This window comes from Rhinoderma darwinii, chromosome 5, assembly GCF_050947455.1.
Source record: "Rhinoderma darwinii isolate aRhiDar2 chromosome 5, aRhiDar2.hap1, whole genome shotgun sequence".
NCBI lineage: Eukaryota > Metazoa > Chordata > Amphibia > Anura > Rhinodermatidae > Rhinoderma > Rhinoderma darwinii.
Window position 1 is genome coordinate 231,397,059 of NC_134691.1, and position 106,320 is coordinate 231,503,378.

At 46.2% G+C, this 106,320-nt stretch overlaps 33 non-coding genes and 4 pseudogenes across 33 annotated transcripts; all 37 read left to right on the plus strand.

Annotated features, from left to right (window-relative positions):
* Positions 1-366: 366 nt before the first annotated feature.
* On the plus strand, positions 367-569 carry LOC142653918 (U2 spliceosomal RNA; annotated as a pseudogene).
* Positions 570-1,807: 1,238 nt separating this feature from the next.
* Positions 1,808-1,998, plus strand: LOC142653640 (U2 spliceosomal RNA). The gene has a single exon (XR_012848565.1). It is a non-coding gene; the product is annotated as a U2 spliceosomal RNA (small nuclear RNA).
* Positions 1,999-3,232: 1,234 nt separating this feature from the next.
* On the plus strand, positions 3,233-3,423 carry LOC142653285 (U2 spliceosomal RNA). The gene has a single exon (XR_012848222.1). It is a non-coding gene; the product is annotated as a U2 spliceosomal RNA (small nuclear RNA).
* Positions 3,424-4,665: 1,242 nt separating this feature from the next.
* Positions 4,666-4,856, plus strand: LOC142653641 (U2 spliceosomal RNA). The gene has a single exon (XR_012848566.1). It is a non-coding gene; the product is annotated as a U2 spliceosomal RNA (small nuclear RNA).
* Positions 4,857-12,457: 7,601 nt separating this feature from the next.
* Positions 12,458-12,648, plus strand: LOC142655140 (U2 spliceosomal RNA). Its single transcript, XR_012849430.1, has one exon. It is a non-coding gene; the product is annotated as a U2 spliceosomal RNA (small nuclear RNA).
* Positions 12,649-13,886: 1,238 nt separating this feature from the next.
* LOC142653642 (U2 spliceosomal RNA) lies at positions 13,887-14,077 on the plus strand. Its single transcript, XR_012848567.1, has one exon. It is a non-coding gene; the product is annotated as a U2 spliceosomal RNA (small nuclear RNA).
* A 1,234-nt stretch (positions 14,078-15,311) lies between these two features.
* On the plus strand, positions 15,312-15,502 carry LOC142653286 (U2 spliceosomal RNA). Its single transcript, XR_012848223.1, has one exon. It is a non-coding gene; the product is annotated as a U2 spliceosomal RNA (small nuclear RNA).
* A 1,234-nt stretch (positions 15,503-16,736) lies between these two features.
* On the plus strand, positions 16,737-16,927 carry LOC142653287 (U2 spliceosomal RNA). The gene has a single exon (XR_012848224.1). It is a non-coding gene; the product is annotated as a U2 spliceosomal RNA (small nuclear RNA).
* A 3,128-nt stretch (positions 16,928-20,055) lies between these two features.
* On the plus strand, positions 20,056-20,246 carry LOC142653288 (U2 spliceosomal RNA). The gene has a single exon (XR_012848225.1). It is a non-coding gene; the product is annotated as a U2 spliceosomal RNA (small nuclear RNA).
* A 1,239-nt stretch (positions 20,247-21,485) lies between these two features.
* On the plus strand, positions 21,486-21,676 carry LOC142653677 (U2 spliceosomal RNA). Its single transcript, XR_012848600.1, has one exon. It is a non-coding gene; the product is annotated as a U2 spliceosomal RNA (small nuclear RNA).
* Positions 21,677-28,217: 6,541 nt separating this feature from the next.
* On the plus strand, positions 28,218-28,405 carry LOC142654053 (U2 spliceosomal RNA). Its single transcript, XR_012848850.1, has one exon. It is a non-coding gene; the product is annotated as a U2 spliceosomal RNA (small nuclear RNA).
* A 1,230-nt stretch (positions 28,406-29,635) lies between these two features.
* LOC142653290 (U2 spliceosomal RNA) lies at positions 29,636-29,826 on the plus strand. Its single transcript, XR_012848227.1, has one exon. It is a non-coding gene; the product is annotated as a U2 spliceosomal RNA (small nuclear RNA).
* Positions 29,827-31,068: 1,242 nt separating this feature from the next.
* Positions 31,069-31,179, plus strand: LOC142654649 (U2 spliceosomal RNA; annotated as a pseudogene).
* A 1,350-nt stretch (positions 31,180-32,529) lies between these two features.
* On the plus strand, positions 32,530-32,738 carry LOC142654029 (U2 spliceosomal RNA; annotated as a pseudogene).
* A 1,250-nt stretch (positions 32,739-33,988) lies between these two features.
* LOC142653291 (U2 spliceosomal RNA) lies at positions 33,989-34,179 on the plus strand. Its single transcript, XR_012848228.1, has one exon. It is a non-coding gene; the product is annotated as a U2 spliceosomal RNA (small nuclear RNA).
* Positions 34,180-35,425: 1,246 nt separating this feature from the next.
* On the plus strand, positions 35,426-35,616 carry LOC142653292 (U2 spliceosomal RNA). The gene has a single exon (XR_012848229.1). It is a non-coding gene; the product is annotated as a U2 spliceosomal RNA (small nuclear RNA).
* A 1,234-nt stretch (positions 35,617-36,850) lies between these two features.
* LOC142653293 (U2 spliceosomal RNA) lies at positions 36,851-37,041 on the plus strand. The gene has a single exon (XR_012848230.1). It is a non-coding gene; the product is annotated as a U2 spliceosomal RNA (small nuclear RNA).
* A 1,246-nt stretch (positions 37,042-38,287) lies between these two features.
* LOC142653294 (U2 spliceosomal RNA) lies at positions 38,288-38,478 on the plus strand. Its single transcript, XR_012848231.1, has one exon. It is a non-coding gene; the product is annotated as a U2 spliceosomal RNA (small nuclear RNA).
* A 6,600-nt stretch (positions 38,479-45,078) lies between these two features.
* On the plus strand, positions 45,079-45,260 carry LOC142654143 (U2 spliceosomal RNA). The gene has a single exon (XR_012848895.1). It is a non-coding gene; the product is annotated as a U2 spliceosomal RNA (small nuclear RNA).
* Positions 45,261-51,802: 6,542 nt separating this feature from the next.
* LOC142653782 (U2 spliceosomal RNA) lies at positions 51,803-51,989 on the plus strand. The gene has a single exon (XR_012848656.1). It is a non-coding gene; the product is annotated as a U2 spliceosomal RNA (small nuclear RNA).
* A 1,238-nt stretch (positions 51,990-53,227) lies between these two features.
* LOC142653295 (U2 spliceosomal RNA) lies at positions 53,228-53,418 on the plus strand. Its single transcript, XR_012848232.1, has one exon. It is a non-coding gene; the product is annotated as a U2 spliceosomal RNA (small nuclear RNA).
* Positions 53,419-54,660: 1,242 nt separating this feature from the next.
* On the plus strand, positions 54,661-54,851 carry LOC142653296 (U2 spliceosomal RNA). Its single transcript, XR_012848233.1, has one exon. It is a non-coding gene; the product is annotated as a U2 spliceosomal RNA (small nuclear RNA).
* Positions 54,852-61,642: 6,791 nt separating this feature from the next.
* LOC142653921 (U2 spliceosomal RNA) lies at positions 61,643-61,834 on the plus strand. The gene has a single exon (XR_012848768.1). It is a non-coding gene; the product is annotated as a U2 spliceosomal RNA (small nuclear RNA).
* A 1,234-nt stretch (positions 61,835-63,068) lies between these two features.
* On the plus strand, positions 63,069-63,259 carry LOC142653297 (U2 spliceosomal RNA). The gene has a single exon (XR_012848234.1). It is a non-coding gene; the product is annotated as a U2 spliceosomal RNA (small nuclear RNA).
* Positions 63,260-64,493: 1,234 nt separating this feature from the next.
* On the plus strand, positions 64,494-64,684 carry LOC142653298 (U2 spliceosomal RNA). Its single transcript, XR_012848235.1, has one exon. It is a non-coding gene; the product is annotated as a U2 spliceosomal RNA (small nuclear RNA).
* A 1,234-nt stretch (positions 64,685-65,918) lies between these two features.
* Positions 65,919-66,109, plus strand: LOC142653300 (U2 spliceosomal RNA). The gene has a single exon (XR_012848236.1). It is a non-coding gene; the product is annotated as a U2 spliceosomal RNA (small nuclear RNA).
* Positions 66,110-67,347: 1,238 nt separating this feature from the next.
* On the plus strand, positions 67,348-67,538 carry LOC142653302 (U2 spliceosomal RNA). The gene has a single exon (XR_012848238.1). It is a non-coding gene; the product is annotated as a U2 spliceosomal RNA (small nuclear RNA).
* A 1,226-nt stretch (positions 67,539-68,764) lies between these two features.
* On the plus strand, positions 68,765-68,955 carry LOC142653303 (U2 spliceosomal RNA). The gene has a single exon (XR_012848239.1). It is a non-coding gene; the product is annotated as a U2 spliceosomal RNA (small nuclear RNA).
* A 1,242-nt stretch (positions 68,956-70,197) lies between these two features.
* Positions 70,198-70,388, plus strand: LOC142655142 (U2 spliceosomal RNA). Its single transcript, XR_012849433.1, has one exon. It is a non-coding gene; the product is annotated as a U2 spliceosomal RNA (small nuclear RNA).
* A 1,244-nt stretch (positions 70,389-71,632) lies between these two features.
* Positions 71,633-71,823, plus strand: LOC142653304 (U2 spliceosomal RNA). Its single transcript, XR_012848240.1, has one exon. It is a non-coding gene; the product is annotated as a U2 spliceosomal RNA (small nuclear RNA).
* Positions 71,824-73,057: 1,234 nt separating this feature from the next.
* On the plus strand, positions 73,058-73,248 carry LOC142653305 (U2 spliceosomal RNA). The gene has a single exon (XR_012848241.1). It is a non-coding gene; the product is annotated as a U2 spliceosomal RNA (small nuclear RNA).
* Positions 73,249-74,482: 1,234 nt separating this feature from the next.
* LOC142653306 (U2 spliceosomal RNA) lies at positions 74,483-74,673 on the plus strand. Its single transcript, XR_012848242.1, has one exon. It is a non-coding gene; the product is annotated as a U2 spliceosomal RNA (small nuclear RNA).
* Positions 74,674-75,907: 1,234 nt separating this feature from the next.
* LOC142653307 (U2 spliceosomal RNA) lies at positions 75,908-76,098 on the plus strand. The gene has a single exon (XR_012848243.1). It is a non-coding gene; the product is annotated as a U2 spliceosomal RNA (small nuclear RNA).
* A 1,242-nt stretch (positions 76,099-77,340) lies between these two features.
* On the plus strand, positions 77,341-77,531 carry LOC142653308 (U2 spliceosomal RNA). Its single transcript, XR_012848244.1, has one exon. It is a non-coding gene; the product is annotated as a U2 spliceosomal RNA (small nuclear RNA).
* A 1,238-nt stretch (positions 77,532-78,769) lies between these two features.
* Positions 78,770-78,960, plus strand: LOC142653309 (U2 spliceosomal RNA). The gene has a single exon (XR_012848245.1). It is a non-coding gene; the product is annotated as a U2 spliceosomal RNA (small nuclear RNA).
* An 11,878-nt stretch (positions 78,961-90,838) lies between these two features.
* On the plus strand, positions 90,839-91,025 carry LOC142653783 (U2 spliceosomal RNA). The gene has a single exon (XR_012848657.1). It is a non-coding gene; the product is annotated as a U2 spliceosomal RNA (small nuclear RNA).
* A 12,423-nt stretch (positions 91,026-103,448) lies between these two features.
* On the plus strand, positions 103,449-103,653 carry LOC142654200 (U2 spliceosomal RNA; annotated as a pseudogene).
* Positions 103,654-106,320: the final 2,667 nt, after the last annotated feature.

The following is a 106,320-nucleotide window of genomic DNA, read 5'->3' on the forward strand; positions in this document are numbered from 1 at the left end:
AGGAACATTCTGCTTTTTAAACATGATTTTATTGACGTTAAAAATTGTGTGAAATATGCCCTAAGTGAAATGTATATTTATTATCTTAGGGACAAAAAGCAGCTAGGGGTAAAAGAAGCAACATCCATGTGGTGTTTGCAAATGTGGAATACCATAACATTGTAAATAAAAATGGTTTTATTCTTTTATGTCTTTTATGCCCTGTATAAATTTTATCCTGCTATTGTTCTGTACTTTTATTATAACATCTGTATTAATGGTCTTATTATTATTACTTTTGTATTCATTTAAATGTATGAATATTCATGTATTATGCTGTTGATTTTATCTTGTGGTTTCAATTTTAAAAAAAAGTCTGTAAAATATATTATTTTTGCCAATAAAAAACTTTGTTGAAAAAAAAAAAAAAAAAAAAATCTGTTCTTATCAGTTTAATATCTGATACGTCCCCTATCTGGGGACCATATATTAAATTGATTTTTAGAACAGGGAGATGGAAATAGAGCTTGCTCTGTCCACTCCACGCATTGACCTGGTATTGCAGTATTTCCAGGACCGGTGCACCCTTTCCTTATGTGTTGACTAAAATCAGATTCCAAAAGTGTTTTTTGTGTTTGCCATTGTTTCTGTCTTTCTGAAGGGATCTCCCCTTTTAATCCCATTATTTCAACACCTGTTGGACAATGCATGAGTGATAATGAGCTAATTGATTAAATGCAATTAATGAATACATTGCCACCTCTTGTTTTGTGTCGTCTGTGTGTCTGTGTTTCCGGCATTTCACATTGGAACAGCTCATTCACCTTCCATGTCTTCTCTCCGCCCTCCCTTTTAGGTAAGTTAAAGAGCTGCACCTGAGCCAGCCACTGATTGATGCAGCACCACAGTCAAATAGTGGAGTGGAGTAGGGGAACAGCAAACAGCCATTAAAGCCGCCCGCCCGCCCGCCCGCCACAATGGACCTACCTGTGTACACTAGATGGATGTGATGGAATGTACTGTCGTCCCTACATTTCAAGAAGGAGTAAGAATTGCAGTTGCAACAAAGCCTTGTTTGCCTACAAAGAGAGCAGCAATTTGGATTTGTTACTATGTTACCTAGAAGAATAACAAACTGTGCAAGGATGGAGGTTGTAGGAGCAAGGAGAAGTTGTCTGTAAAGTTGGTGGATGCTTATTTTCCATTTTGCAGTCCCTTGTCTCCCTCTTGTGGCCTCCTGGAGGCAACTAGCTGTGCAAAAAAAGACAGCCTGGCGGCCGGCTGTTGCAGTGTTGCCCTCTCAGGCAACACTGAGTGACTGACTGAGCCGCACCGTCATATATAAAGTTCAGACGGAACTTTGCACGTGTCATAGTGGAGCCCTGAGGAGCCAGAGCCAGCTTTCTGACATCATAATGGGGCCTCAGAGATAAAAGCCTGGGCCCAGGCAGTGTTGGTCAGTGCTGCTCAGCAGGCAGCACTGGACTGGACTGGATTACAGCTGATACAAGGTGTGAAGGAACAAGGGGTGGCTGTGGGCATGCACTTGCTGCCGCTGCCAGTGTTTATCTGCATGGCAGCAGGGCATTTGGGCGTTGCCAGGAAGGCGTTTTTATGTAGATTCCTCCTCTTTCAGCACTGCATTGTGGTGCAAGCAAAAGAAGCAAATCCTGTCTGGCTTCCTCTCTGGCCTTTATTCACCTCCCGTGTAGCTGTGAGTGTGTGAGCCTGCAGGGCCCCATGTTATTGCCTAGAAGTAGGCTGAATCGCTGCAAGGGCTGAACAGCAGTATCGGGCAGGCTCGGGCAACGCGCGGCCCGTTCGGGTTATCGCTTCTCGGCCTTTTGGCTAAGATCAAGTGTAGTATCTGTTCTTATCAGTTTAATATCTGATACGTCCCCTATCTGGGGACCATATATTAAATGGATTTTTAGAACAGGGAGATGGAAATAGAGCTTGCTCTGTCCATTCCACGCATTGACCTGGTATTGCAGTATTTCCAGGACCGGTGCACCCTTTCCTTATGTGTTGACTAAAATCAGATTCCAAAAGTGTTTTTTGTGTTTGCCATTGTTTCTGTCTTTCTGAAGGGATCTCCCCTTTTAATCCCATTATTTCAACACCTGTTGGACAATGCATGAGTGATAATGAGCTAATTGATTAAATGCAATTAATGAATACATTGCCACCTCTTGTTTTGTGTCGTCTGTGTGTCTGTGTTTCCGGCATTTCACATTGGAACAGCTCATTCACCTTCCTTGTCTTCTCTCCGCCCTCCCTTTTAGGTAAGTTAAAGAGCTGCACCTGAGCCAGCCACTGATTGATGCAGCACCACAGTCAAATAGTGGAGTGGAGTAGGGGAACAGCAAACAGCCATTAAAGCCGCCCGCCCGCCCGCCACAATGGACCTACCTGTGTACACTAGATGGATGTGATGGAATGTACTGTCGTCCCTACATTTCAAGAAGGAGTAAGAATTGCAGTTGCAACAAAGCCTTGCTTGCCTACAAAGAGAGCAGCAATTTGGATTTGTTACTATGTTACCTAGAAGAATAACAAACTGTGCAAGGATGGAGGTTGTAGGAGCAAGGAGAAGTTGTCTGTAAAGTTGGTGGATGCTTATTTTCCATTTTGCAGTCCCTTGTCTCCCTCTTGTGGCCTCCTGGAGGCAACTAGCTGTGCAAAAAAAGACAGCCTGGCGGCCGGCTGTTGCAGTGTTGCCCTCTCAGGCAACACTGAGTGACTGACTGAGCCGCACCGTCTTATATAAAGTTCAGACGGAACTTTGCACGTGTCATAGTGGAGCCCTGAGGAGCCAGAGCCAGCTTTCTGACATCATAATGGGGCCTCAGAGATAAAAGCCTGGGCCCAGGCAGTGTTGGTCAGTGCTGCTCAGCAGGCAGCACTGGACTGGACTGGATTACAGCTGATACAAGGTGTGAAGGAACAAGGGGTGGCTGTGGGCATGCACTTGCTGCCACTGCCAGTGTTTATCTGCATGGCAGCAGGGCATTTGGGCGTTGCCAGGAAGGCGTTTTTATGTAGATTCCTCCTCTTTCAGCACTGCATTGTGGTGCAAGCAAAAGAAGCAAATCCTGTCTGGCTTCCTCTCCGGCCTTTATTCACCTCCCGTGTAGCTGTGAGTGTGTGAGCCTGCAGGGCCCCATGGAATTGCCTAGAAGTAGGCTGAATCGCTGCAAGGGCTGAACAGCAGTATCGGGCAGGCTCGGGCAACGCGCGGCCCGTTCGGGTTATCGCTTCTCGGCCTTTTGGCTAAGATCAAGTGTAGTATCTGTTCTTATCAGTTTAATATCTGATACGTCCCCTATCTGGGGACCATATATTAAATGGATTTTTAGAACAGGGAGATGGAAATAGAGCTTGCTCTGTCCACTCCACGCATTGACCTGGTATTGCAGTATTTCCAGGACCGGTGCACCCTTTCCTTATGTGTTGACTAAAATCAGATTCCAAAAGTGTTTTTTGTGTTTGCCATTGTTTCTGTCTTTCTGAAGGGATCTCCCCTTTTAATCCCATTATTTCAACACCTGTTGGACAATGCATGAGTGATAATGAGCTAATTGATTAAATGCAATTAATGAATACATTGCCACCTCTTGTTTTGTGTCGTCTGTGTGTCTGTGTTTCCGGCATTTCACATTGGAACAGCTCATTCACCTTCCTTGTCTTCTCTCCGCCCTCCCTTTTAGCTAAGTTAAAGAGCTGCACCTGAGCCAGCCACTGATTGATGCAGCACCACAGTCAAATAGTGGAGTGGAGTAGGGGAACAGCAAACAGCCATTAAAGCCGCCCGCCCGCCCGCCCGCCCGCCACAATGGACCTACCTGTGTACACTAGATGGATGTGATGGAATGTACTGTCGTCCCTACATTTCAAGAAGGAGTAAGAATTGCAGTTGCAACAAAGCCTTGCTTGCCTACAAAGAGAGCAGCAATTTGGATTTGTTACTATGTTACCTAGAAGAATAACAAACTGTGCAAGGATGGAGGTTGTAGGAGCAAGGAGAAGTTGTCTGTAAAGTTGGTGGATGCTTATTTTCCATTTTGCAGTCCCTTGTCTCCCTCTTGTGGCCTCCTGGAGGCAACTAGCTGTGCAAAAAAAGACAGCCTGGCGGCCGGCTGTTGCAGTGTTGCCCTCTCAGGCAACACTGAGTGACTGACTGAGCCGCACCGTCTTATATAAAGTTCAGACGGAACTTTGCACGTGTCATAGTGGAGCCCTGAGGAGCCAGAGCCAGCTTTCTGACATCATAATGGGGCCTCAGAGATAAAAGCCTGGGCCCAGGCAGTGTTGGTCAGTGCTGCTCAGCAGGCAGCACTGGACTGGACTGGATTACAGCTGATACAAGGTGTGAAGGAACAAGGGGTGGCTGTGGGCATGCACTTGCTGCCGCTGCCAGTGTTTATCTGCATGGCAGCAGGGCATTTGGGCGTTGCCAGGAAGGCGTTTTTATGTAGATTCCTCCTCTTTCAGCACTGCATTGTGGTGCAAGCAAAAGAAGCAAATCCTGTCTGGCTTCCTCTCTGGCCTTTATTCACCTCCCGTGTAGCTGTGAGTGTGTGAGCCTGCAGGGCCCCATGGAATTGCCTAGAAGTAGGCTGAATCGCTGCAAGGGCTGAACAGCAGTATCGGGCAGGCTCGGGCAACGCGCGTCCCGTTCGGGTTATCGCTTCTCGGCCTTTTGGCTAAGATCAAGTGTAGTATCTGTTCTTATCAGTTTAATATCTGATACGTCCCCTATCTGGGGACCATATATTAAATGGATTTTTAGAACAGGGAGATGGAAATAGAGCTTGCTCTGTCCATTCCACGCATTGACCTGGTATTGCAGTATTTCCAGGACCGGTGCACCCTTTCCTTATGTGTTGACTAAAATCAGATTCCAAAAGTGTTTTTTGTGTTTGCCATTGTTTCTGTCTTTCTGAAGGGATCTCCCCTTTTAATCCCATTATTTCAACACCTGTTGGACAATGCATGAGTGATAATGAGCTAATTGATTAAATGCAATTAATGAATACATTGCCACCTCTTGTTTTGTGTCGTCTGTGTGTCTGTGTTTCCGGCATTTCACATTGGAACAGCTCATTCACCTTCCTTGTCTTCTCTCCGCCCTCCCTTTTAGGTAAGTTAAAGAGCTGCACCTGAGCCAGCCACTGATTGATGCAGCACCACAGTCAAATAGTGGAGTGGAGTAGGGGAACAGCAAACAGCCATTAAAGCCGCCCGCCCGCCCGCCCGCCCGCCACAATGGACCTACCTGTGTACACTAGATGGATGTGATGGAATGTACTGTCGTCCCTACATTTCAAGAAGGAGTAAGAATTGCAGTTGCAACAAAGCCTTGCTTGCCTACAAAGAGAGCAGCAATTTGGATTTGTTACTATGTTACCTAGAAGAATTGTAGACACTGAAGCGCCTAGGGAGAGTGTCAGGGACTGCAAGGGGTTAAGAAAGGATGGAACGGTGTAAAATAATGCCCAGGATCAGGATTGGTCAACAAGGGGTAAGAGGGGCGTGGTTAAGAAGATATAAGGCAGAGGTTTGGAGCAGGAAGCCCTCTTACCTTCAAGCTGCAGTGGAAGAAACACCTTTGCTGCTGCTGTGGAGATTCAGAGCGTGGTCGTTAAGAAGATGGCAGAAGAACTGTTGCGGAAGGTGGCACAGCGGGTAGCGGCAGAGGGGCCTGCCTGGCTGGAATCCCTGTTGGAGGAAGGAGAGAGGCGAGGAGCTGAGCGGGGCACGGAACAGTCGGGAGCGGCTACCCGAGGTAGGCCGCAGCGCGTTACACGCCCTCCGGTTAGACTAAGCCCTAGCCCTGTTGCTATGAGGGGTGCTGTGACTGCTGCACAGTCATGCGGTGGTCCCAGCAGGTCCCCTAGGCCTATGTCGACGGGTGCTTCGTCGGTCGACATAGTGCCCCCCTCCCCCCCGTCCACTCGTCGCGCTGGCGTCCTTCCCCATGGCGGTAAGAGGGCGGCTGTTAAACCGGCACGGGCACGGTACAACCCGCCTCGAGCTGCTGATGCGGGCGCGGAGGCAGCGGCCGACTATCGTGACAGTGGGGTGAATATGGCGGACTCAGGCGACTGGTCCGACATGGTCGCTTACCATGCGGCATGTTCACAGGAGCTGGGACTTGCTTCTGGGGCCTGTGTGCAGCCGGGGTCGGCGCCATCTTTCCCCGTGCTGTTCTCTACGCAGCCAGAATTGGCGGCGGGGGGAACAGGGGCGGGACGTCCTGGCAGGCGCAGTGCAGCCAGGACACAAGATGGCGGCGCACGAAAAAAGAAGATGGCGGCGGGTGCGGGGAGGCGGACGGTGAGCAAGCAGCCCAGCCAGGGGGCGGGGGCTTCTGCGGTGCCTGTCGCTTCTCCACCCCGGTCCCCCCCGGGCCCCTGTCAGCACGGATCAGGGGCAGGGGGGGAGTGTGCTAGGAAAGATAGGAGTGAGGGTGTTTTGGATGCTATTTGCCCTTCTCCTGCCTTGTCATCTTTCTCTCCTGCAGGTCCAAGAAGGGAGCGTTCCAGGCGAGGGAGGAAACGCCGGGCTGGTGGACATCGCCGGCACGGCCATCATGGACGTCGCAGGTCAGGTGACGGGAAGAGGCGTGGTCGACGGTATTCCTCGTCTTCCAGCGATGGTTTCTCCTCCTCGTCTGCGACGACGTCCGCATCATCCGGATCATGGAGGAGGTCGTCGAGGATATCCTCACGGCCGCAGAGACGCAGTCGACGCCGGGAGGTGCAGTGCTTGTCGGTGGATCAGGAGCAGCTGTCCCAGGTTGTACCTCCCGCCGGGCCGGTGGAGGAGGTGCAGGCCGTGGTTCCAGTGCCGCGGCAAGTGGCTGAAGGACCCTCTGGAGTCGGTGGGACCTCTGGGAGCGGTGAGTCGGCCTGCGGTGACGCATGGCTTAATAAACCTAATGCAGCGGGTGCGGATTTGATTTCTGTTTTAAAAGCCGTGGTGGCTGGGTTGAAAGTGAATGAGGGAACGTCGTGTCCCTCTGTGCCACCAGAGGGAGCTATGCCCCCGTCTGAGAAAGAGAATGCTTTAGCTAGTTTGACGTTTAGAGATTCATTGTTTTGTGGAGTCGCTCCTCTCGGGACTCATTTGTCAGCTGAGGTCAAGGACAAGATTTGGAGGAATGAATTTGTGGATATTTGGTCCTTGGTCTCGGTGGAGCAGGTGACTGTCGACAAGGAGCGGGGCTTTGAGAGAGGTTCGGATAGGAAAGCAAAAGTAGCGAAAACATTTGGCAACTGGGTACAGTGTTACGCTACACTGGCTCATGTTATTTGCCAACGCTATCCTGGGAAAGGGGCCGAGTTGTTTGTCTATTTTGACACAATTTTCAGCGCCCACAGGCTGCACGGTGGTGCGGCCTGGTGGCGATATGATGAAGAATTTCGGCGACGTTTGGCTTTGTCGCCTGATATTAGTTGGGCGACGAAGGCAACGGACGTGTGGTTGCAGCTTATTTTAGCGCAAGGGAGTAGGCAACAACGCCCCTTTCCCAATGCGGCCGCAGCACCGGGCCCCGCCCCTGGAGTTGCGGCCGCTAGGCCCACAGGTGCCTGTTGGCTCTACAATGAGGGCCACTGTCGTTTCTTTGCCACGTGCAAATTTCGACATGAATGCTCCATCTGTGGGGGCGCTCATTCGGCGCTCCGGTGTTTCCGGAGAGGTAAGCAGCCGGTCAAGGCACCTCCTTCCGGCGCAGCGGAGAACGCCGGTGAACGTGCTCGAGATGGGCCCATGGTTAGAGCGGTACCACAGGAGGCGGGAAGCAGAGGTGCTCACTAACGGGTTTTCGTTTGGTTTTGAGATTCCTTTTGAATATTCTGCGACATTGTCATTGGCTGACAATTTGAAGTCGATCAATGAGAATGTGGGCATTGCGCGGCTAAAATTAGCTAAAGAAGTGGAATTAGGAAGAATGGCAGGTCCATTCAGCGAGCCGCCGTATACGAATCTGCGAGTTTCCCCCCTTGGTTTAGTTCCAAAGAAGGAACGAGGAAAGTTTAGGCTGATTCATCACCTTTCTTTTCCTCGCGGTGGTTCTGTTAATGACGGTATTTCTAGGGCGGAGGCGGCGGTTTCGTAGACGTCTTTTGATGTTGCAGTAAGGTTGGTACAGGCGGCTGGACAAGGGGCGTTGTTAGCCAAATCTGATATTGAAGCGGCCTTTCGTTTGCTGCCGGTTCATCCGGAGTGTTTTCACCTGCTGGGTTGTTGTTTAGACAAAGGGTTTTACGTGGATATGTGCCTTCCTATGGGTTGTTCAATATCATGCAGTTACTTTGAGATGTTTGCGTCATTTTTAGAGTGGGTAGTTCGTTTGGAGTCTGGTTGTGACTCGGTCATTCATTATCTGGATGATTTTCTTTTTGTGGGCCCGGGGGGCTCTGGGTTGTGCAGCACGTTGCTGAGAGTGTTTCGACAGGTGATGTCGCGTTTCGGGGTACCTATTTCCGAGGATAAGACGGAAGGTCCTGTAACGGTTTTGTCATTTTTGGGTATCGAAATAGATAGCGAGCGGATGATTTTTCGGTTGCCGGATGATAAATTGGCAAGGCTAGTGACGCAGGTTGACCAGGTCATGGGGTCGAAAAAAGTGACGTTAAAACAGTTACAGTCGTTAATGGGATTGCTGGTGTTTGCTTGTCGTATAATTCCAATGGGTCGTGTTTTTTCTAGGCGTTTGTCTTTAGCCACTAGAGGTATCTCGAAGCCAAATCATTTTATCAGGGTAACCTCTTGTATGAGGAAGGATTTGTTTGTCTGGCATTCTTTTTTGAGTTCGTTTAACGGGAGGTCGGTGTGTCAGGACGCTGAGTTGTCTAATGTAGATTTGGAATTATTTACGGATGCAGCCGGAAGTGATGGTTTTGGAGCAATTTTGGGCCGAAGTTGGTGTAGATCCCCTTGGCCCTTGCATTGGAGTGATTTGGGAGTCTTACGTAATTTAACGCTATTGGAATTGTTTCCTATTATAGTTGCAATAGAGTTATGGGGTAGCGTGATGGTGAATAAGAGGATTGTATTTTGGACAGACAACATGGCGGTGGTGCATGCGGTGAACGGGTTGTCGTCTAGTTCGTTGCCAGTATTAGCTTTAGTAAGACGGTTGGTTTTGAAGTGTTTGCGTTTGAATGTGTGGTTTCGTGCAAAACATGTTCCGGGTGTCAGTAATGTGATGGCTGATGCTTTGTCTCGTTCACAGATGTCCCGGTTTCGGGAATTGCACCCGGCAGCTTTGGCAGAAGGGGTGTCCCCCCCCCTTCACTTATGGGCCCTGGTCGAGGACAACTTATGAGACTGTTGAGGGGTTCGGTGGTACCGGCGACTTGGAAGAGTCATTGCAGAGCGTGGGATCGGTGGTTGGAGATTGCGGGGAATGACTTCCCATCACAGGAGGGGTGTCACCTGGACGTCACGTTAGCAAGTTTGGTACAAATACGTCAGGAAGGGGGTAGTGCGGCCACGGCGAGCAAGTTTTTAGCAGGAGTGGCCTTTATGTTAAAATTGTGGGGATGCAGAGATGTTACAAAAGAATTTGTAGTTCGGCAGTCTTTAAAAGGGTGGAAAAAAGAGGCGTGTTCAAGGGACACGAGGCGGCCAGTATCTTTTTCACTTTTGGGTCGGCTTCTAGCCGTTTTATGTTTTGTGTGTCGGGATGAATATGAAGTGTCCTTGTTCGACGCGGCGTTTTCGTTGGCTTTCTTTGCCGCTTTGCGGGTTAGTGAGCTGGTTCCGCACAGAGTAAGTGCGAGCGGTGGTCTTCTCGGATCGGATGTAGTAACGTTGGGAGATTCTCTCAGGGTCTGTGTGCGGAGGTCAAAGACTGATGTGGTAGGAAAGGGGGCTTGGCTGTCGATTGGGAGGATTGGGGGGCAGTATTGCCCGGTAAAATGGGTCCAGGAATTCGTGTTGGTCCGAGTGCCCGGGACGCAATTCTTGATCCATCAGGATGCATCCGCGATGTCGCGTTTTCAATTTGAGGCGATTTTTAAGGCCGGCTTGAAGTATCTAGGTTTGCCGCCGGGCGAGTTTGGTACACATTCATTTAGGATAGGTGCGGCAACTGAGGCGGATGCCTTGGGCTTGGATTCAGCGGCTATCATGAGTCTGGGTAGATGGCGCTCTAATAGCTATAAGTCATATGTGCGACCTGATCTGGTTTTAAAGATGGTGTAAGCTGGAAGTTTTCATAAGAAAGGTCGCCCCCTCCCCTTCCCCCCCCTCCCCTTCCCCCCCCCCCTGTTTTTCCTTCCTGTTATATGGAGTGTTATGTTAACCCTGCCTGTAATTTTCATTTGACCGGAATGTAGCTTAATTTCTTTGTTAGGGTTGCGGCGCCCCCAAGTGTGGATCTTGGGGCATTCGTATGTGCATTGGGCAGCGGTTCGAGCGGGTCGAAGGCCATTAGGTCCGAATTTGGGCCTCGCACAGGCCGACGTCCATTGGAGAGGTGTCCGGGGATTACGGTGGGTGCAGTTACTGCCAGAAGTAGTGGCAGTTACAAGGCACACGTACGGACCTGTTGTCCTAATCATCCATGCGGGTGGAAATGATATCGGCCAAGTGAAAATGGCTGAGTTATTGTCAATTATACGAACTGATTTGGCGCGTTTTCGGGATCTGTTCGCCCGTTGCGTGATAGTTTGGTCCGAAATAGTGGCGCGCACGGTGTGGCGAGGAGCGAGGAATATGGCAGCTTTGGAGAGAGTGCGCAGGTTAATTAATGTGCGGGTGTCGCGGTTCATTCGCTCTATAGGGGGGATCGGGTTGCGACACCAATCCCTGGAGGGGGATAATGCAGATCTGCTGGCACCGGATGGAGTGCATCTGAATGATATCGGGCTCGATATCTTTTTATTGGATCTCTTGGATGGTGCCGAGAGAGGGCTGGCGTTGCTTGGTGGGGGTGGTCGGGGGACTGAGTAGGTTTCTCAGTTCCCCCTTCTTGGCGGAAAGTACGGCAGATGAAGACGGAGGTAGCACCCTACATGCCTGATGGAGACAGGGAGCATCGGCATTTCAGGAGGAGAGGAAATAAATAAATATATATATGTCTTCATGCCGATGGTTGTAAATAATAATAAAGCTGTGGCCACTTCCACATTTGCATAAAGAAGGTGTTGGTGTGTTAATTCAAAGAAGGATGGTTAAGGTCCTGGGCAGGTAAAGTGGATAATGGGTCCTTGCAGTCTTGTAGACACTGAAGCGCCTAGGGAGAGTGTCAGGGACTGCAAGGGGTTAAGAAAGGATGGAACGGTGTAAAATAATGCCCAGGATCAGGATTGGTCAACAAGGGGTAAGAGGGGCGTGGTTAAGAAGATATAAGGCAGAGGTTTGGAGCAGGAAGCCCTCTTACCTTCAAGCTGCAGTGGAAGAAACACCCGCCCTCCCTCCCCTGGTGGTTTTGGTTTTGGTTTTGTTTTTTAAAAAATTTTTCTACGGTTATATTCTTGTTCTGGCGTTTTTCTGTTTTTTTCGTAGATGTCACAGCTGGCGGAAAGTACGGCAGATGAAGACGGAGGTAGCACCCTACATGCCTGATGGAGACAGGGAGCATCGGCATTTCAGGAGGAGAGGAAATAAATAAATATATATATGTCTTCATGCCGATGGTTGTAAATAATAATAAAGCTGTGGCCACTTCCACATTTGCATAAAGAAGGTGTTGGTGTGTTAATTCAAAGAAGGATGGTTAAGGCCCTGGGCAGGTAAAGTGGATAATGGGTCCTTGCAGTCTAACAAACTGTGCAAGGATGGAGGTTGTAGGAGCAAGGAGAAGTTGTCTGTAAAGTTGGTGGATGCTTATTTTCCATTTTGCAGTCCCTTGTCTCCCTCTTGTGGCCTCCTGGAGGCAACTAGCTGTGCAAAAAAAGACAGCCTGGCGGCCGGCTGTTGCAGTGTTGCCCTCTCAGGCAACACTGAGTGACTGACTGAGCCGCACCGTCTTATATAAAGTTCAGACGGAACTTTGCACGTGTCATAGTGGAGCCCTGAGGAGCCAGAGCCAGCTTTCTGACATCATAATGGGGCCTCAGAGATAAAAGCCTGGGCCCAGGCAGTGTTGGTCAGTGCTGCTCAGCAGGCAGCACTGGACTGGACTGGATTACAGCTGATACAAGGTGTGAAGGAACAAGGGGTGGCTGTGGGCATGCACTTGCTGCCGCTGCCAGTGTTTATCTGCATGGCAGCAGGGCATTTGGGCGTTGCCAGGAAGGCGTTTTTATGTAGATTCCTCCTCTTTCAGCACTGCATTGTGGTGCAAGCAAAAGAAGCAAATCCTGTCTGGCTTCCTCTCCGGCCTTTATTCACCTCCCGTGTAGCTGTGAGTGTGTGAGCCTGCAGGGCCCCATGGAATTGCCTAGAAGTAGGCTGAATCGCTGCAAGGGCTGAACAGCAGTATCGGGCAGGCTCGGGCAACGCGCGGCCCGTTCGGGTTATCGCTTCTCTGCCTTTTGGCTAAGATCAAGTGTAGTATCTGTTCTTATCAGTTTAATATCTGATACGTCCCCTATCTGGGGACCATATATTAAATTGATTTTTAGAACAGGGAGATGGAAATAGAGCTTGCTCTGTCCACTCCACGCATTGACCTGGTATTGCAGTATTTCCAGGACCGGTGCACCCTTTCCTTATGTGTTGACTAAAATCAGATTCCAAAAGTGTTTTTTGTGTTTGCCATTGTTTCTGTCTTTCTGAAGGGATCTCCCCTTTTAATCCCATTATTTCAACACCTGTTGGACAATGCATGAGTGATAATGAGCTAATTGATTAAATGCAATTAATGAATACATTGCCACCTCTTGTTTTGTGTCGTCTGTGTGTCTGTGTTTCCGGCATTTCACATTGGAACAGCTCATTCACCTTCCATGTCTTCTCTCCGCCCTCCCTTTTAGGTAAGTTAAAGAGCTGCACCTGAGCCAGCCACTGATTGATGCAGCACCACAGTCAAATAGTGGAGTGGAGTAGGGGAACAGCAAACAGCCATTAAAGCCGCCCGCCCGCCCGCCCGCCACAATGGACCTACCTGTGTACACTAGATGGATGTGATGGAATGTACTGTCGTCCCTACATTTCAAGAAGGAGTAAGAATTGCAGTTGCAACAAAGCCTTGTTTGCCTACAAAGAGAGCAGCAATTTGGATTTGTTACTATGTTACCTAGAAGAATAACAAACTGTGCAAGGATGGAGGTTGTAGGAGCAAGGAGAAGTTGTCTGTAAAGTTGGTGGATGCTTATTTTCCATTTTGCAGTCCCTTGTCTCCCTCTTGTGGCCTCCTGGAGGCAACTAGCTGTGCAAAAAAAGACAGCCTGGCGGCCGGCTGTTGCAGTGTTGCCCTCTCAGGCAACACTGAGTGACTGACTGAGCCGCACCGTCATATATAAAGTTCAGACGGAACTTTGCACGTGTCATAGTGGAGCCCTGAGGAGCCAGAGCCAGCTTTCTGACATCATAATGGGGCCTCAGAGATAAAAGCCTGGGCCCAGGCAGTGTTGGTCAGTGCTGCTCAGCAGGCAGCACTGGACTGGACTGGATTACAGCTGATACAAGGTGTGAAGGAACAAGGGGTGGCTGTGGGCATGCACTTGCTGCCGCTGCCAGTGTTTATCTGCATGGCAGCAGGGCATTTGGGCGTTGCCAGGAAGGCGTTTTTATGTAGATTCCTCCTCTTTCAGCACTGCATTGTGGTGCAAGCAAAAGAAGCAAATCCTGTCTGGCTTCCTCTCTGGCCTTTATTCACCTCCCGTGTAGCTGTGAGTGTGTGAGCCTGCAGGGCCCCATGGAATTGCCTAGAAGTAGGCTGAATCGCTGCAAGGGCTGAACAGCAGTATCGGGCAGGCTCGGGCAACGCGCGGCCCGTTCGGGTTATCGCTTCTCGGCCTTTTGGCTAAGATCAAGTGTAGTATCTGTTCTTATCAGTTTAATATCTGATACGTCCCCTATCTGGGGACCATATATTAAATGGATTTTTAGAACAGGGAGATGGAAATAGAGCTTGCTCTGTCCATTCCACGCATTGACCTGGTATTGCAGTATTTCCAGGACCGGTGCACCCTTTCCTTATGTGTTGACTAAAATCAGATTCCAAAAGTGTTTTTTGTGTTTGCCATTGTTTCTGTCTTTCTGAAGGGATCTCCCCTTTTAATCCCATTATTTCAACACCTGTTGGACAATGCATGAGTGATAATGAGCTAATTGATTAAATGCAATTAATGAATACATTGCCACCTCTTGTTTTGTGTCGTCTGTGTGTCTGTGTTTCCGGCATTTCACATTGGAACAGCTCATTCACCTTCCTTGTCTTCTCTCCGCCCTCCCTTTTAGGTAAGTTAAAGAGCTGCACCTGAGCCAGCCACTGATTGATGCAGCACCACAGTCAAATAGTGGAGTGGAGTAGGGGAACAGCAAACAGCCATTAAAGCCGCCCGCCCGCCCGCCACAATGGACCTACCTGTGTACACTAGATGGATGTGATGGAATGTACTGTCGTCCCTACATTTCAAGAAGGAGTAAGAATTGCAGTTGCAACAAAGCCTTGCTTGCCTACAAAGAGAGCAGCAATTTGGATTTGTTACTATGTTACCTAGAAGAATAACAAACTGTGCAAGGATGGAGGTTGTAGGAGCAAGGAGAAGTTGTCTGTAAAGTTGGTGGATGCTTATTTTCCATTTTGCAGTCCCTTGTCTCCCTCTTGTGGCCTCCTGGAGGCAACTAGCTGTGCAAAAAAAGACAGCCTGGCGGCCGGCTGTTGCAGTGTTGCCCTCTCAGGCAACACTGAGTGACTGACTGAGCCGCACCGTCTTATATAAAGTTCAGACGGAACTTTGCACGTGTCATAGTGGAGCCCTGAGGAGCCAGAGCCAGCTTTCTGACATCATAATGGGGCCTCAGAGATAAAAGCCTGGGCCCAGGCAGTGTTGGTCAGTGCTGCTCAGCAGGCAGCACTGGACTGGACTGGATTACAGCTGATACAAGGTGTGAAGGAACAAGGGGTGGCTGTGGGCATGCACTTGCTGCCACTGCCAGTGTTTATCTGCATGGCAGCAGGGCATTTGGGCGTTGCCAGGAAGGCGTTTTTATGTAGATTCCTCCTCTTTCAGCACTGCATTGTGGTGCAAGCAAAAGAAGCAAATCCTGTCTGGCTTCCTCTCCGGCCTTTATTCACCTCCCGTGTAGCTGTGAGTGTGTGAGCCTGCAGGGCCCCATGGAATTGCCTAGAAGTAGGCTGAATCGCTGCAAGGGCTGAACAGCAGTATCGGGCAGGCTCGGGCAACGCGCGGCCCGTTCGGGTTATCGCTTCTCGGCCTTTTGGCTAAGATCAAGTGTAGTATCTGTTCTTATCAGTTTAATATCTGATACGTCCCCTATCTGGGGACCATATATTAAATGGATTTTTAGAACAGGGAGATGGAAATAGAGCTTGCTCTGTCCACTCCACGCATTGACCTGGTATTGCAGTATTTCCAGGACCGGTGCACCCTTTCCTTATGTGTTGACTAAAATCAGATTCCAAAAGTGTTTTTTGTGTTTGCCATTGTTTCTGTCTTTCTGAAGGGATCTCCCCTTTTAATCCCATTATTTCAACACCTGTTGGACAATGCATGAGTGATAATGAGCTAATTGATTAAATGCAATTAATGAATACATTGCCACCTCTTGTTTTGTGTCGTCTGTGTGTCTGTGTTTCCGGCATTTCACATTGGAACAGCTCATTCACCTTCCTTGTCTTCTCTCCGCCCTCCCTTTTAGCTAAGTTAAAGAGCTGCACCTGAGCCAGCCACTGATTGATGCAGCACCACAGTCAAATAGTGGAGTGGAGTAGGGGAACAGCAAACAGCCATTAAAGCCGCCCGCCCGCCCGCCACAATGGACCTACCTGTGTACACTAGATGGATGTGATGGAATGTACTGTCGTCCCTACATTTCAAGAAGGAGTAAGAATTGCAGTTGCAACAAAGCCTTGCTTGCCTACAAAGAGAGCAGCAATTTGGATTTGTTACTATGTTACCTAGAAGAATAACAAACTGTGCAAGGATGGAGGTTGTAGGAGCAAGGAGAAGTTGTCTGTAAAGTTGGTGGATGCTTATTTTCCATTTTGCAGTCCCTTGTCTCCCTCTTGTGGCCTCCTGGAGGCAACTAGCTGTGCAAAAAAAGACAGCCTGGCGGCCGGCTGTTGCAGTGTTGCCCTCTCAGGCAACACTGAGTGACTGACTGAGCCGCACCGTCTTATATAAAGTTCAGACGGAACTTTGCACGTGTCATAGTGGAGCCCTGAGGAGCCAGAGCCAGCTTTCTGACATCATAATGGGGCCTCAGAGATAAAAGCCTGGGCCCAGGCAGTGTTGGTCAGTGCTGCTCAGCAGGCAGCACTGGACTGGACTGGATTACAGCTGATACAAGGTGTGAAGGAACAAGGGGTGGCTGTGGGCATGCACTTGCTGCCGCTGCCAGTGTTTATCTGCATGGCAGCAGGGCATTTGGGCGTTGCCAGGAAGGCGTTTTTATGTAGATTCCTCCTCTTTCAGCACTGCATTGTGGTGCAAGCAAAAGAAGCAAATCCTGTCTGGCTTCCTCTCCGGCCTTTATTCACCTCCCGTGTAGCTGTGAGTGTGTGAGCCTGCAGGGCCCCATGGAATTGCCTAGAAGTAGGCTGAATCGCTGCAAGGGCTGAACAGCAGTATCGGGCAGGCTCGGGCAACGCGCGGCCCGTTCGGGTTATCGCTTCTCGGCCTTTTGGCTAAGATCAAGTGTAGTATCTGTTCTTATCAGTTTAATATCTGATACGTCCCCTATCTGGGGACCATATATTAAATGGATTTTTAGAACAGGGAGATGGAAATAGAGCTTGCTCTGTCCACTCCACGCATTGACCTGGTATTGCAGTATTTCCAGGACCGGTGCACCCTTTCCTTATGTGTTGACTAAAATCAGATTCCAAAAGTGTTTTTTGTGTTTGCCATTGTTTCTGTCTTTCTGAAGGGATCTCCCCTTTTAATCCCATTATTTCAACACCTGTTGGACAATGCATGAGTGATAATGAGCTAATTGATTAAATGCAATTAATGAATACATTGCCACCTCTTGTTTTGTGTCGTCTGTGTGTCTGTGTTTCCGGCATTTCACATTGGAACAGCTCATTCACCTTCCTTGTCTTCTCTCCGCCCTCCCTTTTAGGTAAGTTAAAGAGCTGCACCTGAGCCAGCCACTGATTGATGCAGCACCACAGTCAAATAGTGGAGTGGAGTAGGGGAACAGCAAACAGCCATTAAAGCCGCCCGCCCGCCCGCCCGCCCGCCCGCCACAATGGACCTACCTGTGTACACTAGATGGATGTGATGGAATGTACTGTCGTCCCTACATTTCAAGAAGGAGTAAGAATTGCAGTTGCAACAAAGCCTTGCTTGCCTACAAAGAGAGCAGCAATTTGGATTTGTTACTATCAGTGGCGTAACTACCGCCGTAGCAGCAGTAGCGGCTGCTACGGGGCCCGCAGCACGAGGGGGCCCGTGTCGCCCGCCGTCACGGGCCCCCACCATGGCCGGAGGCTCTGCTAGCAGCCGCTATGGCTGCTACAGCGGGACGCCACTGAACACTACGGCAGAGCAGGGAGGTATCTCCCCGCTCTGCCATTAACTGGTTCCTGACCGCTGGCTGTGTTTTTACGGCCAGCGGTCAGGGACGGGTCCTTAAAACCCGAGCCATAGACTTTCTACGGCTCGGGTTTTAACTTGCTGCCCGCGCGATCGGGCAGCTGAATGTCGGGTCTCCGGCTGTCAGTGACTGCCGGGGACCCTGAGGAGAGGATAGAAGCAGCTTTCGCTGCTTCTGTCTTCTCTGATCTCTTTTACACAGCGCTCAATGAACGCTGTGTAAAGGAATAGAGACATCAGCAGCGGCGCTGTCTCTATTCCTCCCGGTGATCATGTGACTGGTCACATGATCGCCGGGTGCCGTTAGTGGCAGACTGTTGCTGGGTCTTACAAGACCCAGCACAGCCCTATTAGTGACAATCGTCACTATGAGAGGGCTGATTTCCCCTGTAACTGGGGCTGCTGTGCATATCCTGCTGTGCAGCTCCAGTTACAGTGGAAAACCATGGTGTAAAAGCAAGAAAAAAAATATATAAAGTTCCCCAAAGGTCTTTTTTGACCTTTGGGGGACAGACCATAATAATAAAAAAAGAATAAAGTAAAGTGCAAAAAAAATTGAAATAATAAATACACATAAAATACCCACCCCAAAAAAAAAACGTTCCCCCGCCAATCATTGTTGTAACGCTAGCGCTGACCCAATCACCCTAATATAGACATGTAATATATTAACATTTACGGTAGACAATGACGATCACAAATAAAAGGTCTATTTTAGGGTAAAACTATGTTATTACCAAAAAAAAAATAGCTGAAATGTAAAAAAGCTTATTTTTTTACTATTATTTTCAAAGTTTATGAATAAAAATTCTAAAATAGCAAAAAAGGTGTGTATAAAAACGATAAAAAATGAAACCTGCATTGTCTACGGAAAAAACGTCGCAAAAATCACGTCGTTAGCCCAACAAATAAAAACACGTGCTAAAAATGGCTAAACGGTGTCTGGTCCTGAAGGCGCAAAATAGAGCAAAAGACATGTATCCCCCCCCTCTCCACAGGACATGTAACCCCTCTCCACAGGACATGTATCCCCCCCCCCCTCTCCACAGGACACATATCCCATAGGACAGGACATACACAGGACAGGGGATACATGTGTGATCGCTGGCACTGATAAAGAGAACGGGGGACTGAAAGTCCCCTGAAGTTCTCCATCACAAACCTCTGACTTCCGGGGTCTGTGTCGGCAGCTCCGTAGAAATGAATGGAGCGCCGGTCGTGCTTGTGCGCATGCGTGACCAGCGCTCCTTTCATTTTTATTTAGCTGCGCAGACTCCGGAAGTCAGAGGTTTGTGATGGAGAACTTCGGGGGACTTTCAGTCCCCCGTTCTCCCTATCGCTGCCAGAGATCACACATGTATCCCCTGTCCTGTGGAGATCCTGTGGAGAGGGGATACGTGTATCTTGTACGGCACACTGTAGGTCGCATTTTTTTGGGAGGGGGGACTCTGTATGGCGTTCCCTACAGGGGGGGCTGTATGGTGTTCTCTACAGGGGGGGCTATATGGTGTTCTCTGCAGGGGGGCTGTATGGCGTTATCTGCAGGGGGGGGGGGCTGTAAAAAAGGCACTATCTACAAGGGGGGGGTTGTGTGACACCCAGGGGAGGGGGGGCCCCAGTCAAAAGTTTGCTATGGGGCCCAGTCTTTCCTAGTTACGCCCCTGGTTACTATGTTACCTAGAAGAATAACAAACTGTGCAAGGATGGAGGTTGTAGGAGCAAGGAGAAGTTGTCTGTAAAGTTGGTGGATGCTTATTTTCCATTTTGCAGTCCCTTGTCTCCCTCTTGTGGCCTCCTGGAGGCAACTAGCTGTGCAAAAAAAGACAGCCTGGCGGCCGGCTGTTGCAGTGTTGCCCTCTCAGGCAACACTGAGTGACTGACTGAGCCGCACCGTCTTATATAAAGTTCAGACGGAACTTTGCACGTGTCATAGTGGAGCCCTGAGGAGCCAGAGCCAGCTTTCTGACATCATAATGGGGCCTCAGAGATAAAAGCCTGGGCCCAGGCACTGTTGGTCAGTGCTGCTCAGCAGGCAGCACTGGACTGGACTGGATTACAGCTGATACAAGGTGTGAAGGAACAAGGGGTGGCTGTGGGCATGCACTTGCTGCCGATGCCAGTGTTTATCTGCATGGCAGCAGGGCATTTGGGCGTTGCCAGGAAGGCGTTTTTATGTAGATTCCTCCTCTTTCAGCACTGCATTGTGGTGCAAGCAAAAGAAGCAAATCCTGTCTGGCTTCCTCTCCGGCCTTTATTCACCTCCCGTGTAGCTGTGAGTGTGTGAGCCTGCAGGGCCCCATGGAATTGCCTAGAAGTAGGCTGAATCGCTGCAAGGGCTGAACAGCAGTATCGGGCAGGCTCGGGCAACGCGCGGCCCGTTCGGGTTATCGCTTCTCGGCCTTTTGGCTAAGATCAAGTGTAGTATCTGTTCTTATCAGTTTAATATCTGATACGTCCCCTATCTGGGGACCATATATTAAATGGATTTTTAGAACAGGGAGATGGAAATAGAGCTTGCTCTGTCCACTCCACGCATTGACCTGGTATTGCAGTATTTCCAGGACCGGTGCACCCTTTCCTTATGTGTTGACTAAAATCAGATTCCAAAAGTGTTTTTTGTGTTTGCCATTGTTTCTGTCTTTCTGAAGGGATCTCCCCTTTTAATCCCATTATTTCAACACCTGTTGGACAATGCATGAGTGATAATGAGCTAATTGATTAAATGCAATTAATGAATACATTGCCACCTCTTGTTTTGTGTCGTCTGTGTGTCTGTGTTTCCGGCATTTCACATTGGAACAGCTCATTCACCTTCCTTGTCTTCTCTCCGCCCTCCCTTTTAGGTAAGTTAAAGAGCTGCACCTGAGCCAGCCACTGATTGATGCAGCACCACAGTCAAATAGTGGAGTGGAGTAGGGGAACAGCAAACAGCCATTAAAGCCGCCCGCCCGCCCGCCCGCCACAATGGACCTACCTGTGTACACTAGATGGATGTGATGGAATGTACTGTCGTCCCTACATTTCAAGAAGGAGTAAGAATTGCAGTTGCAACAAAGCCTTGCTTGCCTACAAAGAGAGCAGCAATTTGGATTTGTTACTATGTTAACCAAGAAGAATAACAAACTGTGCAAGGATGGAGGTTGTAGGAGCAAGGAGAAGTTGTCTGTAAAGTTGGTGGATGCTTATTTTCCATTTTGCAGTCCCTTGTCTCCCTCTTGTGGCCTCCTGGAGGCAACTAGCTGTGCAAAAAAAGACAGCCTGGTGGCCGGCTGTTGCAGTGTTGCCCTCTCAGGCAACACTGAGTGACTGACTGAGCCGCACCGTCTTATATAAAGTTCAGACGGAACTTTGCACGTGTCATAGTGGAGCCCTGAGGAGCCAGAGCCAGCTTTCTGACATCATAATGGGGCCTCAGAGATAAAAGCCTGGGCCCAGGCAGTGTTGGTCAGTGCTGCTCAGCAGGCAGCACTGGACTGGACTGGATTACAGCTGATACAAGGTGTGAAGGAACAAGGGGTGGCTGTGGGCATGCACTTGCTGCCGCTGCCAGTGTTTATCTGCATGGCAGCAGGGCATTTGGGCGTTGCCAGGAAGGCGTTTTTATGTAGATTCCTCCTCTTTCAGCACTGCATTGTGGTGCAAGCAAAAGAAGCAAATCCTGTCTGGCTTCCTCTCCGGCCTTTATTCACCTCCCGTGTAGCTGTGAGTGTGTGAGCCTGCAGGGCCCCATGGAATTGCCTAGAAGTAGGCTGAATCGCTGCAAGGGCTGAACAGCAGTATCGGGCAGGCTCGGGCAACGCGCGGCCCGTTCGGGTTATCGCTTCTCGGCCTTTTGGCTAAGATCAAGTGTAGTATCTGTTCTTATCAGTTTAATATCTGATACGTCCCCTATCTGGGGACCATATATTAAATGGATTTTTAGAACAGGGAGATGGAAATAGAGCTTCCTCTGTCCACTCCACGCATTGACCTGGTATTGCAGTATTTCCAGGACCGGTGCACCCTTTCCTTATGTGTTGACTAAAATCAGATTCCAAAAGTGTTTTTTGTGTTTGCCATTGTTTCTGTCTTTCTGAAGGGATCTCCCCTTTTAATCCCATTATTTCAACACCTGTTGGACAATGCATGAGTGATAATGAGCTAATTGATTAAATGCAATTAATGAATACATTGCCACCTCTTGTTTTGTGTCGTCTGTGTGTCTGTGTTTCCGGCATTTCACATTGGAACAGCTCATTCACCTTCCTTGTCTTCTCTCCGCCATCCCTTTTAGGTAAGTTAAAGAGCTGCACCTGAGCCAGCCACTGATTGATGCAGCACCACAGTCAAATAGTGGAGTGGAGTAGGGGAACAGCAAACAGCCATTAAAGCCGCCCGCCCGCCACAATGGACCTACCTGTGTACACTAGATGGATGTGATGGAATGTACTGTCGTCCCTACATTTCAAGAAGGAGTAAGAATTGCAGTTGCAACAAAGCCTTGCTTGCCTACAAAGAGAGCAGCAATTTGGATTTGTTACTATGTTACCTAGAAGAATAACAAACTGTGCAAGGATGGAGGTTGTAGGAGCAAGGAGAAGTTGTCTGTAAAGTTGGTGGATGCTTATTTTCCATTTTGCAGTCCCTTGTCTCCCTCTTGTGGCCTCCTGGAGGCAACTAGCTGTGCAAAAAAAGACAGCCTGGCGGCCGGCTGTTGCAGTGTTGCCCTCTCAGGCAACACTGAGTGACTGACTGAGCCGCACCGTCTTATATAAAGTTCAGACGGAACTTTGCACGTGTCATAGTGGAGCCCTGAGGAGCCAGAGCCAGCTTTCTGACATCATAATGGGGCCTCAGAGATAAAAGCCTGGGCCCAGGCAGTGTTGGTCAGTGCTGCTCAGCAGGCAGCACTGGACTGGACTGGATTACAGCTGATACAAGGTGTGAAGGAACAAGGGGTGGCTGTGGGCATGCACTTGCTGCCGCTGCCAGTGTTTATCTGCATGGCAGCAGGGCATTTGGGCGTTGCCAGGAAGGCGTTTTTATGTAGATTCCTCCTCTTTCAGCACTGCATTGTGGTGCAAGCAAAAGAAGCAAATCCTGTCTGGCTTCCTCTCCGGCCTTTATTCACCTCCCGTGTAGCTGTGAGTGTGTGAGCCTGCAGGGCCCCATGGAATTGCCTAGAAGTAGGCTGAATCGCTGCAAGGGCTGAACAGCAGTATCGGGCAGGCTCGGGCAACGCGCGGCCCGTTCGGGTTATCGCTTCTCGGCCTTCTGGCTGAGATCAAGTGTAGTGCTGGTTACTTGTAGTCAGTGCTGCCTGGTCTTAGTTGGGAGGTGCTCAGGTACCCTCTCTCTCGGCCTCGGGGGATCGTCCAGGTTCGCCTGGACTTCACCCCCGTGCTGCTATTTGGGAGAGAGGCTTAGTCCTGAGCAACGAGTTGCGATCCACATATCCCCCGTGTAGGCTTCGGCCGAAAAGGGGAAAGCTGCGTAGACGTTACGTCACCAACGGGTGGCGTAACTTTCCCTGAAAACCCCTCACCATGGACGAAAGTCCTGGTGAGATACCGGCGTATGCCCGGATAAAGAATACAATCCGTGTTATTGTATCAGAAGAGAAGGCGACGACCTGCGGCCTGAAGTTCTTGGTGGAGACCGTGCTTGTTGGCATTTTCAACATTCAGAAGCGGGAGATATTGGCGGTACAAGACTATCCTAGGAGAAGAACATACGACATAACTTTTGTACAGAATGGAGTGTTCCAAGATCTGCTGGCGGCATACATGGTAAAAAACGATCCGAGACTGGACGGTATTGAATTTTACGAACATGTGTTGGACATCACTAAGATGATTGTGATAAAAATGTACTGCCCGTTTGCTGATTTAAAAGATGTGATGTCCTTTTTATCCCCCTATTTCAAAAGTGTAAAATGTATTGGCAAAATAATGAACGAAGTTGGAGTTTGGACGTCAAAGTGGAGATTTTTAGTAACTTGTTATAGAGATGCCAATACAGCAGGGGGGATAATGTTGCCGCCAGCACGCTTTAAATTAGGTGATATGGCAGGAGATCTTTTTTACACAGGAATGCCTCCATTCTGTAGAAAATGTCAAAAGTACGGTCACACCAAAGAGTTCTGCGAAAGCACCTGTAGGAACTGTGGCAGCTCTGAGCACGAGGCCAAAACTTGCCCTCTGGGGAAAAGGTGTCGTTTTTGCAGCCGAGTTGGTCATCTATATGCTACTTGTCCCCACAGATCGGAACAACCCGAGGTCCGGCCGAGGCGTCCAGAGCAGCCAGCAGGCCAGATCGCCCCCGCACAAGGAGAGGAACCAAGAGGTGAAGAGGCTGATGACATGGACACCTCCAGCAGACCCCCCCAAACAGGTGACCCAAAGGAGCAAAGGCGGTTTAAGAGAAGAGCCAGTGATCAGCGGACGAAAAAGCCCCCTCAGGAAACGGAGGAGATGGGTAGTTCGGATGAAGCTGATCCGCCTGGGCCGCAGGAGGTGCTGGGTCAGCCTGTACCTGAGGCAGAGGACCCGGGCGGAGCGGCAGCAAGGTCTAAGAGGCGTAGGGCGTACTCGGAGGTGGCAGCGGGGGTGCCGATGGGAGTACCTGCTAGAGCGAAAGCAGGGAAACCAGTTGACGCACCCCCGGAAGCACCAGCTGAAGGTCTCCCCCCTTCTCGCCAGTTGGGGGAGACAAGCATAGCCACCTCTGAGGTGACAGAAGTCCCTGAAACGGCCGCGAGTGCGTTTCCTGCCCCTATCGTAGGGGAGGAGGCTGCCATACGAGATGCTCCAGAAACCTTGCCCGTGGAGTCCATATGGGACCCATTTTCGATCAGTGCCTCAGGTATGGCGGGGGGTCAGCTGTCTGACATGAGTTCCTCTCCAATCTCCTCAAGTTATACAGTCGGTTTGAAGTCGGAGGGCGATGAGAGTTCGAGTGAGGTCTCTGGTAACGCCGAGGACTGCTGAGGCCACCTCGGGTAAGATTACATAAGACTGTCTCTTTTCCCTTTTCCTCATGGCAGAGTTAGGTGGCATTTCCTTAAATGTTAGGAGCGTGCATTCCAAGACGAGAAGAGCTGCCCTGTTTGATTATCTTTCTATTTTTTCCGCCACCGTTTTTTTCCTACAGGAATGCTGTATCCCACATCGCACGAACTACAACAAATATAAGGAAGACTGGAGACTCGGACCTTCAGTGTGGTCCGGGTCTAACGATTCCAGAGCCGCAGGTGTCGCCATTTTATTTAAAGGGAACGTTTTAATTGACAGTTTTAATGAAATTTTACCAGGTAGAATTTTATTGGTCAAAGCTTTTATAGACGGTATTAGATGGCAGTTTTTAAATTTTTATGGGTCCTCGGACAAGAATGAAAGAGCTAGAATGCTAGAGATTTTACCCCTTTTTTTAAACGATTCAGAGCCACTTGTTTTAGCGGGTGATTTTAATTGTATTTTAAAGGGGGAACGCCGGTTCTCTAACTCAGTAAGCAGGAATTATGACAAAACCTCCTCATTATTAAAAGATATAGTTACTGATTTTAAACTTACTGATGTTTTTAAGAAATGTAACAGCAATTTATCTGCAGAGGCCGGCGTCACCTGGAGCAATGTGAACTGTAGCTCCAGGATCGATTTTATATTCTGCTCTTATCAAGTACTGCCTTTTAAATGTGATCTTAATCCCAATGTTTTATCTGATCATAAATTATTGTATTTTAAAGTTAAAAATGATATTGGGAAAAATACTGTCAAAAAAGCCTGGAAAATGAACGTTTCCCTTTTAGATGATCCGCAAATTTTATCTGATTTTATTACCTTTTATAAGGGCTGCAGACGGGTAAGACATCCAAATATGTCCATAGTCTCATGGTGGGAGAAAATAAAAATAAAAATAAGAGATTTTTTCATAAAAATCGGAAGGAGAAAAGCAAAAGAAAAACAGGATTTTTTTGCTAATTTGAATACCCGGCTGCAGACCCAATACAAGTTCAGAGAACAGGGTATGCAGGTGGAGGAGGAGATTATGGAGATTAGGAAGGAGATCTCCCAGTGCCTGGAGCAGAGAGGTAAGGAAATTGTCTTTCGTTCAAAAATGAAACACCTCGAGGAAAATGAGACCTGCTCCAGGTACTTTTTTAAGAAAATTAACGATAAGCATACCCTGTTAGACAATGTTGATGGAGATACAAACACTGACAATATTTTAAAAAAGGTACACAGATTTTATGCGGATCTTTTTAATATAAAGCTTGTTAATGTTGATTTGATGAACGACTCATTGAAGGAGGTTGACGCTGTTTTAAATCCTGTCTCCAAAGATTTTTTATTACAGGATATTACGGAACAGGAGATTTTAGATACCATCAAGAGTTTTAAAACAGGTAAAGTCCCTGGCCCTGATGGTATACCCATAGAGTTTTATGTCACATTTTATGGAGTTTTAAAAGAGGATCTCTATTCCCTTTTTACTCAAGTTTTTAGAACAAAAGCCCTCCCGGGGTCCTGGAAGAAAGGTGAGGTGTCCCTGCTTTATAAAAAGGGGGACAAAACAGATATTAAAAACTGGAGGCCTATCACCTTACTAAACGCAGACTATAAAATAATGGCCAAGATTTGCGCGAATAGACTAAAGGCTGTTATAGAGAAAATCGTCCACTCCAACCAAGTCTGTGGGATACCTGGGAGGAGCATATGGGACAATTTAAACCTTTTAAAAGATGCTATTGGTGATACGAAGGAGAGAAAAGGCAGATTGGCGGTTTTATCCATAGATTTCGAGAAAGCCTTTGATAGAGTATCACATTTTTATCTTTTTAAGGTTTTAGAAAAGATGGGTATACCAGAAGGTTTTTTACAGTCTCTGAAGGCCTTTTATGAAAATTGTACGAGCAAGATTTTAGTAAAGGGTTTTAAGACACAGGATGTCCTTTTAAACTCCGGAGTGAAGCAGGGGTGTCCCTTGTCCCCACTACTTTTTATATGTGCGATCGAGCCTCTACTCTGCAGATTGAGGAATGACAGGCAGATATGTGGAGTCCCCCTGCCGGGCGGGGGGGGACTAGAGGCAAAAGTGGTGGGGTACATGGATGATGTCGCGGTCCTGTGCAGGGACGCCCCGTCACTGCAAAAAGCATTACAACAGATATACCAATTTTGCTGCTCCTCCGGTTTTAAAGTCAATTTTAATAAAAGTAATATTTTAAATATTGGCAATATGATTTTACAGGACATTCCAGTCCCTGTGTCGGAGTCTGTACAGATTTTAGGGGTCTCCTTCAATGAGTCAAACAATGGTTTTATCAGTTGGGACTTGGTGGCACAAAAAGTTAATAAGAAAATTTGTTTATGGAATCTTAGAAAACTGACAATGGAGGGAAAAATTTTAATCACAAAAATGGTGATTTTACCAATTTTATTATATCTAAGTATGGTTTTCCCTCCCCCTGATATTTTATTAAAAAAGATTACCAAGGCATGTTTTACATTTTTATGGAATTCTAGGATGGAGAAGCTCAGGAGAGAAAAAGTGATGTTACCAAAGCTAATGGGTGGTAAAGATTTTCCAAATATAAAAGCATTTCTTTTAATCCATTTTTTTACACTGTGTCTTAATACTGTTTTTAAGGAACACTACTGGTCTTATTTTATCCGTTTTAACACTGGCTATTTTATGAGGAGGTACGGATGGTTCTCTACGGTTTTAAGCTCGCCATATGCTTTTAACCTGCCAGACCAGTATAAGATTTTAGAAAAAATAGTGAACCTTTTTAACCTAAAAGACAAAAGAATAGAAGATGTAAAAAATAGTAAATATGTTTTAAAGGAAATAAAAGAAAATGTTTTAATAGCCCCCATTAGCAATTTTAATGAAAACAAATGCAAAATTATCTGGAGCATGGTTAATGCTAAATTCATTTTTAATTCACAGAAGGATCTGGCCTGGAGCTGCGCCCACGAGTGTCTTCCATGCCGGGCATTCCAGCATCGAAGGGGACTGACCAACTCGGCTGCGTGTCCAAGGGGAGGATGCCGCGATGACGAGACAGTCTTACATCTCTTTTGGCAATGTTATTTTTCACAACTAATATGGACAAAAATCCTCCCCTTGATGAAGAAGATAACCGGAATAAAAAGAATTACAAGTGAAGGCGTATTTTACGGATGTCTGGAGTGCCCAACAAGGACTCAGAAAATTATGGCATGGAAGATTACTAACTGCGTTAAAGCAGCTCTGTGGGCGGCCAGGAATATTCTTTTATTCAAACATGAAATTTTATCTGTGAATGATATTTTAGGAATTTGTTTTTATGAAATGCACAAATATTATCTTTTAGACAAAAAATTCTCTCCTGTTTTAAGTAGAAAATGGTTTTTTAGCGAATGGAATTCTATAATATGATGCCACCAAGTGCCCTTTTATAAATTGTATGATTTTAATCTGACAATTTGTATTTATTTTTTAACCATTGTTGTAAAATGTGAATCCCTGTAAAAATGTTGAAAAATGTTAATTTATTGTAAAACCTGAAAAATTTTAAATAAACGGTTACCCCCAAAGTTGGGGTAGTCAACTTAAAAAAATCTGTTCTTATCAGTTTAATATCTGATACGTCCCCTATCTGGGGACCATATATTAAATGGATTTTTAGAACAGGGAGATGGAAATAGAGCTTGCTCTGTCCACTCCACGCATTGACCTGGTATTGCAGTATTTCCAGGACCGGTGCACCCTTTCCTTATGTGTTGACTAAAATCAGATTCCAAAAGTGTTTTTTGTGTTTGCCATTGTTTCTGTCTTTCTGAAGGGATCTCCCCTTTTAATCCCATTATTTCAACACCTGTTGGACAATGCATGAGTGATAATGAGCTAATTGATTAAATGCAATTAATGAATACATTGCCACCTCTTGTTTTGTGTCGTCTGTGTGTCTGTGTTTCCGGCATTTCACATTGGAACAGCTCATTCACCTTCCTTGTCTTCTCTCCGCCCTCCCTTTTAGGTAAGTTAAAGAGCTGCACCTGAGCCAGCCACTGATTGATGCAGCACCACAGTCAAATAGTGGAGTGGAGTAGGGGAACAGCAAACAGCCATTAAAGCCGCCCGCCCGCCACAATGGACCTACCTGTGTACACTAGATGGATGTGATGGAATGTACTGTCGTCCCTACATTTCAAGAAGGAGTAAGAATTGCAGTTGCAACAAAGCCTTGCTTGCCTACAAAGAGAGCAGCAATTTGGATTTGTTACTATGTTACCTAGAAGAATAACAAACTGTGCAAGGATGGAGGTTGTAGGAGCAAGGAGAAGTTGTCTGTAAAGTTGGTGGATGCTTATTTTCCATTTTGCAGTCCCTTGTCTCCCTCTTGTGGCCTCCTGGAGGCAACTAGCTGTGCAAAAAAAGACAGCCTGGCGGCCGGCTGTTGCAGTGTTGCCCTCTCAGGCAACACTGAGTGACTGACTGAGCCGCACCGTCTTATATAAAGTTCAGACGGAACTTTGCACGTGTCATAGTGGAGCCCTGAGGAGCCAGAGCCAGCTTTCTGACATCATAATGGGGCCTCAGAGATAAAAGCCTGGGCCCAGGCAGTGTTGGTCAGTGCTGCTCAGCAGGCAGCACTGGACTGGACTGGATTACAGCTGATACAAGGTGTGAAGGAACAAGGGGTGGCTGTGGGCATGCACTTGCTGCCGCTGCCAGTGTTTATCTGCATGGCAGCAGGGCATTTGGGCGTTGCCAGGAAGGCGTTTTTATGTAGATTCCTCCTCTTTCAGCACTGCATTGTGGTGCAAGCAAAAGAAGCAAATCCTGTCTGGCTTCCTCTCCGGCCTTTATTCACCTCCCGTGTAGCTGTGAGTGTGTGAGCCTGCAGGGCCCCATGGAATTGCCTAGAAGTAGGCTGAATCGCTGCAAGGGCTGAACAGCAGTATCGGGCAGGCTCGGGCAACGCGCGGCCCGTTCGGGTTATCGCTTCTCGGCCTTTTGGCTAAGATCAAGTGTAGTATCTGTTCTTATCAGTTTAATATCTGATACGTCCCCTATCTGGGGACCATATATTAAATGGATTTTTAGAACAGGGAGATGGAAATAGAGCTTGCTCTGTCCACTCCACGCATTGACCTGGTATTGCAGTATTTCCAGGACCGGTGCACCCTTTCCTTATGTGTTGACTAAAATCAGATTCCAAAAGTGTTTTTTGTGTTTGCCATTGTTTCTGTCTTTCTGAAGGGATCTCCCCTTTTAATCCCATTATTTCAACACCTGTTGGACAATGCATGAGTGATAATGAGCTAATTGATTAAATGCAATTAATGAATACATTGCCACCTCTTGTTTTGTGTCGTCTGTGTGTCTGTGTTTCCGGCATTTCACATTGGAACAGCTCATTCACCTTCCTTGTCTTCTCTCCGCCCTCCCTTTTAGGTAAGTTAAAGAGCTGCACCTGAGCCAGCCACTGATTGATGCAGCACCACAGTCAAATAGTGGAGTGGAGTAGGGGAACAGCAAACAGCCATTAAAGCCGCCCGCCCGCCCGCCCGCCCGCCACAATGGACCTACCTGTGTACACTAGATGGATGTGATGGAATGTACTGTCGTCCCTACATTTCAAGAAGGAGTAAGAATTGCAGTTGCAACAAAGCCTTGCTTGCCTACAAAGAGAGCAGCAATTTGGATTTGTTACTATGTTACCTAGAAGAATAACAAACTGTGCAAGGATGGAGGTTGTAGGAGCAAGGAGAAGTTGTCTGTAAAGTTGGTGGATGCTTATTTTCCATTTTGCAGTCCCTTGTCTCCCTCTTGTGGCCTCCTGGAGGCAACTAGCTGTGCAAAAAAAGACAGCCTGGCGGCCGGCTGTTGCAGTGTTGCCCTCTCAGGCAACACTGAGTGACTGACTGAGCCGCACCGTCTTATATAAAGTTCAGACGGAACTTTGCACGTGTCATAGTGGAGCCCTGAGGAGCCAGAGCCAGCTTTCTGACATCATAATGGGGCCTCAGAGATAAAAGCCTGGGCCCAGGCAGTGTTGGTCAGTGCTGCTCAGCAGGCAGCACTGGACTGGACTGGATTACAGCTGATACAAGGTGTGAAGGAACAAGGGGTGGCTGTGGGCATGCACTTGCTGCCGCTGCCAGTGTTTATCTGCATGGCAGCAGGGCATTTGGGCGTTGCCAGGAAGGCGTTTTTATGTAGATTCCTCCTCTTTCAGCACTGCATTGTGGTGCAAGCAAAAGAAGCAAATCCTGTCTGGCTTCCTCTCCGGCCTTTATTCACCTCCCGTGTAGCTGTGAGTGTGTGAGCCTGCAGGGCCCCATGGAATTGCCTAGAAGTAGGCTGAATCGCTGCAAGGGCTGAACAGCAGTATCGGGCAGGCTCGGGCAACGCGCGGCCCGTTCGGGTTATCGCTTCTCGGCCTTTTGGCTAAGATCAAGTGTAGTACTTTAGGGTATTGCCTTGTTTCTTGGTCAGGAGGTGCCCTGGTACCCTTTTCCTTGGCCTGGGGGGATCGTTTCTCTTAGGAGAGACTTCACCCCTCTGCTGCTATTGGGGAGGAGGATTAGTCCAGGGCAACGGGGAGCGATCACCTGCCTGGTACTTCGGTACTGAAGGTATTCTTTGGAGATTGCTGGAATTCGTTTGGAGCAGGATGGAGGAAATTCCCGAATATATGCGTACCAGGAATGCTGTCCGGTTTTTCGTGGAGGAATCTGAGCGACAAAGGAAGGATCTGGAGTTCATCACAAAGGTTCTTTTGTTGGATTTCTTTCAGCTGGAGAGATCATGCATTTTGGCGGTGATGGACTATCCGAGGAGAGGGTGCTTTGACGTTACCTTCGCCACAGAAGAAATTTATGCTGTCTTTTTAGAACGCTTGAAGGAAGGTAAAAGGGACCCAAGACTTGTGGGTGTGAAGGTAACACCACATTTTGTGCCAAACAAAAAGTTGGTGGTTGTAAAAATGTTTTCGCCTTACGTGGATGAAGAGGACATTAAGTTATTTCTCAATAAGTTTTGTGAGGAGGTGGTGGGAAAGGGGAAAGTGTTTAACCCTTTTGGATTTTGGACTGGGAAGTGGAAATTTCTTTGTAAATTTGTGAGAATTGGTGAATCTAGAAACCTATTGTTTCCTCCAGCGCGGTTCAAGATTGGAAGTGCGTGTGGAAATTTATTTTTTCTTGGAATGGATATGTTTTGTTTGAATTGTAAAGAGTATGGTCATGAGAGAGAAGCCTGTGAGAAAGTAATGTGTACAAAATGTCTGCAAGAGGGACATAAGTATAATGAATGTCAGAAAGGGAAAGTATGTAATATGTGTGGAGAGGAGGGGCACATATTCAAATCGTGCCCAAAGAAAAGCAAACGTGAGGTACAAGAGGAAAATAAGAAGATAGTCAAAAGAAAGGAAGCGGAAGTTAGTTTGGAAGAAGGCAAGCTTCATAAATTGGAAGGAAGTGGGCAAAGTGATGAGAAAAAAAGGAAAAAAGCAGAGAGAAAGAAAAAAAGTGTCATTTCAGAAGAGGAAAGAGCAGAAAGAGACAGGTTATTGGAAGAAGTAGAGCAGTTACGTAGTAAAATTAATTTTGAAAAAATGCGGAGGAGGGTGCGGCTCTGTGTAAGAGAAAATTTACCAGGGTTTCTTGAAAGGTATGGTGTGCCAACATGGTTAACGTGCATTGTAAACTGTGAGTGGGATGGTAATGATTTGCAGGAACATCTAGTGGATATGTTAGGAACTATTGCTGTTAAAAAAGGAATGTTTTTTTGATTTCTTAAGGAAAAAAAAGGAAAGAGGAAAACAAAAATTAATTGTACGTTTTCAGTTTTCATTGTGATGATCTAAGTCTTTTTTATTTTGAATTTTATGATTTTTAAGACGTGATCTGAATGAATTAAAAAAAAAAAAAAAAAAAAAAAAAATCTGTTCTTATCAGTTTAATATCTGATACGTCCCCTATCTGGGGACCATATATTAAATGGATTTTTAGAACAGGGAGATGGAAATAGAGCTTGCTCTGTCCACTCCACGCATTGACCTGGTATTGCAGTATTTCCAGGACCGGTGCACCCTTTCCTTATGTGTTGACTAAAATCAGATTCCAAAAGTGTTTTTTGTGTTTGCCATTGTTTCTGTCTTTCTGAAGGGATCTCCCCTTTTAATCCCATTATTTCAACACCTGTTGGACAATGCATGAGTGATAATGAGCTAATTGATTAAATGCAATTAATGAATACATTGCCACCTCTTGTTTTGTGTCGTCTGTGTGTCTGTGTTTCCGGCATTTCACATTGGAACAGCTCATTCACCTTCCTTGTCTTCTCTCCGCCCTCCCTTTTAGGTAAGTTAAAGAGCTGCACCTGAGCCAGCCACTGATTGATGCAGCACCACAATCAAATAGTGGAGTGGAGTAGGGGAACAGAAAACAGCCATTAAAGCCGCCCGCCCGCCCGCCCGCCCGCCCGCCCGCCACAATGGACCTACCTGTGTACACTAGATGGATGTGATGGAATGTACTGTCGTCCCTACATTTCAAGAAGGAGTAAGAATTACAGTTGCAACAAAGCCTTGCTTGCCTACAAAGAGAGCAGCAATTTGGATTTGTTACTATGTTACCTAGAAGAATAACAAACTGTGCAAGGATGGAGGTTGTAGGAGCAAGGAGAAGTTGTCTGTAAAGTTGGTGGATGCTTATTTTCCATTTTGCAGTCCCTTGTCTCCCTCTTGTGGCCTCCTGGAGGCAACTAGCTGTGCAAAGAAAGACAGCCTGGCGGCCGGCTGTTGCAGTGTTGCCCTCTCAGGCAACACTGAGTGACTGACTGAGCCGCACCGTCTTATATAAAGTTCAGACGGAACTTTGCACGTGTCATAGTGGAGCCCTGAGGAGCCAGAGCCAGCTTTCTGACATCATAATGGGGCCTCAGAGATAAAAGCCTGGGCCCAGGCAGTGTTGGTCAGTGCTGCTCAGCAGGCAGCACTGGACTGGACTGGATTACAGCTGATACAAGGTGTGAAGGAACAAGGGGTGGCTGTGGGCATGCACTTGCTGCCGCTGCCAGTGTTTATCTGCATGGCAGCAGGGCATTTGGGCGTTGCCAGGAAGGCGTTTTTATGTAGATTCCTCCTCTTTCAGCACTGCATTGTGGTGCAAGCAAAAGAAGCAAATCCTGTCTGGCTTCCTCTCCGGCCTTTATTCACCTCCCGTGTAGCTGTGAGTGTGTGAGCCTGCAGGGCCCCATGGAATTGCCTAGAAGTAGGCTGAATCGCTGCAAGGGCTGAACAGCAGTATCGGGCAGGCTCGGGCAACGCGCGGCCCGTTCGGGTTATCGCTTCTCGGCCTTTTGGCTAAGATCAAGTGTAGTATCTGTTCTTATCAGTTTAATATCTGATACGTCCCCTATCTGGGGACCATATATTAAATGGATTTTTAGAACAGGGAGATGGAAATAGAGCTTGCTCTGTCCACTCCACGCATTGACCTGGTATTGCAGTATTTCCAGGACCGGTGCACCCTTTCCTTATGTGTTGACTAAAATCAGATTCCAAAAGTGTTTTTTGTGTTTGCCATTGTTTCTGTCTTTCTGAAGGGATCTCCCCTTTTAATCCCATTATTTCAACACCTGTTGGACAATGCATGAGTGATAATGAGCTAATTGATTAAATGCAATTAATGAATACATTGCCACCTCTTGTTTTGTGTCGTCTGTGTGTCTGTGTTTCCGGCATTTCACATTGGAACAGCTCATTCACCTTCCTTGTCTTCTCTCCGCCCTCCCTTTTAGGTAAGTTAAAGAGCTGCACCTGAGCCAGCCACTGATTGATGCAGCACCACAGTCAAATAGTGGAGTGGAGTAGGGGAACAGCAAACAGCCATTAAAGCCGCCCGCCCGCCCGCCCGCCCGCCCGCCACAATGGACCTACCTGTGTACACTAGATGGATGTGATGGAATGTACTGTCGTCCCTACATTTCAAGAAGGAGTAAGAATTGCAGTTGCAACAAAGCCTTGCTTGCCTACAAAGAGAGCAGCAATTTGGATTTGTTACTATGTTACCTAGAAGAATAACAAACTGTGCAAGGATGGAGGTTGTAGGAGCAAGGAGAAGTTGTCTGTAAAGTTGGTGGATGCTTATTTTCCATTTTGCAGTCCCTTGTCTCCCTCTTGTGGCCTCCTGGAGGCAACTAGCTGTGCAAAAAAAGACAGCCTGGCGGCCGGCTGTTGCAGTGTTGCCCTCTCAGGCAACACTGAGTGACTGACTGAGCCGCACCGTCTTATATAAAGTTCAGACGGAACTTTGCACGTGTCATAGTGGAGCCCTGAGGAGCCAGAGCCAGCTTTCTGACATCATAATGGGGCCTCAGAGATAAAAGCCTGGGCCCAGGCAGTGTTGGTCAGTGCTGCTCAGCAGGCAGCACTGGACTGGACTGGATTACAGCTGATACAAGGTGTGAAGGAACAAGGGGTGGCTGTGGGCATGCACTTGCTGCCGCTGCCAGTGTTTATCTGCATGGCAGCAGGGCATTTGGGCGTTGCCAGGAAGGCGTTTTTATGTAGATTCCTCCTCTTTCAGCACTACATTGTGGTGCAAGCAAAAGAAGCAAATCCTGTCTGGCTTCCTCTCCGGCCTTTATTCACCTCCCGTGTAGCTGTGAGTGTGTGAGCCTGCAGGGCCCCATGGAATTGCCTAGAAGTAGGCTGAATCGCTGCAAGGGCTGAACAGCAGTATCGGGCAGGCTCGGGCAACGCGCGGCCCGTTCGGGTTATCGCTTCTCGGCCTTTTGGCTAAGATCAAGTGTAGTATCTGTTCTTATCAGTTTAATATCTGATACGTCCCCTATCTGGGGACCATATATTAAATGGATTTTTAGAACAGGGAGATGGAAATAGAGCTTGCTCTGTCCACTCCACGCATTGACCTGGTATTGCAGTATTTCCAGGACCGGTGCACCCTTTCCTTATGTGTTGACTAAAATCAGATTCCAAAAGTGTTTTTTGTGTTTGCCATTGTTTCTGTCTTTCTGAAGGGATCTCCCCTTTTAATCCCATTATTTCAACACCTGTTGGACAATGCATGAGTGACAATGAGCTAATTGATTAAATGCAATTAATGAATACATTGCCACCTCTTGTTTTGTGTCGTCTGTGTGTCTGTGTTTCCGGCATTTCACATTGGAACAGCTCATTCACCTTCCTTGTCTTCTCTCCGCCCTCCCTTTTAGGTAAGTTAAAGAGCTGCACCTGAGCCAGCCACTGATTGATGCAGCACCACAGTCAAATAGTGGAGTGGAGTAGGGGAACAGCAAACAGCCATTAAAGCCGCCCGCCCGCCCGCCACAATGGACCTACCTGTGTACACTAGATGGATGTGATGGAATGTACTGTCGTCCCTACATTTCAAGAAGGAGTAAGAATTGCAGTTGCAACAAAGCCTTGCTTGCCTACAAAGAGAGCAGCAATTTGGATTTGTTACTATGTTACCTAGAAGAATAACAAACTGTGCAAGGATGGAGGTTGTAGGAGCAAGGAGAAGTTGTCTGTAAAGTTGGTGGATGCTTATTTTCCATTTTGCAGTCCCTTGTCTCCCTCTTGTGGCCTCCTGGAGGCAACTAGCTGTGCAAAAAAAGACAGCCTGGCGGCCGGCTGTTGCAGTGTTGCCCTCTCAGGCAACACTGAGTGACTGACTGAGCCGCACCGTCTTATATAAAGTTCAGACGGAACTTTGCACGTGTCATAGTGGAGCCCTGAGGAGCCAGAGCCAGCTTTCTGACATCATAATGGGGCCTCAGAGATAAAAGCCTGGGCCCAGGCAGTGTTGGTCAGTGCTGCTCAGCAGGCAGCACTGGACTGGACTGGATTACAGCTGATACAAGGTGTGAAGGAACAAGGGGTGGCTGTGGGCATGCACTTGCTGCCGCTGCCAGTGTTTATCTGCATGGCAGCAGGGCATTTGGGCGTTGCCAGGAAGGCGTTTTTATGTAGATTCCTCCTCTTTCAGCACTGCATTGTGGTGCAAGCAAAAGAAGCAAATCCTGTCTGGCTTCCTCTTCGGCCTTTATTCACCTCCCGTGTAGCTGTGAGTGTGTGAGCCTGCAGGGCCCCATGGAATTGCCTAGAAGTAGGCTGAATCGCTGCAAGGGCTGAACAGCAGTATCGGGCAGGCTCGGGCAACGCGCCGCCCGTTCGGTTTATCGCTTCTCGGCCTTTTGGCTAAGATCAAGTGTAGTATCTGTTCTTATCAGTTTAATATCTGATACGTCCCCTATCTGGGGACCATATATTAAATGGATTTTTAGAACAGGGAGATGGAAATAGAGCTTGCTCTGTCCACTCCACGCATTGACCTGGTATTGCAGTATTTCCAGGACCGGTGCACCCTTTCCTTATGTGTTGACTAAAATCAGATTCCAAAAGTGTTTTTTGTGTTTGCCATTGTTTCTGTCTTTCTGAAGGGATCTCCCCTTTTAATCCCATTATTTCAACACCTGTTGGACAATGCATGAGTGATAATGAGCTAATTGATTAAATGCAATTAATGAATACATTGCCACCTCTTGTTTTGTGTCGTCTGTGTGTCTGTGTTTCCGGCATTTCACATTGGAACAGCTCATTCACCTTCCTTGTCTTCTCTCCGCCCTCCCTTTTAGGTAAGTTAAAGAGCTGCACCTGAGCCAGCCACTGATTGATGCAGCACCACAGTCAAATAGTGGAGTGGAGTAGGGGAACAGCAAACAGCCATTAAAGCCGCCCGCCCGCCCGCCCGCCCGCCCGCCACAATGGACCTACCTGTGTACACTAGATGGATGTGATGGAATGTACTGTCGTCCCTACATTTCAAGAAGGAGTAAGAATTGCAGTTGCAACAAAGCCTTGCTTGCCTACAAAGAGAGCAGCAATTTGGATTTGTTACTATGTTACCTAGAAGAATAACAAACTGTGCAAGGATGGAGGTTGTAGGAGCAAGGAGAAGTTGTCTGTAAAGTTGGTGGATGCTTATTTTCCATTTTGCAGTCCCTTGTCTCCCTCTTGTGGCCTCCTGGAGGCAACTAGCTGTGCAAAAAAAGACAGCCTGGCGGCCGGCTGTTGCAGTGTTGCCCTCTCAGGCAACACTGAGTGACTGACTGAGCCGCACCGTCTTATATAAAGTTCAGACGGAACTTTGCACGTGTCATAGTGGAGCCCTGAGGAGCCAGAGCCAGCTTTCTGACATCATAATGGGGCCTCAGAGATAAAAGCCTGGGCCCAGGCAGTGTTGGTCAGTGCTGCTCAGCAGGCAGCACTGGACTGGACTGGATTACAGCTGATACAAGGTGTGAAGGAACAAGGGGTGGCTGTGGGCATGCACTTGCTGCCGCTGCCAGTGTTTATCTGCATGGCAGCAGGGCATTTGGGCGTTGCCAGGAAGGCGTTTTTATGTAGATTCCTCCTCTTTCAGCACTGCATTGTGGTGCAAGCAAAAGAAGCAAATCCTGTCTGGCTTCCTCTCCGGCCTTTATTCACCTCCCGTGTAGCTGTGAGTGTGTGAGCCTGCAGGGCCCCATGGAATTGCCTAGAAGTAGGCTGAATCGCTGCAAGGGCTGAACAGCAGTATCGGGCAGGCTCGGGCAACGCGCGGCCCGTTCGGGTTATCGCTTCTCGGCCTTTTGGCTAAGATCAAGTGTAGTATCTGTTCTTATCAGTTTAATATCTGATACGTCCCCTATCTGGGGACCATATATTAAATGGATTTTTAGAACAGGGAGATGGAAATAGAGCTTGCTCTGTCCACTCCACGCATTGACCTGGTATTGCAGTATTTCCAGGACCGGTGCACCCTTTCCTTATGTGTTGACTAAAATCAGATTCCAAAAGTGTTTTTTGTGTTTGCCATTGTTTCTGTCTTTCTGAAGGGATCTCCCCTTTTAATCCCATTATTTCAACACCTGTTGGACAATGCATGAGTGATAATGAGCTAATTGATTAAATGCAATTAATGAATACATTGCCACCTCTTGTTTTGTGTCGTCTGTGTGTCTGTGTTTCCGGCATTTCACATTGGAACAGCTCATTCACCTTCCTTGTCTTCTCTCCGCCCTCCCTTTTAGGTAAGTTAAAGAGCTGCACCTGAGCCAGCCACTGATTGATGCAGCACCACAGTCAAATAGTGGAGTGGAGTAGGGGAACAGCAAACAGCCATTAAAGCCGCCCGCCCGCCCGCCCGCCACAATGGACCTACCTGTGTACACTAGATGGATGTGATGGAATGTACTGTCGTCCCTACATTTCAAGAAGGAGTAAGAATTGCAGTTGCAACAAAGCCTTGCTTGCCTACAAAGAGAGCAGCAATTTGGATTTGTTACTATGTTACCTAGAAGAATAACAAACTGTGCAAGGATGGAGGTTGTAGGAGCAAGGAGAAGTTGTCTGTAAAGTTGGTGGATGCTTATTTTCCATTTTGCAGTCCCTTGTCTCCCTCTTGTGGCCTCCTGGAGGCAACTAGCTGTGCAAAAAAAGACAGCCTGGCGGCCGGCTGTTGCAGTGTTGCCCTCTCAGGCAACACTGAGTGACTGACTGAGCCGCACCGTCTTATATAAAGTTCAGACGGAACTTTGCACGTGTCATAGTGGAGCCCTGAGGAGCCAGAGCCAGCTTTCTGACATCATAATGGGGCCTCAGAGATAAAAGCCTGGGCCCAGGCAGTGTTGGTCAGTGCTGCTCAGCAGGCAGCACTGGACTGGACTGGATTACAGCTGATACAAGGTGTGAAGGAACAAGGGGTGGCTGTGGGCATGCACTTGCTGCCGCTGCCAGTGTTTATCTGCATGGCAGCAGGGCATTTGGGCGTTGCCAGGAAGGCGTTTTTATGTAGATTCCTCCTCTTTCAGCACTGCATTGTGGTGCAAGCAAAAGAAGCAAATCCTGTCTGGCTTCCTCTCCGGCCTTTATTCACCTCCCGTGTAGCTGTGAGTGTGTGAGCCTGCAGGGCCCCATGGAATTGCCTAGAAGTAGGCTGAATCGCTGCAAGGGCTGAACAGCAGTATCGGGCAGGCTCGGGCAACGCGCGGCCCGTTCGGGTTATCGCTTCTCGGCCTTCTGGCTGAGATCAAGTGTAGTGCTGTTTATTCGTATCAGTACTGCCTTGGTCTTGGTTGGGAGGTGCTCCGGTACCCTCTCTCTCGGCCTCGGGGGATCGTCCAGGTTCGCCTGGACTTCACCCCCGTGCTGCTATTTGGGAGAGAGGCTTAGTCCGTAGCAACGAGTTGCGATCCCCCCCCCCCCAGCCCCTTGGTCTCCTTAACCCAAGGGGTGCAGCGAAAGCTGTGCGGTTCGACCTGGCTACGCAAATGGCAGGCGAACCTGATGCGGTGCCGGTATACGCCCGGCTTAAGAATTCTGCACGATTTATCGTGGCAGAGGGTGGAGGCGGTCCACGTGGTATCAAATTCTTGGTCCATACCATTTTGGAAAATCTGCTGGCGGTCCACAAGAACGAGCTCTTGGCTATCCAGGACTACCCGAAACGAGGAATTTATGATGTCACCTTCATGGGTGAAGGAATACTCCGTGATGCTATGGACAGAGCTGAGAGGAAACAAGGTGAACTCGTGACAGCGGGAGTCAAGGTAGTAGAGCATGAATTTGAAATAACCAAACTCGTGGTGATTAAGATGTATTCCCCATATGTGAGAGATATGGAAGTGGCAGCATTTCTAGCTGCCTACTTCAAAAATGTCAAGCTCATGGGGAGAGTGATGAACGAGTGTGGAGTGTGGACCGCCAAATGGAAGTTTTTAGTCACGCTGATAAAGGACCCCTCCACCCAGGAAACGAGGTTACCACCGGCTCATTTAAAATTGGAAATGTGAATGGCGACCTCTACTTCTCAGGGATGCCAAACTTCTGCAGGGCTTGCGGTACCTATGGACATACCAGTTTTAACTGCGATGTCACCTGTAGAAACTGTGGAAGCAAAGAGCACAATATAAGGGAGTGCATAGGAGAAAAGAAATGTAATTTTTGTCAAAAAACTGGTCACCTGTATTTTTCTTGTCCTCATAGGTACCGAAGCGGAGAAGAAGAGCAACCCGGGGCGCCCCCACGTGCTCCACCAGCAGACCAAACCCGTCCTCAGGGAGAGGAACAGACCAGCCACAGGACAGAGGAGAGAGGTACCTGGGCTTCAAAGGTGCGAGGGACTGGAGCCAAAACAGGTACCTCGCAGCCAGCAACCTTGGAGGATAAAAGGGAGTCTAGCGCAAAAGAAAAACGTCAGGCAAAACGGAAGGCTGAAAAGGAGCAGGACGGAAAAACTGAGGCATCCCAGAAGGCTGGTTGCTCAGGGGGTGCCGGGCCTGCTCCAAGCCCTGGGTCTCTGGCATCCTCGTCGGATGAAGAGGACGAGGTGCCGGTGGGTCCCCGGAAAAAAGGGAGGCAAACGAGAGTCAGTAGGGGGGAGACAGGGGAGGAGCAGATGGACACTACAGTGAAAAGCGATGTGGCTCCTCCTAGGACCCCCTCCTCGCCGCGACTGGTGAGGAGGGCGGGCACTGTTCCCCCTGTGGTAACTGACACCCCACCTTGTGCGCAACCTCCCCCTCCAGAAGAGCCTGCACGGCCCCAGGGGGGAGGTGCGAGCCCCCTAGGGGACCCACCCGATCTAGATGGTCAACCACTTGAGACCCAGGGAGACCTGACTGCGTTTGGGCTCCCGATGCACAGAAGTTTGGTTGCTGGCGCTATCCTCAGCGAAGGCAGTTCCTCTCCCGCGTTTTCCCTCATTACAAACGATTCAGATGGGGGCGGGTATATAAGTTCCAGCGAGATTTTTAGTATTGCTGGTGGAGAAAATATCTGATTTTAAAATACGCTAATATTTATTATTTTAAAATCAAAATCCGCCTTAAATCTCCACAATGTCTGAGCTAAAGGGAATATCCCTCAACGTGAGGGGCGCCAAGTCCAAAGTTAGAAGGGTTGCTCTCTTCAATTATTTATCTTGCCTGGCAGCCTCTGTTTTTTTCCTGCAGGAGTGTGGCATTCCCCATATGATGAAGTACAATAAATATAAAGAGGATTGGAAGTATGGTCCATCAGTCTGGTCTGGATCAAATGAGTCCAGATCAGCAGGGGTCGCCATTCTTTTTAAGGGAAACGTTTTTATTGATTTTATTCAAGAGATTCTTCCAGGACGTATTTTATTGGTTAAAGCTTTTATTGACGGCGTAAAATGGCAGTTTTTAAATTTTTACGGCTCACCTGACAAAAATGAGAGAGCAGAGATGCTAGAAATTTTACCTCTTTTTATTAATACAACTGAGCCTTTTATCCTCGCAGGTGATTTTAACTGTATCCTGAGGGGGGAACGCCGGCTTACCAGTACTACAAGTAGGAATTACGATAAGACCTCTGGACTGCTCAAAGATATTGTAAATGATTTTAAATTAACTGATGTGTACAAAGAATGTAATAGGAGCAGTCCAGAGGAAGCCGGCGTTACCTGGAGCAACGCCACCTGTAGCTCCAGGATAGATTTTATTTTTTGTAATGAGAATGTACTGCCTTTTAATTGTGAAGTTTTAACTAATGTTTTTTCAGATCACAAGCTTTTAACATTTTATGTAAAGCGTGATTTTAATAAACCGGTGTGTAAGAAGTCCTGGAAGTTAAAATGTTTCCCTTTTAGATGATCCACAGGTTTTTACTGATTTTATTGAATTTTACAAAAAATGCAGGCGGGGGAGAGACATGCGTACTCCCATCAGTGCTTGGTGGGAGAAAATGAAAAAAAGAATAAAGGAATTTTTTATTAAAAAGAGCGTGGCGAAAGCCAGAGAAAAACATGCTTTTTTTAAAATTCTCAGCACCCGTCTGCAGACCCTGTACAAGATGAGAGATAATGAAATTGACGTTAAAACTGACATCACTAACTTAAAAAAAGAAATAGCCCAGTGCCTGGAGCAGAAAGGCAAAGAAATCATTTTCCGTTCCAAAATTCAGCATGTGGAGGAGAATGAGACCTGCTCCAGGTACTTTTTAAAAAAAATTAACAATAAAAAGGCTATTATTAAAAATATTGAAGGTGTGTCAGATGTACAGGGTATTTTAAGTAAAGTTCATGAGTTTTATGCTGACCTTTTTAGTGTTAAAACTGTGGATCATAATTTTATGCGTGACTCACTGAAGGAGATTACTACTGTTTTAGACCCTGTCTCCCAGAATTTTTTATTACAGGAGCTGACGGAGCAGGAGGTTTTAGAAACGGTAAAGAGTTTTAAAGCCGGAAAAGTTCCCGGACCGGACGGTATACCCAGTGAGTTTTATGTCAAATTTTATGACATTTTAAAAGAGGATCTTTTTAGCCTTTTTTATGAAGTTTTTAATTCCAAGATGCTGCCTAAGTCCTGGCGGAAGGGTGAGGTCTCCCTGCTACATAACAAAGGTGACATCGCAGTTTTGAAGAACTGGAGACCAATAACCCTTCTGAATAGCGACTATAAAATAATGGCAAAAGTGTGCGCAAATAGATTAAAAGCCATAATACCCCACATTGTACACTCTAACCAGGTGTGTGGGGTGCCAGGCCGCAGCATCTGGGATAATCTTAACCTGATAAAAGACGTAATTGAGGACACGAGGTCTAGAAGAGGTAAATTAGCCATTTTATCTATAGACTTCGAGAAGGCGTTCGACCGTGTCTCTCATTTTTATCTTTTTAAGGTTTTAGAGCGTATGGGTATACCTGAAGGATTTTTATTATCACTTAAAGCCTTTTATAAAGATTGCACAAGCAAAATTTTAGTGAATGGTTTTAAGACACAGGACGTGATTTTAAACTCTGGGGTGAAGCAGGGGTGTCCCTTGTCCCCACTGCTTTTTATTTGCGCATTAGAGCCTCTACTGTGTAAAATTCGCCGCGATAAGTGTATCCGTGGAGTCCCCCTGCCCGGGGGAGGCGGCGTAGAGGCCAAAGCAGTGGGGTACATGGATGATGTGGCGGTTTTATGTAGGGACGCCCTGTCGCTTCAGAGAACCCTTAGGCAAATCGAGTTTTATTGCTGTGCTTCCGGTTTTAAAGTAAACTTCAGCAAGAGTCATATTTTAAACATAGGAAGCATGGCTCTTAGAGATATACCGGTTCCTGTGTCTGATAATATTAAAATTTTAGGTGTCTCCTTCAGTGAGTACGACAATGGTTTTATCAGTTGGGACATGGTGGCGCAGAAGGTAAATCAAAAAATATGCATGTGGAACATGAGGAAGCTTACCATGGAGGGAAAAATTTTAATAATTAAAATGATAATTTTACCTTTGCTTTTATACTTAAGCATGGTTTTCCCTCCTCCCACGGTTTTATTAAGAAAAATTACTAAAGCTTGTTTTACCTTCTTTTGGAGTTCCAGAATGGAGAAACTTAAACGTGAGACGGTAATGAAAATCAAACCAAAGGGTGGCAAAGACTTTCCAGATTTTAATAGGTTTCTTTTAATCAAGTACTTTTGTTTCTGTCTTAATTCTCTTTTTAAACAACATCATTGGTCTTATTTTCTACGTTTTAATACTGGGTTTTTTATGCGAAGGATGGGGTGGTTTGAAATTGTTTTAACCTCACCTTATGCTTTTAATCTACCAGCAAATTACGTGATTTTAGAGAAAATAGTGGCCTTGTTTAATTTTAAAGGGAAAAATTTTAATGACATGATAAACAGTAAGAAACTTATAAAAGACATAAGAGGAAATGAAGTCGTCACTAATATTGAAAATTTTAATAATGAACGCTGTGCTTTTATCTTCAAAATGGTTAATGTGTTTTATCTTTTTAATACACAGATGGACCTGGCCTGGAGCTGCGTTCATCAATGTCTTCCATGCCGGGCATTCCAATTCAGGAGAGGATTCGCGAGGTCTGCCATCTGTCCGAGGGAAGGCTGCCAGGCTGAGGAGACCGTGCGTCATATTTTTTGGACTTGCGATTTTACTAAACATATTTGGATAAAGATATTCCCTCTAATGAAGAAGATGGCAGACCTAAAGGACTTGAGTTACGAAATGATTTTATATGGACTCTTTGGATGTCCAACCGCGAACCAAAAGACTATTGCATGGAAGACGATGAACTGCGTAAAAGAAGCTCTGTGGAAGGCCAGGAACATCCTGATTTTTAAGCACGATGTTTTATCTGTTGACGATGTTTTAGGTCTTTGTTTTAGCGAGATGTACATTTATTATTTATTAGATAAAAAAAGAAATGCCACCCTTTCAAATAAATGGTTTGTAAAAGAATGGAACTCCAATATATAAGAATTTGCCACCATGTCCCCTTTTATGTGTTCTTATGTAAATTGATTTTATTACTGTAATTCATTGTAAAAAGCTGTAATTTATTGTAAATGTTTTTTGAATTTTAAGTAATAAATCATTGACACCCCCGCGAGGGGGTAGCCAACTTAAAAAAAAAAAAAAAAAAAAAATCTGTTCTTATCAGTTTAATATCTGATACGTCCCCTATCTGGGGACCATATATTAAATGGATTTTTAGAACAGGGAGATGGAAATAGAGCTTGCTCTGTCCACTCCACGCATTGACCTGGTATTGCAGTATTTCCAGGACCGGTGCACCCTTTCCTTATGTGTTGACTAAAATCAGATTCCAAAAGTGTTTTTTGTGTTTGCCATTGTTTCTGTCTTTCTGAAGGGATCTCCCCTTTTAATCCCATTATTTCAACACCTGTTGGACAATGCATGAGTGATAATGAGCTAATTGATTAAATGCAATTAATGAATACATTGCCACCTCTTGTTTTGTGTCGTCTGTGTGTCTGTGTTTCCGGCATTTCACATTGGAACAGCTCATTCACCTTCCTTGTCTTCTCTCCGCCCTCCCTTTTAGGTAAGTTAAAGAGCTGCACCTGAGCCAGCCACTGATTGATGCAGCACCACAGTCAAATAGTGGAGTGGAGTAGGGGAACAGCAAACAGCCATTAAAGCCGCCCGCCCGCCCGCCCGCCCGCCACAATGGACCTACCTGTGTACACTAGATGGATGTGATGGAATGTACTGTCGTCCCTACATTTCAAGAAGGAGTAAGAATTGCAGTTGCAACAAAGCCTTGCTTGCCTACAAAGAGAGCAGCAATTTGGATTTGTTACTATGTTACCTAGAAGAATAACAAACTGTGCAAGGATGGAGGTTGTAGGAGCAAGGAGAAGTTGTCTGTAAAGTTGGTGGATGCTTATTTTCCATTTTGCAGTCCCTTGTCTCCCTCTTGTGGCCTCCTGGAGGCAACTAGCTGTGCAAAAAAAGACAGCCTGGCGGCCGGCTGTTGCAGTGTTGCCCTCTCAGGCAACACTGAGTGACTGACTGAGCCGCACCGTCTTATATAAAGTTCAGACGGAACTTTGCACGTGTCATAGTGGAGCCCTGAAGAGCCAGAGCCAGCTTTCTGACATCATAATGGGGCCTCAGAGATAAAAGCCTGGGCCCAGGCAGTGTTGGTCAGTGCTGCTCAGCAGGCAGCACTGGACTGGACTGGATTACAGCTGATACAAGGTGTGAAGGAACAAGGGGTGGCTGTGGGCATGCACTTGCTGCCGCTGCCAGTGTTTATCTGCATGGCAGCAGGGCATTTGGGCGTTGCCAGGAAGGCGTTTTTATGTAGATTCCTCCTCTTTCAGCACTGCATTGTGGTGCAAGCAAAAGAAGCAAATCCTGTCTGGCTTCCTCTCCGGCCTTTATTCACCTCCCGTGTAGCTGTGAGTGTGTGAGCCTGCAGGGCCCCATGGAATTGCCTAGAAGTAGGCTGAATCGCTGCAAGGGCTGAACAGCAGTATCGGGCAGGCTCGGGCAACGCGCGGCCCGTTCGGGTTATCGCTTCTCGGCCTTCTGGCTGAGATCAAGTGTAGTTCTGATTACTTGTAGTCAGTGCTGCCTGGTCTTGGTTAGGAGGTGCTCAGGTACCCTCTCTCTCGGCCTCGGGGGATCGTCCAGGTTCGCCTGGACTTCACCCCCGTGCTGCTATTTGGGAGAGAGGCTTAGTCCTGAGCAACGGGTTGCGATCCATATACCCCCGTGTAGGTTTCGGCCGAAAAGGGGAGTTGCGCCTAACGTTGCGCCTACTACGGAGTAGCGTAACAATACCTTACTCACCATGGACGAGGATCCATGTGAGATACCGGCTTATGCCCGGATTAAAAACACGATTCGTGTAGTTCTATCGGAGGAGAAGGCGACGACCTGCGGCTTAAAATTTGTGGTGGAGACCGTACTTGTTGGTATCTTCAACATCCAGAAGCGAGAAATTTTGGCGGTGCAGGATTACCCAAGAAGGAGGACATACGATGTTACTTTCATACAGAATGGAGTATTCAGAGATCTGCTGGCGGCTTATACGGTAAAAAATGACCCGAGACTGGACGGTGTTGATTTTTATGAGCACGTTATGGACATCACTAAAATGATAGTTATAAAGATGTACTGCCCTTTTGCCGACTTAAAAGAAGTGATGTCCTTTTTATTCCCTTATTTTAAAACTGTGAAATGTATTGGCAAAGTCATGAATGAGGTTGGTGTATGGACCTCAAAGTGGAGATTCAATGTAACATGTTATAAAGATGCCAATTTTACAGGAGGGATAATGTTGCCGCCAGCACGTTTTAAAATAGGTGATATGGCCGGAGACTTTTATTTTTCAGGGATGCCTCCATTCTGTAGGAAGTGCCAAAAGTACGGTCACACCAAGGAGTCTTGCGACAGCACCTGTAGGAACTGCGGCAGCTCTGAGCACGAGACCAAAACTTGCCCTCTGGGGAAAAGGTGCCGTTTTTGCAGCCGAGTTGGTCACCTCTATGCTACTTGTCCCCACAGATCTAAAGAGTTGGAACAACCCGAGGACCGGCCAAGGCGTCCCGAGCGGCCCGCAGGCCAGATCACCCCTGTACAAGGAGAGGAACCCCAAGGAGGCGAGCAAGACGATATGGATACCTCCAGCAGACCCCCCCAAACAGGTGACCCTAAAGAGCAGAGGCGACAAAAACGCAGAGCCAGTGATCAGCGGACGAAAGAGCCCCCCCAGGAGACTGGGGCACAGGGTAGTTCGGATGAAGCTGATCCTACTGGCCTGCAAGAGATGCTGGGTCAGCCTGTACCTGAGGCAGAGGTCCCGGGCGGAGCGGCAGCGCTCACTAAGAGACGTAGGGCGTACTCGGAGGTGGCAGCGGGGGTGCCGATGGGAGTACCTGCCAGGTTGAAGGCAGGGAAACCAGTTGACGTGCCCCCGGAAGCGACAGCTAAAGGTCCCCCCCCTTCTAGACAGTTGGGGGATATAGGGACAGCTGCCTCCGAGGTAAGCGTGGTCCCTGAGACGTCCGGAAGCGCGATTCCTGCCCCTATAGAAGGGGAGGGCGCTGCCAAAGATTGCCAAATCTTACCCGTTGAGTCCGTCTGGGACCCATTTTCAAGAAGCGCCTTAGGTATGGGGGGTCAGCTGAGTGATGGGTCTTCCTCTCAAACCTCATCGATGCGCACATTTGACTCGAGGAAAGATGATGATGAGAGCTCGAGTGGGGTGTCTGGCGACGCGGAGGACTGCTGAGGCCTCCTCGGGTAAGATAAAAATAGACTGTCTCTCTCCCTTTTCCTCATGGCTGAGTTATGTGGTCTTTCCTTTAATGTAAGAAGCGTGCACTCACAGACAAGAAGAGCTGCCCTTTTTAACTACCTTTCTGTTTTTACCGCCTCAGTGTTTTTCCTACAGGAATGCTGCATACCTCACCGCATGAATTATAAAAAATATGAGGAAGACTGGAGACTCGGACCTTCAGTGTGGTCCGGGTCTAATGAATCAAGAGCCGCAGGTGTCGCCATTTTATTCAAAGGGAACGTTTTAATTGATCGTTTTTATGAAATTTTACCAGGCAGAATTTTAATGGTCAAAGCTTTTATAAACGGTGTTAGATGGCAGTTTTTAAACTTTTATGGTTCTACAGACAAGAAGGAAAGAGCAAAAATGCTAGAAATTTTACCCCTTTTTATCAATGATTCAGAACCACTTATTTTAGCTGGTGATTTTAATTGTATTTTAAAGGGGGAACGCCGGTTCTCTAATTCAGTAAGTCGAAATTATGATAAAACCCCGTCTATTTTAAAAGATATTACAGTGGATTTTAAACTTACTGATGTTTTTAAAAAATGCAATAGGGATCTACCTGAAGAGGACGGCGTCACCTGGAGCAATGTAAACTGCAGCTCCAGGATTGATTTTATTTTTTGCTCTTATCAAATACTGCCTTTTAAATGTGATCTTAATTCTAACGTGTTTTCTGACCATAAACTTTTATATCTTAAAGTTAATTTGAACGATCAAAGGAGAACTCCGAAGAAAGCCTGGAAATTAAACGTATCCCTTTTAGAGGATCCGCAAATTTTATCCGATTTTATCACCTTTTATAAGGGCTGCAGACGGGTAAGACATCCCAATATGCTAATTGTTTCCTGGTGGGAAAAAATGAAAATAAAGATAAGAGATTTTTTTATTAAAGCTGGGATGAAGAAAGCAAAAGAAAAATTTGAATTTTATGCTAATTTAAATACCCGTCTGCAGACCCAATACAAGTTCAGAGAACAGGGTATGCATGTGGAGAAAGAGATCACCGAAATTAAAAAAGAAATCTCCCAGTGCCTGGAGCAGAGGGGAAAGGAGATAATCTTTCGCTCTAAGGTAAAACATCTTGAAGAAAATGAGACCTGCTCCAGGTACTTCTTCAAGAAAATAAATGATAAGCATACCCTGTTAAATGAGATAGATGGGGAAACAAATACCCAAAACATTTTTAAAAAGGTGCACGGTTTTTATGCGGATCTTTTTAATACAAAACATGTTGATGTTGATTTTATGAACGACTCATTGAAGGAGGTGGATGCTGTTTTAGATCCTGCTTCCCAAGTGTTTTTATTACAGGATATTACGGAACAGGAGATTTTAGAAACTACAAAGAGTTTTAAAACAGGTAAAGTCCCTGGCCCTGACGGTATACCTATAGAATTCTATGTTATATTTTATGGTATTTTAAAAGAGGATCTCCACCCCCTTTTTACCCAAGTTTTTAGAATAAAAGCCCTCCCGGGGTCCTGGAAGAAAGGCGAGGTGTCCCTGCTTTACAAAAAGGGGGACAAAACAGACATTAAAAATTGGAGGCCTATCACTTTGCTAAACTCTGACTACAAAGTAATGGCGAAGATATGTGCGAACAGATTAAAAGCAGTGATAGGCCAGATCATACACTCCAATCAGGTCTGTGGGATACCCGGGAGGAGTATATGGGATAATTTAAACCTTTTAAAAGATGTGATCAGTGACACGAAAGAGAGAGGAGGTAAAATGGCAATTTTATCTATAGATTTCGAGAAAGCCTTCGATAGAGTGTCACATTTTTATCTTTTTAAGGTTTTAGAAAAGATGGGTATACCGGAAGGTTTTTTACAGTCTCTGAAGGCCTTTTATGAAAATTGTACTAGCAAAATTTTAGTAAAGGGTTTTAAGACACAGGATGTCCTTTTAAATTCCGGAGTGAAGCAGGGGTGTCCCTTGTCCCCACTACTTTTTATTTGTGCGATCGAGCCTCTACTCTGCAGGTTAAGAAAGGATAAGCAGATAAGAGGAGTCCCCCTGCCGGGCGGGGGGGGACTAGAGGCTAAAGTGGTGGGGTACATGGACGATGTCGCGGTCCTTTGCAGGGACACCCTGTCATTACAGAAATCCTTTAAACAGATTTACCAATTCTGTTGCTCCTCCGGTTTTTTAGTCAATTTTAATAAAAGTAACATCTTAAATATCGGCAAAATGGTTTTAATGGACATTCCAGTCCCTGTGTCAGAGTCTGTACAAATTTTAGGAGTCTCCTTCAATGAGTCAAATAATGGTTTTACCAGTTGGGACTTGGTGGCACAAAAAGTCAATCAGAAAATTTGCATGTGGAACATGAGAAAGTTAACAATGGAGGGAAAGGTTTTAATTACAAAAATGGTGATTTTACCTATTTTATTATATTTAAGTATGGTATTCCCTCCCCCTGAGATTTTATTGAAAAAAATAATTAAAGCATGTTTCACATTTTTATGGAACTCCAGGATGGAAAAGCTCAGGAGAGAGAAGGTAATATTACCCAAACCAATGGGGGGGAAAGATTTCCCCGATATAAAAGCATTCCTTTTAATAAAATTTTTTACTTTATGTCTTAATGCAGTTTTTAAGGAACATTACTGGTCATATTTTATACGTTTTAACACAGGTTATTTTATGAGGAGGAACGGTTGGTTCTCCACGGTTTTAAGCTCCCCATATGCTTTTAACCTTTCTGGCCAGTATAAAATTTTAGAAAAAATTGTAAACCTTTTTAACTTAAAAGACAAAAATATTAACGAAGTAAAAAATAGTAAAGGAATTTTAAAAAAGATAAAAGAAAATGTTTTAGTAGCTCCCATCAGTAATTTTAATGAACAAAAATGTAAAGAAATATGGAAGATGGTGAGCGCTAAATATCTTTTTAACCCACAGAAAGATCTGGCCTGGAGCTGTGCCCACGAGTGTCTTCCATGCCGGGCATTCCAGCATCGAAGGGGACTGACCAACTCGGCTGCGTGTCCAAGGGGAGGATGTAGAGATGACGAGACAGTCTACCACCTATTCTGGGAATGTTTTTACGCGAAATTGATATGGACAAGAATCCTCCCCTTGGTACAGAAGATTACAGGACTTCGGAGATACACAAGTGATGGCGTTTTATATGGATGCCTGGAATGCCCAACACAGACTCGAAAAATGATGGCATGGAAGATCACCAACTGCGTAAAAGCAGCTCTGTGGGCGGCCAGAAACATTTTATTATTTAAGTGTGAAGTTTTAGCTGTGGAAGATGTTTTAGCCATTTGTCTTAATGAAATGTACAAATATTTTCTTTTAGATAAAAAACTCTCTCCTGTTTTATGTAGAAAATGGTTTTTAAGTGAATGGAGTTCCATAATATGATGCCACCAAGTGCCCTTTTATAAATTGTTTTTATTTGACAATTTGTATTTATCTGTATTAAAAAACCATGATTGTAAATTTATGTAAATTTTTGTTGAAATGTATTGATTTATTGTAAATTTGTTCAAAATTTTAAATAAACGGTTACCTCCTTTGTTGGGGTAGTCAACTCAAAAAATCTGTTCTTATCAGTTTAATATCTGATACGTCCCCTATCTGGGGACCATATATTAAATGGATTTTTAGAACAGGGAGATGGAAATAGAGCTTGCTCTGTCCACTCCACGCATTGACCTGGTATTGCAGTATTTCCAGGACCGGTGCACCCTTTCCTTATGTGTTGACTAAAATCAGATTCCAAAAGTGTTTTTTGTGTTTGCCATTGTTTCTGTCTTTCTGAAGGGATCTCCCCTTTTAATCCCATTATTTCAACACCTGTTGGACGATGCATGAGTGATAATGAGCTAATTGATTAAATGCAATTAATGAATACATTGCCACCTCTTGTTTTGTGTCGTCTGTGTGTCTGTGTTTCCGGCATTTCACATTGGAACAGCTCATTCACCTTCCTTGTCTTCTCTCCGCCCTCCCTTTTAGGTAAGTTAAAGAGCTGCACCTGAGCCAGCCACTGATTGATGCAGCACCACAGTCAAATAGTGGAGTGGAGTAGGGGAACAGCAAACAGCCATTAAAGCCGCCCGCCCGCCCGCCCGCCACAATGGACCTACCTGTGTACACTAGATGGATGTGATGGAATGTACTGTCGTCCCTACATTTCAAGAAGGAGTAAGAATTGCAGTTGCAACAAAGCCTTGCTTGCCTACAAAGAGAGCAGCAATTTGGATTTGTTACTATGTTACCTAGAAGAATAACAAACTGTGCAAGGATGGAGGTTGTAGGAGCAAGGAGAAGTTGTCTGTAAAGTTGGTGGATGCTTATTTTCCATTTTGCAGTCCCTTGTCTCCCTCTTGTGGCCTCCTGGAGGCAACTAGCTGTGCAAAAAAAGACAGCCTGGCGGCCGGCTGTTGCAGTGTTGCCCTCTCAGGCAACACTGAGTGACTGACTGAGCCGCACCGTCTTATATAAAGTTCAGACGGAACTTTGCACGTGTCATAGTGGAGCCCTGAGGAGCCAGAGCCAGCTTTCTGACATCATAATGGGGCCTCAGAGATAAAAGCCTGGGCCCAGGCAGTGTTGGTCAGTGCTGCTCAGCAGGCAGCACTGGACTGGACTGGATTACAGCTGATACAAGGTGTGAAGGAACAAGGGGTGGCTGTGGGCATGCACTTGCTGCCGCTGCCAGTGTTTATCTGCATGGCAGCAGGGCATTTGGGCGTTGCCAGGAAGGCGTTTTTATGTAGATTCCTCCTCTTTCAGCACTGCATTGTGGTGCAAGCAAAAGAAGCAAATCCTGTCTGGTTTCCTCTCCGGCCTTTATTCACCTCCCGTGTAGCTGTGAGTGTGTGAGCCTGCAGGGCCCCATGGAATTGCCTAGAAGTAGGCTGAATCGCTGCAAGGGCTGAACAGCAGTATCGGGCAGGCTCGGGCAACGCGCGGCCCGTTCGGGTTATCGCTTCTCGGCCTTTTGGCTAAGATCAAGTGTAGTATCTGTTCTTATCAGTTTAATATCTGATACGTCCCCTATCTGGGGACCATATATTAAATGGATTTTTAGAACAGGGAGATGGAAATAGAGCTTGCTCTGTCCACTCCACGCATTGACCTGGTATTGCAGTATTTCCAGGACCGGTGCACCCTTTCCTTATGTGTTGACTAAAATCAGATTCCAAAAGTGTTTTTTGTGTTTGCCATTGTTTCTGTCTTTCTGAAGGGATCTCCCCTTTTAATCCCATTATTTCAACACCTGTTGGACAATGCATGAGTGATAATGAGCTAATTGATTAAATGCAATTAATGAATACATTGCCACCTCTTGTTTTGTGTCGTCTGTGTGTCTGTGTTTCCGGCATTTCACATTGGAACAGCTCATTCACCTTCCTTGTCTTCTCTCCGCCCTCCCTTTTAGGTAAGTTAAAGAGCTGCACCTGAGCCAGCCACTGATTGATGCAGCACCACAGTCAAATAGTGGAGTGGAGTAGGGGAACAGCAAACAGCCATTAAAGCCGCCCGCCCGCCCGCCCGCCCGCCACAATGGACCTACCTGTGTACACTAGATGGATGTGATGGAATGTACTGTCGTCCCTACATTTCAAGAAGGAGTAAGAATTGCAGTTGCAACAAAGCCTTGCTTGCCTACAAAGAGAGCAGCAATTTGGATTTGTTACTATGTTACCTAGAAGAATAACAAACTGTGCAAGGATGGAGGTTGTAGGAGCAAGGAGAAGTTGTCTGTAAAGTTGGTGGATGCTTATTTTCCATTTTGCAGTCCCTTGTCTCCCTCTTGTGGCCTCCTGGAGGCAACTAGCTGTGCAAAAAAAGACAGCCTGGCGGCCGGCTGTTGCAGTGTTGCCCTCTCAGGCAACACTGAGTGACTGACTGAGCCGCACCGTCTTATATAAAGTTCAGACGGAACTTTGCACGTGTCATAGTGGAGCCCTGAGGAGCCAGAGCCAGCTTTCTGACATCATAATGGGGCCTCAGAGATAAAAGCCTGGGCCCAGGCAGTGTTGGTCAGTGCTGCTCAGCAGGCAGCACTGGACTGGACTGGATTACAGCTGATACAAGGTGTGAAGGAACAAGGGGTGGCTGTGGGCATGCACTTGCTGCCGCTGCCAGTGTTTATCTGCATGGCAGCAGGGCATTTGGGCGTTGCCAGGAAGGCGTTTTTATGTAGATTCCTCCTCTTTCAGCACTGCATTGTGGTGCAAGCAAAAGAAGCAAATCCTGTCTGGCTTCCTCTCCGGCCTTTATTCACCTCCCGTGTAGCTGTGAGTGTGTGAGCCTGCAGGGCCCCATGGAATTGCCTAGAAGTAGGCTGAATCGCTGCAAGGGCTGAACAGCAGTATCGGGCAGGCTCGGGCAACGCGCGGCCCGTTCGGGTTATCGCTTCTCGGCCTTTTGGCTAAGATCAAGTGTAGTATCTGTTCTTATCAGTTTAATATCTGATACGTCCCCTATCTGGGGACCATATATTAAATGGATTTTTAGAACAGGGAGATGGAAATAGAGCTTGCTCTGTCCACTCCACGCATTGACCTGGTATTGCAGTATTTCCAGGACCGGTGCACCCTTTCCTTATGTGTTGACTAAAATCAGATTCCAAAAGTGTTTTTTGTGTTTGCCATTGTTTCTGTCTTTCTGAAGGGATCTCCCCTTTTAATCCCATTATTTCAACACCTGTTGGACAATGCATGAGTGATAATGAGCTAATTGATTAAATGCAATTAATGAATACATTGCCACCTCTTGTTTTGTGTCGTCTGTGTGTCTGTGTTTCCGGCATTTCACATTGGAACAGCTCATTCACCTTCCTTGTCTTCTCTCCGCCCTCCCTTTTAGGTAAGTTAAAGAGCTGCACCTGAGCCAGCCACTGATTGATGCAGCACCACAGTCAAATAGTGGAGTGGAGTAGGGGAACAGCAAACAGCCATTAAAGCCGCCCGCCCGCCCGCCCGCCACAATGGACCTACCTGTGTACACTAGATGGATGTGATGGAATGTACTGTCGTCCCTACATTTCAAGAAGGAGTAAGAATTGCAGTTGCAACAAAGCCTTGCTTGCCTACAAAGAGAGCAGCAATTTGGATTTGTTACTATGTTACCTAGAAGAATAACAAACTGTGCAAGGATGGAGGTTGTAGGAGCAAGGAGAAGTTGTCTGTAAAGTTGGTGGATGCTTATTTTCCATTTTGCAGTCCCTTGTCTCCCTCTTGTGGCCTCCTGGAGGCAACTAGCTGTGCAAAAAAAGACAGCCTGGTGGCCGGCTGTTGCAGTGTTGCCCTCTCAGGCAACACTGAGTGACTGACTGAGCCGCACCGTCTTATATAAAGTTCAGACGGAACTTTGCACGTGTCATAGTGAAGCCCTGAGGAGCCAGAGCCAGCTTTCTGACATCATAATGGGGCCTCAGAGATAAAAGCCTGGGCCCAGGCAGTGTTGGTCAGTGCTGCTCAGCAGGCAGCACTGGACTGGACTGGATTACAGCTGATACAAGGTGTGAAGGAACAAGGGGTGGCTGTGGGCATGCACTTGCTGCCGCTGCCAGTGTTTATCTGCATGGCAGCAGGGCATTTGGGCGTTGCCAGGAAGGCGTTTTTATGTAGATTCCTCCTCTTTCAGCACTGCATTGTGGTGCAAGCAAAAGAAGCAAATCCTGTCTGGCTTCCTCTCCGGCCTTTATTCACCTCCCGTGTAGCTGTGAGTGTGTGAGCCTGCAGGGCCCCATGGAATTGCCTAGAAGTAGGCTGAATGGCTGCAAGGGCTGAACAGCAGTATCGGGCAGGCTCGGGCAACGCGCGGCCCGTTCGGGTTATCGCTTCTCGGCCTTTTGGCAAGATCAGGTGTAGTATTTCTGCATCTGGTTTTGTTGGGAGGTGTCCGGGGTACCCTGCTCCTTGGCCTTGGGGGATCGTCTCTTTTCACAGAGAGACTTCACCCCCTTGCTGCTATTTGGGGAGTGGGCTTAGCCCCCGGACAACGAGTTGCGATCGCGCCTTACCCAAGAGGTCAACCGGCCTTGAGGCGTTTTTCTAAGAGCGTTCCGAGGGCGTTTATCGGGCTTCGTAGGTGTCTGGGGTACCCTAATCCTTGGCCTTGGGGGAGGGTTCCACTTAATTGTGGAATCTGAGCCCTTGCTGCTATAAGGGACAGGCTTAGCCCCCAGGCACTGAAAATGCCATATACATTTGGATTTGCATCCGGGGACACCCGGTTGCGCCAGTCCGTCCGCATCGAGGTGGAAGAAGGCCATCGCCAGCGGAAGAACCTTCGCTTCATTGTGGAGGTGATTCTGCTGGACTTCCTGGGGCTCAAGCGGGCGGACATCCTGTGTCTCAACGACCAGGAAAGCCGCGGTCGGTACACCGTATCCTTTACGGCCGCGGCATGTTGCGACAACATGCACAAAAGATTGTCTGATGCGGACCAGAGTGAGGAGCGGCTAAATGGACTGAACTTTTTATTCCTCTACGGGGAGGAAGAAGTCCCGCTCGTGATGTGCATGTTCAGTCCATTTGTCTCAGAGTGTGACATTGAAACCTTCCTCAGTCGTTACTGCAGGGAGGTCCGCTTCTCACATAAAATCTTGAACACCCAGAGCTTCTGGAATGGCAAAAGAAAATATTGGGTGAAGTTCCGCCAGGATCCCAATGGCATTGGAGGCTTACATCACCCACCCCAGAACTTTGCCATTGGGAAGAATCGAGGATTCCTATTTTACCCCCAGATGCCAATAGCCTGCCGGAACTGCTTGAGATATGGCCACACCAGAGAACATTGTGACCGGCCCCATGTGGTGCAGTGTAACAGGTGTGGCCAGGTTGGACACGTAGCGGCAAAATGCAGTTCCGAGGTGTTGTGCAATCTGTGCGGCATGACTGGGCATGCTTTTAAAGATTGCCCCCGCAGAGCGAAATCTGGGCCACCCAGACCAGGGCCAGAGCGGCAGTTTGCAACATGTGCAGACGCCGCTGGTAATGCCCCAAAACGAGCATTGACGACTGAGGGGTCCAGGCCAAAGTCCTTCACAGCTCCATCGGGGGGCCCACCGATGTCAGCCTCGAGGGACGGCCATAGGGATTCCACCGGGTCCAGGCAGAGCAGGAGGAATTCTGACTCTGCTGGACATAAGTTGACCGGCACCTCTGCAAACAGGTCCTCTGCTCCGCCTGCAGTGGACCCTGTTGAGGCAGTGGTTAGCGACAGGCGTCGTGGCTCCGTAGGTTCTGCAGTAGGACCTGACGCCTGTCCCAAGAGTGTGGGCATGGAGCGGAGACACTCTGTGTCAGACGAGGGCTCCATTAAGAAAACCCTAAAATATGCTGGATTGGAGCCTCGTTTTGACCATTTCCGGTCAACGGGGGGGTCGGAGCAAAGTTCCTCCACTGCGGTTGTGGAGGGGCTTGCGATGAAGGCTCCCCGTAAGCAGGCAAAGGTTGCCAAGAGTGATGGGACCTCACAGGCCCCTGTGCAGCTGCCCAGGAAGGACATCAGCGATATCTTCAGCCAGGGGCCAGAGATGGGTGAGAGCGACTTCGAGGAGATGGATAGGAGCCATTCTGCAAAGAGACAGCGAGAGGAAGAGGAGTCCGGAGTTCGGAGGAAAGCTGCCTATCGGAGTTCGGATGAGAGCAGTGTGGGGGTTGGAGCCGCCCACGTATCTGGCTCTGACCCTACCAACATCCAAGATTTATTGACCCCTCAAAAAGGGGGTCCAGACTCGCAGCTGATCTCCGAGTACGACTCTTCTGGTTCGGACCCTGACCTCAACTAAGACTATGTTGGTTCCTATCAAAGTCGCCTCACTAAATGTGAGGTCCCTAAAGAGCCCTGTCCGCAGGACTGCTTTATTTTCATTTTTAGAGACTGTGGACTTTGACCTTTGCCTGCTTCAAGAATGTGGAATCCCTAATGACTTGGAATATCAAGATTTAAAGATGGACTGGAAACTAGGCCCCTCAGTCTGGTCTGGTGGAAATGACTGTCGCTCTGCGGGGGTTGGATTGCTCTGCCGAGGTCGTTTTATCTCCATCCAAACAGTGACTGAAATCATGCCCGGCAGAGCTATTTTAATACATTTGCTTTTTAATGGAATTTTAATTCGTGTTTTAAACGTTTATGCCCCTCCTACCAAACAGGAGAGGGCAGAACTATTAGAGATTTTACCATTGTTTTGTGTTGGGTCTACCCCCCTGCTGGTGGGTGGTGATTTTAACTGTGTGCGAGATGGAGAACACCGGCAGGGTGGGGATTTTAATCGAAAAATTGACCGTACTTCTTACCTGCTCAAGAATTTTATTGGTGATTTTAAATTGAAAGATTGCTGGAGGGAACTCTTGCCTGCGGACCCAGGCCCCACCTGGTCCAATGGAAGAGTGAGCTCCAGAATTGATTTTATTTTCACTTCTAATAGTTTTATTCCCAAAAAATGTTTGCTTTTAACAAATATTTTATCTGATCACAAGCTCCTTTCAGTGCACCTGGAGCTAGAGGGAGAGCAAAAAGCTTGTAGGGGTCCCTGGAGACTAAACACCACACTCCTGGAGGACCCCATCATTAAAGAGGAGTTTGTGCGGACCTACCAGTGTTGGCAGTCCCATAGAGCGCCCAGTCAGCCTATGCTACACTGGTGGGAGGGCATTAAACCCAAAATCAGAGCTTTTTTTATTCGAGCAGGTAAGAAGAAAGCAAAAGAGAAAAAACAATGGTTTTATGTTCTTAATAAACGTTTACATGTACTTTTTAAATTGAAGGAGATTGGTATGGATGTTGATGATGATATCTTAAATCTTAAAGCTGAAATAAAATATGCCATAGAAGAGAAAGGGAAACAAATAATTTTTAATTCACATGTAAAGCACCTCGAGGATGGCGAGAAGTGTTCCCGGTTCTTCTTCAAAAAGGTAATGGATAAACGAGATGTCATTTTAAACCTTGAAGGAGAAACCACTATGGTCGGCATTTTAAATTCTGCTTTTAATTTCTACCAATCTCTTTTTAACAAGAAAAATATTGATCCTTCCTTTTTAGAACATGTTCTTAATTCCCTTGATGCCAAGCTAGATATTTTAGACCAGGAAGTTTTATCCCGTAATATTACCTTGGAGGAACTTTTATTTGCTTTTAAAAGTTTTTCTAATGGGAAAGCTCCTGGGGAAGATGGTCTGCCCATCGAATTTTATCATGCTTTTTGGGAAATTTTAAAGAATGACATGTTTTTATTGTATAAGGAAGTTTTTATTACTGAAGAGCTGCCCCCTTCCTGGAGGAGGGGGATTGTGTCCTTAATTTTTAAAAAAGGTGAGAGGGACCAGTTAAAAAACTGGCGCCCTATTACTCTTTTAAACGTTGATTGTAAAATTTTAGCTAAACTAATAACAATCCGTTTTAAACCTTTTATTCATAAATTAATCCATCCAAACCAGGTATGTGGGGTACCTGGGAGGTCAATTACTGAGTCCCTGAATATTTTACGTGACATCATTTGGTATTTTAAAGAAAGGGGTCAAAGCCTTGCTATTTTATCCTTAGATTTCGAGAAGGCTTTTGACCGGGTCTCCCATGAATATCTTTTTATGGTTCTTAAAAAGATGGCTGTTCCTGAAATTATTTTAACACGTATTAAGCTTTTATATCGATCCTGTTTTAGCCAAATTTCTATCAACGGATTTTTAACTAAAGGTGTTCCTCTTTTATCAGGGGTGAAACAGGGGTGCCCGTTGTCTCCGCTCCTTTTTATTTGTGCCATAGAACCTCTGTTCACCCTAATAAGAGATGATAAAGTCATCAGAGGCGTGCCCATACCTGGAGGAAGGGGGAACCAGGTAAAAATCCTAGGCTATATGGATGACGCCACCGTCCTATGCCCAGACGCCGCTTCTATGAGACGGGCATTGAGGAACACCGGCTTTTTTTGTGAAGCCTCTGGTTTTAAATTAAACGTTGATAAGTGTGACTGTTTTTATACTGGTGTATGGGATTCCTCTGTGACACCAGGAGTTAACATGCAGCAGGATCAGATAAAAATTTTAGGAATTGTTTTTAATCAAGAAAACGATGGGAGACCCAATTGGGATTCAGTAATTGCCAAAATGGAAAAAAAGGTTTTAATGTGGAATTTGAGAAATCTCACCATGGAGGGAAAAGTTTTAATAATTAAATCTGTTTTATTACCCATAATGCTTTATGTAGCTATGGTTTTCCCTCCAACAATTTTATATATTAAAAAAGTGACCAGGATCTGTTTTATGTTTTTATGGGGTTCCAAAATGGAAAAACTAAAACGTGATTTTATGTACAGATGTAAGGACAATGGCGGGAGAGATGTTCCTAACCTTTTTAACTTCTTTTACATTAAATACTTTTGCTTCTGTTTTAAAATATATAATTCTGATGGTATTTTTAGCTACTTTTTAAAGTACGCTACGGGCATGATTTTTAAACGATGGTTTCGTGTCCCTTTGAATTCTCCTGTGCTTCTGTGTCCCCCAAAACAATATGCGGTGCTCGAAAAAACTGTCAGGCTCCTAGGTCTCCAAGAATTGGAGCCTGACATATTGGGGGACCAGAAAAAAGTGTCACTCTCCTGTAGGCGGCAGGAGGATACACTGGCAGTTTCAAATTTCTCACAGGCAAGGTCCAAGGTGGTGTGGCGGAACGTTTTCGGGAAATTTATGGCAAATGTGCACAAGGACCTTGCCTGGGCAATCGTTCACCAGTGCCTCCCTACTCGTGAATTCCAGCATAGGCGAGGACTGGTGGCGAGAGCCAAGTGCCCGAGAGACAGGTGTGGTGACGACGAGACGATAATGCACCTGTTTTGGAACTGCCCATATGCACAGGAGGTTTGGAGGAAGGTAGGCCCATTGCTGAAATGGGCCTGCGGTCTTAAAGATCTTAAATTTGAATACGTGTTTTATGGTCTTTTTAACTGCCCAAGTTTTAAACAGCAAATGGTCTGTTGGATCATTTTAAACTGTTTTAAGAATGCCATTTGGAAGGTTAGGAACATTCTGCTTTTTAAACATGATTTTATTGACGTTAAAAATTGTGTGAAATATGCCCTAAGTGAAATGTATATTTATTATCTTAGGGACAAAAAGCAGCTAGGGGTAAAAGAAGCAACATCCATGTGGTGTTTGCAAATGTGGAATACCATAACATTGTAAATAAAAATGGTTTTATTCTTTTATGTCTTTTATGCCCTGTATAAATTTTATCCTGCTATTGTTCTGTACTTTTATTATAACATCTGTATTAATGGTCTTATTATTATTACTTTTGTATTCATTTAAATGTATGAATATTCATGTATTATGCTGTTGATTTTATCTTGTGGTTTCAATTTTAAAAAAAAGTCTGTAAAATATATTATTTTTGCCAATAAAAAACTTTGTTGAAACCTTATCTGTTCTTATCAGTTTAATATCTGATACGTCCCCTATCTGGGGACCATATATTAAATGGATTTTTAGAACAGGGAGATGGAAATAGAGCTTGCTCTGTCCACTCCACGCATTGACCTGGTATTGCAGTATTTCCAGGACCGGTGCACCCTTTCCTTATGTGTTGACTAAAATCAGATTCCAAAAGTGTTTTTTGTGTTTGCCATTGTTTCTGTCTTTCTGAAGGGATCTCCCCTTTTAATCCCATTATTTCAACACCTGTTGGACAATGCATGAGTGATAATGAGCTAATTGATTAAATGCAATTAATGAATACATTGCCACCTCTTGTTTTGTGTCGTCTGTGTGTCTGTGTTTCCGGCATTTCACATTGGAACAGCTCATTCACCTTCCTTGTCTTCTCTCCGCCCTCCCTTTTAGGTAAGTTAAAGAGCTGCACCTGAGCCAGCCACTGATTGATGCAGCACCACAGTCAAATAGTGGAGTGGAGTAGGGGAACAGCAAACAGCCATTAAAGCCGCCCGCCCGCCCGCCACAATGGACCTACCTGTGTACACTAGATGGATGTGATGGAATGTACTGTCGTCCCTACATTTCAAGAAGGAGTAAGAATTGCAGTTGCAACAAAGCCTTGCTTGCCTACAAAGAGAGCAGCAATTTGGATTTGTTACTATGTTACCTAGAAGAATAACAAACTGTGCAAGGATGGAGGTTGTAGGAGCAAGGAGAAGTTGTCTGTAAAGTTGGTGGATGCTTATTTTCCATTTTGCAGTCCCTTGTCTCCCTCTTGTAGCCTCCTGGAGGCAACTAGATGTGCAAAAAAAGACAGCCTGGCGGCCGGCTGTTGCAGTGTTGCCCTCTCAGGCAACACTGAGTGACTGACTGAGCCGCACCGTCTTATATAAAGTTCAGACGGAACTTTGCACGTGTCATAGTGGAGCCCTGAGGAGCCAGAGCCAGCTTTCTGACATCATAATGGGGCCTCAGAGATAAAAGCCTGGGCCCAGGCAGTGTTGGTCAGTGCTGCTCAGCAGGCAGCACTGGACTGGACTGGATTACAGCTGATACAAGGTGTGAAGGAACAAGGGGTGGCTGTGGGCATGCACTTGCTGCCGCTGCCAGTGTTTATCTGCATGGCAGCAGGGCATTTGGGCGTTGCCAGGAAGGCGTTTTTATGTAGATTCCTCCTCTTTCAGCACTGCATTGTGGTGCAAGCAAAAGAAGCAAATCCTGTCTGGCTTCCTCTCCGGCCTTTATTCACCTCCCGTGTAGCTGTGAGTGTGTGAGCCTGCAGGGCCCCATGGAATTGCCTAGAAGTAGGCTGAATGGCTGCAAGGGCTGAACAGCAGTATCGGGCAGGCTCGGGCAACGCGCGGCCCGTTCGGGTTATCGCTTCTCGGCCTTTTGGCTAAGATCAAGTGTAGTATCTGTTCTTATCAGTTTAATATCTGATACGTCCCCTATCTGGGGACCATATATTAAATGGATTTTTAGAACAGGGAGATGGAAATAGAGCTTGCTCTGTCCACTCCACGCATTGACCTGGTATTGCAGTATTTCCAGGACCGGTGCACCCTTTCCTTATGTGTTGACTAAAATCAGATTCCAAAAGTGTTTTTTGTGTTTGCCATTGTTTCTGTCTTTCTGAAGGGATCTCCCCTTTTAATCCCATTATTTCAACACCTGTTGGACAATGCATGAGTGATAATGAGCTAATTGATTAAATGCAATTAATGAATACATTGCCACCTCTTGTTTTGTGTCGTCTGTGTGTCTGTGTTTCCGGCATTTCACATTGGAACAGCTCATTCACCTTCCTTGTCTTCTCTCCGCCCTCCCTTTTAGGTAAGTTAAAGAGCTGCACCTGAGCCAGCCACTGATTGATGCAGCACCACAGTCAAATAGTGGAGTGGAGTAGGGGAACAGCAAACAGCCATTAAAGCCGCCCGCCCGCCCGCCACAATGGACCTACCTGTGTACACTAGATGGATGTGATGGAATGTACTGTCGTCCCTACATTTCAAGAAGGAGTAAGAATTGCAGTTGCAACAAAGCCTTGCTTGCCTACAAAGAGAGCAGCAATTTGGATTTGTTACTATGTTACCTAGAAGAATAACAAACTGTGCAAGGATGGAGGTTGTAGGAGCAAGGAGAAGTTGTCTGTAAAGTTGGTGGATGCTTATTTTCCATTTTGCAGTCCCTTGTCTCCCTCTTGTGGCCTCCTGGAGGCAACTAGCTGTGCAAAAAAAGACAGCCTGGCGGCCGGCTGTTGCAGTGTTGCCCTCTCAGGCAACACTGAGTGACTGACTGAGCCGCACCGTCTTATATAAAGTTCAGACGGAACTTTGCACGTGTCATAGTGGAGCCCTGAGGAGCCAGAGCCAGCTTTCTGACATCATAATGGGGCCTCAGAGATAAAAGCCTGGGCCCAGGCAGTGTTGGTCAGTGCTGCTCAGCAGGCAGCACTGGACTGGACTGGATTACAGCTGATACAAGGTGTGAAGGAACAAGGGGTGGCTGTGGGCATGCACTTGCTGCCGCTGCCAGTGTTTATCTGCATGGCAGCAGGGCATTTGGGCGTTGCCAGGAAGGCGTTTTTATGTAGATTCCTCCTCTTTCAGCACTGCATTGTGGTGCAAGCAAAAGAAGCAAATCCTGTCTGGCTTCCTCTCCGGCCTTTATTCACCTCCCGTGTAGCTGTGAGTGTGTGAGCCTGCAGGGCCCCATGGAATTGCCTAGAAGTAGGCTGAATGGCTGCAAGGGCTGAACAGCAGTATCGGGCAGGCTCGGGCAACGCGCGGCCCGTTCGGGTTATCGCTTCTCGGCCTTTTGGCTAAGATCAAGTGTAGTATCTGTTCTTATCAGTTTAATATCTGATACGTCCCCTATCTGGGGACCATATATTAAATGGATTTTTAGAACAGGGAGATGGAAATAGAGCTTGCTCTGTCCACTCCACGCATTGACCTGGTATTGCAGTATTTCCAGGACCGGTGCACCCTTTCCTTATGTGTTGACTAAAATCAGATTCCAAAAGTGTTTTTTGTGTTTGCCATTGTTTCTGTCTTTCTGAAGGGTTCTCCCCTTTTAATCCCATTATTTCAACACCTGTTGGACAATGCATGAGTGATAATGAGCTAATTGATTAAATGCAATTAATGAATACATTGCCACCTCTTGTTTTGTGTCGTCTGTGTGTCTGTGTTTCCGGCATTTCACATTGGAACAGCTCATTCACCTTCCTTGTCTTCTCTCCGCCCTCCCTTTTAGGTAAGTTAAAGAGCTGCACCTGAGCCAGCCACTGATTGATGCAGCACCACAGTCAAATAGTGGAGTGGAGTAGGGGAACAGCAAACAGCCATTAAAGCCGCCCGCCCGCCCGCCACAATGGACCTACCTGTGTACACTAGATGGATGTGATGGAATGTACTGTCGTCCCTACATTTCAAGAAGGAGTAAGAATTGCAGTTGCAACAAAGCCTTGCTTGCCTACAAAGAGAGCAGCAATTTGGATTTGTTACTATGTTACCTAGAAGAATAACAAACTGTGCAAGGATGGAGGTTGTAGGAGCAAGGAGAAGTTGTCTGTAAAGTTGGTGGATGCTTATTTTCCATTTTGCAGTCCCTTGTCTCCCTCTTGTGGCCTCCTGGAGGCAACTAGCTGTGCAAAAAAAGACAGCCTGGCGGCCGGCTGTTGCAGTGTTGCCCTCTCAGGCAACACTGAGTGACTGACTGAGCCGCACCGTCTTATATAAAGTTCAGACGGAACTTTGCACGTGTCATAGTGGAGCCCTGAGGAGCCAGAGCCAGCTTTCTGACATCATAATGGGGCCTCAGAGATAAAAGCCTGGGCCCAGGCAGTGTTGGTCAGTGCTGCTCAGCAGGCAGCACTGGACTGGACTGGATTACAGCTGATACAAGGTGTGAAGGAACAAGGGGTGGCTGTGGGCATGCACTTGCTGCCGCTGCCAGTGTTTATCTGCATGGCAGCAGGGCATTTGGGCGTTGCCAGGAAGGCGTTTTTATGTAGATTCCTCCTCTTTCAGCACTGCATTGTGGTGCAAGCAAAAGAAGCAAATCCTGTCTGGCTTCCTCTCCGGCCTTTATTCACCTCCCGTGTAGCTGTGAGTGTGTGAGCCTGCAGGGCCCCATGGAATTGCCTAGAAGTAGGCTGAATGGCTGCAAGGGCTGAACAGCAGTATCGGGCAGGCTCGGGCATCGCGCGGCCCGTTCGGGTTATCGCTTCTCGGCCTTTTGGCTAAGATCAAGTGTAGTATCTGTTCTTATCAGTTTAATATCTGATACGTCCCCTATCTGGGGACCATATATTAAATGGATTTTTAGAACAGGGAGATGGAAATAGAGCTTGCTCTGTCCACTCCACGCATTGACCTGGTATTGCAGTATTTCCAGGACCGGTGCACCCTTTCCTTATGTGTTGACTAAAATCAGATTCCAAAAGTGTTTTTTGTGTTTGCCATTGTTTCTGTCTTTCTGAAGGGATCTCCCCTTTTAATCCCATTATTTCAACACCTGTTGGACAATGCATGAGTGATAATGAGCTAATTGATTAAATGCAATTAATGAATACATTGCCACCTCTTGTTTTGTGTCGTCTGTGTGTCTGTGTTTCCGGCATTTCACATTGGAACAGCTCATTCACCTTCCTTGTCTTCTCTCCGCCCTCCCTTTTAGGTAAGTTAAAGAGCTGCACCTGAGCCAGCCACTGATTGATGCAGCACCACAGTCAAATAGTGGAGTGGAGTAGGGGAACAGCAAAGAGCCATTAAAGCCGCCCGCCCGCCCGCCCGCCACAATGGACCTACCTGTGTACACTAGATGGATGTGATGGAATGTACTGACGTCCCTACATTTCAAGAAGGAGTAAGAATTGCAGTTGCAACAAAGCCTTGCTTGCCTACAAAGAGAGCAGCAATTTGGATTTGTTACTATGTTACCTAGAAGAATAACAAACTGTGCAAGGATGGAGGTTGTAGGAGCAAGGAGAAGTTGTCTGTAAAGTTGGTGGATGCTTATTTTCCATTTTGCAGTCCCTTGTCTCCCTCTTGTGGCCTCCTGGAGGCAACTAGCTGTGCAAAAAAAGACAGCCTGGCGGCCGGCTGTTGCAGTGTTGCCCTCTCAGGCAACACTGAGTGACTGACTGAGCCGCACCGTCTTATATAAAGTTCAGACGGAACTTTGCACGTGTCATAGTGGAGCCCTGAGGAGCCAGAGCCAGCTTTCTGACATCATAATGGGGCCTCAGAGATAAAAGCCTGGGCCCAGGCAGTGTTGGTCAGTGCTGCTCAGCAGGCAGCACTGGACTGGACTGGATTACAGCTGATACAAGGTGTGAAGGAACAAGGGGTGGCTGTGGGCATGCACTTGCTGCCGCTGCCAGTGTTTATCTGCATGGCAGCAGGGCATTTGGGCGTTGCCAGGAAGGCGTTTTTATGTAGATTCCTCCTCTTTCAGCACTGCATTGTGGTGCAAGCAAAAGAAGCAAATCCTGTCTGGCTTCCTCTCCGGCCTTTATTCACCTCCCGTGTAGCTGTGAGTGTGTGAGCCTGCAGGGCCCCATGGAATTGCCTAGAAGTAGGCTGAATCGCTGCAAGGGCTGAACAGCAGTATCGGGCAGGCTCGGGCAACGCGCGGCCCGTTCGGGTTATCGCTTCTCGGCCTTTTGGCTAAGATCAAGTGTAGTATCTGTTCTTATCAGTTTAATATCTGATACGTCCCCTATCTGGGGACCATATATTAAATGGATTTTTAGAACAGGGAGATGGAAATAGAGCTTGCTCTGTCCACTCCACGCATTGACCTGGTATTGCAGTATTTCCAGGACCGGTGCACCCTTTCCTTATGTGTTGACTAAAATCAGATTCCAAAAGTGTTTTTTGTGTTTGCCATTGTTTCTGTCTTTCTGAAGGGATCTCCCCTTTTAATCCCATTATTTCAACACCTGTTGGACAATGCATGAGTGATAATGAGCTAATTGATTAAATGCAATTAATGAATACATTGCCACCTCTTGTTTTGTGTCGTCTGTGTGTCTGTGTTTCCGGCATTTCACATTGGAACAGCTCATTCACCTTCCTTGTCTTCTCTCCGCCCTCCCTTTTAGGTAAGTTAAAGAGCTGCACCTGAGCCAGCCACTGATTGATGCAGCACCACAGTCAAATAGTGGAGTGGAGTAGGGGAACAGCAAACAGCCATTAAAGCCGCCCGCCACAATGGACCTACCTGTGTACACTAGATGGATGTGATGGAATGTACTGTCGTCCCTACATTTCAAGAAGGAGTAAGAATTGCAGTTGCAACAAAGCCTTGCTTGCCTACAAAGAGAGCAGCAATTTGGATTTGTTACTATGTTACCTAGAAGAATAACAAACTGTGCAAGGATGGAGGTTGTAGGAGCAAGGAGAAGTTGTCTGTAAAGTTGGTGGATGCTTATTTTCCATTTTGCAGTCCCTTGTCTCCCTCTTGTGGCCTCCTGGAGGCAACTAGCTGTGCAAAAAAAGACAGCCTGGCGGCCGGCTGTTGCAGTGTTGCCCTCTCAGGCAACACTGAGTGACTGACTGAGCCGCACCGTCTTATATAAAGTTCAGATGGAACTTTGCACGTGTCATAGTGGAGCCCTGAGGAGCCAGAGCCAGCTTTCTGACATCATAATGGGGCCTCAGAGATAAAAGCCTGGGCCCAGGCAGTGTTGGTCAGTGCTGCTCAGCAGGCAGCACTGGACTGGACTGGATTACAGCTGATACAAGGTGTGAAGGAACAAGGGGTGGCTGTGGGCATGCACTTGCTGCCGCTGCCAGTGTTTATCTGCATGGCAGCAGGGCATTTGGGCGTTGCCAGGAAGGCGTTTTTATGTAGATTCCTCCTCTTTCAGCACTGCATTGTGGTGCAAGCAAAAGAAGCAAATCCTGTCTGGCTTCCTCTCCGGCCTTTATTCACCTCCCGTGTAGCTGTGAGTGTGTGAGCCTGCAGGGCCCCATGGAATTGCCTAGAAGTAGGCTGAATGGCTGCAAGGGCTGAACAGCAGTATCGGGCAGGCTCGGGCAACGCGCGGCCCGTTCGGGTTATCGCTTCTCGGCCTTTTGGCTAAGATCAAGTGTAGTATCTGTTCTTATCAGTTTAATATCTGATACGTCCCCTATCTGGGGACCATATATTAAATGGATTTTTAGAACAGGGAGATGGAAATAGAGCTTGCTCTGTCCACTCCACGCATTGACCTGGTATTGCAGTATTTCCAGGACCGGTGCACCCTTTCCTTATGTGTTGACTAAAATCAGATTCCAAAAGTGTTTTTTGTGTTTGCCATTGTTTCTGTCTTTCTGAAGGGATCTCCCCTTTTAATCCCATTATTTCAACACCTGTTGGACAATGCATGAGTGATAATGAGCTAATTGATTAAATGCAATTAATGAATACATTGCCACCTCTTGTTTTGTGTCGTCTGTGTGTCTGTGTTTCCGGCATTTCACATTGGAACAGCTCATTCACCTTCCTTGTCTTCTCTCCGCCCTCCCTTTTAGGTAAGTTAAAGAGCTGCACCTGAGCCAGCCACTGATTGATGCAGCACCACAGTCAAATAGTGGAGTGGAGTAGGGGAACAGCAAAGAGCCATTAAAGCCGCCCGCCCGCCCGCCCGCCCGCCACAATGGACCTACCTGTGTACACTAGATGGATGTGATGGAATGTACTGTCGTCCCTACATTTCAAGAAGGAGTAAGAATTGCAGTTGCAACAAAGCCTTGCTTGCCTACAAAGAGAGCAGCAATTTGGATTTGTTACTATGTTACCTAGAAGAATAACAAACTGTGCAAGGATGGAGGTTGTAGGAGCAAGGAGAAGTTGTCTGTAAAGTTGGTGGATGCTTATTTTCCATTTTGCAGTCCCTTGTCTCCCTCTTGTGGCCTCCTGGAGGCAACTAGCTGTGCAAAAAAAGACAGCCTGGCGGCCGGCTGTTGCAGTGTTGCCCTCTCAGGCAACACTGAGTGACTGACTGAGCCGCACCGTCTTATATAAAGTTCAGACGGAACTTTGCACGTGTCATAGTGGAGCCCTGAGGAGCCAGAGCCAGCTTTCTGACATCATAATGGGGCCTCAGAGATAAAAGCCTGGGCCCAGGCAGTGTTGGTCAGTGCTGCTCAGCAGGCAGCACTGGACTGGACTGGATTACAGCTGATACAAGGTGTGAAGGAACAAGGGGTGGCTGTGGGCATGCACTTGCTGCCACTGCCAGTGTTTATCTGCATGGCAGCAGGGCATTTGGGCGTTGCCAGGAAGGCGTTTTTATGTAGATTCCTCCTCTTTCAGCACTGCATTGTGGTGCAAGCAAAAGAAGCAAATCCTGTCTGGCTTCCTCTCCGGCCTTTATTCACCTCCCGTGTAGCTGTGAGTGTGTGAGCCTGCAGGGCCCCATGGAATTGCCTAGAAGTAGGCTGAATCGCTGCAAGGGCTGAACAGCAGTATCGGGCAGGCTCGGGCAACGCGCGGCCCGTTCGGGTTATCGCTTCTCGGCCTTTTGGCTAAGATCAAGTGTAGTATCTGTTCTTATCAGTTTAATATCTGATACGTCCCCTATCTGGGGACCATATATTAAATGGATTTTTAGAACATGGAGATGGAAATAGAGCTTGCTCTGTCCACTCCACGCATTGACCTGGTATTGCAGTATTTCCAGGACCGGTGCACCCTTTCCTTATGTGTTGACTAAAATCAGATTCCAAAAGTGTTTTTTGTGTTTGCCATTGTTTCTGTCTTTCTGAAGGGATCTCCCCTTTTAATCCCATTATTTCAACACCTGTTGGACAATGCATGAGTGATAATGAGCTAATTGATTAAATGCAATTAATGAATACATTGCCACCTCTTGTTTTGTGTCGTCTGTGTGTCTGTGTTTCCGGCATTTCACATTGCAACAGCTCATTCACCTTCCTTGTCTTCTCTCCACCCTCCCTTTTAGGTAAGTTAAAGAGCTGCACCTGAGCCAGCCACTGATTGATGCAGCACCACAGTCAAATAGTGGAGTGGAGTAGGGGAACAGCAAACAGCCATTAAAGCCGCCCGCCCGCCCGCCACAATGGACCTACCTGTGTACACTAGATGGATGTGATGGAATGTACTGTCGTCCCTACATTTCAAGAAGGAGTAAGAATTGCAGTTGCAACAAAGCCTTGCTTGCCTACAAAGAGAGCAGCAATTTGGATTTGTTACTATGTTACCTAGAAGAATAACAAACTGTGCAAGGATGGAGGTTGTAGGAGCAAGGAGAAGTTGTCTGTAAAGTTGGTGGATGCTTATTTTCCATTTTTCAGTCCCTTGTCTCCCTCTTGTGGCCTCCTGGAGGCAACTAGCTGTGCAAAAAAAGACAGCCTGGCGGCCGGCTGTTGCAGTGTTGCCCTCTCAGGCAACACTGAGTGACTGACTGAGCCGCACCGTCTTATATAAAGTTCAGACGGAACTTTGCACGTGTCATAGTGGAGCCCTGAGGAGCCAGAGCCAGCTTTCTGACATCATAATGGGGCCTCAGAGATAAAAGCCTGGGCCCAGGCAGTGTTGGTCAGTGCTGCTCAGCAGGCAGCACTGGACTGGACTGGATTACAGCTGATACAAGGTGTGAAGGAACAAGGGGTGGCTGTGGGCATGCACTTGCTGCCACTGCCAGTGTTTATCTGCATGGCAGCAGGGCATTTGGGCGTTGCCAGGAAGGCGTTTTTATGTAGATTCCTCCTCTTTCAGCACTGCATTGTGGTGCAAGCAAAAGAAGCAAATCCTGTCTGGCTTCCTCTCCTGCCTTTATTCACCTCCCGTGTAGCTGTGAGTGTGTGAGCCTGCAGGGCCCCATGGAATTGCCTAGAAGTAGGCTGAATCGCTGCAAGGGCTGAACAGCAGTATCGGGCAGGCTCGGGCAGGCTCGGGCAACGCGCGGCCCGTTCGGGTTATCGCTTCTCGGCCTTTTGGCTAAGATCAAGTGTAGTATCTGTTCTTATCAGTTTAATATCTGATACGTCCCCTATCTGGGGACCATATATTAAATGGATTTTTAGAACAGGGAGATGGAAATAGAGCTTGCTCTGTCCACTCCACGCATTGACCTGGTATTGCAGTATTTCCAGGACCGGTGCACCCTTTCCTTATGTGTTGACTAAAATCAGATTCCAAAAGTGTTTTTTGTGTTTGCCATTGTTTCTGTCTTTCTGAAGGGATCTCCCCTTTTAATCCCATTATTTCAACACCTGTTGGACAATGCATGAGTGATAATGAGCTAATTGATTAAATGCAATTAATGAATACATTGCCACCTCTTGTTTTGTGTCGTCTGTGTGTCTGTGTTTCCGGCATTTCACATTGGAACAGCTCATTCACCTTCCTTGTCTTCTCTCCGCCCTCCCTTTTAGGTAAGTTAAAGAGCTGCACCTGAGCCAGCCACTGATTGATGCAGCACCACAGTCAAATAGTGGAGTGGAGTAGGAGAACAGCAAACAGCCATTAAAGCCGCCCGCCCGCCCGCCACAATGGACCTACCTGTGTACACTAGATGGATGTGATGGAATGTACTGTCGTCCCTACATTTCAAGAAGGAGTAAGAATTGCAGTTGCAACAAAGCCTTGCTTGCCTACAAAGAGAGCAGCAATTTGGATTTGTTACTATGTTACCTAGAAGAATAACAAACTGTGCAAGGATGGAGGTTGTAGGAGCAAGGAGAAGTTGTCTGTAAAGTTGGTGGATGCTTATTTTCCATTTTGCAGTCCCTTGTCTCCCTCTTGTAGCCTCCTGGAGGCAACTAGCTGTGCAAAAAAAGACAGCCTGGCGGCCGGCTGTTGCAGTGTTGCCCTCTCAGGCAACACTGAGTGACTGACTGAGCCGCACCGTCTTATATAAAGTTCAGACGGAACTTTGCACGTGTCATAGTGGAGCCCTGAGGAGCCAGAGCCAGCTTTCTGACATCATAATGGGGCCTCAGAGATAAAAGCCTGGGCCCAGGCAGTGTTGGTCAGTGCTGCTCAGCAGGCAGCACTGGACTGGACTGGATTACAGCTGATACAAGGTGTGAAGGAACAAGGGGTGGCTGTGGGCATGCACTTGCTGCCACTGCCAGTGTTTATCTGCATGGCAGCAGGGCATTTGGGCGTTGCCAGGAAGGCGTTTTTATGTAGATTCCTCCTCTTTCAGCACTGCATTGTGGTGCAAGCAAAAGAAGCAAATCCTGTCTGGCTTCCTCTCCGGCCTTTATTCACCTCCCGTGTAGCTGTGAGTGTGTGAGCCTGCAGGGCCCCATGGAATTGCCTAGAAGTAGGCTGAATCGCTGCAAGGGCTGAACAGCAGTATCGGGCAGGCTCGGGCAACGCGCGGCCCGTTCGGGTTATCGCTTCTCGGCCTTTTGGCTAAGATCAAGTGTAGTATCTGTTCTTATCAGTTTAATATCTGATACGTCCCCTATCTGGGGACCATATATTAAATGGATTTTTAGAACAGGGAGATGGAAATAGAGCTTGCTCTGTCCACTCCACGCATTGACCTGGTATTGCAGTATTTCCAGGACCGGTGCACCCTTTCCTTATGTGTTGACTAAAATCAGATTCCAAAAGTGTTTTTTGTGTTTGCCATTGTTTCTGTCTTTCTGAAGGGATCTCCCCTTTTAATCCCATTATTTCAACACCTGTTGGACAATGCATGAGTGATAATGAGCTAATTGATTAAATGCAATTAATGAATACATTGCCACCTCTTGTTTTGTGTCGTCTGTGTGTCTGTCTTTCCGCCATTTCACATTGGAACAGCTCATTCACCTTCCTTGTCTTCTCTCCGCCCTCCCTTTTAGGTAAGTTAAAGAGCTGCACCTGAGCCAGCCACTGATTGATGCAGCACCACAGTCAAATAGTGGAGTGGAGTAGGGGAACAGCAAACAGCCATTAAAGCCGCCCGCCCGCCCGCCACAATGGACCTACCTGTGTACACTAGATGGATGTGATGGAATGTACTGTCGTCCCTACATTTCAAGAAGGAGTAAGAATTGCAGTTGCAACAAAGCCTTGCTTGCCTACAAAGAGAGCAGCAATTTGGATTTGTTACTATGTTACCTAGAAGAATAACAAACTGTGCAAGGATGGAGGTTGTAGGAGCAAGGAGAAGTTGTCTGTAAAGTTGGTGGATGCTTATTTTCCATTTTGCAGTCCCTTGTCTCCCTCTTGTAGCCTCCTGGAGGCAACTAGATGTGCAAAAAAAGACAGCCTGGCGGCCGGCTGTTGCAGTGTTGCCCTCTCAGGCAACACTGAGTGACTGACTGAGCCGCACCGTCTTATATAAAGTTCAGACGGAACTTTGCACGTGTCATAGTGGAGCCCTGAGGAGCCAGAGCCAGCTTTCTGACATCATAATGGGGCCTCAGAGATAAAAGCCTGGGCCCAGGCAGTGTTGGTCAGTGCTGCTCAGCAGGCAGCACTGGACTGGACTGGATTACAGCTGATACAAGGTGTGAAGGAACAAGGGGTGGCTGTGGGCATGCACTTGCTGCCGCTGCCAGTGTTTATCTGCATGGCAGCAGGGCATTTGGGCGTTGCCAGGAAGGCGTTTTTATGTAGATTCCTCCTCTTTCAGCACTGCATTGTGGTGCAAGCAAAAGAAGCAAATCCTGTCTGGCTTCCTCTCCGGCCTTTATTCACCTCCCGTGTAGCTGTGAGTGTGTGAGCCTGCAGGGCCCCATGGAATTGCCTAGAAGTAGGCTGAATCGCTGCAAGGGCTGAACAGCAGTATCGGGCAGGCTCGGGCAACGCGCGGCCCGTTCGGGTTATCGCTTCTCGGCCTTTTGGCTAAGATCAAGTGTAGTATCTGTTCTTATCAGTTTAATATCTGATACGTCCCCTATCTGGGGACCATATATTAAATGGATTTTTAGAACAGGGAGATGGAAATAGAGCTTGCTCTGTCCACTCCACGCATTGACCTGGTATTGCAGTATTTCCAGGACCGGTGCACCCTTTCCTTATGTGTTGACTAAAATCAGATTCCAAAAGTGTTTTTTGTGTTTGCCATTGTTTCTGTCTTTCTGAAGGGATCTCCCCTTTTAATCCCATTATTTCAACACCTGTTGGACAATGCATGAGTGATAATGAGCTAATTGATTAAATGCAATTAATGAATACATTGCCACCTCTTGTTTTGTGTCGTCTGTGTGTCTGTGTTTCCGGCATTTCACATTGGAACAGCTCATTCACCTTCCTTGTCTTCTCTCCGCCCTCCCTTTTAGGTAAGTTAAAGAGCTGCACCTGAGCCAGCCACTGATTGATGCAGCACCACAGTCAAATAGTGGAGTGGAGTAGGGGAACAGCAAACAGCCATTAAAGCCGCCCGCCCGCCCGCCACAATGGACCTACCTGTGTACACTAGATGGATGTGATGGAATGTACTGTCGTCCCTACATTTCAAGAAGGAGTAAGAATTGCAGTTGCAACAAAGCCTTGCTTGCCTACAAAGAGAGCAGCAATTTGGATTTGTTACTATGTTACCTAGAAGAATAACAAACTGTGCAAGGATGGAGGTTGTAGGAGCAAGGAGAAGTTGTCTGTAAAGTTGGTGGATGCTTATTTTCCATTTTGCAGTCCCTTGTCTCCCTCTTGTAGCCTCCTGGAGGCAACTAGCTGTGCAAAAAAAGACAGCCTGGCGGCCGGCTGTTGCAGTGTTGCCCTCTCAGGCAACACTGAGTGACTGACTGAGCCGCACCGTCTTATATAAAGTTCAGACGGAACTTTGCACGTGTCATAGTGGAGCCCTGAGGAGCCAGAGCCAGCTTTCTGACATCATAATGGGGCCTCAGAGATAAAAGCCTGGGCCCAGGCAGTGTTGGTCAGTGCTGCTCAGCAGGCAGCACTGGACTGGACTGGATTACAGCTGATACAAGGTGTGAAGGAACAAGGGGTGGCTGTGGGCATGCACTTGCTGCCGCTGCCAGTGTTTATCTGCATGGCAGCAGGGCATTTGGGCGTTGCCAGGAAGGCGTTTTTATGTAGATTCCTCCTCTTTCAGCACTGCATTGTGGTGCAAGCAAAAGAAGCAAATCCTGTCTGGCTTCCTCTCCGGCCTTTATTCACCTCCCGTGTAGCTGTGAGTGTGTGAGCCTGCAGGGCCCCATGGAATTGCCTAGAAGTAGGCTGAATCGCTGCAAGGGCTGAACAGCAGTATCGGGCAGGCTCGGGCAACGCGCGGCCCGTTCGGGTTATCGCTTCTCGGCCTTTTGGCTAAGATCAAGTGTAGTATCTGTTCTTATCAGTTTAATATCTGATACGTCCCCTATCTGGGGACCATATATTAAATGGATTTTTAGAACAGGGAGATGGAAATAGAGCTTGCTCTGTCCACTCCACGCATTGACCTGGTATTGCAGTATTTCCAGGACCGGTGCACCCTTTCCTTATGTGTTGACTAAAATCAGATTCCAAAAGTGTTTTTTGTGTTTGCCATTGTTTCTGTCTTTCTGAAGGGATCTCCCCTTTTAATCCCATTATTTCAACACCTGTTGGACAATGCATGAGTGATAATGAGCTAATTGATTAAATGCAATTAATGAATACATTGCCACCTCTTGTTTTGTGTCGTCTGTGTGTCTGTGTTTCCGGCATTTCACATTGGAACAGCTCATTCACCTTCCTTGTCTTCTCTCCGCCCTCCCTTTTAGGTAAGTTAAAGAGCTGCACCTGAGCCAGCCACTGATTGATGCAGCACCACAGTCAAATAGTGGAGTGGAGTAGGGGAACAGCAAACAGCCATTAAAGCCGCCCGCCCGCCCGCCACCCCGCCACAATGGACCTACCTGTGTACACTAGATGGATGTGATGGAATGTACTGTCGTCCCTACATTTCAAGAAGGAGTAAGAATTGCAGTTGCAACAAAGCCTTGCTTGCCTACAAAGAGAGCAGCAATTTGGATTTGTTACTATGTTACCTAGAAGAATAACAAACTGTGCAAGGATGGAGGTTGTAGGAGCAAGGAGAAGTTGTCTGTAAAGTTGGTGGATGCTTATTTTCCATTTTGCAGTCCCTTGTCTCCCTCTTGTGGCCTCCTGGAGGCAACTAGCTGTGCAAAAAAAGACAGCCTGGCGGCCGGCTGTTGCAGTGTTGCCCTCTCAGGCAACACTGAGTGACTGACTGAGCCGCACCGTCTTATATAAAGTTCAGACGGAACTTTGCACGTGTCATAGTGGAGCCCTGAGGAGCCAGAGCCAGCTTTCTGACATCATAATGGGGCCTCAGAGATAAAAGCCTGGGCCCAGGCAGTGTTGGTCAGTGCTGCTCAGCAGGCAGCACTGGACTGGACTGGATTACAGCTGATACAAGGTGTGAAGGAACAAGGGGTGGCTGTGGGCATGCACTTGCTGCCGCTGCCAGTGTTTATCTGCATGGCAGCAGGGCATTTGGGCGTTGCCAGGAAGGCGTTTTTATGTAGATTCCTCCTCTTTCAGCACTGCATTGTGGTGCAAGCAAAAGAAGCAAATCCTGTCTGGCTTCCTCTCCGGCCTTTATTCACCTCCCGTGTAGCTGTGAGTGTGTGAGCCTGCAGGGCCCCATGGAATTGCCTAGAAGTAGGCTGAATCGCTGCAAGGGCTGAACAGCAGTATCGGGCAGGCTCGGGCAACGCGCGGCCCGTTCGGGTTATCGCTTCTCGGCCTTTTGGCTAAGATCAAGTGTAGTATCTGTTCTTATCAGTTTAATATCTGATACGTCCCCTATCTGGGGACCATATATTAAATGGATTTTTAGAACAGGGAGATGGAAATAGAGCTTGCTCTGTCCACTCCACGCATTGACCTGGTATTGCAGTATTTCCAGGACCGGTGCACCCTTTCCTTATGTGTTGACTAAAATCAGATTCCAAAAGTGTTTTTTGTGTTTGCCATTGTTTCTGTCTTTCTGATGGGATCTCCCCTTTTAATCCCATTATTTCATCACCTGTTGGACAATGCATGAGTGATAATGAGCTAATTGATTAAATGCAATTAATGAATACATTGCCACCTCTTGTTTTGTGTCGTCTGTGTGTCTGTGTTTCCGGCATTTCACATTGGAACAGCTCATTCACCTTCCTTGTCTTCTCTCCGCCCTCCCTTTTAGGTAAGTTAAAGAGCTGCACCTGAGCCAGCCACTGATTGATGCAGCACCACAGTCAAATAGTGGAGTGGAGTAGGGGAACAGCAAACAGCCATTAAAGCCGCCCGCCCGCCCGCCCGCCACAATGGACCTACCTGTGTACACTAGATGGATGTGATGGAATGTACTGTCGTCCCTACATTTCAAGAAGGAGTAAGAATTGCAGTTGCAACAAAGCCTTGCTTGCCTACAAAGAGAGCAGCAATTTGGATTTGTTACTATGTTACCTAGAAGAATAACAAACTGTGCAAGGATGGAGGTTGTAGGAGCAAGGAGAAGTTGTCTGTAAAGTTGGTGGATGCTTATTTTCCATTTTGCAGTCCCTTGTCTCCCTCTTGTGGCCTCCTGGAGGCAACTAGCTGTGCAAAAAAAGACAGCCTGGCGGCCGGCTGTTGCAGTGTTGCCCTCTCAGGCAACACTGAGTGACTGACTGAGCCGCACCGTCTTATATAAAGTTCAGACGGAACTTTGCACGTGTCATAGTGGAGCCCTGAGGAGCCAGAGCCAGCTTTCTGACATCATAATGGGGCCTCAGAGATAAAAGCCTGGGCCCAGGCAGTGTTGGTCAGTGCTGCTGAGCAGGCAGCACTGGACTGGACTGGATTACAGCTGATACAAGGTGTGAAGGAACAAGGGGTGGCTGTGGGCATGCACTTGCTGCCGCTGCCAGTGTTTATCTGCATGGCAGCAGGGCATTTGGGCGTTGCCAGGAAGGCGTTTTTATGTAGATTCCTCCTCTTTCAGCACTGCATTGTGGTGCAAGCAAAAGAAGCAAATCCTGTCTGGCTTCCTCTCCGGCCTTTATTCACCTCCCGTGTAGCTGTGAGTGTGTGAGCCTGCAGGGCCCCATGGAATTGCCTAGAAGTAGGCTGAATCGCTGCAAGGGCTGAACAGCAGTATCGGGCAGGCTCGGGCAACGCGCGGCCCGTTCGAGTTATCGCTTCTCGGCCTTTTGGCTAAGATCAAGTGTAGTATCTGTTCTTATCAGTTTAATATCTGATACGTCCCCTATCTGGGGACCATATATTAAATGGATTTTTAGAACAGGGAGATGGAAATAGAGCTTGCTCTGTCCACTCCACGCATTGACCTGGTATTGCAGTATTTCCAGGACCGGTGCACCCTTTCCTTATGTGTTTACTAAAATCAGATTCCAAAAGTGCTTTTTGTGTTTGCCATTGTTTTTGTCTTTCGGATGGGATCTCCCCTTTTAATCCCATTATTTCAACACCTGTTGGACAATGCATTTGTACAGTCATGTGTGATAATGAGCTAATTTATTAAATGCAATTAATTAATACATTGCCACCTCTTGTTTTGTGTCGTCTGTGTTTCTGTGTTTCCGGCATTTCACATTGGAACAGCTCATTCACCTTCCTTGTCTTCTCTCCGCCCTCCCTCCTAGGTAGGTTAAAGAGCTGCACCTGAGCCAGCCACTGATTGATGCAGCACCATAGTCAAATAGTGGAGTGGAGTAGGGGAACAGCAAACAGCCATTAAAGCAGCCAGCCCGCCCGCCCGCCCGCCCGTCACAATGGACCTACTTGTGTACACTAGATGGATGTGATGGAATGTACTGTGGTCCCTACATTTCAAGAAGAAGTAAGAATTGCAGTTGCAACAAACCCTTGCTTGCCTACAAAGAGAGCAGCAATTTGGATTTGTTACTATGTTACCTGGAAGAATAACAAACTGTGCAAGGATGGAGGTTGTAGGAGCAAGGAGAACAAGTTGTCTGTAAAGTTGGTGGATGCCTATTTTCCATTTTGCAGTCCCTTGTCTCCCTCTTGTGGCCTCCTGGAGGCAACTAGCTGTGCAAAAAAAAGACAGCCTGGAGGCCGGCTGTTGCAGTGTTGCCCTCTCAGGCAACACTGAGTGACTGACTGAGCCGCACCATCTTATATAAAGTTCAGACGGAACTTTGCACGTGTCATAGTGGAGACCTCAGGAGCCAGAGCCAGCTTTCTGACATCATAATGGGGCCTCAGAGATAAAAGCCTGGGCCCAGGCAGTGTTGGTCAGTGCTGCTCAGCAGGCAGCACTGGACTGGATTAAAGCTGATACAAGGTGTGAAAGGAGAAGGGGTGGCTGTGGGCATGCACTTACTGCTGCTGCTGCTGCTGCCAGTGTTTGCACCGCAGGAGGGCATTTGGGCGTTGCCAGGAAGGCGTTTTTATGTTGATTCCTCCTCTTTCAGCACTGCATTGTGGTGCAAGCAAAAGAAGCAAATCCTGTCTTGCTTCCTCTCCGGCCTTTATTCACCTCCCACTTAGTAGCTGTGAGTGTGTGTGAGCCTGCAGGGCCCCATGGAATTGCCTAGGAGTAGGCTGAATCGCTGCAAGGGGTGAACAGCAGTATTGGGCAGGCTCGGTCAACGCGCGGCCCGTTGGGGTTATCGCTTCTCGGCCTTCTGGCTGAGATCAAGTGTAGTTCTGATTACTTGTAGTCAGTGCTGCCTGGTCTTGGTTAGGAGGTGCTCAGGTACCCTCTCTCTCGGCCTCGGGGGATCGCCCAGGTTCGCCTGGACTTCACCCCCGTGCTGCTATTTGGGAGAGAGGCTTAGTCCTGAGCAACGGGTTGCGATCCACATACCCCCGTGTAGGCTTCGGCCGAAAAGGGGAGTTGCGTAGACGTTGCGTTACCGACGGGTGGCGCAACTACCTTCCCACAAATCACCATGGATACGGATCCAGGTGATATACCGGCGTATGCCCGGATTAAAAATACCATCAGAATTATCCTATCGGAGGATAAAGCGACGACCTGCGGCTTGAAGTTCGTGGTGGAGACCGTGCTTGTTGACATTTTCAACATCCAGAAGAGAGAGATTTTGGCGGTACAGGATTATCCGAGGAGAAGAACTTACGACATCACATTTGTACAGAATGGAGTATTCCGAGATCTGCTGGCGGCATATTTGGTAAAAACTGACCCGAGACTGGACGGTGTTAATTTTTATGAGCATGTGTTGGACATCACTAAAATGATTGTAATTAAGATGTACTGCCCTTTCGCCGATGTAAAAGATGTGATGTCCTTCTTATCCCCCTATTTTAAAACCATAAAATGTATTGGCAAAGTGATGAATGAGGTCGGAGTATGGACCTCCAAGTGGAGATTCCTAGTCACTTGTTTTAAAGATGCCAGTTTTACAGGAGGGATAATGTTGCCGCCAGCACGTTTTAAATTAGGAGATATGGCAGGAGACTTTTATTTTTCAGGAATGCCTCCATTCTGTAGAAAATGTCAAAAGTACGGTCACACCAATGAGTTATGCGATAGCACCTGTAGGAACTGCGGCAGCTCTGAGCACGAGGCCAAAACTTGCCCTCTGGGGAAAAGGTGTCGATTTTGCAGCCGAGTTGGTCATCTTTTTGCTACTTGTCCCCACAGATTACAAGAGTCGGAACAACCCGAGGCCCGGCCGAGGCGTCCAAAGCAGCCAGCAGGCCAGACCACGGCCCCACAAGGAGAGGAACCCCAAGGAGATGTGAATGATGAGATGGATACCTCCAGCAGACCCCCCCAAACAGGTGACCCCAAAGAGCAGAGGCGGCAGAAGCGAAGAGCCAGTGATCAGCGGACGAAAAAGCCCCCTCAGGAAACTGAGGAGATGGGTAGTTCGGATGAAGCTGATCCGCCTGGACCGCAAGAGATGCTGGGTCTGCCTGTACCTGAGGCAGAGGACCCGGGCGGAGCGGGCGGAGCTGCAGCGCGAACGAAAAGGCGTAGGGCATACTCGGAGGTGGCAGCGGGGGTGCCGATGGAAGTACCTGCCAAGGCAAGGGCAGGGAAACCAGTTGATTTGCCCCCGAAAGCACCAGCTGAAGTTCCCCCCCCTTCTAGCCAGTTGGGGGAAGCAGGAACAGCTGCCTCCGAGGTGAGGGAAGTCCCTGAAACGTCAGGATGCGGGATTCCTGCCCCTATAGATGGGGAGGACGCTGCTCAAAATGCTCCAGAATACGAGATTATGCCCGTAGGGTCCATATGGGACCCCTTTACAATAAGTGCCTCAGGTATGGCGGGGGGTCAGCTGAGTGATGGGAGTTCCTCTCCTACCTTCTCCATATTTTCGGTAGACTCAAAAGCAGAAGGATATGAGAGTCCCAGTGGGGTTTCTGGCGACGCTGAGGACTGCTAAGGCCACCTCGGGTAAGATTATAAAGACTGTCTCTCCCTTTTCCTCATGGCTGAGTTATCTGGTCTTTCTTTGAACGTGAGAAGCGTGCATTCACAAACGAGAAGAGCTGCCCTTTTTAATTATCTATCTGCTTTTACCGCCACTGTTTTTTTCCTACAGGAATGCTGCATCCCACATCGCATGAACTATAAAAAATACAAGGAAGACTGGAGACTCGGACCTTCAGTGTGGTCCGGGTCTAACGAATCTAGAGCCGCAGGTGTCGCTATTTTATTCAAAGGGAACGTTTTAATTGACAGTTTTTATGAAATTTTACCAGGCAGACTTTTAATGGTTAAAGCTTTTATAAACGGTATTAGATGGCAGTTTTTAAATTTCTATGGGTCTACGGACAAAAACGAAAGAGCTAGAATGCTAGGAATTTTACCCCTTTTTATTAACGATTCAGAGCCACTAGTTTTAGCAGGTGATTTTAATTGTATTTTAAAGGGGGAACGCCGGTTCTCTAACTCAGTAAGTAGAAACTACGATAAAACCTCTACATTATTAAAAAATATTGTGGCCGATTTTAGACTTACTGATGTTTTTAAAAAATGCAATAGTGGCTTATCTGAAGAGGCCGGCGTCACCTGGAGCAGCGTGAATTGTAGCTCCAGGATCGATTTTATATTCTGCTCTTATCAAGTACTGCCTTTTAAATGTGATATAAATTCTAATGTGTTTTCAGATCATAAATTATTGTATTTTAAAGTTAATAATCACAAAAATACCGGTAAAAAGACCTGGAAAATGAACGTTTCCCTTTTAGAAGATCCGCAAATTTTATCTGATTTTATCACCTTTTATAAAGGCTGCAGACGGGTAAGACATCCTAACATGCCCATAGTCTCTTGGTGGGAGAAGATGAAAATAAAAATTAGAGACTATTTTATTAAAATTGGGAGGATGAAAGCAAGAGAAAAACATGAATTTTATGCTAATTTGAATACCCGTCTGCAGACCCAATACAAATTCAGAGAACAGGGTATGCAGGTGGAGAAGGAGATTATGGAAATTAGGAAGGAGATCTCCCAGTGCCTGGAGCAGAGAGGTAAGGAAATTGTCTTCCGTTCCAAAATAAAACACCTCGAGGAAAATGAGACCTGCTCCAGGTACTTTTTTAAGAAAATCAACGATAAGCATACCCTGTTAGAAAATATTGATGGTGAGACAGACACACAGAATATTTTAAAAAAGGTGCATGGTTTTTATGCGGATCTTTTTAATATTAAAAATATTAATATTGATTTTATGAATGACTCATTGAAGGAGGTTGACACTGTTTTAGATCCTGTTTCACAAGATTTTTTTATTGCAGGAGATCTCAGAACAGGAGATTTTAGATACCATCAAAAGTTTTAAAACAGGTAAAGTCCCTGGTCCTGATGGTATACCCATAGCGTTTTATGTCACATTTTACGGTGTTTTAAAGGAGGATCTCTACTCCCTTTTTACACAAGTTTTTAGATCAAAATCCCTCCCGGGGTCCTGGAAGAAAGGCGAAGTGTCCCTAATACATAAAAAGGGGGACAAAACTGATATAAAAAACTGGAGGCCTATCACTTTGCTGAATTGCGATTATAAAATCATGGCGAAAATAAGCGCAAACAGATTGAAAGCAGTGATAGGCCAAATTATACATTCAAACCAGGTGTGCGGGATACCCGGGAGGAGAATATGGGACAACTTGAACCTTTTAAAGGATGTGATCAATGACACAAAAGAGAGAAAAGGAAAATTGGCGATTTTATCCATTGACTTTGAAAAAGCCTTTGATAGAGTGTCACATTTTTATCTTTTTAAGGTTTTAGAAAAGATGGGTATACCAGAAGGTTTTATACAGTCTCTGAAGGCCTTTTATGAGAATTGCACGAGCAAGATTTTAGTAAAGGGTTTTAAGACACAGGATGTCCTTTTAAACTCCGGAGTGAAGCAGGGGTGTCCCTTGTCCCCACTACTTTTTATATGTGCGATCGAGCCTCTACTCTGCAGACTAAGAAAAGACAAGCAGATATGCGGAGTCCCCCTGCCGGGCGGGGGGGGACTAGAGGCGAAAGTAGTGGGGTACATGGATGATGTGGCGGTACTATGTAGGGACACCCTATCACTACAGAAGTCCTTTAGACAAATTTATCAATTTTGTTGCTCCTCCGGTTTTAAAGTCAATTTTAATAAAAGTAATATTTTAAATATTGGCAATATGATTTTACAGGACATTCCAGTCCCTGTGTCGGAGTCTGTACAGATTTTAGGTGTCTCCTTCAATGAGTTAAACAATGGTTTTATCAGTTGGGACTTGGTGGCACAAAAGGTAAATAAGAAAATTTGCATGTGGAATGTAAGGAAATTAACAATGGAGGGAAAAGTTTTAATTACCAAAATGGTGATTTTACCGATTTTATTGTATTTAAGCATGGTATTCCCTCCCCCTGATATTTTACTAAAAAAGATTAATAAAGCATGTTTTACGTTTTTATGGAACTCCAAAATGGAAAAGCTCAGGAGAGAGAAGGTGATTTTACCAAAGCTAATGGGTGGTAAGGATTTTCCAGATATTAAGGCCTTTCTCTTAATCAAGTTTTTTACCTCATGTCTTAACGCTGTTTTTAAGGATCACTACTGGTCATATTTTATTCGTTTTTACACTGGATTTTTTATGAGACGGAATAAATGGTTTTCCACAGTTTTAAGCTCGCCATATGCTTTTAACCTTCCTGACCAGTACAAGATTTTAGAAAAAATTGTGAACCTTTTTAACCTGAAAGGAAAAGTTTTAGCAGACGTGAAAAATGATAAATATATTTTAAAAACTATTAAAGAGAATGTTTTAGTTGCCCCTATTAGACATTTTAGCGAAAACAAATGTAAGAACATCTGGAGCATGGTCAATGCTAATTTTATTTTTAATTCACAGAAAGATCTGGCCTGGAGCTGCGCCCACGAGTGTCTTCCATGCCGGGCATTCCAGCATCGGAGGGGACTGACCAACTCGGCTGCGTGTCCAAGGGGAGGATGTCATGACGATGAGACAGTCTATCATCTTTTCTGGAACTGTTTTTTTACACAACAAGTTTGGACAAAAATCCTCCCCTTAATGAAGAAGATAACTGGACTAAAGAGACTCACAAGTGACGGCGTTTTTTATGGATGTCTGGAATGCCCAACAAGGACGCAGAAAATGATGGCATGGAAGATCACTAACTGCGTTAAATCAGCTCTGTGGGCGGCCAGAAATATTTTATTACTGAAACATGAAGTCTTATCTGTGAATGATGTTTTAGGAATTTGTTTTAGCGAAATGCATAAATATTATCTTTTAGACAGGAAACTCTCTCCTGTTTTATGTAGGAAATGGTTTTTAAGTGAATGGAGTTCCATAATTTGATGCCACCAAGTGCCCTTTTATAAATTGTTTGGGTTTTATCTGACAATTTGTATTTTTGTATGAACTATTGTAAAATTTGTGTCATCTTATTGTAAAAAGTATTTATTTATTGTAAAACGTTGAAATAATTTTTAAATAAAACGATTACCTCCTTTGTTGGGGTAGTCAACTTATCTGATTACTTGTAGTCAGTGCTGCCTGGTCTTGGTTAGGAGGTGCTCAGGTACCCTCTCTCTCGGCCTCGGGGGATCGTCCAGGTTCGCCTGGACTTCACCCCCGTGCTGCTATTTGGGAGAGAGGCTTAGTCCTGAGCAACGGGTTGCGATCCATATACCCCCGTGTAGGTTTCGGCCGAAAAGGGGAGTTGCGCCTAACGTTGCGCCTACTACGGAGTAGCGTAACAATACCTTACTCACCATGGACGAGGATCCATGTGAGATACCGGCTTACGCCCGGATTAAAAACACGATTCGTGTAGTTCTATCGGAGGAGAAGGCGACGACCTGCGGCTTAAAATTTGTGGTGGAGACCGTACTTGTTGGTATCTTCAACATCCAGAAGCGAGAAATTTTGGCGGTGCAGGATTACCCAAGAAGGAGGACATACGATGTTACTTTCATACAGAATGGAGTATTCAGAGATCTGCTGGCGGCTTATACGGTAAAAAATGACCCGAGACTGGACGGTGTTGATTTTTATGAGCACGTTATGGACATCACTAAAATGATAGTTATAAAGATGTACTGCCCTTTTGCCGACTTAAAAGAAGTGATGTCCTTTTTATTCCCTTATTTTAAAACTGTGAAATGTATTGGCAAAGTCATGAATGAGGTTGGTGTATGGACCTCAAAGTGGAGATTCAATGTAACATGTTATAAAGATGCCAATTTTACAGGAGGGATAATGTTGCCGCCAGCACGTTTTAAAATAGGTGATATGGCCGGAGACTTTTATTTTTCAGGGATGCCTCCATTCTGTAGGAAGTGCCAAAAGTACGGTCACACCAAGGAGTCTTGCGACAGCACCTGTAGGAACTGCGGCAGCTCTGAGCACGAGACCAAAACTTGCCCTCTGGGGAAAAGGTGCCGTTTTTGCAGCCGAGTTGGTCACCTCTATGCTACTTGTCCCCACAGATCTAAAGAGTTGGAACAACCCGAGGACCGGCCAAGGCGTCCCGAGCGGCCCGCAGGCCAGATCACCCCTGTACAAGGAGAGGAACCCCAAGGAGGCGAGCAAGACGATATGGATACCTCCAGCAGACCCCCCCAAACAGGTGACCCTAAAGAGCAGAGGCGACAAAAACGCAGAGCCAGTGATCAGCGGACGAAAGAGCCCCCCCAGGAGACTGGGGCACAGGGTAGTTCGGATGAAGCTGATCCTACTGGCCTGCAAGAGATGCTGGGTCAGCCTGTACCTGAGGCAGAGGTCCCGGGCGGAGCGGCAGCGCTCACTAAGAGACGTAGGGCGTACTCGGAGGTGGCAGCGGGGGTGCCGATGGGAGTACCTGCCAGGTTGAAGGCAGGGAAACCAGTTGACGTGCCCCCGGAAGCGACAGCTAAAGGTCCCCCCCCTTCTAGACAGTTGGGGGATATAGGGACAGCTGCCTCCGAGGTAAGCGTGGTCCCTGAGACGTCCGGAAGCGCGATTCCTGCCCCTATAGAAGGGGAGGGCGCTGCCAAAGATTGCCAAATCTTACCCGTTGAGTCCGTCTGGGACCCATTTTCAAGAAGCGCCTTAGGTATGGGGGGTCAGCTGAGTGATGGGTCTTCCTCTCAAACCTCGTCGATGCGTACATTCGACTCGAGGAAAGATGACGATGAGAACTCGAGTGGGGTGTCTGGCGACGCGGAGGACTGCTGAGGCCTCCTCGGGTAAGATAAAAATAGACTGTCTCTCTCCCTTTTCCTCATGGCTGAGTTATGTGGTCTTTCCCTTAATGTAAGAAGCGTGCACTCACAGACAAGAAGAGCTGCCCTTTTCAACTACCTTTCTGTTTTTACCGCCTCAGTGTTTTTCCTACAGGAATGCTGCATACCTCACCGCATGAATTATAAAAAATATGAGGAAGACTGGAGACTCGGACCTTCAGTGTGGTCCGGGTCCAATGAATCCAAAGCCGCAGGTGTCGCCATTTTATTCAAAGGGAACGTTTTAATTGATCGTTTTTATGAAATTTTACCAGGCAGAATTTTAATGGTCAAAGCTTTTATAAACGGTGTTAGATGGCAGTTTTTAAACTTTTATGGTTCTACAGACAAGAAGGAAAGAGCAAAAATGCTAGAAATTTTACCCCTTTTTATCAATGATTCAGAACCACTTATTTTAGCTGGTGATTTTAATTGTATTTTAAAGGGGGAACGCCGGTTCTCGAATTCAGTAAGTCGAAACTATGATAAAACCCCGTCTATTTTAAAAGATATTACAGTGGATTTTAAACTTACTGATGTTTTTAAAAAATGCAATAGGGATCTACCTGAAGAGGACGGCGTCACCTGGAGCAATGTAAACTGCAGCTCCAGGATTGATTTTATTTTTTGCTCTTATCAAATACTGCCTTTTAAATGTGATCTTAATTCTAACGTGTTTTCTGACCATAAACTTTTATATTTTAAAGTTAATTTGAACGATCAAAGGAGAACTCCGAAGAAAGCCTGGAAATTAAACGTATCCCTTTTAGAGGATCCGCAAATTTTATCCGATTTTATCACCTTTTATAAGGGCTGCAGACGGGTAAGACATCCCAATATGCTAATTGTTTCCTGGTGGGAGAAAATGAAAATAAAGATAAGAGATTTTTTTATTAAAGCTGGGATGAAGAAAGCCAAAGAAAAATTTGAATTTTATGCTAATTTAAATACCCGTCTGCAGACCCAATACAAGTTCAGAGAACAGGGTATGCAGGTGGAGAAAGAGATCACCGAAATTAAAAAAGAAATCTCCCAGTGCCTGGAGCAGAGGGGAAAGGAGATAATCTTTCGCTCTAAGGTGAAACATCTTGAAGAAAATGAGACCTGCTCCAGGTACTTCTTCAAGAAAATAAATGATAAGCATACCCTGTTAAATGAGATAGATGGGGAAACAAATACCCAAAACATTTTAAAAAAGGTGCACGGTTTTTATGCGGATCTTTTTAATACAAAACATGTTGATGTTGATTTTATGAACGACTCATTGAAGGAGGTGGATGCTGTTTTAGATCCTGCTTCCCAAGTGTTTTTATTACAGGATATTACGGAACAGGAGATTTTAGAAACTACAAAGAGTTTTAAAACAGGTAAAGTCCCTGGCCCTGACGGTATACCTATAGAATTCTATGTTATATTTTATGGTATTTTAAAAGAGGATCTCCACCCTCTTTTTACCCAAGTTTTTAGAACAAAAGCCCTCCCGGGGTCCTGGAAGAAAGGCGAGGTGTCCCTGCTTTACAAAAAGGGGGACAAAACAGACATTAAAAATTGGAGGCCTATCACTTTGCTAAACTCTGACTACAAAATAATGGCGAAGATATGTGCGAACAGATTAAAAGCAGTGATAGGCCAGATCATACACTCCAATCAGGTCTGTGGGATACCCGGGAGGAGTATATGGGATAATTTAAACCTTTTAAAAGATGTGATCAGTGACACGAAAGAGAGAGGAGGTAAAATGGCAATTTTATCTATAGATTTTGAGAAAGCCTTCGATAGAGTGTCACATTTTTATCTTTTTAAGGTTTTAGAAAAAATGGGTATACCGGAAGGTTTTTTACAGTCTCTGAAGGCCTTTTATGAAAATTGTACTAGTAAAATTTTAGTAAAGGGTTTTAAGACACAGGATGTCCTTTTAAATTCCGGAGTGAAGCAGGGGTGTCCCTTGTCCCCACTACTTTTTATTTGTGCGATCGAGCCTCTACTCTGCAGGTTAAGAAAGGATAAGCAGATAAGCGGAGTCCCCCTGCCGGGCGGGGGGGGACTAGAGGCTAAAGTGGTGGGGTACATGGACGATGTCGCGGTCCTTTGCAGGGACACCCTGTCATTACAGAAATCCTTTAAACAGATTTACCAATTCTGTTGCTCCTCCGGTTTTTTAGTAAATTTTAATAAAAGTAACATCTTAAATATCGGCAAAATGGTTTTAATGGACATTCCAGTCCCTGTGTCAGAGTCTGTACAAATTTTAGGAGTCTCCTTCAATGAGTCAAATAATGGTTTTACCAGTTGGGACTTGGTGGCACAAAAAGTTAATCAGAAAATTTGCATGTGGAACATGAGAAAGTTAACAATGGAGGGAAAGGTTTTAATTACAAAAATGGTGATTTTACCTATTTTATTATATTTAAGTATGGTATTCCCTCCCCCTGAGATTTTATTGAAAAAAATAATTAAAGCATGTTTCACATTTTTATGGAACTCCAGGATGGAAAAGCTCAGGAGAGAGAAGGTAATATTACCCAAACCAATGGGGGGGAAAGATTTCCCCGATATAAAAGCATTCCTTTTAATAAAATTTTTTACTTTATGTCTTAATGCAGTTTTTAAGGAACATTACTGGTCATATTTTATACGTTTTAACACAGGTTATTTTATGAGGAGGAACGGTTGGTTCTCCACGGTTTTAAGCTCCCCGTATGCTTTTAACCTTTCTGGCCAGTATAAGATTTTAGAAAAAATTGTAAACCTTTTTAACTTAAAAGACAAAAATATTAACGAAGTAAAAAATAGTAAAGGAATTTTAAAAAAGATAAATGAAAATGTTTTAGTAGCTCCCATCAGTAATTTTAATGAACAAAAATGCAAAGAAATATGGAAGATGGTGAGCGCTAAATATCTTTTTAACCCACAGAAAGATCTGGCCTGGAGCTGTGCCCACGAGTGTCTTCCATGCCGGGCATTCCAGCATCGAAGGGGACTGACCAACTCGGCTGCGTGTCCAAGGGGAGGATGTAGAGATGACGAGACAGTCTACCACCTATTCTGGGAATGTTTTTACGCGAAATCGATATGGACAAGAATCCTCCCCTTGGTACAGAAGATTACAGGACTTCGGAGATACACAAGTGATGGCGTTTTATATGGATGCCTGGAATGCCCAACACAGACTCGAAAAATGATGGCATGGAAGATCACCAACTGCGTAAAAACAGCTCTGTGGGCGGCCAGAAACATTTTATTATTTAAGCATGAAGTTTTAGCTGTGGAAGATGTTTTAGCCATTTGTCTTAATGAAATGTACAAATATTTTCTTTTAGATAAAAAACTCTCTCCTGTTTTATGTAGAAAATGGTTTTTAAGTGAATGGAGTTCCATAATATGATGCCACCAAGTGCCCTTTTATAAATTGTTTTTATTTGACAATTTGTATTTATCTGTATTAAAAAAACCATGATTGTAAATTTATGTAAATTTCTTTTGTAAAAACGTATTGATTTTTTGTAAATCTGTTCAAAATTTTAAATAAACGGTTACCTCCTTTGTTGGGGTAGTCAACTCAAAAAATCTGTTCTTATCAGTTTAATATCTGATACGTCCCCTATCTGGGGACCATATATTAAATGGATTTTTAGAACAGGGAGATGGAAATAGAGCTTGCTCTGTCCACTCCACGCATTGACCTGGTATTGCAGTATTTCCAGGACCGGTGCACCCTTTCCTTATGTGTTTACTAAAATCAGATTCCAAAAGTGCTTTTTGTGTTTGCCATTGTTTTTGTCTTTCGGATGGGATCTCCCCTTTTAATCCCATTATTTCAACACCTGTTGGACAATGCATTTGTACAGTCATGTGTGATAATGAGCTAATTTATTAAATGCAATTAATTAATACATTGCCACCTCTTGTTTTGTGTCGTCTGTGTTTCTGTGTTTCCGGCATTTCACATTGGAACAGCTCATTCACCTTCCTTGTCTTCTCTCCGCCCTCCCTCCTAGGTAGGTTAAAGAGCTGCACCTGAGCCAGCCACTGATTGATGCAGCACCATAGTCAAATAGTGGAGTGGAGTAGGGGAACAGCAAACAGCCATTAAAGCAGCCAGCCCGCCCGCCCGCCCGTCACAATGGACCTACCTGTGTACACTAGATGGATGTGATGGAATGTACTGTGGTCCCTACATTTCAAGAAGAAGTAAGAATTGCAGTTGCAACAAACCCTTGCTTGCCTACAAAGAGAGCAGCAATTTGGATTTGTTACTATGTTACCTGGAAGAATAACAAACTGTGCAAGGATGGAGGTTGTAGGAGCAAGGAGAACAAGTTGTCTGTAAAGTTGGTGGATGCCTATTTTCCATTTTGCAGTCCCTTGTCTCCCTCTTGTGGCCTCCTGGAGGCAACTAGCTGTGCAAAAAAAAGACAGCCTGGGGGCCGGCTGTTGCAGTGTTGCCCTCTCAGGCAACACTGAGTGACTGACTGAGCCGCACCGTCTTATATAAAGTTCAGACGGAACTTTGCACGTGTCATAGTGGAGACCTCAGGAGCCAGAGCCAGCTTTCTGACATCATAATGGGGCCTCAGAGATAAAAGCCTGGGCCCAGGCAGTGTTGAGGCACTAAATCAAATAGAGAAAGTGCCTGGGACTGTATGTGATAGGGGGATGGAAGGGGGGAAAAAAGTGCGGGAAAAAATCAGGAGCAGGGATTGGTTGGACAAGGGGATAGAGGAGGGGTTAGGAGCAGATAAATAGTTGAGGTCAAGGGCAGTTCACTATCTTACCTGCTGGAGCTGCAAACGTCAGACGTCTGGTCCTGTGAGAGATCTTCCTCTGCGGTCCAGGGCGTTTTCCGGAGTACAGATGGCGGATGAGCTGATGAGGCAGGTGGCACAGCGGGTTGCCACGGAGGGTACAAGCTGGCTGGAGGTGTTCCTGGCAGGGGATCGCAGGCAAGAGGTGTTACCTGCGGCGGTCGTCGGTGTCAGCAGCGGTGGAGTCCCGTCGGCGTCGGCAGTTAGAGGTAGGCCGCGCCGGGTTTCTCGGCCTCCTCCCCGTTTGAGCCCCAGTCCACCTTCAGCCACCCAGAGGCGGGCCGGCACCGTTCGCTCGTCAGGAGCGGGACGGAGGCGCCGTCGCCTGCTCTCCCCTTCACCCGGTCCCGACGTCGTGCCACCCACTCCCCTGGCTGGGGGAGCTTCTGCAGTTCTCCCCATCCGGGCTGCAGGCAGTGCAAGGCCGCAAGCAGCCGCAGAAGCCGGGGCCGTGATTAGTGCACCGCTGGTTCTTCTTCCCGGCCCGACAGCTTTTTCCCTCTCACAGCAGGCCGTGGTTGAGAGGGGAGCTGGAGGGGGCGGTCTCAGGAGAGCAGAGACGCAGGCCTCAGGCACCAGCAGGTTAGGTGTGCAGTTGCTGCCACCTGCTGGTGGTTCTGAAAATGACACAGAGCTGGGGAGAGAGCTGGTGAGTGGCCTGTTTTTACCAGGCACAGGCACTGTGAATGAGAGGAGTGCGCTGGGTGGATTGTCGTGCGGTAGCAGTGATCTGTTGCCGTGCGGGCAGTCTGCGGAGCAACGTGATTTGCCAGTTTCTCTTTCGGAGTTTTCTCTTCCAGGTGCGGTGTCGGCGAGACGCAGACGGCGAAGGAGACGGCATGGAAGAGGACATCGTCGTGGTGGTCACGGGCGTCCACGCCATCAGGTTGAGAGACGTCGCCGTTCCCGGAGTAGGAGTGTGTCTTCCAGTACAGCATCTTCTTCGCCGACCCAGTCGTCGTCGGGAGCTAGTACACCCAGCCGCACGGGAAGGAGATACACGAGGAGTCATCGGCGGGAGCACAGGGATCGTCATTCGTCTTCGCTGGTTCCAGTTCCAGAAGTCGCCTCAGCCTGTCCACCTGGTGGGGATCTGTCTGTGGTTCCGGTATCTGGGAGAGTTGATGCACCCTCGGAAGTGACGAGGACGCCCTTCTCCGGTGAGTCTCCATGTGGGAACGCATGGCTACCTAAGTAATAATCTGCTATTGATTTAGTTTCGGCATTAAAAAGCTTGTTGGATGGTTTGGGTACAAAAGGCGGAGCTTCGGTTCCGTTGGTTTTGCCAGGGGGGGCTCAGCCTCCGCCTGAGCGGGCGGCCAGTATGTCTGGCTTGGCATTCCGTGATTCGCTGTTTTGTGGTGTTGCTCCTTTAGGTACTCACCTGTCTGCGGAGATCAAGGACAAGATATGGGCACATGACTTTGTGGATGTTTGGTCCTTGGTGTCGGTCGATCATGTGACGATAGATAAGGAGCGTGTTTTCGAAAGAGGTTCGGAGAAAAAGGTGAAAGTCGCGAAAACTTTTGGCAATTGGCTCCAGGGTTTTTCTACCTTGGCTCATGTCATCTGTCAACGTTTTCCGGAAAAAGGGGCCGAGCTGTTTGTGTATGTAGACACTATATTCAGTGCCCACAAATTGCACGGAGGTGCAGCTTGGTGGAGATATGACGAGGAATTTCGCCGTCGGTTGGCGATGACGCCTGATATTGGTTGGGCGTCGAAGGCGACGGATGTGTGGTTACAGCTAATTTTGGCTCAAAAGCAGGCTCGGCCCTTTCAGGCAGGAGTCGCAGTTTCGGGTTCAGCACCCGGGATTGCGGCGCAGCGCCCAACAGGAGCATGTTGGCTCTACAATGAGGGACATTGCAGGTTCTATTCTTCCTGCAAGTTTCGTCATGAGTGCTCCATCTGCGGGGGTGCCCATTCCGCGCTTCGCTGTTTCCAACGGGCAAAACAACCTTCCAAGGTGGGTCCTGCCGGTGCAGCGGAGAACTCCGGTGAGCGCTCTCGCGATGGAACCGTGGCTCGCCAGGTATCCCAAGAGACAGGAAGCAGACTTGTTAGGTCGGGGCTTCAGTGAAGGTTTTTTCACTCCGCATGTTTTTTCTTCGGTTTTGATGTTGTCAGATAATTTAAAATCGGTGAAAGAAAACATGTGTTTGGCACGGGAAAAAGTGCTGAATGAGGTGTCTTTAGGCAGGATGGCGGGCCCCTTTGGGGAGCCACCTTATACGAATTTACGGGTTTCTCCTCTTGGCTTGGTCCCCAAAAAGGAACCGGGGAAGTTTAGGTTGATTCATCACCTTTCCTTCCCTCGTGGGGATTCGGTCAACGATGGGATTTCCAGAGATGAGGCTGCAGTGTCTTACACGTCTTTTGATGTGGCTGTGCGGTTGGTACGGGAGGCAGGCGTAGGTGCCTTGCTTGCTAAATCGGACATAGAGTCAGCTTTTCGTTTGTTGCCTGTGGATCCTGCCTGTTTCCATTTGTTGGGATGTCGGTTAGATGAGCAGTTTTTTTGTAGACATGTGTTTGCCTATGGGTTGTGCCATCTCATGTTACTATTTTGAAGTTTTTGGTTCCTTTTTGGAATGGACGGTTCGTTTCAAGACAGGTATTTCTTCAGCCATTCATTATCTAGACGACTTTTTATTTGTAGGTCCAAGTGATTCAGGAATATGTGGTTATTTGCTGAAAACCTTTCGAGTTTTAATGTCCGAATTTGGTGTCCCGGTAGCAGAAGAGAAGACGGTTGGTCCGCCTACGATTTTGTCGTTTCTGGGTATTGAAATTGATACGCAAGAGATGGTTTTCAAATTACCTGACGACAAGCTTGCGCGTCTGCTTTGTGCCATTGACGAGTTTGTTTTATCAAAAAAAGTTACCCTGAAGCATCTTCAGTCACTGTTAGGGTTGCTGGTTTTTGCTTGCAGGATCGTTCCCATGGGTCGCGTTTTCTCTAGACGCCTATCATTGGCGACTAGGGGTATTTCGCGCTCAAATCATTTCATTCGTGTCACTAGGCAGATGAAAGATGATTTGCGCGTGTGGCAGACTTTTTTGCGATCTTTTAATGGTAGGGCGATTTGTCAGTCGGAGGAGGTTTCCAGTTTTGAGTTACAGCTGTTTACAGATGCTGCTGGCAGTGTCGGTTGCGGTGCGGTTTTTGGAGCGGAGTGGTGTTTTGCACGTTGGCCTGTGGGCTGGAGTAGTATTGGTCTGACATTGAATTTGACACTTTTAGAACTCTTTCCCATTGTGGTTGCAGTGGAGTTGTGGGGTTCAAAGATGTTGAATAGTCGCATACGTTTTTGGACGGACAATATGGCAGTGGTGCAGGCTGTTAACAATTTGTCTTCTGGATCATTGCCGGTTTTGGCGTTACTTAGGCATCTAGTTCTACGTTGCATGCAATGTAACATTTGGTTTCGGGCGACACATGTGCCGGGTGTTGAGAATAAAATCGCAGATGCCTTATCTCGTTTGCAGATGGGGGTCTTTCGGGAGCATCACCCGGGAGCACGGCTGGAAGGGGAGCGTTGCCCGAATCACTTATGGGCCCTGGTCGAGGGGAACTTGCCCGGCTAGTTCAAGGTTCTGTGGTACCAGGTACATGGCGGAGCCATAATAAGTTTTGGGCGGAGTGGTTGGAATTATCTGGCGGGGTTTTTCCTACAAATGATGAGCGGCATTATGAGGTTACGTTGGAGTATTTGTCTCGGATGCGTACTAATGGTTCTTCGGTGTACACGGTTTCAAAAGGTTTGACTGGTATTGCGTTTATGTTGAAGTTGTGGGGTTGTACTGATGTGACGAAAATGTTTGTTATTAGACAGGCATTGAAGGGGTGGAAGAAGGAGCATATTGTGAAGGATGCTAGGAGGCCTATTACATATGCTTTATTACTAAGGATGCTGATGGTTGTTCCGGCTGTTTGCTTTGATCCTTATGAGTCTGTTTTGCTGCGTACTGCTTTTTCTTTGGCCTTTTTCGCAGCATTGCGGGTAAGCGAATTGGTGTCACCGAGCGCAAAGCGGTTTGGGGGTCTTCTGTTTGCGGATGTTTTATTGGAGGAAAAAGTGGTCCGGGTATGTGTGAGACGGTCCAAGACTGATCAGATGGGCGTTGGTGTTTGGTTGTGTGTGAATTCATTGGGTGGTGAATTCTGTCCAGTTCGTTTGGTGCGTGAGTTTTTGTCTTTTCGAGCTGATGGGGTTCCTTTCTTGGTACATTCTAATTCTTTGCCGCTTACTCGATTTCAATTTGGAGCCGTTCTTAAGTCTTGTTTGGAGCATTTGGGCGTTGATCCTGCTGAGTTTGGGACTCATTCGTTTAGAATAGGGGCAGCCACGGAGGCTAATGCTTTAGGTATGGGGGAGGAAGATATTAAACGTCTGGGTAGGTGGAGTTCAACTTGTTATAGGTCCTATGTGCGTCCGGATCTGGTGTTGTTTTGATTTTCTTTGTCATTTCAGAACATCGGCCGGAAGTATGGATAGTTGGCCATTCTTTTATTTTCTGGGCAGCTCGGCGGGCTGAATATCGGCCTTTAGGCCTCAGTCTTGGGGTGTCATCGGCCGAGGTGCACTGGAAAGGTATCAGAGGGCTGAGGTGGGTTCAGCTGTTGCCGTTAATAGTTGAAGTTAGTCGGGAATGCCGCGGTCCAATTGTGCTCGTTATACATGTTGGGGGAAATGATTTGGGAAAGGTGAAATTGTCGGAGTTGTTGTCCCTTATCAAGGCTGATTTAGGTCATTTCAAACAGCTTTTTCTGATTGTGTGATTGTCTGGTCTGAGGTGATTGCACGAACTCATTGGCGAGGAGCTAGAAGTGCTGTGGCCATCGAGCGGTCAAGACGGGTGTTGAATGTTCGTATTTCCAGGTTTGTTCGTTCCATTGGGGGGGTAGCAATTCGTCATTTGATGTTGGAAGGTGACAATGGGGACTTATTGTTATCTGACGGCGTTCATTTAAATGACATTGGGATCGACATCATGCTGTCGGGTCTGCAAGATGGAGTGGAGGCTGGTTTGGCATTGTGTGGTGGGGGTGGTCGGAGTACCGCATAGGTGTTCGCGGTATCCTCCTTGGCGGAGATAGGCTCTGAAGAGTAAAATCCGGAGAAGAACCTACATGCGCGCCGCTTCACAGTGGGCGGCATCACAGGAGATGTGAATAAATTAAGTGGTTACTTCAGGGCCATGTGATACAAAAATGTTTGGTTGTGTTAAATAAAGCTGTGGCCATTCCCACATTCTCCAAGAAACAGTTTTCGTTGCTTTATTGGTTTATTAAATGGGGTAATGATGCATCAGCGACACTTAATATGGGGATAACATTAGTACATGCAGTCTTGAGGCACTAAATCAAATAGAGAAAGTGCCTGGGACTGTATGTGATAGGGGGATGGAAGGGGGGAAAAAAGTGCGGGAAAAAATCAGGAGCAGGGATTGGTTGGACAAGGGGATAGAGGAGGGGTTAGGAGCAGATAAATAGTTGAGGTCAAGGGCAGTTCACTATCTTACCTGCTGGAGCTGCAAACGTCCCTCCCGCCCTCCCTCTTTGGGAAAATTTGGGTGTGTAGTTATGGTGTTTTCTCTGTCTTTTAATTTCTTTGCTTTTCTATGCCATGTCTATTATGGCTCGTCAGTTGCTTCCTTTTTCTTTGCGTAGGCGTGTTTCTGTGGTTTTTCTTTGTTTTTCAGATGTCACAGCAGGCGGAGATAGGCTCTGAAGAGTAAAATCCGGAGAAGAACCTACATGCGCGCCGCTTCACAGTGGGCGGCATCACAGGAGATGTGAATAAATTAAGTGGTTACTTCAGGGCCATGTGATACAAAAATGTTTGGTTGTGTTAAATAAAGCTGTGGCCATTCCCACATTCTCCAAGAAACAGTTTTCGTTGCTTTATTGGTTTATTAAATGGGGTAATGATGCATCAGCGACACTTAATATGGGGATAACATTAGTACATGCAGTCTTGGTCAGTGCTGCTCAGCAGGCAGCACTGGACTGGATTAAAGATGATACAAGGTGTGAAAGGAGAAGGGGTGGCAGTGGGCATGCACTTACTGCTGCTGCTGCTGCCAGTGTTTGCACGGCAGGAGGGCATTTGGGCGTTGCCAGGAAGGCGTTTTTATGTCGATTCCTCCTCTTTCAGCACTGCATTGTGGTGCAAGCAAAAGAAGCAAATCCTGTCTTGCTTCCTCTCCGGCCTTTATTCAACTCCCGCTTAGTAGCTGTGAGTATGTGTGAGCCTGCAGGGCCCCATGGAATTGCCTAGGAGTAGGCTGAATCGCTGCAAGGGGTGAACAGCAGTATTGGGCAGGCTCGGTCAACGCGCGGCCCGTTCGGGTTATCGCTTCTCGGCCTTTTGGCTTCGATCTGTAGTGGGTTGAAGTCAGAGGGCAAGGTGCACTGGTGGAAACCTACCTGCTCGGCCTTTTCGGTTTTCGGACCGAACTGCTGCTATTGAGGGGTGGCTGAAAGCTGGTGTGCCTTTTCTTTGGAGGATTCGGAACCTATTCGTGGAGGGAATTTTTCGCTGGACGTGTGGATTTCGTTTTTCCCATTGGAATCAGGAGGCGATCGAGCTCTTTTTAAGGGCTTTCTTCGTGCTGTGGAGGAAGAGGAAAATTTTGTTGGAATATGGCTTATGGAAGGAGAACACCTGGAGAATGGCGAGGATTTCAGGATAATCGGCCTGACTTCTTTGACGATAAGTATGGCTTAAAGGATACTATTCGGTTCTTCCTGTCCCCAGAAGTCCGACAAGAAAAAAATCTAAGGTACCTTTATGACAAAATACTAATACCGGTTATGGAATTGGAGAAGAAGGATTTCTTTTGCATACAAACCTTCTTTTCCAGGGGAATCTATGATGTGACTTTAGAATCAAATGTATTATGCGAGAAGGCATACGCCCTTTATGAAGCTAATAAGGGGCGGGATGTTTTTAAGGGGATAAAAATTGCCCCGTTGTTTCAATTTCAGTCAAAATTGTTAACTATCCAAATGTATAGTCCATTCATAACGGACCAAGAGGTAGAATCATACCTTTGGAATTTCTGTGAAAAACTCTCCCTAAAGCAACATGGGATGACGGACTTCGGTGTATGGAATGGAAAAAGAATATATTATGCTACGTTTAAAAAAGACCCACAGGAAGAAGGAGGAGTCTGTAGGCCCCCACCCGTGGTGTTTATAAACCGTAGTAGAGGATATTTATTTTTTTCAGGGATGCCTCCCTATTGCAGAAGTTGCAAGAAATACGGTCACAGTGACGATAATTGTAAACGTTGTATGGACTGCCCGATGAATATTCATCAAGAGGCCGATTGTCCAAAAAAGAAGGAAAAAATACCTGAACTGCAGCAAGTTGAAGAGGTGATGGAGAATGTTCAGGAGGAGGAAAGAGAGAATACGGAAAAAGAGAGGAAGGAGAAGGAGAGAAAGGAGAAGAGAAAAGAGGAAAAAGAAAAACGGCAAGAGAAAAAAGAAACTAGGAAGGAGAAAGAGGAAAAGAAAAAAACAAGAGAAAAAGTGGAAAAAATACCTGAAGTAGTGGTAACCCAGGGATCTGAAGCTGGGGGATCTGGACAAACAGAAGGTATCACTGTAGTGAGGGAAACCCCTTCAGATAGTCCTGTGGAGGAGGAGGGCCTTACTGAAGAGGTAATGGAAACAACTTTAAGTAATTTGAAAAGATCTTTAGATGAAGAAGCGGTGTTGGAATGTGGAAATATTGGTGGTGAAAAAAGAAGAGTGATAGAAATTTTGGAGGTCGTGTCACCCTTAAGTTCCGTTAGTTCGGAGGCATTGAGGATAGACGAGTATCCTTCTATCACTGATGAGGGCGGGGGAGATAGCCCTGGAATTTTCATTAAGAAATGATCAGTATAGCGTCCCTGAATGTTCAGGGTTTAAAAAATTCAAAAAAAAGAGTTGCTTTATATGATTTTTTTAATAATGAATCTTATGATTTCATTTTTTTACAAGAATGCAATATAGAAAATAGCATGTGTTATGAGTTCTACAAAAAATATTGGAACGGGAAAGCCTTTTTTTCAGGAGGTAATGAGCAAAAGAGCGATGGAGTAGGTTTTTTATGTAGTAAGGAGTGGAAAGTGGAGAAAATTCAAGAGATTTATCCGGGGAGGATAATGATGATAGAAGTAAAGAAGACAAATAAAAAAATCAAATGTTTTTGTGTGTATGGATACACCGAGAAGAGTAAGAGAACCCAACTCTTTGAAATTCTACAGTTGTTCCTTACAGGTTCAGATCCTATTATTATAGGAGGAGACTTCAACTGCCATCTGGAAAATAGGAAAGATGGTTCCGTATCATGTTTAAAAGGAATTCTCTCATCAAGTAATTTAAAAGATATGTGGGAAATATGTGGTAAAAAGAAAGAAGATGAATATACATGGAGTAGGAAAAACTCTAGGTCTAGAATAGACTATTTTTTTGTATCTGAGCATTTTAAAGGGTCATCTTTTAAAACCGATTTTAACTGCTTCTCCGATCATAGATTGATCAAATGTATGTTAGAATGTGAGAGAATGGAGAGCAAAAAATCTTCACATTGGAAACTGAATACGAAAGTACTAGAAGATGAAAACGTAAAATCGGAATTTGGTTCATTTTATAAAAAGTTGCAGTGTAGGAAAAGTAGTTTTAAAGATGTTTTTGAATGGTGGGAGTTCGTAAAGTTTCAGATCAAAAAATTTTTTATTCGTATTAGTAAAAGAAAGGCGAGAGAGAGAGTGGAATTATATGAATCTCTAAATACGAAACTCCAGTGTTTTTATGTCCTGGGGAAAAATGGTGTAATGATGGATAATGAGATTGAAGGCATTAAAAGCCAAATTAACAGAAGTTTGTATGAAAAAGGGAGGGAAATCATATTTAATTCGAGAGTAAAAATATTGGAATGTGATGAAAAATGCTCAAAATTTTTCTTTAAAAAAATCATTAATAAAAGAGATTATATTGACAAGTTGGAGGGAGAGGTGGTTTTGGAAGGGAAGTTGAAAAAGGCACATGAGTTTTACGATAATTTATTTTCTGAAAAAACGAGTGATTGTTTTTTAAGGGACCATTTTATTAGTCAATTAGATAAAAATTTTAATAAAGAAGAAATAGAATTTTTATCTGAAGATTTTACTGAAAATGAAATTTATAATACAGTTAATAGCTTTTCGAATGGGAAAACACCTGGTTTGGATGGTTTACCGATAGAGTTTTATAAGGTTTTTTGGAGTTTGGTGAGTGTGGATTTTTGTGATATAATTTTTAGGGTTTTATCCTCTTTTAAAATGCCAGTATCGTGGTCTGAAGGGTTGATTGTTTTACTTTTTAAGAAAGGGGATAAAGAAAGGATAAAGAATTGGAGACCCATAACGTTATTAAATATGGATTATAAAATTTATGCTAAATTATTTGCCAATCGTTTGAAAAAAGTAATTGCATCGGTAATTGAGGAGGATCAGACATGTGCTGTGCCAGGGAGAAAAATTACGGATTCATTACTCTTGATCAGAGATGTATTATGGGATTTTAAGGATCGTGATCAGGATTTGGCTTTAATTTCATTAGATTTTGAAAAAGCATATGATAGAATTTCCCATTTGTTTTTATTTCAGGTTTTAAAAAAGCTTGGTTGTCCTGATATTTTTATTAAGCGTATTAAGAGTTTATATTTTAGTTGTTTTAGTAAAATCTCAGTGAATGGCTTTTTATCAGAAAATGTTAAAATGAATTGTGGAGTGAAGCAAGGGTGTCCTTTGTCGCCAATACTTTTTATTTGTGCCGTGGAACCACTTTTATGTGCAATAAGAAGGGATAAAGTTATTGATGGTGTTTTTATTCCAGGAAATAAGAATGAGCGAGCTAAAATTGTAGCATATATGGATGACATTACGGTTTTAGTTAGAAGTTTGAGAGGTTTTAATAGGGTATTACGAGTAGTTGAATGGTTTAATGGTGCATCCGGTTTTAAAATAAACTGGGAAAAATCAGGGGTTTTATTGATAGGGAATCTTAAGTTGGAAAGGGAATGTAAATTATTAAGTGTAGTTGATATGAAAATTTTAGGTATTTATTTCTCACAAAACTGTGGAAGTATAAAAAATTGGGAATCTCTCTTGGAAAGGGTTAAAAAGAAGGTGGATTTTTGGAAACTAAGGTGTCTATCAATGGAAGGGAAAATTTTAGTGATTAAACAAGTTTTATTGCCTCTGATTTTATATGTATCTTCTGTTTTTATGCCCTCGAATATTATGATGAAAAAAATTATTAAGGTATGTTTTAATTTTTTTTGGGGTTCGAAAATGGAGAGAGTAAGGAGAGTAGAGTTATATAAATCAAAAGGATATGGTGGTAAGGGTTTCCCTGATTTTAGACAGTTTTTATTTTGTAAGTATTTATCACAGTGTATCAGTATTTTATGTGGACCTGAATCAAAGTTGAGAGCCTTTATAATATATAATTTTGGATTTTTTATAAGAAAGTATAAATGGATCAATATAGATCTAAAGAGACCATATAGGTGGTTGCCTCCAGAAAACTATTTAATTTTAGAGAAAATTATAAGAGAGTTTAATTTGGCAAAAGAAAAAAAAGAGGTACTTATTAATCATAAAAAAATGTTAAAAGTCTTAGAGGGTAGAACTATTTGCAGCCCGATTGAACGGTTTACTCCCCAGGTGGTTAAAAATATTTGGAAACATGTTAACCTTTCTTGTTTGTCTAATGATCACAAAGATCTATTATGGTGTATGATAAAGGATTGCTTACCAACAAAGGATTTCCAATATAAAAGACGACTGAATCGGAATAGCCAATGTCCTAGAAGTGGTTGTATTGATGATGAAACCACAATGCATGTTTTCTGGAATTGTGATTTTGCACAAAAAGTTTGGAAAAAGATAAGTAAGTTGGTGAGCATGGTGAGTAAAGTTAACTATTTTAATTTTAACTTGATATTTTATGGTATTGGAATTGGGGAAAATGAGTTTGAAATAGTTTGGTTGATTTTAGTATCAGTTAAAATGGCGCTATGGAAGTCCAGGAATATCTTATTATTTAAAAGAGATGTTTTAACTGTTGATGATTGCATACGTCTAAGCCTAAATTATTTATTTATTTATTATTGGAAAGAAAAGAAAGAAGTAGGAATAGAGAAAGCAGAAGGAAAATGGAAACAAAAGAAATGGAATTCTGTAATGGGAGTGTAGAATAGATATTTAGGGGGAAATAATATATAAACGTACTTACCATTTACGATGATGAGATGAGTCTTGAGATCTGTGAAGAGGAAAAGATGGTGATTTTGAGTTTTGAGACTTGTGATCTGAGTAAAAAAAAAAAAAAAAAAAAAAAATCTGTTCTTATCAGTTTAATATCTGATACGTCCCCTATCTGGGGACCATATATTAAATGGATTTTTAGAACAGGGAGATGGAAATAGAGCTTGCTCTGTCCACTCCACGCATTGACCTGGTATTGCAGTATTTCCAGGACCGGTGCACCCTTTCCTTATGTGTTTACTAAAATCAGATTCCAAAAGTGCTTTTTGTGTTTGCCATTGTTTTTGTCTTTCGGATGGGATCTCCCCTTTTAATCCCATTATTTCAACACCTGTTGGACAATGCATTTGTACAGTCATGTGTGATAATGAGCTAATTTATTAAATGCAATTAATTAATACATTGCCACCTCTTGTTTTGTGTTGTCTGTGTTTCTGTGTTTCCGGCATTTCACATTGGAACAGCTCATTCACCTTCCTTGTCTTCTCTCCGCCCTCCCTCCTAGGTAGGTTAAAGAGCTGCACCTGAGCCAGCCACTGATTGATGCAACACCATAGTCAAATAGTGGAGTGGAGTAGGGGAACAGCAAACAGCCATTAAAGCAGCCAGCCCGCCCGCCCGCCCGTCACAATGGACCTACCTGTGTACACTAGATGGATGTGATGGAATGTACTGTGGTCCCTACATTTCAAGAAGAAGTAAGAATTGCAGTTGCAACAAACCCTTGCTTGCCTACAAAGAGAGCAGCAGTTTGGATTTGTTACTATGTTACCTGGAAGAATAACAAACTGTGCAAGGATGGAGGTTGTAGGAGCAAGGAGAACAAGTTGTCTGTAAAGTTGGTGGATGCCTATTTTCCATTTTGCAGTCCCTTGTCTCCCTCTTGTGGCCTCCTGGAGGCAACTAGCTGTGCAAAAAAAAGACAGCCTGGGGGCCGGCTGTTGCAGTGTTGCCCTCTCAGGCAACACTGAGTGACTGACTGAGCCGCACCGTCTTATATAAAGTTCAGACGGAACTTTGCACGTGTCATAGTGGAGACCTCAGGAGCCAGAGCCAGCTTTCTGACATCATAATGGGGCCTCAGAGATAAAAGCCTGGGCCCAGGCAGTGTTGGTCAGTGCTGCTCAGCAGGCAGCACTGGACTGGATTAAAGCTGATACAAGGTGTGAAAGGAGAAGGGGTGGCAGTGGGCATGCACTTACTGCTGCTGCTGCTGCTGCTGCTGCTGCTGCTGCCAGTGTTTGCACGGCAGGAGGGCATTTGGGCGTTGCCAGGAAGGCGTTTTTATGTCGATTCCTCCTCTTTCAGCACTGCATTGTGGTGCAAGCAAAAGAAGCAAATCCTGTCTTGCTTCCTCTCCGGCCTTTATTCACCTCCCGCTTAGTAGCTGTGAGTGTGTGTGAGCCTGCAGGGCCCCATGGAATTGCCTAGGAGTAGGCTGAATCGCTGCAAGGGGTGAACAGCAGTATTGGGCAGGCTCGGTCAACGCGCTGCCCGTTCGGGTTATCGCTTCTCGGCCTTTTGGCTCAGATCAGGTTTATTGCCTGGTCTGGGCCGGGGGTTCGGTCTTTCGTGGAGTCCTCTCCGACGTTTTTGGGAGCGATCACCGTGCCGTTGGGCATTCCATATCAAAGATGGCAGCTGTGCGCAATACTATTCGTTTTGTGGTGAATGAGCAGAGGAGAGACGAAGTGGATACAGGGCACATCATTGAGAACATCCTTCTGGACCTGGCTGGAGTCACATTGGTAGAGGTATTCTGTATCCAGGCATTCAGTAATATTGCTACGTATGACGTATCCTTTTTTGAGGCCGCCTACTGTCTAAATGTTTTTCAGTTGCTCAAGGAGAAACACATGCATGAGGCTTTAACATCTATTGAAGTGCAACCTCTTTTTTCAGCAGTGGAGAAATGTATTACAATTCACATGTATAACCCATTTCTGGATAGAAGGTTGGTCAGGGCCTTTTTAGCTCATTACTGTACCCATGTTAGAGGAGGTGTGGAGCAGAAGAATCTATGGGGAGTCTTTAACGGTGATATCAAGTACTGGGTCAGGCTGAAACCTGACTCCAGCTGTATTGGAGGAGTGATGAATCCTCCTGCTAATTTTTCCATTGGTGGGAATAAGGGATATCTGTACTACCAAGATATGCCATCATTTTGCAGATCATGTTTTTCCTACGGGCATACCAAGGATGCATGCAAAGGCAAAGTTTGCAGAAATTGCAAGGAAACAGGACATGAGGCTAGCGCATGTATTTCCCCATCCAGGTGTGACATTTGTGGTTTGCCTGGTCATACTTGTAGAAAATGTCCAAAGGTGTTTCCCTTTTTAGGGCAAGAGAGAAGAACATGGGGCAGACAGGTGAGAACAACAAGTTCCCTTGCTGCCACTTCTGATGCAATTTCAGAGCCAGCTGGCAGTGTTTCTGTGCCTGCTTCTCAGGACCCTGGGAAAGCTGTGTTAGGAGAGGTTTTAACCTCACATACTAACAGCATGGAGTTGGGTGTGGTCCCTCCTGCAGAACCGACTGTTGATGAGACACCTGTGGTGATACCTATGGAAGGTGAAGACACAGCGCCACCTATTGGGTGTGCTTCCCCTGATGATGGTGCAAGTATGCAAATTTTGTCCTTTTCTAGCCCAGAGTCAAAAATGGACGATTCAGCAAAAGTGGAGTGGTCAATATCGGAGGAGGACGAGAAGGAGGCCAGGATGCCTAGTGCTACTAGTGCAGAAATCTTCCATAAAGTTGTCTCAAAAAGGGGGAAGTCTGGAAAGGCGGTGAAGAGACTGAAGATAGGCTTATTGGAAGATTCTGCTCATGCAAATCCTTTTTCTTTGCTGGATAGTGACTCCAGTTCTAGCCCTAAGTCATCCGAGGTGGCC